This window comes from Cynocephalus volans, chromosome 5, assembly GCF_027409185.1.
Source record: "Cynocephalus volans isolate mCynVol1 chromosome 5, mCynVol1.pri, whole genome shotgun sequence".
Lineage (NCBI taxonomy): Eukaryota > Metazoa > Chordata > Mammalia > Dermoptera > Cynocephalidae > Cynocephalus > Cynocephalus volans.
The window spans coordinates 121,097,254-121,241,432 of record NC_084464.1 but is presented as its reverse complement, the minus strand read 5'-3'; the positions used below and the strand labels follow the sequence as shown (position 1 = coordinate 121,241,432).

The 144,179-nt window shown below is 36.4% G+C and overlaps 1 protein-coding gene across 1 annotated transcript; it reads right to left on the bottom strand.

Moving 5' to 3' along the window:
• Nucleotides 1-62,074: 62,074 nt before the first annotated feature.
• On the bottom strand, nt 62,075-62,494 carry LOC134379303 (large ribosomal subunit protein uL23-like). Its single transcript, XM_063098500.1, has one exon. It carries the CDS (start codon nt 62,492-62,494, stop codon nt 62,075-62,077), a length of 420 nt encoding a protein of 139 aa, XP_062954570.1.
• Between the last annotated feature and the right edge of the window lie 81,685 nt (nt 62,495-144,179).

Genomic DNA, 144,179 nt, shown 5'->3' with positions numbered 1-144,179 from the left:
TCATGTTAAAATATAATCCCCAATGTGGCAGTGTTGGGAGGTGGAGCTTAGTGGGAGGCATTTTGGTCATGGGGGTAGATCTTTCATGAATAGATTAATGCCCTCTCACATGGGTGAATGATTCTCACCTTGGCAGAAATGGATTAGTTACCATGAGAGCAGGTTGTTAAAGAGTCTGGCTTCTTAGTTGCTCTCTCTTGCATCCTCTCTTGCCATGTGATCTCCTTGCACTCACCCACTCCCCTTCCACTTTCCTACCAGGACTTGAAGCAGCTTGAGGCCAGCACCTGATCCAGCTGCCCAATCTCAGACTTTTCAGCCACCAGAATCATGAACCAAATAAAACCCTTTTCTTTGTAAATTACCTGGCCTCAGGTATTCTGTTACAGCAACACTAAACGAACTAAGACAAACTATAGAGAAGTTGGGAAAAGCTGCACATTAAAAGCTGTATTCCAAAAATTAGTTTGAATTGAAAGCCCTTCTGTTTCACTATGAAACTGCCCACCTTTATTTGATATATAAAACAGTGATAACATACTCAATCTATAGGTATGAAAACTGAAAACCAAAGTGGCTCAATGGGGTGATTTGTCACACAAGTAGAAAAAGATGATGCTGAGACTAGAGATCAGATATTTAGCTCTCATTATAACCGTTTTTTAAATTTTACAAATGAAAAAATTATAATATGATGCATATCACCAGTAGCAACAGCAATCCTACACAGAAAGAGAATTATCATGGTAAACTACTGATAGAACTGAGAGAACTGGGATACTGTAAAATTTTCTTATCCTTCACTCTCAAGAAATCAATCAAAAAATCCATTGTCTAATTGAGACTAAAATTTGAAATACACAGTTAAAATATCAGAAGCAAATTATACCATATGTGCCATCAAAGGGGAAAGAAGGTATGCAAAGGACTAGTTCTGGGAAGTAATGTAATTAAATAAAACTTATCTTTCCAGGTCAAAGTGGCAACAAAGCTACAGTCTCTGATATACTTTCTGTGAAGATTTAAAAAAAAAAAACGGTCAAATTCCATAACAGCAACTTTGAGTATTTGAGTAAGACATACCAGTAAACCTTTGCCAAAGCAAACTTGACTAACTCTAGCACAGATAAATGTAGATTAAGTAAAAGAGCCACTTCACGGAGTTTTCCACTAATATAAAGGAGTGAAATAATTAAGTGCAACAAAAAACTAAGACTATTTATATCTATCTTAAATGTGTAAGGTCTACACCAAAAAGATACAGTGTTTTCTATAATTATCACTGCAATACACACTGCCTCCCAATTCAGAAGAATCACATTCAGAATCCATCAGAGTCACATATTGCTATGAACTGAATTGTGTTTTCCCAAAATACATATATTGAAGCCCTAACTCCAAATATGATGGTATTTGTAGATGGCGTTCTTGGGAGGTAGTTAGGTTTGGATGAGGTCATGAGAATAGGGCCCTCATGGTGAGAGTAGTACCCTTATAAGAAGAGGACGAGACAGCACAGCTTTCGTTTAGCCATGTGAAGACAGAGCAAGAAGGCAATTATCTGCACGCCAGGAAAAGAGCCCTCGACTGAATCAGCTGTCAAGTCGATCTTGGACTTTCCAGCCTCCAGAACTGGAGAAATAACTTTCTGTTGTTTAAGCCACCAGTCTATGTAATTTTGTTATACTAGCCTAAGCAGACTAACACACATATCCACTTCATCAGATTCTCTTTTATGTCATCTATTAGATACTTTCTGGTACATCAGGCAGAAACAGAGGAATTAGGATAACACAGGGCAGTGTTCACTGTAAAGATGTACACCTTGTAGGAAGAAACTGGTACAACCCTACATGGAGCTTCTGTAGAACTACACACTTTTAGATTCTCAAGGATGAAAATTACCTTATTCAGCACTTCTCAGTGGGGATGAAAGTGGGGGCAGGACCAGAGAGAGGAATGGGAAGAAGTGATGGAACCTGCTGAAGACCTCTATTTAAAATGAGTAGATTTAAAGTAGAACACAAATACATGAACTATGAATAAAATTCTAAAGAGCAGAGTTGGGACTGGGGTAAGCTGAATAAGGCACAAAACCCAAGCACAAAATTTAAAGAGGGATCACAAAACTCAATAATAAAAAGAGGTAATCTTTTTGCAATATTTTTAAATGCAAAAAAATCCATGATGAAAAGAATATCAAAATTTTAAATAAAGCTAGGATGTGACCCTGCATTTTCATGGCCCTGACTCACACACCCCAACCTAATGACAACCATTTTCCCAATAAAACTATAAAAACAGGGCCACCTACTGCTTTCAGTTGACAATTAGATTTTTTAACTATTTTTTAAGATATTGGATTATTTAAATGAAATACAATGCATTTATGTATAGATAGTATTTACATATTTATATTTATATATAAACATTATTTGTCTTGATTATTAAGTTTTTTGGGCACCCCTCCTAATTTCATACCCAAAACAAAGTGCCTCACTTGCTTTAACCTAGTCCCAAACCTGGAGAGAACTAAAAACACTCTGCTTGACTTTTTTGATAATCAATTCTCTGAAATATTATAAAAGAAAAAGAGGTAAGCAAGATGAGGGAAAATTAGGACTTCAGCAGAACAATGTAATATAAAAGCCTACAATTACCAGAAATGGGAATATACACAGAAGCTCAGTTTGAGATATAAGAGTCTATCATCATCCAGTACATGTCTAAACACAATCACATCAACCTATTTTTAGCAAATTCTTGGCATACAAAGTATCTATCTTCTTTCATATATCAGTAATTAAACTATGGTGAAAACTATTAAAAGAGTCTAGGGCAAAAGAAGAGTAGCATGATTATTTCAGAAGAGAATCAATCTCTTGAAGATAATTTCAACACAGAAAATGAGGATTTTTAAAATATCTGCTTTGAGTCCTAAAAAAAATCAGAAATAAATGCATTTATGAGCCAATAATAAAATGTCATAATGGTGAGTTGATCAGATAAAGGAAATTAGCAAGGATGAAGGCTGAGATAAAAGAGCAACTGAAGAAAATAATTTTAAAATCACAGAAATGTGAGAGATTAATTAAAATCTACTGTAAAACGAATTTAAAGATCAGAAATGACCCAGAGAATTAACTTTTTAATGTGATACAATGGCCAACTTCAAAAGTTCTTCTAGATTTCGAAGGAAAAAAAATGAAAGAACAGAGATGTAAGTAAGAAAATATAGTAGATACAGAGGGCAAAGAGAAATTTTCTCATTTCAAATATAGAGATTCTAGTACAAAATAATAATCCAATAAATTAAGTTAAACCAGTAATCAAATCTATGGGGAAAAAAACTTGCTACAGTTTAAAAAAGATAAAAGAACTTAATATGCAGCTCAAAATAGCTCATGATATACAAAATAAATAAAAAATAAAACACAGATATGTCTTAGTAAAAATTTTTAATTTTAAGAAAATGTGTGTATATATATATATGTAACTTTTATATGTGAAATAATAATCAGGCTGGCTTAATTAGAAATGTGTTAGAGTTGCATAAAGTTGTGAACATTTAACTGTGAAATGAAAGAAAATGTAAATAAAGGAAAAGAATATATTTCTAAAGCAAAATACGAATATTATAATAACACTATTTTTCCCTAAGGTTATAACATATGGATTTAATGAAACTGCAAACAAAGTCTCAAACGAGATATTCTGAAATTGATCAAGTGAATTAAAATTTCATAAGGAAGATGAACACATGAGAATAGCTGTTGAATTACTTTAATAGTAAAATAATAAGGACATCCTTGCCAAACATTCAATATATTTTGAAGATGTAGTGATATTTTGTGTAAGAATAAATGTTCAGATCAGTAATAAAATCAGAGATAATGGGGAACAAATATAATGGTATGCTGAAGTTTAACACATGATTTATGAAGGAATCACCAATTTATATTAAGCAATATGGTATTTGTTGTTATTTAGAAAATTAGTTAATATACACAAATATATCAGTTTAATTGTGTCCTGCAAGATCTACCCAAATCAATTGATTAAAAAAATTAAGAGTACCTTATCGCATTGAAGGGATACATGCACTCCCATGTTCATTGCAGCTCTGTTTACAATAGCTAAGACATGGAACCAACCTAAATGTCCATCAATGGACAACTGGATAAGGAGAATGTGGTGCATATAACTCAACCATAAAGAACAATGAAATCTGCCCATTCACAGCAACATGGATGAGCTTGGAGAAAATTGTTAAGTGAAACAAGCCAGGCACAGAAAAAGAAACGCAACGTGTCCTCACTCATAAGTGGCAGGGAGGGAGGGAGGGTGGAAGGAAGGGCAGACCACAATAAAATGTTGAACTTCCAAAAGGAGAGAATGAACCTATAGTTACTAGAGTTGGGAAAGGGGGAGGGGGAGCAGGTTAGGGAGTAATTGGGTAAGGAACACAAAGAATAATCATGATTTGTAAAGATGAATGTGCTAACAATATTGATTTGAAAATCCAATAACTGAATTTAAAACAAGATCATGTAACTCAAAAGCAATCGAAAATGGAAAGAAAAAGAAGGCAAAGAACAGTGTTATAAGACTACAAAACAAAGTACAAGAAAAAATACTTGCAAAAACTAAAAAGTGTACCTGTGCACAGAATGTCAGCCCTTTCAACCATATAAAAATATGTAAAACAAAAGAAAAATAAGAAAAAGAAAACCTGGGAAGTTTTTCTCCAATGAAATCACAGAATCTTTTTGGAAAGAACTAGAAAGTCTAAAAGAGGCATTGTGTCCCCAGAACAAATCCCTTCACATTGTGCAATTTAGAACGACCCAGTCCTATGTTCATTTCCCACACCTCATCTTAGAAAAATCAAGCCCTAACACCTAGAGCAGGAAGGCAGTAATAAAACAAATAAAACAAACTGGGTTATCTTATATATAAGCATGTTTCAAAATAGAAGCAATAGGAGATTAGTTATTAATTTAATTTGTAATTGCAAACATAGAGATGAAATATAAAATGTTTATGTAATATATATTTTTGTACTGTGTTAATCCTTCTATATAGACGAGGGGAACGAAAATCTTTTCCTCTACCCCACAATATCAATAATGAGTTTTGTTTTTTTAGGATAAATATGTAATTGAGAATTTGGGCTTGTATCCTTAGCTAAAAGCAGCATTCATGTTATTCATTATCAAAAACAGGATTAGAATCTTTGCAATACCTTACAGTAACTAATTCTGAGATATTTGTAAAATTCTGATATTCTGATTCTTTCATATTTGTTTTATATTACCATATTGCACTGTAGTTCAGTAGCTTCTATGTCTAAATTTTTATTGCCACTTCCAGTTTTAATGGAGAAAGGCAGACTCAACAATGATAGTTCCATTTCATAATGGTTTAAATCAGAGATCTATTTTTGAAATTCAGTATCCACAAATAGTCCAATTTTGCAAAAAGTGTCTAGAAAATCATGTTCATTTGAGAAATAAATGTAAGCACAGACAAGTGAGCCAAATGAGTTTCCCAAATATGTATTTGCTGGGGACAAGCAAATCGATTTATGCTCTTACGTAAATACTTTGCACACACTGACAGAGAAATCAAATTTGGAAGAATGTTTCAACTATGTGAGATAATGTCAACCATAATGTCAGCTTCATAATTCATCGTTTGTTGGTGAGCTGAGATGGGTATTTTGGTCTGGGTGGTATGCATATGTTGATTTGTTTCAATAGTTTAAAATTTTCTTTACCTCTCCATCCTTGCCCAGCCAAATATTTTCCAGAGTATTAGAATGTGCCTCCAGTTAATTAAACAAAACCTTGAACGAAGGTTTAAGATCTCAAAAAAAAAAAAAAAAAACAATTCCCTTGGTTCATTTAATCACTCCACAAATAAATATTGAGGATCTTGTATGTTCCAGACATTTTCCTAAACTCTGGGAATAAAAACAAAAAGAACAAATGAAAGCAACATACAGAAATAATATGCCCTGTCATCATGGAGTTCCTTCCTAAGCATATATGTGGGTTTAGTGTGTTGAAGATGGAGCATAAAATAAAACATATAGGCGATAAAAATGTGTAGCTATGGAGAAAAGGGAAGCAGAAATGAAATATGAGGTGTGTTTTAGAAGGTGGCAGAGTATGGTGGGTGGAGGGGGATTCCTTTGCTAAATATACTGGGCAGGGAAGACAACACTGAGAAGGAGTCACTTTGAGAAATATTCAAATGGCGTGAAGGAGCCAGTCCTGCAACTATCTGTGGGAGAATTTTGCAAGCAGAGGGAAGAGCAGGTACAAAGGCTTGGAGGCAGAGGTATACCTGGCCCTTGAAATGCCAGAAGTGGATTAAGCAAAAGGAAGAACATTAGAAGATGAGGTCAAAGTAGTCAGTGTATGAGGAATGACTGTGAAGTGTGTAAGCCATGGGGAGGTATTGGCTTTTACTCTGAAAAGGGAAGACTTTTAAAGTTTTAAGAAGAGTTTGAGTATACTATCTGTTCTGTTCTTAATTTTTGTTTTGACAAAACTATTTCTGGATAGTAATGAAATTTAAAAATTAAGTTCAACGGCTCTGGAAAATGTTATCACTGTGTATTTAAGTTTATTTAGAAAGTCTAACATTTACTATCACTTAAGTAACATGTATAAAGACACTTACAAATGTTGACCAGTTTACATTAACATTTCTAGACTTCTGAACAAGATGGCAGAATAGATGGTCCCCAGCATCACCCTCTCCTACAATCAACTAATTTACAACTATTAAAAAGCAGCAAACAGCCAAGCTGGGGCTGTTAAAGCTCAGGGGAAGAGGAAGAGAGACCTACAGAGTTCATGAAAGCAAGAGAAGCCATGATGAGAGAAAGGACGCTCTGACTGTTTCAAAGAGTCCCTACCATTTCAAGGACAGCCCTGATGAGCACATGGAGCAAGAGCTGGCAAAAGGCACTGCTGTGCCCTTCATATGAAGTTACTTTGAGGTTGTCAGGGGAGAGGAGGACCTTGGTGGCCCCTGGCCAGCAAGACCAATAAAAGGGTTCTCATGGACCCACATAGGAATGACGAGCCATAGACAACTGAAGAAAGGAGCCAATCAGAGGCCAGTGAGTCATCTCAAGGGACCAGCGCATGGCCCCTCCCATGGGAAGTGTTTGTAGTGCAGGCGGTAAGGGAGATGGACCCACTGGGGGAACATTGGGGCACAGCAAGGACAGCTGATCTTCCCTCCAATCAGTGCAGGACCACTCGATGGAGAATGGTAAGGAATATAGAATTGCAGTGGGTGCAGTTTGCTGAAAAGACACAGGCTCAGACCAGAGTTTCCACACAACCTAGGTGTATCAGACCTCACAAGACCCAGAAGTGCTTACAAAGTCAGCAACTAAAACCTGAGCTGCACAAAAAGCCTTCCCCAGAGAATCAGCAGCAAAGCAGCAATTTAGCTCAAGCACAGAGCTCAAATGCTGGTCCCCACAGGAAGTTCTTCCATATTAGAAGTAAGCAAAGGACAACAAATTAGGTCCAGTACAGAGTTTAAGTGGTGGGAAGAGTGAATAATCCAACACAGAGCTGAAAGAAAAAACAAACAACCCACAGATCACAGATGAAGTTTGATATTAACCAGTAAAGATCTCACTTCACCAGAAAGCACCTATAAAATCTAGAAAGACTGGAAGCCCCCCAGACTCCCAAGCCAGGGTGGGGAAAGGACTGAGGGCCTCAGCCACACCCCCTGACATTTACATAAAGCCCAGTGACAAACACTGAGCTGCTGCTGGAATCACCCCAGGCTCCCAAATGGGGTGGGGGGGAGCCTAGAGTCTCAGCCACAGCCCCCTGACATCAGCATCCAGCCCAGCGTTGACCAACAAGCTGCCTCCAGAAGCTTCCTAGGCTCTTGGGTTGGGGAGTGACAAAGGCCTCAGCCATGTCCCCTGAAGTCCACGTCCAGCCAAGCCATGACTGAGCCACCACTGGAAGCCCCCTGGACTTCCCTACCAGAATGAGGGGGATGCCATGGGGATCAACCATGCCCCCTTCCTCTTCCTCCCACTTTATTCCCCTTCCCCTTCCTCTCTCCCCCTCCCCCTTCTGCTCCAGAACATCTTAGAAGGTAAGTAATAATAACAAATTAATTAATTTAAACAAATTTTTCTCAACCTTAAAAATTAATTAATTATATGCCTGTCAGGCATTATCTCTGAATGTTATTCCTACGCTGTTGGTGGGACTTAAATTAGCGCAGCCATTATAGAAAACAGTGTGGAAGTTTCCTCAAACAACTACATATAGAACTGCCATATGATCCAGCAATCCCACCACTGGGTATATCCCCAAAGGGATGGAAATCATCATGTTGAAGGGATACCTGCACTCCCATGTTTACTGAAGCTTTATTTACTTAATAGCTAAGAGTTAGAACCAACCCTAAATGCCCATTGACGGACAACTGAATAAGGAAAATGTAGTAGGTATACACAACAGAATACTACTCTAACAAAAAAAAAAAAAAAAATGAAATTCTGCCATTCGCAGCAACATGGATGAACTCAGAGAAAATTATGTTAAGTGAAATAAGCCAGGCACAAAAAGAAAAATACTGCATATCCTCACTCATAAGTAGGAGCTAAAAAAATAAACACATAAATTTTAAAAAGTAAGAAAGATACAACGATCACAATAATTTGTTGAATTTTCAAAAGGAGAGAACAGTATTGAGGCCACCAGAGGAGGCAAAGGAGAGGTGGAGTTAGTGAGAAATTGGTAAAGGGCCACAAAAAATGATTACATTGTATAATGATAAATATAGTAATTATCCTGATTTGAGCATACACAGGTATTGATATTCAATGCTACACCCCACAGACGTGTACAATAAATTATGTTTCTATTTTGAATAAATAGATAAAATTTTCTCAACCTTAAAAATTAATGTTGTGTCTGTCACAGACATTATCTCCAAATGTTACTGTCATAGAAAAATTTTTATGTCTAAGTGGTTGGCATTATTTATAGCTGTGTTATCATCGGCTACAATAGACAATGCCACAAATGACTTAATGTTTTTTCTTCCACCATAGACTGTAAATTCTCATCCATATCTCCAGTGTGACTTATATTTACAATGCTTGTTTCTGTTCAAAAAACGTAATCTCTATTGCTTCCAATAGATACTCTTTTATAGAACTCTCGTCTTTAATAAAAATGTCCTCCAAGTAATTTTCTAACCTAATTGGTAATAACATATCATAACAACAGTACTTATCTAATATTCATTCAAAAATTAAGCATATGGAAATTTTAGTTCATATTTCAGTTCATTAAGTTTTTCAACATGTATTTTTCCATAGATCAGTGACAATCCCTAGGTTTTTAAAATATATATATGTGTATATAGACACTTCCTTTATTCAACAGATATTTTATTTTGCACTTTGTCTCTTTCTCGTGACCACTTTGAAAGATACACAGTTAAAGAATCTCTCTTTTCAGTTTTAAAAAAAATGGCATAAGCATGATGATTCATAGTAACTAATACTTGTATATAGGATCAGGAAGACAAAGGGGCACAGAAATCATAGTGGCAATCTGGAACGTGTACATCCCTTTTAAGAGCAGTCTACTATTTAATTCTTGGGAATTGCTTTTATTCAGGAATGTAAGCTCAGTTTCCCAGATCTTCCAATGTGCCAAAAATGCCAGGCATCTGTACTTTTAAGTGAAATCTACCAATTTTAAGATACCCGAATCAATTATTTTTACTGGTGTCTCACTCAGGCTCTTTTACCTGCCCATAATCCTGCCAACTGAGCCAATTGTCGAGTTAGGGCTGGGTCTGGAGCTCACAGACTCCTCAAGCCCATTTACAGACTGGGTCACAAACCCTTCACACACCAGGCTGGGTCACCAGACCCCTCACATGCAGGTCTATGAGCTAGTAACCAGCAAACAGGTCCTTGGAAGCTGTAGATTCAAGAGCATGGCCGCATGAGGGGGATGCTGAGGCACTCGATGCCAGCCAAGCTGCTGCGCTGCACAGGCACACTAACTCCACCCACACACAAATAATTTGCTTACAAAGAATGCACTGCACCACCCCCAACCAGGGCCTAAGGTGAGGGGGCGGGATTAAATTATTCTATTTTCCCAACAACTGGTAACACAGGAAATAGAAAGACAGGAACCAAACTTTAAAATTCTAAGAAAAGACAGTTCTTAATCCAAAATTGTATACCCAGAAAAAGCATTATTTTCAGACAGGAGGGTTCAGAAATGTTACTATTAATTAATTAATTCTAAAAGTAGAACTAGTAGATGTTTTCCAATAAGAAAATAAAGTAAATTATACAAGGGTGGTACAAGAATTTGGTAAAAGTCCTTTAACAACAGTTTGGCTTTTAATAGTCAAATATTAAAAAAAAATTATTTTAATCACAGTCTGGTACTTAAGTTACAAATAAGATCAATTGACAGAAACTAAGAGAGCATACAGTTGTTTGTACATTTGGGAGAGGATATAGTCTAACTTTCTGGAATATTATTACAAAAATAAACTTTATTGTGCATTAAATATTTACAATTATCCAAACAGGTGAAGAAAAACAGGATAATAGTTTTGAATAAGAAGAGGAAAAAAAAAACATGATAGAGCAGAGTAGAACCTTAAATCAGAATATAAGAGGAAATAAAAACATACTTCATATTAGTTACAAAGGACACTATTTAACAACAAGGTTGAGATAATTGTGTATCAATTTCTTTAAAAAATAAAAATTAACTATCTGTATCATCCTATAGCAAAGAAATTAATTTCAGATGAATTAAAGACCTACATATAACAAAAACTTTATATATCGTAAGTATACTGGAATATATTATCAGACACTATGTTTATAAATCTGGGGTAAGAAAGGACTTTGATTAAGATACAATGAACAAAAAGCAGGTACTCCCAACAGATATTTGTGTGGGAATGTTCATAGCAGCAATATTTAAAATAGCCAAAAGGTGAAAACAATCCAAATGTCTATCAATGGATGACATTATCAAACAAAATGTGGTATATACATACAATGGAATATTTATTCAGCCATAAAAAGTAATGAAGTACTGATACATGCTACAATGTGGATAAACATTGAAAATATTATACTAATTGAAAGAAGCCAGACACAAAAGTCGTGTATTGTATAATTCTATTTTCATGAAATACCTAGAGAAGGTCAATACATAGAGAAAGCAAGTAAATTGGTGGTTTCCAGGTACTGGAAGGAAAATGGAGAGGGGGCTGACTGCTTAATGACTATGGGGTTTTCCTTTGGGGTAATAAAAGTGTTTTTGAACTTTAGAGATGTTGGTTGCACATTATGAATATAAAAACACTACTGAGATGTACACTCTAAAATAGTTAATTTTATGTTATGTAAATTTCATCTCAATAAAAGTAGAAAGCACTCACATATAACTAGCAGAAGTAAAACACTCACTTAACATTGTTTTGCAATTTCAGACCACAGCAACGAGAAAAAGAGAGAAAGAAACAGAGAGATGAAAGAGAGAGAAATAAGAAGTATTCTGGAAAAAAAAATACAAAATTGTAACTATTTACCAATTATATGAATCTCTACCTGGTAAAATCAAGGAGATACAATGAATAGCTACTGAAAAATAATAAAAGAGAGAAGTATGATAGTTGCTCTAAAACAAATTTAAGATTAAAAATTCAATTGCTGTCAAATACCAGAAATAAGTCAGCTTAAAAAAAAATTTGAAAAGAGAGCTAGCCTATCAGTGAAAATATAAAAACGTGGCAATTTCTTTAATGAGAAATATACAGCACTACATTTCTAAGTGGCAGGAAGAAGAGACACCAAATTTTTGGTATTCATTATAAATAAATATAAAAGCTATAAACAGACATATAAGTCAATGAAAAAGTACAGAAATTCCAGTTATCAATGCAAAATAAACAAAAATATATAAAATGTGACAAATGTGTTTTTCAAAATCATTGAGGATTGGCTAACATAACTAGTATAAATGATGTTAGAAAAATTAATTTTGCTAAAGTGGAAAAGAAGCAAAGGGTCAAGTCTTTAATCTTTTTTCTCCCAAAAGAGTTTCTAATAACTTTAAGAGAGTCAGAAAACTAAACTCTATAAGAATCAAAAATAATGTTAAAAAATTATTATTTTATCTAAAAGAGAAAAGGTCATTCTAAATTTGACACCAAAAACAAGAACCATAAAGAAACAGAATGATAAGAATTAAAAATATTGTGTGGAATAGTAAAATAAAAAAGAAAAGCACAAGGGTACTTGAAAATTTTCATGGAAAGATTCATATTATTTTTTAATTATATTTTCCATGAACTTTTTAAAGTACCTTCATATGTGCTTTTTAATTTTTATATATCCTTAAATATTCTGCATGCCAAAAAAGAACAATTAAAAGTCAATAATGAATTGGCCAAAAGGTTTTAATACATGTCAGATTAGAGATTACCATGCATACTATACATGAAAATTCATTAAAACTGATAAGAAAAAATTTACTAAAACCTCAGTATATAAATGAGCAACGGATATGAACAAACTATCCTACAACAGAGGCTACAGATGAAAGAAATGACCAAACTCAATATTAATCTCTGAAATCTGAAACATCTTAGACTCACTATCAAACAGGAAATAGTCACAACATATTGTCGTACAAGTACAAATTTTTCATAGCTGTTCATATTGTCAGCACTTTGAGTTATGTGTACTGTTGCTAATTCATGTGGTGAATTTAACTGCCATTTATTACAGTTTCATAAAAGATTACACTCTGATTCTGCTTTGAAACGAAATGTTAATTTTACCCCAAAATGCTCAGAAACAAAACAAGCAGGGCATCAACTTGAAGCAATCACTTACACTGGAGGAATGGAGTGCTCTGGTCTACAGACTTTCTCATCTTCTAGCTGGGTAGACTGGGCTGTTCATGTGGTAGTAGCAGATGTCTAAGAGACAAAGGAGAAATGTGCAAGTACTCTTGAGGACTAGGCTCCCAATTGGTGCACTGTCACTTCCACCACATTCTATTAGCTCAAGCAAATGACAAGGTCAACACAGGTACAAGGGGTGGGGAAGTAGACCCCTTCCCGTGATAGGAGGAGCTGAAACGTCACACTAAAAGGAGTGTGTATATGGGGAGAAATGGAGGACTGAGACTGCTTTTACAAGAAACCCACTCAGTATCACATACCAGTGTTACAACCAAATGCAGAAAAAGACTGGTAAATCCACTGAATAAATGAAAGAAATCCCAAAGCTCTAAGAATTTAGAATGGCTAAATCACATGATGCATGTTTTATACAGAACTATCATTAAGAAACCAAACATTGATTTGTGAGAAACTCCTAACTTTAAAGAGAAGTGGCATAACTTCCAATGGCATGTGATTCAACTGATGCAAATATGAGGCTAAAGTCTTATCACAAAGAAAATTCTGCCAGGATTTTGACATGCCTCAAAATTATGCTGTCAATGGTAAAGCTACTAGAGTGTTCAGATCACGAGAACAGATTGTATGTTTTCTATGTCAAGAAGTCCGTAAGAGCTGTTCTAATAAATATAAAAATTTTAAGGTATGAAGCAATTTTCATGACCTAATTGGTAGGTTTTCTTTTTTTAGTACTGCATAAAATAATAACACATCTTTCAAAAAATGATATATTAGATTTCCTTGGGGATAAAAAGAAAGACGACAATATTCAAGTGTATGATTTGCTGTTAGCTACCATTAAGGATATATTTATCACATAATCAAGCCATAACACAGGTTTTTAATTTTAGTTGTGAATTAGATAGCCTACACTCACATGGCTATGTATTTATTCTGAAATCACGGGTTCCTAAAGTTTAGTGAGTATGAGAATCAACTGGAGAGCTTCTTGGGAATTAGGTTCTTAGGGTTTGAAGGTGGGGAGTGGAGTCTAGGGATCTGCATTTGGAATTTGTTACCCCAATTATGCTTTGCATTAGGACCCACACCTGGGAAAATTTGTCCTAGATATTTTTCTGTTAAATTTGCTCTTAACGTAGGTAGGATGTAATGCTTTAATAATGATCATTTGATAATAACAACTACAAACACTATTAATAGAGACATATCAGTCCCTGCCACTTATTATCTTTTTTAAAAAGTATTTTTAAAAGGTATAAAATACTGGAAAATACATCAACTTTAGACTTATTTTTCAGTTTTGATGGGAATAGGATTAAGAAAAGGTAAAAAGAGATACTTCAACTACACATTTTATTCAAAAATTATTTGCAGCAAACATTGCAAAGTGTAAGTCGTCCTGGTGTGTAATTCCTCGGGAGCCACCTCATGGTAGACTATTTCAATAGTACCCCTCGTGATCTGCATACTCCATGGTCCATACAATCATATGCAGAAATCCTGGAAAAAATAGTCTCTTTTCTGGAGATACCTATGGTGATGACAATGGTGTTATATTATTTTCTAAATTTTTGAAATCTTACATAATATTTTAAAATTAGCAGTTGCTAGAGAGTAGATCTTCTCATCACACACACAATAAAGGGTAACTATGTCAAGTGATGGATATGTTAATCAGCTTGATGATGGTACTCAATTAATGATTATAGTAATGATTACAGTGATTATTATGGTAATGATTATGGTAATCATTTCACAATGTATATGTATATCAAATCATTACATCTTATACCTTAAATGTATACTATTTTTGTCAATAATAACTAAATAAAGCTGGAAAAAAACTAGCAGTTACAAAAACTCATGTTTATTAGGTAGAACTATATGAAATTGCCAAGAATTAATCATTTTGGACTGACAACAATAGCAATTTTATATGATTCAATCCAATCTACCGTGAGGAAAAATTCATCCTAGCCAGTCAAGTTTCCTTATATTCCACATAATTAATAACTTCCTAATGTGAAGCTTGAAATAAAACAAAAAGGATTTTCTCAAGAATCACTTAATTTTATGTTATCTCCAACATAGCACTTAATTTACTTAATATCTAAACAAATCTTACAACTAAATATCAATATAGTGTACAATTTGCATTCAACATCAAAGACACATTTTTCCTTATATAGAGAGCTGGCAAATATTGTCTGGCCAGGAACCTATGGGCCAGTGTCTCAGTGCTTTAATCTTGATAATTGCTGTTATTTTATTTCTCACGTATATGTTACAGAGAACAGACTTTCAGCATTTCTTAATGTCTGGAGAGTATATTACTAATGCTGGTGAGTTCTGATTATTTGCAGACTTTAAAACTCTGTTCTTATGTTCTTTCCTTACTTTTATTTCTTTTTTGTCTGTATTTCCCCCCATTTGTTCTTTTTCCTGGGGAGTTCATAGCTATTTACTCAGTACTTCCTATGGGCAAGACACTGTGCTTGGTGCTGGGGATAGAAAGTTGAGCAAGGCAGACATACCAGCATTTGCAGAGCTAACTTGATTAATACCTGAGCTGCTGATACTTCATCCTTTTTCTTGCTGGACTTACTGTGATGGACTAAGAGTCATTCAGCTGCTGAGCTGAGCCCCCAAGATGGGATGCTTACCTCCCAGATGCTCACCGCACTTTCTCTGTCTGCACTGTTCACTCATAGAAAATATTCTGTGAGCTCTTTGGGTATTAACTGTCCCTACCAACAAAGTGTCTGCATAACGTATCAACATTAACTCTTAACAAAGGGACTAAATCTATACCTACTCTGTAGAAAATGCCACAAGTTGAGTAAGGGGGATGGGCCTCTTAATGAAGTATTGCAGGAAAAAGGCACATGCTGCTGTTCTGAGCATCCCAATCCACTGATCACTTTGAAGCAGTGGTTCACCAACTTAGTGAACCTCAGATCCACCAGCGATTGTTAAAGCACTGATCACCAGGCCCCGCCAGTGCGTTTCTGATTCTGTCAGCTTGGGTAGGACTGAGAATTTGCACTTCTGCTTGTTTTTGTGCAGGAATCACACCTTAAGAACCTTTTCCATAGAACCTCTTCAAATTGTTGAGGAAAAGGAAGAAATGGCCACATCTACACTCAAAGTACAAAGATCATTGCTTTTAACTTTAATTTCTATTACCATTGGTTTTTACACTTACCATTTACTCTAAATCATTTTCTACAGGTATGTGAACTACCGAACAATTTGCTCAGTTCAAGGAAATAAAATCACTTATTTTATTTAGTTATTTTGAGTTACTTAGTTATTTATAGTAATTTAGAGTTCATTTTTGTATCAATAAAACAATATGTGAGTTTGGTGTTTGTTTTATTTCTGTTTGTTAGGAACTTTTCCAAAGACTGTCTTCTCTTATAGTCCCAATCTATGATTTTTGGACTATTTTTATGTAAAAATTAGAAAAAACGTGATGCAACATATGTGGTAAATAATAACCGAATTTACTATCATTAGTCCTGTCTCAGGTAAACCAGTAACATATGATTCTTTTAAACTTAGCAGAGGTGACAGAATTATATCATTGTAACAAGGCTAAACTCTCCAAAATGGGCAGATGAATAATGTATTATTGATACTAGGATACAAGATTAGTGTTCAATTGACTGATAATCTAGTTCCTCATTTTTATTACAAAAAATTTGCTTTTAGATTGAGGATAATTTGAGGTTATTTAAAACTGAGTTCATGTGCATTTTTCAACACTTAGTCAGGTAAGTAAACAAACATTTACTTGAAAGTACAGTCTAATATTTTAAATAATTATTAGGAGTTATTTTTTATTTTTAAGAATAAATTAAATATTTTATTATTTAAAAACATTTAACATATATACTGCAAACTGGGAAGGTCATTTCCAGTGTGGTTTTTGACACTGAACACAGCAATAATAATGATGGCAAAATGGGACTGTATCAGGATGAGGGAGGGCCAACTTGCTGTGCCTTGATCATTTAGAGTGGGGTGAGGAATCTTTGATTTCAGAGTGGGCAATGGGGGCAGGCACCCTATTCCCAGGTATTGAATGGCATTAGTTGCTAGGGGTAAAATTTACCAATAGAATTTAGAAATGATGGATCCAACTTCTAGAAAGTTGGTTTATTACATACATAAAGAAATGCAAAGTAACAGGAAAAAAGCAAAATATACAACTCCTTGGTTATCTTTTAAGCTATTATAATAGTTAAAACTAAAGTAAGAGATGGTCCAAGCTCAGAGACTGGTTGGTCTGAACAGCAGCCTCTAGTCTCAGGACACCTACTGTAGGAATATGTTAGAGCAGAGCCTAATGCTAGGTCAAGTTTAGGTTCGGGCTGGCCTGAGGCAGAACCACTAGCTTGAGTGCCATTTGCAAAGTTATGCCAAAAGAACGGATAATGAAGAAGGCTAGAATCAGTCCCAAGATAAAAGGACAAATCATAAAGGAAAGTCAAAGGACTCATCTCAGTAGAGTGGAAATATTTAAACAGATATTAAGAAATGGGATGAATAAATCAAGCATGGATGGAGGCAAAATACAGGGGAAAGAAAAGTGGGAGAGTCAAGGGATCATCTCAATAGGATGAAAATCTTTAAGCAGTTATTTACAAATGGGATGAACAAAGCAGACATTGATGCAGATAAAACAAAGGTCTTAACGCAGCATCCTCAGAGGTTGGGTCGACGAATGTGAGTCCCAGTTGGTCCCCCAAGATTTAACGGCCATAAACAAATCTGCTTTATTCACCCCAGTTTAGAAGAATTTAGGAAACTAGGACTGTGAATCATCTTGGCAATGATCCCACAAGCTATGTAATCTGATCTGCTAAGGCTCGAAAGTTTTATGCACATGAGTTGGTAAGATGGTTAGAGGTTGTAGAAGAGACTTTTTTGGGTCTCCTTGACATGGGAGCCTCATTTGGACTGTGATACCAAACACACTGATGAAGCTGTAACAGGGGCTACAATTAAATTGAGAGACTATAGATACCCAAGGGTTAAGATATTAAGGTGAAAGCTTGGATGAATATTAGAATGTTTGAACAGATTTTATATAAAGTGGTAACATCTTCTTTATCTAGATATATTATGGGGTTGGGGTGATCATGGGGATAAATGAATTGTGCTAAGTCTGACTAGGGAATGTTTTCCCTACTTAGTATTGTAAAACAGAAGGTATGTAAATCCACCCTTCAGACCATATTTATTGGATATACTAAATGGGAATCAAAAATATAGCCTGAGCTCACACAAGTCATTAATTTCAAACAGTACACAATAGAAGCTGGAATGGAGTCCCAGTCAGGCCCACCGTTGCACAGGGGCACTGAAAGGCCAGCTACAGGAGGGACCCAGCCAGTGCTGGACCAATAGGGAGCCAGCTGGAGGTGGAGCTGGTTCAGAGAGCCAGGCTCCATGACCACCAGTGTTCCACCCAGGCAGAGTGGAAGCTGCTGCAGTGCTGTCTGAGGACACACTGGGTGGCCAACTGTGCCCTCCTGCTCTGAGAGGCCTTCATGGCTGGTGCCACTTTGGAGCCACCAGCACATAACTGTGTGATCTGTGGACAGCAGCAGTAACTTCCTCTACAGAATACTGAAGCCTTCAAAGACATCCATGAAGCAATAAAGTCCAAGATGGCATCTTCTTCTGATCTGAGGTTAATTTGTCTACATTGAAAATTTGGGCTTCCAGTCAAGATGGCAGAATAGATGGTCCCCAGTGTCACTGTCTCCCACAAATCAGCCAATTTACAACTATAACAAAGCAACGACATCCAAGCTGGTGCCACTAGAACTCAGGGGAAGAGGAGGAGAGACCTACAGAGCACATGAAGGTGGGAGAAGCCACTATGAGAGAAAGAAAAAAACACTCTGACTATTTTGAATCCCAGCCACTTCCAGGCTGGAGATGCTGAGTGCACAGGAGCAGGAGCTGGCAAAAGCTGTAGCTGTGGCCTTCAATGGAGTAGCTTGGAGGCAGCAGGGGAGAAGAGGGCCTTGGTGGCCCCCAGGCCAGCAAGACCACTAACAGGGTTCCCATGGACCCACATAGGAGTGAGGAGACAGAACAGCTGAAAAAAAGGAGCTACTCAGAGGCAGTGAGTCATCGCAAGGGACAAGCACACTCCCATCCCATGGGAAGTGTTTGGAGCATGGGTGGTGGGGGAGAACAGCCCACTGGGGGAACACTGGGGCACAGCAAGGACAGCAGATCTGCCTCAACTTTACCTTCATATCACCTGAATCTTTTTTTTTCACCTGATACAGCCAGAGCAGGAATGAATAATCTTTGCAAAAAATCAAACAAACAAACAAAAAACCTGTAACTATAGCTTTAAACCTTGTATCAGAATTCCTATGGTTGTGATGGGGTGAAAAGTGCCTTCACCCCATCTGTTAAAATCATGGTTGGTGGTGAATGCAGCTGTATTGCCTAGTGGACGAGATAGCTCACAATTTCTGTACCCAAGTAACCCTACCTCTATGGACAGGAGTGAACTGAGAGGGAGGCACTTGCTAAACTAATATTGCTGCCTGCAATCTGGACCAGCTCAGTGGCTGGTCCTAACATACTTTCCAAATGGGAAAAGTTTGATTTTACATTAAGAGAAGGAGGAATAACAACCGAGAGCAAAGGAATGAATAAATTGATTGTGCAATGAAGGAGATCCAATATAACATTTGTTTTAGTCCATTTTGTGTTGCTATAACAGAAATACCTGAGACTGGGTAATTTATAAAGGAAAGAGGTTTATTTGGCTTACTGTTCTGGGACAGCTGAATCTGGCATGGGCCTCAGGCTGCTTCTACTCATAGCAGAAAGTGGCTGGCAGCCGGTGGGTACAAGCAGATCACATGGTGACAGGAAGCAAGAGAGAGAGTGAAGGTGCCAGGGTCTTTTTAAGCAACGAGCTCTCGTGGGAACTAATAGAGCGAGAACTCACTCATTAATCTCCCCTCCCCCAGGGAGAGCATTAATCCATTCATAAGGATCCCCCCCATGACTCAATCAGTTTCCAACACTGCCACACAGGGGATAGATTTCCACATGAGTTTTGGAGAGGACAACACATCCAAACTCCATCAACATTAATTCCTTGAAAGAGACTGAGTAAGACACGACATGGTCTCTTAGCTCCGTTATCCCAGATGTCCAAAAAATGAAGCCATAGACTGCTGAAACCGCTCCTGTTTTTGGAACCTGACAAGATCTAATGGAAGCCTGCAAACCTTAGTAACCTCACCCAGGAGACACTTTAGTCATATGAAATGATGAGGGACTTAACTAATTGCTAATGACAGAGCAGAACTCTAGTAATGTGTCAGTATCTTTTGGTCCTCATTCCTCAGATTACATCTACCATACTGAGACTTGGTTTTTATTGCCATTGTTGATAAAATTATAATAGTGATATTGATGGTTGAGTTTGGACTAACTACAAGTACAATGCTATGAGAAAAATAAAGGAGAGGTAGGCAGTGCTGGTGGTAAGGAAGTATGTGAATACAATTTTAAATAAAGTTTTCAGAAAGGCCTCACTGGGAATGTGCCTTTAGTGTCAAAATCTAAGAAAATAAGAGAAGGAGTAGTGAAGATGCCTGGAGGAAGACCACTCAAAGCCCAGAGTGAAGCAAGTACACAGGCTCTAAGGCACGAGCTTGACCTAAACAGTTCAAGGTCAGAGAGCAGGGGAAGAGTTGTAAGAGAGCAAGACAGAAAAGAGGAGAGTTGAGAAAATTCATATTATAAATATGAGAAGGAATTTGAGCACTGGAGTGATGGAGTCTCATGTCTATTTAAAAAATCACTCCGGTTGCCATCATCAAAGGCGAGCAGGGAGACTAGTTAGAAGGTTATTTTAACCTTTTACCTGAGAATTTTTGGTGGTTTGGACTAGATGACAGTGAGGGAGGCTGGCATAAGTTGTTAGACGGCAAAGGTGAGCTGACAGGATTTGCCGACCCAGCTGATGTAGAAGCAGAAAACAGAAAGAAGTCAAGGATGACTCCAAGGTATTTGGCCTGAGGAATTAGAAAGATGGAGTTGCCATTCCCTGCTTCGTGGAGGACAACTCTGCTGGAGGAGCAAAATGGCGGGGGGTGGGGGGGATTGGAAGTCTGCGCTCAGTTTTGGACATATTAGATTTAGGAACCTTTTTTAGACATCCACACTGAGATGTTGACTAAGGAGTTGGAGACACAAGACTGGCATCAGGGAAGAAATTCAGGCTGGAAGAAGAAATGTAGGTATCTTCAGCATAGAGAAGATTTTTCAAGCAAAGAATATGGGAGAGATCTCCAAAAGAGTCAGTGTAAATAGAAAAGATAAGAGATCCGGATACTTAAGCTCTGGGCACTGCAGTGTTTTGAGTTGTGGTGACGAGAAAAAAGAAGCAAAAGGGAAGAAAAAGGCATAGTTTTTTAAAATTATTTTTTCTAATTGACAAGCCAAAGATGTATACATTTGTGGAGTACGTTGTGATGTTTTGATAAATGACAAGCAAACGGAGTGATGGGAAAGGGGTAGCTTTGAGGTGAGAGGGTAATTGGGAAAGTGAAGTGTCCTGGAAGCTGAGAGAAGGCTGTGTTTCGTGGAGGAAGGGCTAGTCAACTGGGGAAAATGCTGCTCATAGTCCAGTCAAACCAGAATTGATTTAGTCACCAGGAGGTCAGTAATGACCTCAATCAGCACAACTACTAAAAACCAATTTCCTAAATCAAAAACTAATACTCAAAAATGCCTAACATTACTATAAAACTGATAGCTTCAAAGCAATTTTCAAAGGTATAAGTTTAGGAAGCTAATTATTCATTTAAATATTTTACAAAAGTTCTCAAATCCTATTCAGATGTTCAGCATCATGCAAAGAGAGCTGTAATTAATAAATTTCCCTTTGAAATTTATTTTGTGTCTTTTTTGAGGTACTGTTTCTTATTCAATATCCTTTGACTACGTTTGAATTCTTTTTTGTATTTTGGAAATGTTTCTCCAGTGTTCCAAAGTCATTACATTCTTTTAAAATTTTACTTTAAAAATTCTTTTATGATTGCTTGTTAAAGACTGAAATGGGAGGGTCAGTGTAGGAGAATTTTTTGCTGGTTTTACCATTTTATTAACTCGTGAAATTTCGCTGTTACAAAAAGAGGTGTCTTTTATTTAAACCATAAGAGTAACTTATGCCTAGTTACTGCTAATCAAACCTTTTTTTAATTTCAAAATACCACGATGCAAAACACATTTCAGTAAAGTGGTTATTAAAGATTTTCTATGCATCGCAGGATGGACATTCTTTGGTGTGTCTGGCTATTTACACTCTAAATAACTAAGGGCCCTTCCTCCCCAGTCCACTAGGGATTGAGGCATTTCCCTGGATGCAAGACCTCCCATGCTGATATCAGCATGGTCCTGGGCAAAGCAGGATAGTTGGTCACTAACTCCCAAAATGTCACTTCCTCTGGATATCTTCCCCTATTTGATTATACAATAATGGTTAAAAGCACAAGCTCTAGATTCAGAAGACCTGGGTTCAAATACTGGCTCCATCCCTTGCTTGTTAAATGATGTGGGAAAATTACTTTGCCCCTAGGATTAAAGGAAAAACTGGATATAAATGTCAGGCCACAGGCTTGACACAGAGTAGGTCTCCAAGAAATGTTAGCTATTTCTTATTATATTACAGTGATATTACTTCTTTTTCAAAGAGAAAATAAGTCTACTCCTAAGTCTTAGACAAATAATGGTGACCAGCCAGTGAAAAAATAAAGCATGAAAAATATGGTATCTAAATTAAATATGTAAAAGACATTCCTATGGTAAAACCTGAATATGTTGATAACAGAAGTTATAAATTCTCTTTGGAAGTGTAGGGGCTAAGAGGGAGAGGATATTGTGGGAACAGAAGTTCATTAAAAAAAATCAAATTTTACATCTGAGTTGGTCATACAAAGGTATAATACCTAATCAAGACCGGGAACCAAAGAATCAGGTCATCTAGCAAACATTTTGGTTTATATATGAGGAAACAAGTCTAGAGAGATTAACTTATTTTTCAAAGGCGTCCAACCAATTAGCAACAAAGGCAAACTTCAAACTTTCCAGGGGCACCAGCCGATCCTGCCTTCATTATCTCTGCATCCTTAGAGCCTTGAAGAACTCCTGACACATAATAGTCATCAAATAAATACATGTTGACTGACTGACAGGATGAATGAATGAATGAATGAATGAGTGAATGAATGAATGATAGGAACTAGGAAAAAATACGGGCTTCTTAATTCTCATTTTATCTTTATTCTGCACCCAACATTGATCCAGAGACTCTTTCTCAATATGCCTCTGCCTTATTTCTCCCGAACCTTCTCTTAAGTCAGTGTACAGCACACAAAGAACAGAGTGAAAACAAACACATTTAGCAGGAGATAGGCTTTCTACTACAAACAGAGAGCGATACTAAAAAATGTATTTGATAAAGTGTTAATGGATGAAAGAAAAAGTGTTTGAATAAGTTTGGGATCCATTGAGAAAAGGGAACTCTCACTGTGCTGATTTACTTTACCAGATGTCTCAGGTAGCTCCTGGATTCAGTCCACTTATCTAGTCTTCCATAGCTGTGTTTGATTTAGGCACTTCTCCTAGAAAAAAAGATTTTTCTACAAGTCCCCTGCATAATTTTCATGGTGTGAAAGAACTTATTAATGGAAAAGTAAATTCTGAGAGCGGTTCTGGGCAACTGGATAGAAGCTTACACTATGAGCCAAAGGCAGCTTTATTCCTCAGCATGCCTAAATATACCCATGTGGATTGAAAGAGTTGTCATTGAATTGCTGCTCATTCAAAAGAGAGAAAATTAAATGGGAGAATATTTAAAGAAAACTACAACTAATAAAAGCATCAGATTTACAAAGTTGCTGCTCTGCTTCAGAAATCCTTTAATGTCTCTTAGGTCTTAAAGCACAGACCCCCTAATGGATTATATTTCAATTTCAACTTCTGTACTCTTGCTGCCTTGTTGAAAAGATAGAGGAATTACTGTCTATAACAGCTGTTGTTTTCTTCTCGCTATAAATCTTGACCTGAATATCCAGTTGTGTAAAGCTATGTAAACTGTAAAATACTATAAAATAGTTCTTGTCCATTGTCATAAAAAGAAAGAAAAGTATTACACTCAAACCTGGTATCTTATAGTAAGAAAATCAACAAGGGCTTTTTTTGTTTCCATTTCATGAAGCATCCTGAGATCCAATAGTTTACTCTGCCACAATGAGCATTTTGTGTATAAGGTACTTAGACCTTTCTCAGGATAAATCATTGACAAAATGAATACAACCTAATTTTTCTCTATCTGCCCTCTTAATACCAATTTTTTTTTCCATGAAAAAAATGGTATTCCACCAAGTGGTGTATAAATGCCTGTGTCCCAGATTGCCAAGAACTTTGTGAATTACCTCAAAGACATGTGTATTTGCAGTCAGAACTATTGCTGAAGTCAAGTGAGAACCACATCAGTCAGGTGACATAGGTTCCGATTCCAACGCTAACACTTTCTGGCTGTGTCACCTTGAACATGTGTCATAATGTCTTTAGCCTAAATTTCCTTATCTTATAGGATTATCATGAAGCTTAAACAAGTTAATGAATGCAAAACATTTAATATAGTGCTGACATATAGAATGCATTCAGTAAATGTTAGATATTGAGTTGATATTAATACTGCCACTGGTGTTGCTGTGTTTAACAGAACAAATGTTTAAATATATCCTCTGAAAAATATACTGACTGAAATTCCCAAATTAGTGGCCTAATTACTAAACTTAATTATCAAAATATGTCTTTGCCAGAATATCTCTGATGGTTTCTGACTGAAGGAATTAGGTGGACAAAATCTGACAAGTCATACCTAAAAAAGGATGCAGGCCAGTAAGACAAACAGGAGTTGGGAGGTCCTTGATGACAAGAGCCTATCATGCTATTACTGGTTAGATAAAAGGTAATAGTGTGTGATGACAGAAAGAAAAACAAAAGAGCCAACCAACCACTGTCCAGCTAAGAGTTTAGCCTAGAGGTTTCTCTGAATGCAATCATTGCTAAAGCTGTCAAGATCCAGTGATGCAGTAAATAAACTTCTACTGAGAGCTTACCCTGTGTCAGGCACTATTCTAGATTCTGAGAATAAGACATGTCTCTGTTCCCTAAGAATTCACCAGCTATCAGTATGATTCTCTTTAGCTTCCATAAGCCTTGGGAGGGTGAGTATGAAAAAGACAATAGATAAAAGAAAATATGTTGTCCTGGAAATGAGGCCTAAAGAGTGATGATGCATCTCAGCATGGGTGTAATTATGAGGAGACAATTGGCCTGTGTAGCCCTCCTCACCACAGCAGCACACATTTTCATTGCCAACTTACTTGTCCATCTACCCCACTGGATACTAAGCCCCTGAAGTGCCCGGTCTGTGCTAGACCATCATGACTTCCAACCTAGAACAGTATGTGGCTATAAGAAAATGTTTGCAAAACTAAATCATTCTGTAGCTTTCTTACATTAGCTCAATCTGATTAAGCATGTTTAATTTCTTAATTAAGATTGGAAAGGTCACAGGCTTTAAAATGTCGGTGGCCAGTAGTAGCACTTGTGAAGAATGATATCAATAAGGTGGTAAAAATTAATAAATATTTTATCAGCATAAACTGGAAGAAATCTATGGAGGAAGAAGGAATCAAGAGACAGACAAAATTTGAAAACAGAACTATCACCTTGAAAATTGAAATATGAGAGTGTCTGTATAGAATGAGTATGCTCATTTAGAATGCAAATCAATATAGAATAACATGTTAGAACTTCTAACAAATGAGTTTCCATTCATACAAATACTACTCAAGTTATTTCAGAAGGTTCTATTTAGAAGAGAAATGGATATGTTAATGTTTTTCAAGCACTAAAAGACATGGAATGAGTGTGCACGCTTTCTCTAGTGATGATTGTTTTCTTAATAAAGGACCAAGGTTAAATTAAACAAAAGGCAAAAGAAGATGCACACAGAGAGAAGACAAAGAACTGAACAAACAGAGATTTCCATTTTAAAAATCATTTGGGCAGTAAACTATCTTTTCAACACCAACTTGCATGCATGGTTAGTTGCTGACTAATAGAAAAGAAAAAAACACTCTTCCCCTCCCCCACCAGCTGAAAATATTATGGAGACTGTGCTTTTTTCTATCAATCGTCTCTCTGGGGACTTAGATTTCTGCAGAGATCTTGTCCAAATGGCAAAAGCAAAGTAGTCCCAGAAGGGTCTAAGACTTCTCAGGAAAGAATACCAAAAGAATGTGCCAAAAGAAAGAAAGCCACAGACTGTAAAATCTAAAAGCACCAATCAGATCTCTAGTAATCAAAAGACATGGGGTATTGATTAAGAAGATTAATCTAATTGAATGTCAGGTGTGTAAATCATAATGCTTTTCTTTAATTCAATCAACACATTTAAAAAATTAACTGAATAGCAAGCAATTGCAAGTTTCAATGATGCAACACTAGGGATTTTGGAGATACCAAAAATCATGAAATATGAAACATTTATCATTCCACAAGAAATTTTACAGTATAGAAGGCAAGTTGCTAAAGGAAAATTAGATTGAGGCCTTGACCTGACCCATCATGAGAGCTCACATTTTTCATTCAGTTCAGTCTAGAGGCGAAGACTGTATTTATCTATAACGGAATGCTAACGAATGCAAATGTTCCCAAACCATAAAATAATGCTTTGCTCAGACATCACAAAATAACTTCTGAAGGAGAAAGCAAATACAGAAGGTAAATTAAATCTAGTTCAGGGAAATCTGTACTTTAGCATTTGTTTCATTCTTAAGTAATATGAAGTGAAAGGAATAGGGCTGATATTGAAACATAATGTATATAAGTTAAACAGCAGGAAAAATTCTAACTGATAAAGCTATGTTAAACATTGCTCTCCTGAGGAAGGATACTGTTTGCTCATATACCACAATTACATTTGAACACAAGAATGACACGATGCAACCTGCTTCTTAGAATACTTGTCTGAAAAAAAAAAATGGTACATACATTTGTATGAGTTGAGTTTTGTTTGTTTGCTTTTAATGGGAGGGTATATACAAGGGTACTTTAAAAAGTTTCTGGAAAAATAGAATTAAAAGATAGTACAAATCTTTCCGTGAACTTTTTGAAGACCTCTTGTGTATTTTAGAGCATAAAATGGGAGAGGAGGTAGAATGATTTCTTCTTACAAATTTCATTCTTCTTTCTCCTTTTCCTAGAGATCTGACAACCCTCTGAAGTCTGTCTTCCTAATTATGAGCTTTATTATCTATACATTAAAGATAAAATAAAACTGAGGATGACAAAATTTAAGGTAATGGCTAAAAATCACACAGTTAGGAAGTGGCAGAGCAGGAAAGTGAATCTGGCCTATGCATCTCTCAAAAACACACTCTTATTCCCTTTGCATTTTGCTGGGATTTTCTTTAAATATGATTCTCAAAGCTATTTCAAAGTCTAGAATTATGTGTCATTTATTCTAATTGGGAGCATTATTTCTTTATTCCTATAAATCTAATTTCTTCCATTTCATCCCTCTATCATCAAAGAAAAGAGAAGTACACACTGTGGCAGTGGTCTAGGTGACAGGTGTCTTGGTCCTGAACTGAGAAAATAGGTTACTAAGGGAGAGAATGGACAAGGTGTAACAATTAATAGAAATGTGTAGGTCAGGAGCTGGGAATAGTTGATGAAAAAACAGAAATAAAGGAAGAATAGGTTCAAGGGAAAGGTGATGCTTTCAGTGTTGGACATGAACACTTGATACTGAGATGTTTGCTATAACAGTAGTTAAATCTACATGGATGGGGCCCTATACAGCCTTTCCCTTCTATCATTCTTTATGCCATAATGAGATACAAGTGAATATTTTCATGGACCAATAAGATGTTCAAGACAGGGCAAATTACTTGAAATTTAAAATTTGTTCTTTAAAAACAGTAATATGTGCCACACTTGTGATTACGTGTATTCAACATAAAAATAATTCATAGTCAATTCTAAATTAATAAATTCACCACAGCATTGGAAATGTGCCTCCCATTTTCAGAAAATTTTCATACTGAATATTAAATACTTCCTCTAAAAGAGACAGAAAAAAAAATGCTAATCACAACAGGGAGGAATAACCTCCAGTTCTACTAAAAAGTTCCTGAATTTTAACTTCTCTGCACCAGCAGACTGAAGAGATTTCAAGTAACACCTCATCTAAAAATGCAGTATGCACAATGATTACACTTCCATGCTTGTAAGAATTGAAAATTCAACATCTAGCCAAGGATGCAATACTTCATTTGTCATATACAAAATCCTATGCAATATGAATGTAGCAATATTACACAATAGAAAGCAATTTTAGGAATATCTAAGACAGTTCACTGGTTTTAAAATTCAGCATAACCTGGCTGCCACTCACTGGGAATATCATCAATATCACAGACTTTACTCTGTAGCCTCGAATGTGTAATTCCCTCAGCACTTATGATATTTCAGCCCTTCGGTGATGCAAGCCATTAAAGTGCCCAGAGTCTGGCACTCTCTTTCCACAATCTTTTCTCTCAAATAAATGGTGTGAAACACCTGAATGAAGTGCTACTGTTTTAATTGTGCCTGCCAGTAGGGTGATTTTCATCTAAAATGATTCAGGTAATGATTTCATACTTGGTATGCAAAGGGGATAAAAGCCTCTTTTTGACTTACATTTCTCACTTCACCAAAGTGTCATGCAGAGCTAGATTTGACTAAAAATATGTATAATGGTACTTTAAAATTGACATATAATTCCCTATATGGGAGAAAAGAAAATATTTCTGGAAGTGTGATGGTAATAGCACTTTCTCAATTGGCAAAGGCAGAAGAGACTGTTTTATTCTCAAATGATGAGCATTGTCATAAGAATTTTCTTCATGGGTACCAAGTAAAAAAGATGATTGGGCAATATAAGGAGATATTTTGTTCTTCTCCAAAGAAGCTTTTAAAATAAAATGTGAATACACCATATAATACTTGATGTTGAAAATTTTCTTCCTCTCTTTCTTTTTCTAGGATTGCCAACTCAAATTCCTACAGAAGTCAGGCAGACACCCTCAGTGAACTGTATTGTGCCAGGTTGTGGTTTTTTTTAAAGATACTTTTTAAAGATACATAGAGGTAGCACTCATCTCCACAAAGAAGTATATTTTCCCATTTTTATTTTCTGTGGCCTTCTCCAACTACCCCCTGCCACCCACCAACCTGTACAAAGCATAAGAATAAAACAATCAATAATGCACATGCCATTATGAAAAGGCAACTGAAGCTTGGCCTGAGCTTGAGAGAAGCTAGAGTGACAAGAGGGGAGTATACTGAACTGAAGATACATATCACTATGTCAAGGGAGCAGCCACGACTCACCCTAGGGATTGCAGCATTGCAGGAATATGAGCTTCCAGATCATCTGATTCTTCATTAGGCCAAAAACTTGAACTTTTAAGTGTAATTTTTAGATATTTTTTAATAGTATACATATACACAATGGAATACCAGTGAGCCATAAAAAAGGATGAAATTCTATCATTCACAATAATGTGGATAAGCTCACAGAAAATTATATTAAGTTGATAGAGGCTGGATATGTTGTCCCTCCCAGAACTCATATGAAAATCTGATCCCCAGTGTGTCAGTGTTGGGAGCTGTTTGAGTCATGGGAGCAGATCCCTCATGAATGGATTAATGCTCTCCCTGGGGAGTGGGGGTAGTGAGTGAGTTCCTGCCTTATTAGTTCCCATGAGAGTTGGTTGTTTAAAAGACCGTGACATCTTCTCTCTCTCTGTCTTGCTTCCTCTTGCCATGTGATCTGCTTGTACCCATCGGCTGCCTGCCACTTTCTGTCATGAGTAGAAGCAGCCTGAGGCCCATGCCAGATGCAGCTGTCCCAAAATCATAAGCCAAATAAACCTCTTTCCTTTATAAATTACCCAGTCTCAGGTATTTCTGTTGTAGCAACATAAAAGCAGCCTAATACATAAGTGAAATAAGCCATGAACAGGAAGCGAATTACCACATATTCTCACTCATATGTGAGAGCTAAAAAAGACAATGAGGCAAAACAAATGAAATAAATAAATAAATAAATAATAAGGTGAACTGTTAAAAGGAGAATGAAGAACAGTGGTTACTAGAGGCTGGAAAAGGGATGGAGGGAGGATGAGAAGATAGTGAAAGGCTGGTTAATGGACAAAAAGTTACAGCTAGATGGGAAAAATAAGTCCTATTCGTATACAGTTGATCCAGCAATCCATAATTAACAATGATTTACTACATGTTACCATATGTCTAGAAGAGAGGAGATCACAAAGAAATGATTGTTTTGCAATGAGGAATATGCTAATTACACTGACTAGATCATCACGTATTCTATACATGTGTTGAAATATAAATCTATACCCTATAGATATGTACTATCAATATGTTTCAATAAAAATTGTTTTTCAGCTGTCCCCTCTGCTCAGAAGCAGGCAGGACAGCAATGCCCAGGATCCTAGGCAGGATCTGAAGACAGCCACACCACCCACCCAGAAGTGGGCAAGAAAACATGCTGATAAAACCACTTTCACATTGATAGCCAACCACAGCCACCTCCACAGCCAGGCCTGCCACAAAAGTGGCTCAACACCATAGCACTAGCCACAGCCACCATGCAAGCAGCCTGCCAGACACTTGACTACATTGACACAAGGAGAGTCACCAGCAGAGACTGGAAAAAAAGAGGATATCTTGCCTCTCCAATACCATTCCAGAGTGGTAGAAGAAGCCAAATGCTCTACCAGATGATCAGACATCAACACAGAGATACTAGAAAGACAAAACCCAAGAAAGGATGATGCCACCAAAAGAATACAGTAATTCTCAAATTCCAAAACCTATAGAGCACAAAACTCTTGAAATGACTGAAAAGGAATTCCAAGCAACAATCTTAAGGAAACTCAATGAGATAGGAGAAGACTCAGTTACAGAACATAAGGAAAAGAGGAAGAAAATCCAGGATATGAAGAAGGAAATTTAAAAAAAGAATGTAGCAGAACTCATGGAACTGAACTTAATGAAATAAAAAACACAACTGATAGCTTGAGCATCAGGCTAGAACAAGCAAAAGAAAGAATTTCTGATCTTGAAGATAGGCTTTTTGAAATAACCCAGGTGGACAACAAAAATGAAAAAAGAATTTTAAAAAATGAAGAAAATCTTAAAGAGCTAGCAGACAACCTTAAGTGCACAAGCACTCAAATCATGGGTATTCCAGAAGGGGTGGAGAAAGGAAAAAGGCATGGAAAATTTATTCAAGGAAGCAATAACAGAAAACTTCCCAGGTATAGGAGGGATGCAAACCTTCAGATCCAGGAGGCTCAAAGATCCCCAAACAGATTCAACACAAAAAAAATCCTCTCTAAGACACATTATAGTCAAACTGGCAAAGCTCAAAGACAAAGAGGGAATTCTAAAACAGCAAGAGAAAACCATCAAGCACCCATAAGGGAATCCCATCTGACTAACAGTAGACTTCTCAACTGAAACCTTACAGGCCAGCAAAAAAAAGGATGATATATTCACAGCTTTATAAAAGAAAAAAAAATGCCAACCAACAGTTCTATACCCAGCATGATTATCCTTTAAAAATGAGGGAGAAATAGTATATTTCCCTGACAAACAAAAATTATGGGAGGTCACTACCACACAATCAGCCCTGAAAGAAATGCTCAAGAGAATCTTAAATCCAGAATCTGAAAAATGATAATCAATATCACAGATTCACAAGAAAGATCAAAACCTGCCATTAAAACCAAATGCAAAAGAGAAAGAAAAAGAAGTTAAATCATTTCACCTCAAAAATTCAACTAACAATGAAGAAGAAAAATAAAGAGGGAAGAAAGGGGAAAAAAAGCACCTAAGCAAAAAGCAATATAATGACAGGAGTAAAGCAATGCTTATCAGTAACAACCCTAAACATAAATGGATTAAACTCCCCATTCAAAAGACATTGACTGACTGGATTAAGAAGCTAGATCCAATTCTATGCTGTCTTCAAGAGACCCACTTCACCTATAAAGACAAACACAGACTAAAAGTGAAGGGATGGCAAAAGATATAGCATGCAAACAGAAACCAAAAATCAGAAGGGGTAGCTATTACATCAGATAAAATAGACTTCAAACCAAAAACCATAAAAAGAAACAAAGAAGGCCATTATATAATGAAAAAGGGATTTACCCAATTAGAGAACATAACAATCATAAATATGTATGCACCCAGCAGTGGAGCACCTAGATATGCAAAGCAAATACTCTTAGACCTAAAAAAAAGAGATAGAGCCAAATATGATAATAGTGGGTGACCTGAACACCTCTCTCTCAGCATTTGACAGATCTTTCAGGCAAAAAAATCAATAAAGAAAAGCAGGATTTAAACTACACCTTAGACAATTTGACCTGGCAGACATCTACAGAACATTTCATCCAACAACTAGAGAATATACATTCTTCTCATCAGCACATGGAACATTCTCCAGGATAGACCACATACTAGGTCACAAATCAAGTACTAGCAAATTTTAAAAAATTGAAATCATCCCAAGTATCTTTTCAGACCATATAGATTAAAATTGGAAATCAATAACAAGCAAAATTCTGGAAAATACTCAAGTTCATGAAAACTGAACAGACTCCTGAACAACCTATGGGTCCAAGTGGAAATTAAACAGGAAGTCAAAAAATTTCTTGAAACTAATGAGAATAAAGATACATCATACCTAAACTTATGGGATACTGCAAAAGCAGTACTAAGAGGGAAGTTTACCGCAAAACATGCTAACATCAAAAGAATGGAAAGATTTCAAATAAATGACCTAACACTGTGCCTCATAGAACTAGAAAAACAACAAAAATCCAATTCCAGAAGTAGTAATTGGAAAGAAATAATCAAGATCAAGGCAGAACTAAATGAAATAGAGACCCCAAAAAACAATAGAAAAGATCAGTGAAACAAAAAGTTGGTTTTTTGAGAAGACAAATAAAATAGATAAACCATTAGCTAGGTTTACAAAAAAAAGGAGAAAAGACCCAAATAATAAAAATCAGAAATGAAAAGGGAGACATTTATAACTGATACCACAGAAGTACAGAGAATCATTAGAGATTATTATAAACAATTGTACACCAACAAATATGAAAACCTGGAGAAAATGGATTAATTCCTGGACAGATACAAACTACTAAGACTGAACCAAGAAGAAACAGAGAACCTGAACAGACCAATTACAAGTAATGAGATTGAAGCAATAATCAGAAATTTCATAACAAAGTAAAGCCCAGGATCAGATGGTGTTACAGCTGAATTCTATCAAACCTTTAGAGAAGAATTAATACCACTTTTATTCAAAATTTTCCCAAAAATTGAAACAGAAGCCATTTTCCCAAACTCATTCTATGAGGCCAGCATCACCATAATACCAAAACTGGATAAAGATACAACAAAGAAAGAAAACTACAGGCCAATATTCTTGATGAGCATAGATGCAAAACTCCTCACCAAAATGCAAAAATCCTCATCAAAATACTAGCAATGAGAATATAGCAACACATCAAAAAAATTATACACCATGATCAAATGGGATTCATCCCAGGGATACAAGGTTGGTTCAACACACACAAGTCAATAAATGTAATATACCACATCAACAAAACCAAGGACAAAAACCATATTATTATCTGAATGGATGCTGAAAAAGTATTTGCCAAATTTAGCATCACTTCATGATAAAGACTCTCAGCAAATTACGTATGAAAGGAAATTATCTCAATACACTAAAATCCATTTATGACAAACCAATTGCCAATATCATCCTGAATGGTGAAAAGATGAAAGCTTTTCCCTAAGAACAGGAACAGGACAAGAAAGCCCACTCTCACCACTTCTATTTAACATAGTATTGGAAGTACTAGCCAGAGCAATCAGACAAGAGAAAGAAATAAAAGGCATCCAGATTGGAGAGGACAAAGTCAAACTGTCCTTGTTTGCTGATGACATGATCTTATATATAGAAAAATCTATAGACTCCACCAAAAATCTCTTACAGCTGATTAACAGTTTCAGTATTGTTGCAGGATACAAAATCAACACTCAACAATCAATAGCATTTCTGTACTCCAGTAACAAACTAGCAGAAAATGAAATCAAGAAAGCAAGTGCATTTACAATAGTTGCCAAAAACGTAAAATACCTAGGTATCAATTTAACTAAGGAGGTGAAAGATCTCTGCAATGAGAACTACAAAACAGTACCGAAAAAATTAAAGAAGACACAAAATGATGGAAAGATATATGAAACTCTTGAATGAGAAGAATTAACATCATGAAAATGACCTTTCTACCCAAAGCAATCTACAGATTAAATGCAATTCCCATCAAAATACCAATAACATTCTTCACAGAAATAGAAAAAGCAATCCATACATTCATATGGAACAACAAAAGACCTCAAATAGCCAAAGTAATTCATAAATAAAGCTGGAGGCATAACACTACCTAACTTCAAATTATAATGCAAAGCTATAATAACCAAAATGGCATGGTACTGGCATAAAAACAGATACTCGTATCAATGGAATGGAATTCAAAAACCCAGGAATCAACCCACATACCTACAGCCAACTGATCATTGACAAAGGCAGCAAGAACATACTTTGGGGAAAAGACTGCCTCTTCAATAAATGGTGCTGGGAAAATTAGATATCCATATGCAGAAAAATGAAATGAGACCTATACCTCTCACCAAACTCAACTAAAATGGATTAAAAACTTAAATATAAGACCTGAAACCATAAAATTACTAAAGGAAAATATAGGGGAAACACTTCAGGTAATAGGACTGGGCAAAGACTTTATGAATAAGACCCCAAAAGCACACGCCAACAAAAGAAAAAATAAATAAATGGGATAATATCAAATGGAAACAATCAACAGAACAGAAAGACAACCTATGGAATGGGAGGAAACATTTGCAAAATATACATATGACAAGGGATTAATATACAGAAAATACAAAGAACTCAAACAACCATACAGCCAAAAAACAAATAATCCAATTAGAAAATGGGCAAAGGAGATGAATAGACACTTTTCAAAGAAAGACATACAAATGGCCAACAAATACATGAAAAAATGCTCAGCATCACAATTCATCAGAGAAATGCACATCAAAACCACATTGAGATACCATCTCACCCCAGCTTGACTGGCCATTATTAAAAAGATTGAGAAAAACCAATGCTCGTAAGGATGCAGTGAAAGAGGAATTCTTCTACACTGTTGGTGGGACTGAAATTAGCACGGCCATTCTGGAAAACCATATGGAGGTTTCTCAAACAACTACAGATAGAGCTACCATATAGTATAGCAATCCCACTACTTTGTATGTATCCAAAGGAATGGAAATCATCATGGTGATGGGATACCTGCACTTCCATGTTCATTGCAGCTCTATTTGCAATAGCCAAAATATGGAACCAACATAAGTGTCCATCAATAGACAACTGGATAAAGAAAATGTGGTATGTGTGTATACACACACACACACACACACACACACACACACACACACACACACAATGGAATACTACTCAGCCATACAAAAGAATGAAATTCTGCCATTTGTAGCCACATGGATGAGACTGGATAAAATTATGTTAAGTGAAATAAGCCAAACTAGGAATGAGAAATACCACATGTTCTCACTTATAACTGGATGCTAAGGAAGGAAATAAAGAAAGAAGGAAAGAGAAAGAGGAAGGGAAGGAGGAAGGGAGGGAGGGAGGGAGGAAAGAAAAGAAAGAAGGAAGGAAGGAAGGAAGGAAGGAAGGAAGGAAGGAAGGAAGGAAGGAAGGAAAGAGAGAGAGAGAGAAAGAAAGAAAGAAAGAAAGAAAGAAAGAAAGAAAGAAAGAAAGAAAGAAAGAAAGAAAGAAAGAAAGAAAGAAAGAAAGAAAGAAAGAAAGAAAGAAAGAAAGAAAGATAAAGACCACAACAATTCATTGAACTTTTAGAAGGAGAGAACAAACCTAAGGTTACTGCAGATGGGGGAAGGCAGGGAGGTGATTTGGGAAGGGACAGGTCCGGTAAAGGGCATAAAGAAAAATCGTGATTTGTAATAATGAATATGCTAATAATAACTTTTAAAAAGAAACCAAAATGAAGCCATAAGAAAAGATGGCCTCTGCCCCCTTTCTAGCTTCTAATATTCACACAAATTAACTGGTGATAATATTTTGCCTCCAGAATCTCTGACACAATGGACTATAGGAAATGCAGCCTTTAGCTTTTCAATCTTTTCCACTAGAATGAAGATAGAATGGAATTTAAGAAATCAATCCAGTGTATTCAGTAACGTTTTGAGCCTCTCATCCTCTCCTTTACAATCTCTCTGTTAGCTTAATGCATTGTTAAGAACATTCATTAAGTATTCAAAGGTGCAGATTGTTGCCAAAACTGTTTTCTTTTGCTTTTTTACTCAGTATAAACTGCATCAATTTCATATATGGGGATAAACCCCTGATCTTGACCTTTAGGCACAATCATGGAAAAAACTAAATTTAACAGCTCAGACAATTAAGTCCTTCACTTATGATGGCTTGACTTACAATGTTTCAACATTACGATGAGACTTTCAGGGTATTAAATGCATTTTCAATGTGGTATTTATAATTGGTTTATTAGAATGCAACTCCATCATAAGTCCCTACTCCTTAGTAGCTGTATAACCTTTTGTTTTGGAAGATGATAAAGCATAAATAATGAGAATAAGAAACTTGTCATGTCATCCTGAATTTTAAGCTAAAATAAATACATATTTACTGAAACAAAAATTACTGACTCATAGCAGTGTTACCACATCTACAAATGTGACCAACTTTAAACATTTACAAGACCAAATATTACTCTTTAGGATGCTGAGTGTAGTGGATTGAATTATGTCCCTCCAAAACTCACTGAAGCTTGAATTGTGTTCCCCAAGTTCTGTGTATTAGAAACAGCCCCCACTGTGACTGTCAAGAGAGTGGGAAATGCTGTTATAGTAATTGAAAGGTGGAGCCTTAAAAAGGTGATTAGATTGTAGGATCGTGCAATAGTGAGTGAATTGAAAATGGTGGCAAGGGGTATGGTTCTGAGGGCTTTAAAAGAAGAGGAGAGTCTGTCTTGCTCTCTCTGCTTCCACCATCTTGCAATGTGAGACCTCTGGGTCACTGTCACCACCACCAGATGGACTTTGGACTTCCCAGCCTCAGAGACTGTAAGTGATAAATTTTGTTTACTTTATAAATCACTCAGTTCCAGGTATTCTGTTATAAGCAACCAAAATGGACGAACACATTGAGATTAGTGTTATAAAAGCATGAAGACATATAATAATAATTAATAAGGGCCATATAAATTATACATTTCAAATCCCATCAGATGCATCAAAATTCTTATAATATCTATTTCAAGTGCACATCCAACTTCTACCTACATATTTTAAAAAATCAGAAACCACTTGCCTATTGATGGAGTTTGGATGTATTGTCCTCCCTAACTCGTGGAAATTTGATCGCCAGTGTGGTAGTTTGAGTCATGGGGGCAGATCTCTAATGAATGGATTAATGTTCTCCTTAGGTGGAGGGATTAATGAGTGAGTTCTTACTCTATTAGTTCCCACAGCAGCTGGTGGTTTAAAAGACTCTGGCACCTCCTCCCTCTCTCTCTCTCTTGCTTCTTCTCATCATGTGATCTGCTTGTACCCGCCACTGGCTGCCATTTTCCACCATGAGTAGAAGCAGCCTGAGACCCACACCAGATGCAGCTGTCCCAGAATCATAAGCCAAGTAAACCTCTATACTTTATAAATTACCCAGTCTCAGGTATTCTGTTATAGCAACACAAAATGGACTAATACAGATAATTTGTACCAAGGAGTGGGCTATTGCTATAGAGATACCTGAAAATGTGGAAGCAGCTTTGGAACTGGGTAATAGGCAAAGGTTGGAGGAGTTTGGAGGACTTAGAAGAAGACAAAAAGGTGAGAGAAAGTTTGGAACATTTTAAAGTTAAATGGTTAAATGGTTGTGGCCAGAATGCTCATAGAAACATGGACAGTAAAGGCCATGCTGATGATGAGGTCTCAGATAACAATGAGGAGCTTATTGGGAATTGGACAAAAGATCACTCTTGCTACAACATAGCAAGGAACTTGGCTGCAGTGTTTCCATGTCCTTGGACTTTATGGAAGGTGGGACTTAAGAGTTGTGAACCAGAATGTTTGGCGGAAGAAATTTCTAAGCAGCAAAGCATTAAGGAAGCCGCATGGTTACTTCTAACAGCCTACTCTGAGTTATGGTGGCAAAGGTATCATGTAAAGCAAGAATTTAAAAGAGAAGCAGAGCATAAAGATTTGGAGAATTTGCAGCCTGGCCATGTGGTAGAGAAGCTGAGAGCAAAAGAAAAATGCAAGGGTGAAGCAGATAAACTGGTTACTAAAAACATTAGCTTGGTGGTGGGGAAGCCAGATGCTAATAGCCAAGAAAATGAGAGAAAGGCTCTGAAGCCATTTCAGAAGTATGGAAGGGTGCCCCTCCTATCATAGACCCTAAGGCCTAGAAGGATTGAGTTGTCCTGGAGGACAGACCTCAGGCACAGCTGCCCTTGGGAACTTGCTCCCTGCATCCCAGCTGCTCTGGCTGGAGCAGCCCTGCCTCAAACAGCCCCAAGCATAGTTCATGCAGCAGTTCTGAAGAGCACAAGCTGGAAACCTTGGCACCCATGTGGTGTTAAGTCTGCAAAATGGCAGAATATGAGAGCAGTGGGGGCATGGCAGCCTCCACCCAGATTTCAGAGGATGTATGGAAAAACCTGGGGGCCCAGGCAGAGACTTGCTGCAAGGGTGGAGCAACCACATAGTCCATCTATTACAGCAATGTCAAGCAGAAAAGTGGGGTTGGAGCCCCTAGAGAGAGCCCTCACTGGGAAAATGTCTATTAGAGCCAATGCAGCAGGGATGCTGCCAGGATCCCAGAACTGTAGTGCCACTGGCAATGTGCAACATAGGCCTGGAAAAGCCACAGGCATCAGTGCAGTTCAATGGGCTGCACCTCACATAGCTGTGGGAGCAAGGGTGCCCAAGGCTTTGGGGGCCCAGATGCCCCATTGTGCCCAGGATGCAGGACTTGGAATCAAAGAAGATTATTTTGGAGTTTTAAGACATGTCTTCTCTGCTTGGTTTCAGACTTGTCTGGGGCCTGTTTCTCCTTTCTTCTGGCCTATTCTTCCCTTTTGGAATGGGAATGTTTATCAATGTCTGTTCCACCATTATATCTTGGCAGTAGATAAATTTGGTTTTGATTTTTACAGGTTCACAACTGGAAGGAGTTTGTCCTTTGGTGTCACATGAGACTTTGGACTTTGGACTTTTAAGTTAGTGCTGGAGCAAGCTAAGACTTTTGGGACTGTTGGGATGGAATAATTGTATTTTGTATGTGAGAAGGACATGAGTTTTGGGAAGCCAGGGACAGAATGTTGGAGTCTGGATGTATTATCCTCCCAGAACTCATGGAAATCTGATCCCCAATGTGGCAGTTTGAGTCAGGGGGGCAGATCCCTCATGAATGGATTTATGCTCTCCCTAGGTGGGGAGATTAATGAGTGAGTTCTCGCTCCATTAGTTCCCACAAGAGCTGGTTGTTTAAAAGACCTTGGCACCTCCTCTGTCTCTCTCTTGCTTCCTCTTGTCATGTGATCTGCTTATACCTACTGCTGCCTGCCATTTTCTGCCATGAGTAGAAGCAGCCTGAGAACCACCCCAGATGCAGCTGTCCCAGAATCACAAGCTAAATAAACCTCTATTCTTTATAAATTACCCAGTCTCAAGTATTCTGTTATAGCAACACAAAACACACTAATACACCTACCTGGTTTCTTCCAATTTTTACTAAACTGCAGTAAAATATCTCCTAAATTCTAGCCTCCAGTCTTAGTTCCATACTTTTGAGCCATTAAAATTAAGTCTACCTCCTCTTCTGAATTGTGACCTTTAAATATTTAAAGTCTTTAGTCAAATTCTCCCTAAATCTCCTCTTCTCCAAGGTAAGTAATCAATTATCTTTAGTCGTGGTTTTAAGCCATCATGACATCTACCACTGCCCTTTAGCTTGGCCTAAAAATCATCAGATAATTGTAGAATATAACACATTTACATTTAGTGTAGCTAAAGCACAGACTATAATTTTGGAGGTGACATCACACAATGTGCTGTGTTGAACTGAGCTTTTAATATCAACTAAAAATTAGGTACTATTCAATTGTGTTGCTCTTAAGTCATTTCTCTGATATCTTATACATATTCAATTATAGTATCTGGAGCTAAGTTTCAGAGTTTTACTGCTATCAGTATGGACTTGTTATATTACACACTTCCTTAACTTGTTGATTTACAATCGTGTGGTCAACGATAGTTGCTATGCCCCCAGGCATCACATCCTATTTCCAGCAATGTGAAATAAGAAAGATCAAGGGCAAAAGAGCAGTGGCAATAAATTTTACTTATCTTACTGGTCAGCAATTTGTCAAATGTCTACCTATATCTGCAAATGAGGCTAAAAATCACGTATTTTTCTTCCAAGCCTCTGTGGTACAGAATAGCAAGAATTAAGGTGTTGAGAAAGCTTAATCATAAGCAAACCTATGATATCTTCCACAATATATAATACATGAACATATGCTGGCTCCCGTTCATCACAGTTACTTTTATTAACTATTCATAATCCATCCTTTTAACCATTCATTCTGGAAAATTTCTTACAATTATAGTCATTTTTGCTAATTTAATGTTTATGAATATAATTTTCATGTTTTCTTTAAAAATGAGGATAACAGTTGCTGGTGTTCATTCTTCCATCACTCATACCTTGCTCTATAAGTTTTTTAAATCTTTCACGCCTGTTCAGTGATTTTCATTTACAAGTTCACTCGGGAAACTAGGATGCAATTCATCTAGTCCAACTGAATAATCCTAAAGAATCTAAAACTGACTGAGCTGAAGCAGTTTATTGGGAGAGTAGAGAGGGCTGTGTTTGGGTTGTAACCACAGTCCCAGTGACTAGGGCAAAGGTGTATGTTTTCTGTAGTCCAACTTAGGATCACATGAGAATGAGTTGGCCTGGGTTGCCATGATCTTGCTATTATCAGGCATCTATTGATGTGTAACAAGCAACTACAAAATAGGTAGCACACAATACAAGCATGTGTTCTCGCAGATCTGCAGGATGGCTGGAGGTCAGCTTGGGGTGAGTGTGGCAATTCCATTTTAAGCTGTGGGCCAGGTGGCATTGGTTCCTAGGTCAGTTCCACTCCATGTATTTGCATTCTGATGCTCAGTCTGAAGGGGCAGAAGCTACTCAGTGTTACCTATTAGATGGAATTACTGTTCAGAAATATTCTCTCTCTCCCACTCAGTTCTGTGGGAAGATCTGCCTCAGTGGCATTTGGTTTTTCCATGTGATTTCCTTTGGCCAACAGGATGTTAGTAGGTGTGAAGCATCAGAAACTGAAAAGTGTCTGTGCCTTTGTGCTTACCCCAGCACCTCTGTGACAGCCGTGAGAAGGACATCATATGGGCTTGGTTACTAATCCCAGAGAAGGTGGGAGGACTGCAGTGCAGAATGAATAAGGAAAGAGACGCAAACTTGCCCTCCCTGCCTTTCCCACTGAAGGCTTCCCATTTGGATGGAGCTGGGGAAGGGGAGAGGGGACACTTAAAAAAAATGGCATGGGGCCTGACATTTTAGTTATGCAAATAATTACCTTGAGATGAATTTTCTTATATTTCTTATTACCTGAGAATTGGCAGAACGCCTGCTGAAGATTTTACTCAGCACCACAGAGGATTTTGAATCAACTGAGGTGTGGGGAGAAGAGGGAGGGTGGAGAGCAGTTTTCTGATTGTACCCTGAGTACTGCTTGTTCTGTAAAATGTTTTTTTCATGTGTATGTATATGCATGGGTGTATATGCGAGAGGAAGGAAGGAAAGGGAAAATTTAACAGTAAAATTTAGCAGTTAACAGATTTCATAATATGTTTTATATATAAACTAAATCCATTATAACTTTTATTAATGTGAAAAAACATGATTTTTAAATTGTGGAATTCAATAAAACTCCTACACATATCTCTTTTTTTACCTCAACAAAACCAATAATTAAACATATGTTCTGAACGATTTTAATAGTTTTTAAATGTGGAAAATTTTTAGAGAAAGAAGAGACAAAATGGATGGCACAAAAATATTGGCAATAAGACAATCTTTACTGTTATCCCCTCATCCAGCAGCAGGAAACATCTCAGTCCTCACCATGGGGGCTAGCTTGCATCCTTCTGATCTCTCTCTATTGAGTAGTATTTGTAGAAACTAATTAGGCCTAAAGGATAGAAAAATACCTTCCTACCAGCACTAATTTCTCAGACTGCATATTTCCCACAGGGCCTTCCGAGACATGTGCTTTTTACTGAGTCATAAAATGCACCAGATCACTTGGGAGAGGGGAAAAGTTTGTTTCTACATTAGCTGAGGTTCCTCTCTTTGATTAAACATATTGCTACCAGGAAGCTGTAGACAGGGCCTGGAAGCAAGGGCACATAGGTCATCTGCTGTAGAGAGAAGAATCCAGAAGATGTAGGGAATGACATCCCTTAAGAAACCCGCGTGTGACAGGGAGGCACTCAGGTGGCAGGGGCTGGGGAAAGGATGTTATGAATAGCAACAGAAAGAATGCTAAAAGAATAATTTGCCTTACTCAAAAATTTTTTTCTGACTGCCCTGCCAAAGAGGCCACACTTAGGTATGTTCAAAGTATAAATGAGACTGTACAAGAGAGATTGTAAGTAAAGAGTTGAAACAATTTAAAACTCTCTGTGACTAACCTTCACGGAAGAGGATATGGGTACATTTTGCAGAATAGTAAAGCCCACAAGTGGTAAAATATGACAAATTGAAATTGAAAATGTCACCACATCTCTCTCTGATGCTTTCAGTGGCTGCTGCTATTTGAGCCAAAAGCTGAAATGAGAAACATTGCTAAGACCGTAGCGGAAAAGAAGCCATCAGATCTCAACCCGACACAATTCTCTTGTACTGCCAACTTTCTCTCCAAAACAAATGTCCTATCCACAAATGAATAAAACTACTTAGGACAAACTCATCCAGAATCTGCTATACACTGTATTAACTTTTATCAGATTATTAAAACAAATGCCTCATATCAGGACTGTATTCTGGCTAAAGCCAAAAGTGGGGGAAAGAAATTAAACCTTTGACACTTTGACAAGAAACACATTCAAGGGAAGAACAGAATCAGAACAGAATTTTTTTCCTTAATTTGAGATGATTTATCTGAAAAAGTAGATCATCATTTTTTGAATGCTATCGCCATTAGTTCAGTTCTCATACAGGTTATAAATGTCTGTTTTTTACCTTAGACTGACACCCACCTATCTATTTAATGCAATTTGTCATGGGAGAAATATTTTCTTCAATTATATTTATATTAAAAGAGGAAAAAATGGACTTCAAACCGAATTATGTGTGAGTGTCATTAACTTCATATGGAAAATATATTGCATACTTCACATACTGAACAAACAATAAACAACAAGCATGTACTAATTGTTTTATTAACCTTCTCAGTGCTTTCAAACCTAAACTTTCTAGAAAGATGTAAGAAATCTTCACAAAGATCATGCATACAAAATGATTCCCTTTTTAATGGAAACTGAGTGCTCTGCATTTCTTCAGGGGTTCTTATATCAAGAGAGTAAAGCTTATCATTTGTCATCCTCATGGTGCCAACAGAGGGACTGCAAATGTTCATGGTGTTAATGAGCAATTACTCATATGTCATTACTGGGTTTAAAGAAATTCAGACATTGGGGTGAAGAAGGCTGCAAAACACCAGCCTGGGTTCCTGGTGTAGCTGCTTCTGAGAAATCTCAGCCCTGAGCCTGAGCATTTTTTTGACCCAGCCTTCCAATGAGACTTCCTACAGTTCGAACATGGAGTCAGAAATCACAACCACAGACCCAGGTTTCTCTAGTAGAATCTCTCTGCATGGCTTAGTCAAATGACAAGAAACACATCAGAAATAGTGCTTCACCAGAATACCTGTTGACAGCTTTGGCATCCAGGAGGATCTTTATTCACTGATGGAAACCCAGAGGGCATCTAAATAATATATAATGGCAACCCAGGAGATTTCCTGGCTAGGGGACTTTTGAAGATAGAGGTATACACATACAAACACACGTAAGCACACACTCTCTTTGATTAATAGTGTGTGGTTACTTCTGGAAAGGAATAGCAGGAACTTTATTGCCATTTAGGGGATCCAAGAATTGTAAACAAAGTTAGAAAAATCTGAAAACTATTTACAAAAACAAATAAACACCTGAAATTTCTGGGCAGACTGCATGTCAGAAAAATGGAGGATCTATGTTTAAGTTTGGTCAAAATATAAATGGCATTATTGGCAATATGCATAGAAGAATATATTCAGAGTGATATATTAATTGTCCAACAATTGTTTTTCAAAACAAAATCATCAAATTTCAAAACTTGATAAATAGCTTTAAGAAGTAGATAAATAGCCTAAATCAAGAGTCTACCTTAATCTGGAAACCAGTGAGCTAAGGGCCCAGGTAGCATTTCTAGGCAGAAAAGCAAGACACATGGCAAATCTAAAGATTCTGGGAAAAGAAGAGTCAGAGGCCATGTTAGCAATAGACATAAACATCAGGGTGGCTTTCTTGATGTAACGTGCAACACTCAAGCACATACCCAGTCACAAGTAACCTATTGGAGTGGACAGGGACAGAATAAGAGGCCAGCAACCAACGTGAGTCCAATGAGAGAAGAAGGTGTCTAGAACATCAGCTACAAAGGAAGGTCCTGGATTTCAAGGCATTTTTATTTGATAGTTTGGGGTATTTTCATATAAATCTCTTTATCTCTGAAGACACATGTATAAGGGTATGTCTTGCTTGAAGCTTTGGGGACCCATAATGTAAGCAATTAAACATACAAGAAGGACAATGAATGGTAGGAAGACAGAGTATTCTTCTGACCTATTTCTGTGATGGTGGTGTGTGGGTCTCCCTTTTTCTACAGCAATATAGAAACAGGCTTTGTTGCACACTGAATGGGATTGAAGCCCTAACCACCAATGTGACTGTATTTGAGGACAGGGTCTTTAGGAGGTAATTAGATTAAATAAGGTCATAAGGATGGGACATTGATCTGATAGGACTGGTGGCCCTATAAGAAGAAGAGAGTGAAGTCTCTCTCTCTCTCTCTCTCTCTCTCTCTCTCTCTCTCTCTCTCTCTCTCTCTCTCTCTCTCTCTCTCTCTCTGTCTCTTCCTCTCTCTCTCTGTTTCCCTCTGGTGCTCAGAGAAGAAAGGTCCCATGGGCACACAGCAAAAAAGAGGCCATCTACAAGCCAGGAAGAGAGCCCTCACCAGGAGTCCAATTAGCAAGCACTTTGATCTGAGACTTTTAGCCTCCGGAACTGTGAGAAGATGAATTTTTTCTTTCAAGCCATCCAGTCTATGGGATTTTGTTGTGGCGGCCCCAGCAGACTAATACAAGCTTCTTTCTCAAAAGTCAGGATGAAAGAAAGCAATGGAAAGGCAGAGGAATTCCTAAGCCACAATGGCATGAGGGAGAAGTGAATATGGCTATGCCTCAGAGGTAGAACCTCTAGTACCCAGGCAGGGATTGATATGAGAAGAGAATATCACTATCCCCACCTGATCAGTTTACGGTCACTACTTTTATCGAATGAGAAGGCACTTTTCCCCTCTTCAACTCTCACTTCTGTAATTATAATTCATCTTCTTGCTCAACTCCCTCCTAATTCTCTCTATATTCCCTTTCAATCGTACTTTCTCTTTTCCTCATTTTTCTTTATTTTTCACTTTTGTTTCCATTGTCTTTTTCATCTTCCTCCCACTTACTCATGTACACTCAAAGTAGACATTTTATATTATTTTGTTTGGATAATCATGTAGTGACACTGGCCTTACAGAATGAAATATCCAGAAAAAGATGTAACACTTTAGATATAAATTGCAGATGATTTACAGCGTAAAAGATGAAAATAGGAAAAATTAGTTTGGTCATTCACTAACACTGGCACAATCATCCCTATTTTATCCATTTAAACTAAACAAAGTGAGTTTCCCACCTTAGAAATCCACTGACACTGCTATAGGTAGAGTGCACTAGAATATGCCATGTGGAAGTGCATACGTATGTCTGTGTGAGTATGAGTGCGTATACCAAACCAGGTTTACGTAGGAATGGAAATAATGAAAGCTTTTGCATAGACAGCATTAACCAAAACATACATTTCTTATCTAAATGTTGATGCATTTGTACAATCATGAATGTTGAGGCAAATAAAGAATTCAATGACACAAATTACTTTCCCATACACAGTTAAAATATTTGAGAACAGAAATTTAGCTTTATATCTTGAATAAAGCCCCTTATCACAAGGCAGTAGGGTTTCAGTTTCCAATTTCCATAAAACAGAGAAATTATCAAGGTGTTTGCCTTCCAGGACACGTCTAACAGATGTGAAGCACTTTTGGTTTGAAGCCTCCCAACACCGTGTAGCATCCAGCATTCCTGCAGGGCAGCAGCAGATCCCAAGTTGTGCTGAAACCATGTGCATTCAGATGCAACTTGATGAATGGGATATTGTTACATCTAACCTGACTACTCTCAAGCTACCAAATCAAATGGCCTGAGTGAAGATTGATGCATTTTACAGTGGCTTTGTTCATCGTTTTTGCCCTTTTGTGCAGTGGTATTAACACAAAACACAGTTCCAAATACAAAGTACTGATACTAGTAAACCTTTTGCCCTTCATACCTTACTCTTGAGGTTTTATTTGCTCACCAAACACAAACTCATTTCTAAAACTTTTGAAGCTGGCCTAGAAGTGGCCTTTAAAGGCCACTGAAACCTTTAAATTCTGCTGCCTACAACAAATACCTATTCAACTGTTCAAGGCCGAGGTGGTTAACCAAGTTAACAAAAGAGTTTTGGAAGAGTTACATCATAAAGGTTATCAGAAATTTCAGTGTGGTATTAACCAAAGTAGCAGATTAGCATCCAAATGGGTTTGATAGATGTATTTCAGTGTAAGATTCATTGCAACTATATGATGTGATTAGAAGGCTAAAGTCATGGACTTTCAAGAAAGTAATGCAGGCAACCAAAGATGCTATTCCAGATAGAAGCTTAAAAATCATACCTAACTGTTTAACATGCCTCGTGATAACAATAGTATGTATGATGGTAAGGCCACACTTTAGAATTTACAAAGAACTTTCAGACAGATATTCTCCCAACAATTTCTCACTAGGCATAGTTGTATTACTGTCTCTCATTTTAAAGATTAGGAATGAAAATTCAGGAGCATGTATCCAGCAAGTACCGTAGAAAGGTACAGAGCCTCCTTGTCGGACTCCTGGCCTAGCGTCTTTCTACCTTCTTCAAACTTTGATCTACCTATGGACAAAACTGCACCTTGAGATGTGCTATGTTACTCTTCTACATCCATCAACTGAGATACTCTGTGATAAACAAAAGCACAATCAGAAGGCACTATCTTATTCAATGATGTGAAAGCCCCCAGAAAGTATTTTTGATGAACTGCATGAGTCTCAGATTCCTCCAGCTCTTTTGCAATGCAGAGGAGCAAGCTGACAGAAATGGCAGTGGTTCAGTGTTACCACAGCTGTAATGTTTCACTTAACTATATGCACAGTCCATAGATGTTGATATTTCAATCATTTTAATTAACACTTAATTTTATTTTTCCTAGAAAAACAATTTTCTGAAAAACAGGGATTCATCATTAAATCTCTTCTTTACCCTGTGTAGGAGGAACCAAGGTATCCACATGTTTTAAGAGTAACTGAAACACAGCATCAACATAATTGATAGTTTTGCTCTATTTCAAAAATAAAAACTTATTTAAACTATATATTTATATGAATACACCTGGATAAATAACAGGCAATGGTATTTACTTTGTAATGATTACGTTTCTAATTTGAAATTGAAACTGAAGAAAGAATCTCTGCATTGTGTTTCTTGTGGGAGTCTTATAATTGTTAACAAAGGCTCTATTTGTCTCAGTGAAAAAGTATTTTACTCTTAATTAATGTATAGAAATGTTGTTGTTATAGAAATCCTAGTGGGATGTTCTACTCCCACAGATATCCAATGGTGTTGTAATATACAAAATTCTATCATCATAGATCATAACTTTTATTTTGTTTTTCTCTCTTTTTTTTTTTTTTTGGCAGCTGGCCAGTACAGGATCATAACTTTTAAAAGGAGATATTGTGTTGTTTTAGCCTGTGCCAAATTTGATAAACAAATATAGTCATCAAAAACTACAGAAAGAAATTACCATTTGAAACATGCTCAGGAAAAATATCTTCAATTATAATAAGACCCTTTTAATAATTTAAGTACACTTTGCAATGTGCAAGAAAAAAGGCTGGAATTTAACAAACATTGTATTTAATATCTGCTTCTATAGGCCTGAAGCTTGGTCATGTGTGCGTTTGGGTTTTTGTTTGTTTGTTTTTACAGTTTCCTGTTTCTGTACTAATTGATAGTTGCAAACACATGCTGACCAATTTGATGTCCTAATGAAAATTTTGTGAGAAATCTTTTCCAACATTTACCAATGAGATCAAATCACCATCGGACTCTCTTCCATACAGTATCTTCCATTTCATTCCTTAATGTTCAACTAAGCTTTTCATTTTATTTAATTAATCCTACTGAGAGCCATATTTACTTCTGCCACCTGAGAGAGAAGGTGTGACGAGACAGGCTTTTGCAGTCATTCTTGGCTCAGAATCCTGTTTTCAACATTAGGAACATATGTGCACTTTTGGCTGCTTAAGATGACACCCATCTGCTCAGATGGTAAGAAATCTGCAGGGAAGTTGGATGCTTCTTTGCCTTAGGGTTTAAGTGTCATAAAGTGATAGGTGTATATGAACAAGATACAGGACCTTTGACAATACCTCCATTTCAACTGGACCCAAACAGGGCCCAGACTCCTCCTTACATGCTGTTCTTCAACACTTGCCAAAATATACTGGGAAAAGGAGCAAAATTAGAAGTGTTTTTAGCTTCCAGGAACAACAATACTACAGGTGTCTTGGAAACTCAGTTGAATCCTGAAACTGACTACAGGTAAAAATAAACACCTGATGTGGAATAGATGAATTCAGGCTAAAGATCCACTATGAACATTGTCACAATAAAAAGTCATCTCTCTCATGTAGAAATAGAAATGCATGATTCACAGTTCTCCAACCATGATAGAAAATTGCCATAAGAAATAAGTACTAAAGAGACAATGGCATACTGACTTCTAAAACAATCGGCAAAGTGTACCCAACCCCATCAGTGGGAAAATAATGCCAAAGAATTGGTATATTTCCCATACATTCATTGAAAAACATATCTGCAAACACATTCAGCCAGAATATGATATAGACACTGCTAGACACAAAGGATGCATGTCTACGTGACTATGAAATGACAGTCCTTTAAGGCAGCCCACCTAGGCATCACGTCCTGCCAGTGTCATGCACCATCCGATATTCAGGATGACTCATCCCCTCAACACTCCTCATATCCACTCACCATCTCTTTTAACACTGACTTCCTACTATGAGTCAAGTACTGACAAAGATCCCTCTCCATATATGTATAACCTCGTTTAATCTTCATAGTGCTATTTGTGCTTGATAATATCTGTCTTACTCGGAACTCACAGGTATATTCATCTTTGATGCAGCCTCAGTCCCTTCCAGATTTCATTTTTGTACTGATATTGCTCCAGCAGAATGGCAGGCAGAGAACTAAGCATGGAAGTGCCTGACCAAGATGTGAGGACACCTAGATCTAGTGCCAGAAAGCACCAAAACGCAGAGCATCCTGTAATCATATACTGTAAAGGGACTGTAATATCCCTTTACAGTATAAGCAATTATTCATATAGTCTATATGGAATTCAGATGAGCCACCATGGTGCTGGGAGGTACAGAATAGAGTTGATATGGGGTGGTGGGGTAATGTCATCTGAATTTTGCTAGTAGTAGGACTGTCCACAATATGGTATTTTTGTATTTTTAGATTGTACCTTGATAAAAAAAATATTGACCTTAGGTTGTCACAGGATGAATAAAATAACAATTTATGTAACTGAATTCACATACATATATAACTGACTTCATATACAATTTATATAAATGATTTCATATACATTTATAGTACTATCGCATTTCTGACATTCTCATTATTTTTATTTTGGAATTTCTAAATGTTATGATGCTGCTGGGGATGGTGGGAGATACTGGAATATGGAGTTGACAAGGATTATCTCCCACCTCCAACAATACACATACATGCAACCCATCAAATATCCTGATAATAACTCTGCAACTAGACCATGAGCTCTCAGAAGAGGGAAAACAGCTAATAAGGCACTTCAGTAACCCAACTGAAAAGGGTGGAGGTCTGAACCAAGGCTGCTAGCAGTGGCGGCAGACAGCTGTTGACTGATAGGAGATGTAATATGAAGGTAAAGTCAATAAGACACAGTTACTTACAGGACAAGGAAGAAAGAAAAAGAAAAGGATTCCTTAACTGGAGCAACCAGATAAATGTTGGTGGCATTAAATGAGCTATAGATTTCAAGAGGAGAAGCAGGCCTAAGAAAAAAATATATGTAAGTTCCATTTGACCCTCCTAAATTCAAGGTACTAAGAAACATTCACATGTCTTTAAAAATGCAGTCTAGCAGTAGCACGTGGGACCTCCTAATTTGCCAGCAGGCAGACCAGTACCACTAATTAGGCAGTTTTACAGACAACTGTTGCTAAAGCTCACTTATTTAAGTTCCATGAGTAATAAAGACCCTTTTTCTGTTTGTAGCAGTAACTTTCTGGCTTCCATGCCAATGGTCACTACAAAGAGAACCACAGATGAGAGAGCATTTCCCATTGTTGGTATTGACACTATGGACAGTGTCAGAGACAATGGAGAAGAATTTTGGAAACCCAAAATACAGTCCTAGTTGATGAGAAGATGCCTCTCATGCAAAACAGGAAAAGAAAACCATTTCGTGGATTTATGAGGATTGATTACAGGGCAAGAAGAATATAACTGATATGACCCACTAACCTTTCATACAGGATCCAGAATAAGTTTTTTTAATGCCTTTACTGTCTACATTTTTAATACCTAATAACCCAAACTAATTTAACCAGTTAAAAATAATCTCCCTATGCTGGGAAGCTGAAAGGGTAAGTGTTGGTTTTCCATAAAGAGAACTTGTGCTCCTTGAATGACTAGTATATTTGACATCAAAATGGCAAGCTCTGTTGGATCAAAACAACCAGTGGATTTAAGAAGGTGTTAAATGCTATAGTTATGTCCAGTAAAATCTTCCTCTTAGATCTGAAAACTCTCCAAGACCTTAACAAACGCAGGTCCAATATCATCACAAGGCCTGATGTGGCTTACAGCACGAAGTAAGAAATAGAGGCAGCTCTCGCTTTCCTGCCATAACAAAATACCACAGACCAGGTGGCTTAAACAACAAAAATTTATTCCTCACCATTCCGGAGACTAAAAGTCCAAGACCAAGGTGTCATCAGGTTTGATTTCTCCTATGGCCTCTCTCATTGGCTTGCAGATGGCCACCTTTTCGCTGTGTGCTCCCATGGCCTTTTCTCTCTGAGCATACTTCCCTCGTGTTTCTTCCTCTTCTCATAAGAACACCAATTCTACTGCATTAGGGCCCAACTTTATGACTTCATTTAACCATATTTATCTTCTTCAAGGCCCTATCTCCAAAGACAGTCACAACAGTGGTTAGGGCTTCAACACACGAGTGTGAGGGGACACGATCCAGTCCATAACAGTCCCCTTCCATTTTCTTTCCTTCCTGAACAATTAAACCTAAAAGCCTTTTCTTGAAGACAAAGCAAGATGGGCATCAGTCTAAGCTTGGGTGAGGGCAGATTGCAGTGGCCTAGTGTAATGTGTCAAAGCCATGTGGGGTGAGGAGAGTGACAGGAAGATAGTCACAGTGCACAGAGGGTGTGAGGGGAAGAGAAGGAGCAGTGTATCAAGGCCAAGAAGGGGGAAAACATCCATGCTGTTAGGAGTAGGGAAAGATGGCAAATCATATATTCAGGGGGCCCAGGCAAAGAGAAGAGGTGTTCCACCCAGCAGGGAGGCCTGGCACGGGGTGTCAGAGTACAGGCAGAGCAAGGACAGCATCCATGCAGGAGAGGTGACAGCAGCCAGCACAGGATATTTGAGATCAACTGGGTCAAGAAAGGGGACCTTGCATTTGGAGGGTGTCTTGCATGGGATCTGAGAGCCCTACTGGGATGAGGATGGAGTGGTAGTGGCAGCCTGGCACAGGTTTTTAAGTGTGAGTTGTGTTAAGGAGAATATTCACGTGGGGAGAGGGTAGTGGCAGGAATGAAAGATTTGTTACATACAGGAAAATTCATCAAATAAGTAAAACTGTTGATAGTGGGAGCCTGTTTCTTATTTTCAGAGAAGGGAATTATAAATATGGAGAAGGAAAATCTATAACGAACCCTTGGTCGTTGGATTGGAATTAAAAGTTCCAGTGTGAATTCATGGCTTCCAATATATATACAGAGATACAAATATAGATACAAATGAGTGTGTGTGTGTGTGTGTGTGTGTGTGTGTGTGTGTGTGTGTGTGTGTGTGTGTGTGTGTGTGTTTAAACTCACATATATTCCCTAGTCCTGTCCACTGAGGGACCCTGGAAGCAATGCTACACTAAGTGCTGTGAGCACAACCAGATATTCCTTAGGAAACACCATCCTTACCTAAAACAAAACAAATCTCCTCTGACGAATGTTTGATTCCGACCAGGGGGAGGAAAAGTAAAAGGTGAGTCTTTATCTTCTGTTATGCCGGAAAGTAAGTATCAAAGAGTGATGAAAACACATCAAAAGGACAGAGAAGCCACCTTAAAGGAGCTGTCACTGGCCAAATCTTTGCCAGTTTGAGCATCAAAATAAACAATTACAGTAAAAGATTTAAAGCCATTGTATAAAATAGAAAACCAGAGTTCACATAGTAGAAATAAAAAAATACTTAATTCGAAAGTTTGATGAGAAATGGGATAATTATATAGAATCAAATTACCTCCTCAAGAAATATTTATTGATCGTAAAGGGACCAAGAGTAACTTACAGGGAAGAAGCCTGGAGGTAGCACTGTAATCAAGTGATCAATGTGAACATTATCAATAATGGGACAAATTAATGCCCTGAGCCACCTGGTAGGAGGCGATGAGAAGAACACAGCATCACTCCTGTCACTGTCCTACTTAGGGTGTTTAACATGAATATACTCACGAGAAAATACCAGACATACCAAATGGAAGGACATTTTACAAAAAAAATCTGCCTGTATTTCTTAAAGGTGCCAATGTAAGGAAAGACCGAGGAACTGTTCCAGATTAAATCAGACCAAAGAGACATATAACTGAATGAAGTGTATGGACTGGACCCTACTGCTATAAGAGATATTTATGGCTGAAACATAAATGGATCCTGAGAATTAGATGTTAGTGATGCTTCAGTACTAATTTGTTGATTCTGGTGGTTGCATTGTGGTCCTGTAGGAGATGTCTTTGCTGGAGGAAAAACACACTAAAATATGCAGACTTGATGGAGTAACGTGTTGGCAACTCAAAATGGTTCAGGAAGAAATTTTTGGACTGTTTTTAACAAAAGTTTATAAGTTTGAGGATGTTTTTAAAAATGAAGAAAACAACGTGATCAGGTTTAAAAGGTGTGGAAATTACTCCTGAAAGTGCTGAGGGGGACAACTTCAATAACTTTTTTATGGACTGCTTATAATTTTACTAGCTGGTGACAAATGTTGCTTTCAAAGCATTTTTTTTCTTTTTTTTTTTTCTTTTTTTTTTGCTAACAAATTTGCCAGGATGCTGTACTTTACTTAGATTTTTATTAAGAACTTTACTAGTTTAATTCAAAGTTCAGAACTTCTTCTTAAATAGCAAGTCAGAATGTCAACAAAGAAAATGGGATTTTTTTCCAAGATTATAGCTGGGCAGCCTCAGTTTTTAGCCCTCCTCTGAATGTCTCTCACTTCCTGAGAGGGGATGATACTCTCATATCTCCACTGAAGCTCTGCTCGAATCCAGTGAGCCTTCCACTCAAGTATTCCCATCCTGTAAGAGCCTGTAGCATGAGTTACATGGCTTGAGTATTCCATTTTGACCAAAAGTTAAAATATCTGCAACTGGCATAGCTTTATGATAATTCTCTCTTTCCAAAACTAAGCTACAATAGTATTTCCCTCATTCAAGCAATGTGTTTTCCAATAGAACTAATGAGAGTATTTAATTTCATTATTGTTATGAAGGGAATAATAGGAAAGGGGTGCTTTGTTTCTGATGTGTATTCAAGCAGACCACTCAGTGATATCACTGTATAAGATGTGTATTAACATTACATTAAGAGTTAATTTAAGTAATGGGAATTGAGTCTTTTCCTTTAGGTACAAATTTTCCCATAGGCGCAATTTATGTAATTGTTTCCTGGACTTTTTCATTTTTGTTGCATGATTTGGTTGAGTTGGAGAACATCAGGCAGTCACTTTTTTATAGCCAGCTGGAAAACCAAACATTCTTGTCCCAGTCTTGAAAACACACGGAACTGAGAAAAACAGGTTTGGTTTTGTTTTTTCAATATCTCTGGATCCAGAATCTTATTGAATTCATTCTACAACCCTCAAACCATAAGTGGCTTATAGAATATTTCACGTTGCTTTCAGCTAAGTCACATTATGGAGTCAGACAATGTCCTTTGCATTGTGATATTAACAGTTGATCAGGAAAATGGGAGATTTAAAACAGTCATCTCAACAGACACAGATGGAGTCAAACCAAGGCGAGTGGGAGGAAGTTATGAAGCCAGCTGTCTAGAAATGAATGACAGACTCTCCTTGCTGATCTCTCCTTCAATCTGAAATAAAGTTCTCAGATCATAACCTTTATTTAGATGTTTTGATAAATTTGCTTTTAAATTTTACTATGAAAAACTGTAGTTGCGCATTACAATAATTAGGCTAAATTCATCAGTAGTTTCTCAGGGCTTCTGATGGTAAAGAGGGGGAAAGTGATCTTCAGATATTTAGGAGAGGTGATATAATAAACAGAGCACAAGATTTAGAGCCCGCCATGGCTCTAAAAACTCTATAATCGCAGGTTACACATTTGTTCTATAAGGCCAATGTGAACTATACAGAGATGCTGTTAAGAATCAGTGATGTAATGCGTACAAAACAATGAGCACATTGGTGGTACTCAATGACTAGCAGTTTCTATTCATTTATAACATGCTTGATTCATCTTGGTGCCACTTCGTGTCTATTGTGCCTTAGGCATACAATAAATGAAAGGTTAAACCAGTATTCCTAGTGAGTTTCTGTTAATCAACTAAAGTAAGCACTTTCATATTGAAAGCATTTAATAGGTAAATCCATAAATTAAAAATAAATATCTTAACCTAGTTCCCTCACAAAAAACTGATAGAACTGAAATATTCCAAATAAAAGGCTGCTGGTTGTTCTGATTCTCTCGATGCAATTCCAATCTTATTTAAATGGGTGGAAAGTTGTGGAAGGTGATCCTCTTTTGATTGTTCATTGGCTTCTATTTTGTTTTAAAAAAGGAATCACAGAATCATAGTATTTTAGAGCTAGAGATGGGTCAAAGAGATCTCTAAAATACCCTTTCATTTTATAGATGAGTGAGCTAAAGCCCGGGGTGGTAGAGGGACTTGCACATGATCATAACAGCAGAGCCACGATTAGAAATCAGGTCACAGAAATCTCAATGCAATTTTCTTTATTCTACATCATCCTGCATAAATCAAACCTAAGATATAGTGATACACTTTGGTGCTTTAGAAAAGAACTCTGCGGTGAGTTATGGAACAAAAGACATCTTGGATCAATGCAACTCAGGGTGGGACAGGAATCATAGCTAATTCAGTGGACATTTCTAAGGGAATTAATAAATTTGACATTGCCTTTCTTCATCCCCAGGCACAAAATGTATGAATTATTCTAACATAAGTACTAGGGTCTTACAAAATTGTTATTAAATGCATGTTGTTCTTTCCAAGATAATGGTAATTTGTTCTATTGAAAGAGATAGAAAAACTGCTCTTAAAAATGAATTTTGCTCTTTGAGGTTGTGTGGAAAAATTCAAATACAGTCTTTTCCTCAAAGGCAGAGTGGTTTAGCCTCAGAACACTTACTAACTGGGTGATCTTTGGAGGGTACTTCATTGATTTATGCCTAAGTTTGCACTTTTGTTCATAGTAGTTATACAGTTATTATAGGAACTGGTTGATATTACATGTAAAATAACTTAACAAATGCTAACTACTTCTATTATTGTTTATATTGTAATTATCACCACACATGGTCAAAACAGAAAATACTCACCTATAGCAATATTAGATTCTTTCTCTTTCCTCCTTATACTTTATCAGTGCAGCTTATCCATCTCAGATCCCTCTATCATATGATTAAATGGTTTCATGCAATTTTTTTTTAAAGTTAATCAACCACTATGCTTTTTGCTACCGGACTTTTTGCTTCAAAATAAAGTGACAGTTAACAAATATTCACACTTCCTTCAATGGAATCTTAATGCTATTTGAAAGTCCTCTTATTCTCCTCCTCTTAGTAGCTTTTCAAATCTGCTAAGCTCCCTCCCCTTCCTTTGTAAATCAAGATGAACATAAGAAAGGAAAACTTGTTAGAGATCAAAGTAATATCAGTAATAAATTTAATAAGGATGTTCCTTGGTATCTGTAGGAATATTTTTTCTCACAATTCCTATTCAACATAGTACTGGAAGTACTAGCCACAGCAACCAGGCAAGAGGAAGAAATTAAGGGCATCCAGATAGGAAAAGATTAAGTCAAACTGTCCCTCTTTGCAGATGACATGTTCCTATATATAGAAAAACTTAAAGACTCTACCAAAAAACTCTTAAAGCTGATTAATAATTTCAGTAATGTTACAGAATATAAAATCAATGCCCTCAAATTAATTGCATTTATATTCTCCAATTACAAACTAACAGAAAGAGAAATCAAGAAAGCAAGCCCATTTATAGTAGTCACCAAATATAAATAAATAAAATACCTAGGAATCTATTTAACCAAGGATGTGAAAGATCTCTACAATAAGAACTACAAATCACTACTACTGAAAGAAATTAAAGAAAACACAAAAAGATGGAAAGATATTTCATGCTCTTGGATTGGAAGAATCAACATTATGAAAACATCCATACTGACTAAAGCAATCTACAGATTCAATGTAATCCCCAGCAAATTACCAATGACATTCTTCACAGAAATGTACTCCTTTTATACCCAACTCTGCACTTCTGCGCTAAAAGCTGGAATTAGAGTTGACTCATTCTGACAGGTATTGCCTAAATTAGATTACTAGACAAATATATTATTTAAGAAATGAAAAAGACTAATAAATACTAGAAAACCTCAGGGCAAATATTATTAATCTGAATATGAATTAGATTTGATTTACAATGGATATAAATTAAGTTTGATTCCAGAAATACCTGAAAAAAGACCCTAATTTATAAACATTTTTTTAGGTGTTAAAAATGGAAAGAAAGCTTTTTTTTTTTTTTTAAATTAGAGCTACAGGTTAAGTAAAACTTACTTTAAAAAAAATAATCTCTATAAAATAATGCTAATTCTGTTTTTTTCAAACTTGGATATAGGAGAAGAAATTTTAGACTTTCCCTGAAAAAGAAAAAATCATAGAATTTTCACCAACTCAAACTGAAAAAGTAAGTCTCAAATCATTGTTAAAAATGCTTAAAATCTGCTGCCAAACACACACACACGCACGCACACACACACACAAGAATGCTTTCTCTGGTAAACTTATATCAATGTCTTTACTTTTCATTTACCTTAAGACATCTACATTAAGACAATTACTTAACATGGATTGTAAAGTCCTGGAATATGAAGGCCCGAGAATCAGGAGCTCCAACATCTGAAGGCAGAAGAAGATGGACGACCCAGCTCAAGAAGAGAGAGTGTAAATTCTCCCTCCCTCTGCTTTTTGTTCAAGTAGGGCCTTGCTAAGGGTTGAATGTTTCCTCCGGAAGTTCATGTTTGGAAACTTTATCTCCAGTGTAAGTGTTATGAGTATGGGAAATCTTAGATTGCCAGGACTGTACCTTTATGAATGGATTGATCCATTGGTGGTTTAATGGGTAGTCATGGGTGTGGTTATAATGTCCTTTAGAAGGATAGCAAATGAGAAGCTTAGCTCTCTCTTGCTCAGCCCATTCTTGCCATGTGACACTTTACATTGCTGTAGAAGAAGGTCCTCACCAGATGTGTTCCCTGGACCTTGGACTTCCCAGCCTCCAAAACTTTAAAGAACAAATTCTACCTCTTTATAAATTACCCAGTTTCAAGTATTCTGTTATAAGCAACAGAAACGGACTAATAACAGGCCTCTGTGTATTGGATGCCCACCCACGTTAGTGAAGGCAAATTTTCTTTTCTCAGTGTATTGGTTCAAATGTTAATCTCTTTTGGAAACACCCTCACAGACAGACTCAAAAATAATGTTTTACCAGCTGTCTGGTCATTCCTTAGACAAGTCAAGTTGACATGTAAAATTAACCATCACACTCTAAAAGAAGGCCAAATGCTAAGAACAGCCAAATGAGGCAGGAGCCAGCTGTGACACATTATTCACCTGGAGTATCAGGCTCCCACCATCTTCATGGCCTTCTTGAAGTTTAATAACAACAATTTAATGATTGATAGTACCAACCCAGAAATTTTCATAATACCAAGTGATCACATCTGTACAATCCTCTGGGAAACACAGATCAAATTAGAGAGTCAGTTCAATATTAATGTGTGAGGAGTCTCAAGGCCATGTATTGTCAGCCAATTCAATAACAGAGGGAAGAGGACATCTTGTTGTTCCTATCAGACATTTCTCACAATGGAAAGAAAACATTGTTTTCAGGAAATCAAAAATAAATGCAAACATAATCAGAGTTGGATATGTCATTTCTAAATAAAACTAATCCTTGAACCCATAGCTGTGTCTCGATTCTCAAAACCATAGCATGCTTGCTATTTGTACGGACAGATGTATTTAGTTTAAATAAGAGAAAGAAAAACACTTTTTGCCTTTTCAAAAGGTCAGTGGAGGGCACAGACTAAATAATCACATCCAAATATTCATAATGAATTGTAAAAATATACATTTCATGGTCTTTGATAATTAAATTAAAATAGAGGGATATTTCTCTGTTGACAATATACAACATTAGTGAGACATAGGCTCTTTTGATAGAAAACTTGTGACACATAAACATCTACAATGACTATGGGTACCACTCCGTTCTAAAACACTTAGAGAGAACTGCTGGCTGATGTGAACCTGTGAAATTGAATATGCACCCAATTCAACTTCCTTGGACAGAATGAAACACTGAGAACGATAAGAGTTATGTGAATTTGTAAGATATACACGTATGCTGTTGGAGTCTAACAGAAATATTTTAACCACTGGCTTGAATCCAATCTGCACAGTAATTTAATAGACTATCAACCACAAATGCAATCCATAAGGCAAGTAAATGGGTACCAAATGCAATAGGTAATTTTCTTGAAAATTGGGATTGGTAGAATCAAACTAATCTATGTAAAAAAGGAAGCTGCCTGGCAATGTCATACAGTCAAAATCTTCAATAAGAAGGTACAACCAATCATATCCTTATGATATATTGCTCTGGAAAAAATCTGTTCAATACCAGGGAGCTTAACAAATCTGAGAGAGTTTTTCAGTCACCCAAAATTAATTTTTGTTTAGAATATTTAATCTCATAAATTATATGGAAATCCCATGGGAAAAGAAGCCAGTATTTTCTAAGATACATATAAGTACACTTGTTTAATAATGATTTTTTTCCCTTTCAAAGCAACTCATTGCAATTTCAATGTGTATCATTTAGACACTATTTCAGAATTCCACTTCTGGAATTATTTTCAGAGCCACTTAAGGAGACATACAAGAAAATTAATTCCATGAGTTACAATCATCATAACTCAGAGAATATGAATTCAGACGGTTGTGATTAGCTTCATTTTAACTCTGCTAAACAGATATTTAGATTAGGTATAAAAATATTTCATAAGAGAAAAATACAGAAAAACTTTTGGAGAAGGAAGTCAAGAGTTTTTATTTATAAAAAGACTTTAAGACCACACTGAGCTGTCTTATTTGGATGGTTTGAAATTGTCTAAAGAGACAGAAGTACATCAAATGTCTAAAAGTTCTTTCCAAAGGAGGTTTAGATTTTTTTTTTGTATTACATATGTATTGTATCATGTACATACAAGGGTATTTCAAAATGTTTGTAGAAAACTAGAATTAAAAGATAATACAAAATATTCATTAAACCTTTTGAAATGCCCTCACAGTATATGACAAAAATATTACTGATCAGCTTCACTGGTTAAATGCAGTATTCTCTGCCAGCCATAGGTCACGCATATAAATTCTCACTAATGCTCTTTCCCTCTCTGGATGCTTAGATATTTTTTTTTTTAATGTGAAATAGAATAACAAGAGATATTGCTTATACAAGAAAGTTAATCTTATCAGTAAAGACTGGATTGCTAATGGGACCAAGTAAATAAGAAAATAACAAAAAATTCAGCACCATATTTAATTCACTTATTCAAGCAACAAACAGGTATTAATAACTTACGTGACAGTGTTCTAAGTATTGACATGCAGAGTTTATAAGAGAAACAATGGCCTCTGCCCTCGTGAAGTTCACATTCTTATGCGGAAGACAAACATTAAACTGTTATATAAATAAGTACGATTAAATATTTTGATAAGGTCTATGATGAAAAAGTAAAGTACTTTGACAGAAAAGAAGGTAAGATTGAATTTAGATTGGAAAAAGAAATATGTAGTCTGAGTTCTGTAGAACTATTAGTATTTGCCAGGCAGATATCCACCTTAGAAGAGAAAGCGACATGTAGAAAGCTCTGCAGGGTGGGAAAGATCTTGACATTTTCAAGGGATTGAAAAGTGGACAGAGAGGCAAGAGCTTCATTAGTGATGGAGAGTAGGAGACATGAGGCTAGAAAAATGGGTGAGGGCCGGGTCATGCAGGGCTTAGTAGGACATTGTTAAAACTTCATTGAAAAACTTCAGACAAATTAAATTTAACAGAGTTTATTTCAGCAAAGAACAAGTCATGAACCAGGCTGCATTCAGAACCAGAAGAACTTCAGAGAGCTCTGCCCAGCAGTGTGAGCAGCAAGATTTTATAGGCCAGAAACGGAAGCAAAATAGAGAAATCACCTGATAGGCTGCATCTAGGTGGCTGCCTTATTTGGGCATGGTCTGATCAGTTAGCTGCCTGTGACTGGCTGAAGCTCTGCTGCTGGTTGTATTCTAAATTAGATTTTGGTTTGTTTACATACTAAGTTATGTTGCAGTTCACCTATGTAGGGACTCAAGGTAGGAAGGCAACCTCAGGCCAAACTTAAGCGGACTTAACATGTTAATGACTCTGGCACTTTTTTTTTTTTAAAGAATTTTTATATAGTGAAAATATTTGGAATTAACCATCTGGACTTAGGTTTAGATGATCCCAATTTTGTTGGCAACACCCAAACCATCATAATCAGGAGCCAGTCAAACATACGCCTTCTTCTCTCCATCAAGCCTGATCAAGGTGTTGACCTTGGCCACATCAATGTCATAGAGTTTCCTTACACCCTGTTTGATCTGGTGCTTATTGGCCTTGACATCCACAATGAACACAAGTATGTTGTTGTCTTCTATCTTCTTCACGGCAGATTCAGTGGCCAGGGGGAACCTGATGCTGGCACAGTGGTCAAGCCTGTTTCTCCTGGGGGTGCTCTTCTGAGGATATTTAGGTTGCCTCCAGAGCTGCAGTACCTTCGGCCACTGGAAGGTGGGTGATGTGCGGATCTTCTTTTGTTTTTTGTGGCTTTGGATGCCTTTCAGCACTGCCTTCTCAGCCTTCAGGGACTTTGCTTTGGCTTCGGCTTTGGCAGGGGCAAGAGCTTCCTTCTTCACATTAGGCACCATCTTGTGAAAACCAATGAAGATTTTTAAGCAAGGAACATGGTAATGATTTGCCTCTTTTTTTTTTTTTTCTTTTCTTTTTTTAATTCAATGAGAAACCATTGGAGGGTTTAAAGCAAGAGAAGGACATAGCCAAACCTAATTCATAAAATGCTCACTCCAAATCTGTGAATGGTGGGGGGTGGGGGAGTGGGCATGGAGCGTGGGAATGGATTATAGGGAACCAAGAGTGGTCATGACACTTATGCAGTAGCCCGCGTCCAACGTAATTGCAAGTAGGACTGGAGTGATGACAGTGGAGATGGAATGAAACAAACAGCTCTGAAATATATCTTGTGATATTTTAGTGTAAATTTAATGTCAGCAAATAAATAGTCAGTTGCTTCTTCTTAACTCAAGATAAAACCTTGGCAATAACTTTCCAATTAATTTAAATTAAACATTTCATGCTAATAGTTTACAGAAAACAGAATAGGGCAGCTGAGTTCATAAAATGAATCATGTTTACCTACCATAAGAGTGCACTTAAAACACCTGATGAATACAGATTCATGTCAAAGATTTCTATTGTGATTAGCATCTGACTAGGTGGGATTAAGTTCAGAATTTACCAATTCACAGTGAATCTACTTGCATGTGGTTACTGCAATCTGAAGGCTTCAGGAAATAGCTGTAAAGACAATATGTTTAGTTGAATGAAATGTAAAACAAAACAAATGATTTACTCATAAGTAAATATCGGTAAATATAACAAAGGAAATCATTAAACAGAATTTTTAATGTGTTCTAAAGTATTTGTCCTTTAATGTGACTAGGGATTTGGATACATTAAACTGAAAACAGTTATGAGCAAATGCCCATATAAATAAAAGTTAAAAAGACTTGAGCGATGTTAAACATGGTCCTTGGGGGTCAGCTAATTAGAAAACTAGAGCCTTAAAACTCTCAACTGCCATCTTTGAACTGAAGAAGACACCTACTAATGAAGTCCCCAGTGGGCTAAAAGTCTAGATCTGGCAGTATGTGGATTTCTGTATCTGAATTTCAACTATGTTAATGCATTGAAGCAATATGAGATGTTACTCTATAAAGAAAAAGTAGGGTAAAAATGTTCACAGCACAATGAACTGAAGGCACTTCAATTTTAATTTCTTGTTTATATCTACATATAAAACAATCAAGTGCAACTGAATTACCTGTGAACAGAGGAAAAAAGAAAAATATTTTGCCGTAATGATATATTGGTTGGATTTATAATGAGTAGTATAAGGAGGGTAGATATTTGAGGGGAAACATAACAAATTAAATCCAAGTCTCTGACTCATTTACATATTACAAAAATAAAAGAGGTAAATTTTGCTCTTTTAAGAAGCTGTGTAGACTAAAAATATCAGCCTTTATGACCAAGCATACTACTATTTTAAATGAAATATTTTAAAGCAGCATAATTAAAGCAGATATTTAATTTGGAAATCTGCATAGATCACCTAATTGTCTTAATCTTGACAAGAGGACAAGGATTATTCAAGCAGCTGGGTAACACTTACCACTTATTACCAAACTGATTTCTTATACTTCATAGAAAAGTCAGTATGAGAGTTGTGTTTTCTAATAAGCATCCCACTATGATGTGTTACTGAATGTCTGTCTCTCTTTCAGCAGGATACTCTAGAGAAACTGAGGTGAATTCAGGGACCAGGAAAATCTGCAAACAACATTAGCTTGGACTGACTTTAGAACAGGGTCATGACACACAGGAGTACATGCAGGAGAGAAAGCTTAACATGCAGACAGCATGCCTTCTTCCCCTTCTGAAGACACAAGGAAGATCTTCCTCCACATCTGTAGTTGAAATACAAGAAATAGATGAACAAAGCAGAGACACAATCTAAGAAAGAAAAAAAAAAACGTTTTCACCAGTGCTCAATGAGCTCAATTACACTAGCATAGAATACATAGCATATTCATATTGTTCCCACACCTACCCCAGTCAGGAGGATCTCAGTGGCCCTCTTCCAAACTAATTTAGAATTCTTTATCAAAACCTGACGTTCTCCTCTCCTCTCCGCATCCCCCCCCCTTTTTTTCACATTTATCTTTGTAAAAGCAAAGAAAGAAAGGAAGGAAGGAAAGAAGTAAGAAAGGGAGGGAAGGAGGGAGGAAAAAAGAAAACAAAACTTTCTTAGCCTGCTTGAGATAATCACATCACTTTGGTGTAGAATTCACAAGAGAAATAGTGCAGAGCTGCTGATGAAGAAGAAAACCAGGAGAGAGCAATGAGTCAGGCTGGTTTCTGCAAGTTGCGGAACAGCAGTCATAAGATATGTGTGCCTGGTGTTTGGTATACTGTATCTTACATATTCATCTTGCTTCCTTTCTTGCATTTTTGTCTTACCCAAAAATGGAAATATCTTTATAGATCTATTTTTACTTCCTTTGTAAACTCTCTATAGCACAACACTGACCATTGGCATTCAACATTTTGTTGCTATTGTTTTTGTTATTCTTTAGGATCTTAATATCCCTGTTCTTGCTTATCAATAGACAGGTAGTTCTATGACTCAGAAACAGCAGAACTTTCTTTCTATATCCTACTAAGTAATATTTTCCTGGATGTCTATAACTTAAGTCTATATAATTCTATCTGGAAATCAGCTAGAGAGTGATCTAGGTTCTGATGTTTCCCTCTTTTAGAATAAAAATATCCCTAGGACCTTAAGCTGGACTATCCATCACTGACACCCCAATGTAAAGTTGTTAAATTAGATTGTCACCATTTAACACTTTGCCTATGCCATTTACACTAAAGTAACTAGAGTTTCATGGAGGGATCCAGAGAGGTGATATATAAGCAAGAGACACAGGACAGGAAGTGCTGGCATACATGGTGATTTCAACAAACACAAATCCTGTGGCATGGGAACACACAGGCTCTGGGGGCAGGAAATGGTGGAGAGGCACAGAAAGGGTAAACTTCATATGCTTTGCAATTTTGCCTCCAACTGGCCCTGGGTCCCACTGTATTTATTATTAAAACATTCCCTTAAATTGTCTTGTTCTTTTTCATCACAACAGGTATTTCTTAAGGTCATAAGCTAGTTCTAACTGCAGATCTCTGCTATTTTACCAGGCTTAGAGAGTTGTTTAATCTTGGGATGAAGTGCAAACATTGATAAAAATAGTAGAATCATGAGGGAGAAAAGTTTTTAAACAACACTTTCTTTTCAGATTTTGTAAAATAAAGTGTTGACTAATGGTTCAAACACTGAGAGAGGAGGAGGGGAAGGAAAGAAAATAAGTAAACGGGAGACAAAGGAACTAGCTTATGGGGTTGTACTAATCAAAAAGTAAGACAATAAAAACAGTAGCGTTTTGTGTTTAGATGAGAAATAATACTATAGCAAGGAGGGAGTTTAATGTAATAGGGGGATACTAATACAGAGAGAGAGAGAGAGCAGAAAAATATAGAAACAAAAGGGGCAAAGATATTAAATTTCAGATAAAATGGAAACTTTTTGGAATGTTCTTGAAAAATGATGGGTAGAAAGAGACGATAGGACTATAACAGCCTTTAAATATGTCTTTAATCCTTTCCCCTCAAGAAAAAATTTTAAAGTTTTAATTGACCTTGTGCACAACTGCAGGTTTTATATTTGTTTGTTTGTTTGTTTTCTCACATTTCTCGGTGTCGTTTACAACAATTAGTTTCAGACAGAGGTGAGACTGCCATTAATCTTTAAGGGTCAGCCCTATCTCACTTTGAGAAAAAGTTAAGAAAAGTCTCATTTTGTTTCAGACAGGGTTGATTCTAATATGAAAAGGAAAATATGATTGAAATATATTTTGTTCTAGATGATCCTACATTGTATTAGACAAATAAAATATGAAAAAAAAGTTTGTTAGAAAAAGTGTCTTAGTCCATTTCTGTTGCTTATAAAAGAATACTTGAAACTGTGTAACGCACAAAGAAATAAAATTTATTTCTAGCAGTTTTGGAGTCTGGGAAGTCTATGGTCCAAGGGGCACATCTGATGAGGGCTTTCCTCTGGGTGGGAACTCTTTATAGGGTCCTGTGGAGACCAGGGCGTCACGATGCACATGAGCTGAGCAAGAGAGAGCTAACCTTCTCACTTATTCTCCTTGTAAAGCCATCAGAACCACACCCATTACTCCATGGATGTAAAAATTCATGCAGAAGGGCACAGTCCTCACTATCTAATCACCTCTTAAACACCACACATTTCAGATACTATAATCAATTTCCCACAATTACAATGCGGTCAAGTTTCCAATACATGAATTTTTGAACCCATAGCAGAAAGCAGAAGGTAGGCCACCAGCAATCGTTAGGACACATTGTCCCAAAGTGAGGAATCCCTACTGCACAAACTTCACACATTCACAGCCCAACATTACTCCACTGGCCTTTGACATACTTTAAAAATTAAATAGTATCTTCTAAATGTATCTTTGTTTTCACCTATTATTTCTGTAGCTCAAACCTCTTCTACACTGCTATGTTTTTTCTTAATCCTTCATTGCCTATCCATCTTTATCCTTCAAAATGTGGCTGATTTTTCATTTTTCCTTTCCTCTCCTTTTCATTTACTTAGCAATCTCTCATTCCTTTGAATGCCAGAGAACTAGCAAATACCAGTGTACTTGTTTCTTATATACACTTGAGACCTAAACCTCTTCCAGTCTCAAGAGAAGACACAACACACTTCTCAAAGTCACCTGACTAACTCTTTCCATTGGTAAATATTTCCAGGTCACTGGTGAGTGAAAAACTGACTAATGTTTGCCACCATTACTGGCCACAGACCATATGAAGTTTTCTACCCAGACATCCTAGTTCTTACTCTTCCCCTCCCCGCTGCCCTTGCCTGTAATGCTTTTTGAATGAATTTATTACTTCTGGCTTCTTTTTGTTTTGAACTCTTACTGGTTTCCTTTAACCATTTTCTATCAGATATTCTCCAGCTCTTTTCCCAAGGTCACCAAAGATGACTTGTTTCTTCACAAGAGGCCTCTCCTATAAGGTTGCCTCAAGTCCCTTCCTCTGAGCCCTCCCCAAGTCCTCTTTCCCAGGCCATATCTCCTTCCATCTTTTATGCAGCGATTACTTTTCACTTCTGCTCAAGTAATTGCTATCTTGACCTTTCCACTTTGGAATGGAAGGTGAATGAAAAGATGGCATTGTCATAGGTTACAAATCACCTTAGGACAATTCAGAGAGAGAGCCTTTTGGAAAAAATAGAAGAATAGGCTGTAAAAGGAGGAAAATATTAGAAAATTATCAAGACAAAGGAAAAGGCTTACTGATACACTCAGACTGGTAAAGGGGAAAACCTCTAGCTAAGAGAAACAAAGAAAGCAATAAAACGAGAAATTGAATATATGCCAGGGAGAACAGAAAAAAAATGTGAGGGAAGAGGGAGAGGGGGAAGAATGCAAAAACAAATATATTCTTTTTAGAAAGTAGGCTGTTAGAAAAGGCATAGAGGCTATTGTTGAGAATCCTAAATAAAAAGATTCCTGTCAGCCAAATTTATTCTTCCAGTGCCAACCAGTATTTTGCCTTTTTATATAAACTATTTCTGATTTTTCTCTCTTATTCATAAATATTTTAGTAGGAGTATGATTGTATTTTATCATTGATCAGTAGCCATTGTAGTAATTTATTCTTTGAAATAATCTACTTTATACATTGATTAGAATATTCTGGTACAACAAATAATAAAATAAGTAACATTTATTGCATGTTGGCTCTGTGTTAGGCACTGTACTAAGCAGTTCACATACATTTTTTCATCCCTTTCTCACGACATCTGTAAGGAACAGATAATAATATTTTCATTTAAAAATTAGTCAACACAAGCTTACAGAAATTGAATAATTTATCCAAGGTTAATAGGAGGGGAAGTGAGACTCAAACCCAGGTTTATCTGCCATCAATGTCCACCCTCCTGACTACATGCTATCACAAGCTATTGACTAAGTTTATTAGCTGGCATTAACATAACAATTTTGTGTGGCAAACTATAATGTTCAGGTAAATAGATACTGCAAGACGAATATCCCAAACCATATTACGTCAGGAAAAATAGCTGAAGATATATTTATATTAAATAAATAATGCAAACTACAATTTACTAAAATATTTATATATACAATAATTAAATATCTGTACTTACATATTAAAAGTGTCGCTTATTGGGTTCTAGCCAGTGACCTAGTAAGGCTCCTTATGATTTAGGCCCTACATTTTGTATAATTTATATAAAACAAAAATCATCAATTTTAAGTGCACAACTCAATGAATTTTGACAAATATGTGCATTCATGTAACTACCACCAAATTTGAAATTTTTGTTACTGAATGTTCCTACATGTCCCTTTATCATCAATTCTTACCCCTACCCTGGCACACTGATTTGCCTTCAGTCACTGTGGTTTTGTCTTTTCTATGGCTCACTACATGCTACTACAAACTATTGACTAAGTTTCGTTAGCTAAGTTTTAAAGCTATGGGCAGCCACACTATATGATTTATATGAATGATAGGCTTCTGTGACTGTGTCATTCCTATAGGTCCATATTGCACTCAAGTATCATTTCTCTTCAAATCTGAAGAACTTTCTTTTGACAATTTTTTTTTGTAATAGAAATTTGATGGCAATAAATTATCAAAGATATTTTTAGTCTGCAAATATTATTTCATCTTTATTTTGAAGGATAGCTTCACCGGATATAGAATATTTGTTGATTTTATTTTCCATCAGCACTAAGCATACTGTTTTAACATCTTCAGTCTTTCATAATTTTATGAGAAGTCAAGCAATAGTCTTATCATTGTCCCACAATATGTAATATGTTATTTTTCTCTGGCTACTTTCAACATTTTCTCTTTATCTTAGCTTTTGGCATTTTGATGGTGATGTGTCTTGGGATCTATTTTTTTTGTGTGTTTAACTTGAATGAAATTCAGCTTCTTAGATTTGTAGATTAATTTTTTCATCAAATTAGGAATATCTTGGACTTCATTATTTCAATTCTTTTCTGCTTTCTTTCTCTCTTTTCTCTCTTTTTGAAATTTTAATTATATATATGTTGGACCACTTCATATTTTCTCACAGATATTTGAAATTCCATTCATTTTTCTTTATTTCTTTTTCTACTTCTTTTTCAAGTTGAATAGTTTCTATTGATTTATCTTCATATTCACTGAATCTTTTTTCTGTCATCAACAATCTGCTATTGAGCCCTTATAGGAGCTTTTTTATTTCATTAACTCTACTTTTTCACTCTATAATTTATATTTTCATTTCTCTGTTGAGATTTTCTGTTTGTTCATTAATGCCATATTTTTATTTAATACTTTGAAGTTATTTTATTTTGATTCTTTGAATATGTCTATATGCTTTGAAGTCTGGGTCTGCCAAATCCAACATCTGGTTTCACTTGGAGTTGGTTTATATTGGCTGCCTTTATTTTTTGAGTTGTTGTTGCTGTTGTTTGCATCTAGCTGTTTCTTTGGATGCCTGATTTTTGGTGAAAAACCCAGACTCTTTAGATAATGTGTTGTAGTGACTCTAAATTCTATTCTGTTCATCTAAAGGTTATTCTCTTCTTGTTTTAGTAAGCAGTTAACTTTCCTGAAATCAAATTGCAATCTCCGTTGCCACCCTGCTCTATTCCACTCCAGTAGCAGGATGCAACTGCTAATACATTTACTTTGTTCTTATGACTTCCCACTCGTGCATTTTTAGCCCAGATTTCTATGGAACACTCCATGCCTGCCAAATTTGTCAATCATCTGGAGATCTAAGTGGATATGAGGTCCATGCTGTCTGTTGTTTTCTTGCTTCCATGTAATCCCCCACTTCCCAGTTGCTCTACAGGATATGACTCTTCAATCTTTCTGCTGACCAAACTAAGTCTGGTTGAGGAATGCAGTCAGTTAAGGAAATCATCAAACTCAGAGATCTATTTCTGTGACACCCTAGGTTTCAAGAGTATATTTATCTCTGGTTTCTGGCTGCTTTTCCCCTGTCTCCTGAGATCTCCCCTGTACATGGAACGTTTAGCGGTCAGCTAAAATGTTTGGACAGTTTCAGAATTTGAGTCTCCTTGCTTCTCATGTTGCTCAAAATTCCTCCTTTAAATTTTCAGCTGATTTTCCAGTCTTGAAGTCTGAAGTCTGGCATACTTAGCCAGTTGCCATTTTAGACAACTGTACCTTTTGGGGGAATATGACACACTCGGATCGGGAAGCAACAAACTCAAAATTCTTACCCACTCCAGTTGTAGTTCTATGAGTTTAACTGTCCCCTGGCTTCTGTTTGTTTTTTATGCTTTCCAGTATCTTTACATAGTTTTTTTTTTTAATGTTATCCAATATTTTTAACTTCTAACTGGTGGTTGTTCACATGATCATCTCACTCCGTTCCTTTCTTTTTTTTATTTTTACTTTTTTCTTTGATTACCAGACAGATGACAACTTTCTGAGGTTTATAATTTTGCTCGGTAAAACAAAATATGACAAGTCTTTCAAAATATTAATTTTGATTATCTGTGGTACACCTAAATTTTGGTTAAAATACCTTTTATTGTGGTAAATCATCTTTATCATATTCATCTTCCCATATATGACTGCTTGATTACATGTCTCCAGAGTGATAAATCATTATTAAGATGTTTTCTCATAAATATACATTATTATTAAGATGTTTTCTCATAAATATACATTTATGAAAGTGACAATGTGGTTGAAACAACCAACCACTGAAAACTCATGTCTCAGATTACCTTAGTCAATATGCGTCCAGTGGTTCTTTACTAACCAAAGAAAATGGCGGAGGGAAGTAAGGTGCCTTATATCAGAATGGGTATAACAGGAAGATTAATGAGACAATCTTGATTAGGAAAATATTCTGGAAGTAGAGTCAAAGTACTTGCATATTGGCTGGTACAAGACTCTTTTCCAATTTCTGACATAATGAAAATGAGCATTAGATCATAAGGCCTCAGTGCTCTAGGAAGCAATTAAGAATAATACAGAGAGGGACTTCTGTTCACATTGAAGATTCTTGTTGACATCTGGCCCTGCTCTTCCATAGAAATAATTACAAACCAGCCCCTGGTCCAACTTCAGGACAGGTATCTTAAGACCAGAAAGTGACAACCTCACTGCCTGGCCTCTACCATCTCTTATATCCAGTAAATTCACCCTCCTGCTTTAATCTTTTCTTGGGAAGCACCCTCTCTATAAGACCCTTCTGCAGGGGTTGAGAAGAGGGAGAGCAGACTACATCTGTTTTCATTTTTTTTTTCTTATTCTAAGTAAAGTGTAAATTGGCTTCTTGTTTTGTTTTAAGAGTTTGAATGTCAAGAGTGTTTAATGTGATCTGCTTTACATATGTTAAGAAGGAAATTAGGAACTTTAAGAAGAGCTGAGTGCCATGAGTTTTCATTAGTAACTTAAGTCTATCTTGGTACCATTTTTAAAAATATTTATAACTTATCTTGGAGTTATAAAATTTGTATTAATGTGACAAAGTAAGAAATGATTGAATTGTAAGGATGCACAGTCATTTGCCTTCTTCCTGAAGTAGTATTTTCTTTGATCCTTGGAGCACACTTCAGCCAGGAAACTATCATTGTGCTAAGTGAAGCACAATATGCTCACAAAGGGAATCAGGAAAATCAGAAAGTGATTAAATTGATTGGAGTAAGAAAGTGCAATGGAGATTTGGAAAAGAGATTCTCAGTGGTAGCTGAATGAGATGAGTGGGTAAAAAAAATCTGTCCTGAAAGATATAGATTAAAGTAAGGAAGGAGTTGTGAGGGAAAAGACCAGTGAGTTTGGGATTTTTATTCCAAAGGAAAAGAGAAGATAAAGAGGAAGGTTGAGATTTGGATAGTTTCAATGAGAAATGGGACTTTGAAGAAGAAGATTTAGTTATGCCATATAATATGCAATATAATGCCCTACTCCCAAACCCTATGAATCTCCCTAAAATAAAATACTTCTCTTCAACTTTTTTAGCATTGACATATTTTTTTCTAATGCTATAACACGTTGTGATTGTTCTTAAAGTTAAGAGAAAAAAAGACAGCTTTATTAGAGTGACATTTCAGGGACTCAATAGAATTTTAGACATTAGATGATTTTACAAGCTGCACCTCTGAAGAGCCAAGATTGCCCCTTTCATTGTGACAGCCAGGCTACTGAATATGGCAGACAAGCCAAAGCAGACACAAGTCATGATTGGATTGTCCTTATAGTACCACATTAAGGTAAGAGGCAAATTGTAAGAATGACTCTGAGACTAGAATACCTGATTTGTAACTGGATATATCAAGTGGAATAGAGAGCCTCAGAACTATGTGAGATTGCCAGATTGTAAAAATCTAAGAAACTCCCTCATGAGGTTATAGAATGGAAATTAGTATTTAAGCCACATCTACAGACACATAATTTATTGAAACATTCGTGTCTTTCTTAGAAGAAAAGAAGAGGTCTGTGGCAGGCACAATTGAATAGTTTTAGGGCTCTTTCCTGTACCTACAGGCTAATACCTGATTCACTGATCCTTGGAGACCTCAGAGGGCTGAAAAAAAAAAATCCTTCCTTTAAGAAATAAAGAAGTTTTCAGAAATTAAACTCCTCCCCAGGGCTAGGAAAAGAATGTGCTATTGAAGTACTACTACAGTGGCAGTTCTTAGAGACTGAGAAGCAAAAGAGCTTAAGAGGGATACTGTATGTCTTTCATTAAGAATAATTTGAGAACTTGAAGCTTCAGACTTTCTTTTCCATGATTGAATGCCTGGTAGCCCTAAAAAGAATGCAGAGCAAAACAGGGAGCTGATGGCATCAATTTATAAAAGTTTATTAGAGGAAGGGGTGAAGATTTCTGTATAGTGTTGAGATTCGAAGGTCTTTGATAGCAGATAGCACAGCAGATAGCTCGGAGAGGAAAAATGGCTGGGTCAAGTCAGTGCAAGAGGAATTTAAAGTCGAAGTTTGTTGAATAAACTTAACAATTTTTCCATATCCCAAGATGCCACCTGTGTTTTCAATGTTAGTGAGTTTAATTAAATGTGATAAAAAGGAAGTTACTGTGGCAGCCCTCAGAGATAGAGCCAAATATGTAATAACTTTAGGCCAGAGGTGCCATGAGGTTCCAGGAAAGCTGATATAGAAAAAAAAAATCATATACAAAGAAAGAATCCTTGAATGTATAGGTCCTCATGGGCATGGATAGAAATATTTCTCCACTTTCTGTCAAGAGACGTTCAGAACTAGCCTTGTGACAACTTATGGATTATGTCTCCTAATTTACCTCTTGATCATAAGACTTGCTTATCAACAGCATCTCCCTGGCCACTTAGGATCAATCTCCTGGAACGTATCAGAACCCAGATGTGAGGACACGTACTCTAACAAACCTGTCAGCTAAGTACTTTGGGATGTAGCAACACCCTGTGTTGATTTCCGTTATGGTAAAGTTAAACATTTCTTGGCATATTATACTTATGAAGAAAAGTAATCATAAAAACACCAATTCTCCTTTCTGATGGCATAGAAAATACTCTGGTGAATGGAGTCAGTTTGAGTCAGAAAGAACTAGAACAAAAGCAAGAGAAACACAAAGGCTTGACACTCACAATAGAAAAAGTAGAACAGTAAAGTATTGAGATTTGGATGAAAAGGGATGCTGGGTGCCAAAGTACATATTATAGGCCATTTTGATAAGGTGTATATTATAACATAGTAAAAATAACTTTATTAAAATATGCCTTGCATCTTTTCCCACCCTAACATCTTAGGAAATCTCTCTAGGTTCTTACTGAGCTGTTCAGCTATAAGCCAAGCTGGACTGAACTGTGAGAAAGACAAAAATAGGGAGGTAGCAAAAGATACTAAGTTGAGCCAGAATATGGCCGTAACTGGAGAATACATTGGGAAAGAGGCAGAATGGAGTAACCAGAGGATATTTCTGGAGGAGGTAGAGTTATACAGAGAGACAATTCAGCATGGGTTGATTGGGGGAGGGATATTTCACATTTTACTTTTATTTATTTTTGCTTGGGAGACAGAAGGAAAATCGTAACAGGATAAGAAATGTTTCCAGTTCCATGAAAAGCAAAAATTGTCATCTTTGAAGTCTCACATGTCACCTACTTTCAGAGATCTTCTCTGCCCATTCTGTCCAAAGAAGGCACACACTCCATACCTCCTTCTAGGTACTCTCAATTACATCAGTTGGTTACAAACTTTACAGCACTTGTTATCACAATCTGTAATGTAATTACTCTTATTTACGTATTTACTTATTGTCTGTCTTTCCCATTAGAATTTGAATTTCATGAAAGCAGGATCCTTTTCTCTCTTGTCCACACTGTTCACAGCCCAATGACAATTCTTGGTCCACACAGTAAATAGCTAATAAATATTTCATAAGTGAACAACTGTTTAAAAGATTGACTGAATAATGAATTAATGAATGAATGAGCAGGGATTTTCTAGAAAATGTTGCTCTGTTATATACAGTGTAGCATCCCAAGTCTTGTTTTGCTCTGTTTACATCGGTACAAAGAGCAAACAAAGAAAACAAAGAAATACAATTATGATTTAAAATTACCCATGTTCCCTCCATGTTTGAAAGAGGAATATGACAAAATCAAAGAGGAATACCTCTATACTGACAAAATTGAGGATAACATATTACTATCATTTTAGAAAAAATGTAAGTACTTTATATTCATGTTTGATTTTTTTCTTTATTTCCTTTGCTTTGCTTAGCAGTTTGGCACTCAGCAAACTTTCATCCCTTTGAATACAGTATATAAAAGCATTCCCCCAAATTAGCCTTGGCTTATTGACTCTATATCAATAAAGCATGCCACTTTGTTCTTCCTACAGTCATGTCACTAATTGATATTTAAACATTTTAATTGAATTATCACTACTCAATTCATGTAATGAGGTAGAAAATTCTGCTCTAATCATCTCTTCCTCACAGAAACACATCAGCACTGGAAACTGAATACACATTGTTGTCCTTCGTTAACTTATTTGTCAACTGAATTCATTAATCCAATTAGGCAACATTGTATCAAAGAACTTAAGTTTATCTTTAAAATAAATCCCCATTCTCTAGGATCGTCATGACAGGTGTAGTATGTATTTTCATCCATCTCTCAGATGACCTCTGACTACTCTTCTTTACATCCTTGACACAGTGATATTATGACTTGCAAGCTTCTGATTATGATTTAATTTTACAGTCTTTCAGATCTAGCCCCTTTCTCTATTCCAGTGTTAGTAAACAAGGTCAAATCTGCATTAAAACTCATCAGGACCACTGACACACTATACTAACTGGTTTTCCTACTTCTAAGTCAGAAATCCTCAAACTGTGACACAATATCCTCTGGAATGGAGGTCTCAAAGCATTTTGTTTGGATTACTCACTTCTTGGAAAAAAAAAATCATGTGTGGGCACTCACAACACGTGCAATTATTGACTGACTCATAAATGATGGATCTATCTTATTTTACTAATGTGTAACGTATATTTTTAAATATACATAAAGAAACTTAAAAGGTGAAGTAAAAATAAATTGAAGTTCTAACATATTTTTCCTGGAGCCCAGCTAATCATAGATTTCTGCCCCAGGGTCGTGATTAAATGACTGAGAAGTCTGTAAATCACTACATTTTCTATGTACACATATAGCATTCAAGTTTTCTATGGCCTCTTAGGTTTAGATCCAGTACATATATCATACTACCCCAGATTGATTTTACTAAAACACAGATTTTATCCTTACATTCTCCTTTTCCAAAAATCTGCAATAGTTTAGCAGATTACATCCTCTCTTGTTCAGTCAGCAAACATAGTTCTACAAAATCTGAAGCCAGACTTGGCAGTTTTAATCTCCTAAGAGGCCTGCTGACCAAATGGAAAACACCCTTTTCTCCAGCACACTGTGCATGCTGCAGTTTTGTGTCCTGTCTAGGCAACTACCACTCATATTTAAGTACTGATCCTAGTAAGAGCTACTATATATTAAACACTTCCTTTCGGTTGCACGTGTTCATTATCTTATTCAATTTTCACAACATTACAGGATAAGTATTTTTACCCCTAATATATAGAAGAGTAAGTGATGGGTCAGAAAGTGATTGTATTTTACCAAATAACACACAGTTGAGCTCAAACCCAGGCCTGAGTAATTAAGCGTAAGCATGTTCCATACCTCAAGCACTATCAATTGCAAAGCTGGTCTTGATACTCCAGGTCCACCTCCAACCTCATTCTTCTCCAGATAGCGTAAGTTTATAGCAAAGCATAAGCCCTATGTTTTTAATACTATGTTTACACATCTAAGCACTTATCTACATTTTAGTATTTTGTGTGTGTCAATTTATTTTCTCCCACCTATTGTAAACTATTAGAAAGAAGTATTTTTATTGCTTTTTTTTTTAGCTCATATATGTGGCATTTAACAAATATCTATAATGCTCTTTTAGTGAGGTAATAAATTACTGTTTTATGGTGAATTGATTCACATTTTATTTTTAAACAAGAAGTGGCTAATGCACTTATTTTCATATTTCTGTTCTAAGTTCTTGTGACCAAGGGAACCAGATGTTATCAGTACTTGTGCCTCTTATCCAAAAGTAATGATAGAAAATGAACTAAATATTTTTGGAAGAAATTTAAACACTGGAAATTTTCTCACACTCAGTGACTAAAATGGAAAGCTGCCATATCATCTAATAATTGTAATTCTAAAAATTCCTCATATTTTCAATACCTTAAGTGCTTTGGGAAAACTGTAAAAATTACAAACCACGGATTGTAGCAGAGATTACTTTCTTACATTTTAAGAGTATATATGGAAACAATGAAACAAATCCAAATTGAGGGATAGTCTGCGAAACAACTGGCCTGGATGCCTTTAAAATATCAATGCAATGAAAGACACATAAGGACTGATGAACTGTTCTAGATTCAAAGAGACTAAACAGACATGGGCAAATGTAATATATGGGGAAGGGGGCCTACATTAATGGAACAATTAGGAAAAATCCCTAAATTTCCTTAGGATGATAACTGAACTCCCTGTTCAATTATCTCTTCTTGGATGAAATGTACGTTCCTGGGCGAAATACATGTTTAAGTATGTTAGTAAATGAGTTTGCTGACTTCTGAAACTAATTTTCAAATGGTTCTCATAACAAGATAAAAGAAAAAGAAGAAAAAATGAGAGAGAAAGAAATAAGGAAGAAAGGAAAGGAGGGAGAAATAAAGGGGAAAATTTTAGAGAGAGATATGAAGCTAATATAGTAAAATGTCAACGATTTGTGAATCAAGGGAAAGTGCACATGAGTTATCACTGTACTGTTATTTAATAGGTAAATATTTTTCAAAGTAAAACTCCAAGGATCATAAAAGAAGAGGCTATTAGTCATCTATACCAGCCATAAGAGAAACTTTGTTTTATGCATACACATTACCTGGTTTTGAGCAGCTTGGCCCTCCAATAGTCTCTCTCTGGTGAGTTAGCAGCAAAATGCACAAAATACTGAACAAATTCATTTGGCAGACAGAATTATTCAGTATTTAAGATTCAAACCTTGAAAAGGTCTGCCAAACCCAGACTTTTCTGACTTGGCATTATCAATATTGAACTCAACTTACCAGTGATAACTATGTAAGTTACAATGCTTTTTGTGCCCATCAGTGAAGAATATGATGTTCATGCTATTTTTATGGCAGAAGAACATGAACCAATTTTTTTTAAACTGTCAAAATGTTAAGTTATATTAAATATGTTAAGTGAATAGGAATTGGAATAATTTATTTTACAAAAGATTCAAATGTAAGTCAACCTATCAGGGAAACTATCACTACCAGTTTAGAATTGTTTAGTTTATAGGCTTTGCAAAAATACTGAAATCTATGCTTAAGTCTAACAGATTGATACATGTTCATTTTTTACCATAGTATTATAAGGTAACAATACTTCAGCGAATTTTTCAGAGTTCTAGGATATTCTCAGCTATGGTTGCTCTAAACATCATATATTAACCTAAGTCGTTCAGGACTTCCATTTAACAAATTATGCTGGTATATGATCTATATGACATTGCAAGAAAACTAACAGAATTAATCTTAACACACGTTGGATTATACCTGGATCCAAACTGATGAAGTAATCGAGCAATATGGAGTGACTAGATGTTACTTATGTTTGATGTTAATATCAGTGCATTATATCTGTGGCACATACTGTAGATACAGTATTTGGTTGCCATATCTTTGACAGTAAAACCTCCTTGAGAGTTAATAATTAAGTGGTACATCACTAACATCAGTTTGCTTATAGAGTTAGAAATCTTCTTATTCTATCTCATCTTCTTAAAATTTTGATTCAGTACAAATAGACTCTGGATAGCTATACCAAAGAAAAAAATAGAAAAGTGATATCTTTCAACATAATCTAGCCCATACATTTTAATAAGCAAAAGCTGTACCAACAGGTAGGCAGCAAATAACAGTGCCACCACTGCCTAAGTAAAAATTAAAATTCATTCTAGATGTGTCCCACAGATTGTCAGCTAACAATATTAACTGTACTTATGGGTAAATTTAGCTACCTGATTTCCTCTATGATTTTGGCAACCATTTCTAGAGAAACAGTGTATAAGAAATCTGTTTTCCAATGATTTTTTAATGTTAAATTATTAGCAGAACATGGCAAATCATATCAGTTGAAATCCCTTTAAAGTAAAGGATATATGTGTGCAATGTTGAGGACAAGACAATTAATGAATCTATTACATTTTGGCAAGATAAATACAAAAGTTAAGTCCAATGTAGTCCTATAAGGATCTGAACCATAAAAATCACAAATATGATTTTATTATATATGTCTTTAAATCTTGAAACCATTTTTTTAAGATTGCAAGTTAAACTACTTTCTTATTTCTAACAAAATTACCTTGTGTTTCTTTTGCTGTGCAGAAGCTTTTTTAGTTTGATATAATCCCCTTTATTTATTGTTTCTTTTGTTACCTCTGCTTTTGGGGTCTTATTCATAAAGTCTTTGCCCAGTCCTATATCCTGAAGTGTTTCCCCTATGTTTTCTTTTAGAAGTTTTATAGTTTTGTGTCTTATATTTAAGTCTTTAATTCCTTTTAAATTGATTTTGGTATATGGAGAGAGGTACGAATCTAATTTCTTTCTTCTACATATGGATGTCCAGTTTTCCCAGCACCATTTATTGAAGAGGCAGTCTTTTCTCCAATGTATGTTCTTTTTGCCCTTGTCAAAGATCAGTTGGCTGTTAATTATGTGGGATGATTTCTGGGTTCTCTATTCTGTACCTTTGATTCATGTATCTGTTTTTATGCCAATACCCTGTTGTTTTGGTTACCACAGTATTGTAGTATAGTTCCAAGTCAGGTAGTGTTATACTTCCAGCTTTATTTTACTTATTTATTTATTTTTTGCTCAGGACTGCTTTGGCTATTTGGAGTCTTTTCAAAAGAAACAATTAACAGAGTGAAAAGACAACCTACAGAATGGGAGAGAATATTTGCAAACTATCTGACAAGGGATTGATATCCAGAATATATAAAGAACTCAAAGAACTTAACAGTAAGAAAACAAGTAATCCAATTAAAAATTGGGCAAAAGACTGAGTAAGCATTTCTGAAAGGAAGACATACAAATGGCCAACAGACACATGAAAAAATGCTCAACATCATTAATCATCTGTGAAATGCAAATCAAAACCATACTGAGGTATCATCTCACTCCAGTTAGACTGGCTATTATCAAAAAGACAGAATAGCAAATGCTGGTGAGGATACAGAGAAAGGAGAACACTTCTACACTATTGCTGGAACTGTAAATAGTACAGCCATTATGGAGAACAGTATGGAGGTTTCTCAAGCAACTACAGATAGAACTACCATATGATCCAGCAATCCCACTGCTGGGTATATACCCAAAGAAATGGAAATCATCATGTCGAAGGGATACATGTACTCCCATGTTTATCGCAGCTCTATTAACAGTAGTCAAGAGTTGGGACCAACCTAAATTTCCATTAACAGATGACTGAATAAGGAAAATGTGGTATATATTCACAATGGAATACTACTCTGCCAAAAAAAAAAAAAAAAAAGAATGAAATTCTGCCATTCACAGCAACGTGGATGAAGTTAGAGAAAATTATGTTCACTGAAATAAGCCAGACACAGAAAAAAAAAATATCACATGTCCTCACTCATAGTGGGAGCTAAAAAAAAGAAAGAAAGTAAGAAGAAACAGAAATAACAATCACAATAATACATTCAACTTTCAAAAAAAGACAACAGAATTGTGGTTATTAATGGTAAAAAAGTGGGAGAGGCAGAGGGAAGTGTGTTAGCTATAATTGGTTAAGGGTCACAAAGATTATGTTTTGTAAACATGAGTATACTAATTATACTGATTTGATGAACACATATTGTATGCAGGTATTGATATTGAAATTCGTACCCCACAAATATGTATAATCAATTATATTTCAATAAAAACATACTGTCAAAAAAATTGCTTTGTGTTATCGCCAGTAAAAAATAAATAAATAAATAAATAAAAAAAGGTTAAACTTGGGAAAAACAGGAAATTCACTTTGGAAAATGGAGTTTTCTCAGAGGTAAACATTTGACTAAAAGAAGAGGTTAAAAACACAAGTTGTTTTTTTTTTTTATTGTCATACCTACTTGCAACAATTTAGGTGAAAAGAAAAATCTTTACACTAAGTTGTATTTCAACAGTCCATATGGCAAGATAATGAACATCTATTTATTTACCTTACAGAATTTTGAAAAATTGACCTTCTTAGAAAACACTGCATTACATCCCAAGAACATCTGAATAATTAATTACATTTGAATAATTTCATAATCATGTGGCAATACAGTATAATCAGCATGAACTGATATTAATTTGATTTTATATGGCTAAGAGGCCTTATACTTCAGATCCAGACCCACCTGGGTTGAAATCATATGACCACTCTGACCAGCTCTGTGACTTGTAGGGTTCTGGTCCCCTCCTGCTTGTGTATCCAGAGTTCTCCCTCTTGGAGCTTAGATTGAGGGAGTTATCATCACAGCTACCTAATGATGTTGGGGAAGACAGCTCAGCTATCTCCTGAGTAATGTGAGGACAGATTTCATAAGACCTCAAACTCAGAAAGTCTTTCTGAATCCCTGCCCTGCTAAAAAAATGATTCAACTTGATTATGGTCATCCTGCGACAAAAAACTTGGCCTATTAACCTTCAGGTATACAAATAATTTTTTCATAAATATTAAAAAACAAAGGAAATTTTATTCAGGAGCCAGGGAAGTTTTCCATTTCTACTTCATTTTTAAATAAGCATGTTTAAGGCTGACTTCTCTATAATGAGATTAGTATGGAAAATTGTTAAATGTTCTCATTTCCCTGCCAAAGAGCCCTCAGAAATTCACAGCTCATTAGAACCTTCAGAGTAGTTAATAAACAAAGCTTGGTATTATTACCTAATTAAAATATATCTCATTTCAACATTTTATTACCCACCATTAAGATTCTTCTACTACAGAGGTTACATAAAAATTATTATTCTGCTTTCTTCTAATTACAAGTTTCACAGGGTAGTTCTTTCATATCAAAACACATGGAAATTGCAGATGGAAAGTCATGTCACTTAATCGAAGTTCATTTTAATAAGCTCTGGAGCAATACTCTGAATGCAAGATCATCTAGGAAATCTACCTCAGCAATTCTACTTTAATAGTTGCTTCCATCATATGCTACTGAATCACAAATACAAATAAGAATTTGAATTTAAAATCCACCTATGAGGGCATGCTACACTTTTATTATTCTTTCACTAACACAGCCTTAGAAGGTGATCTAGATGCTAGTCTTGGCTCTTCCACCTTTCACTTGTGTAACTCTGGGCAAATTACTTATTCTCTACGTGCCCCATTTTCTCTCCTTTAAAATGTGGTTACAATACCTGCCCTGCACAACTCACATGATGCTTATGAGAAAAATGGATTAAACTAATACAAAAATTAATAAAGATGTTTTATGTTACAGACATTTCCTTTACGGCTGAAAGGTGAAATAATGGGCCCTACATAAATCCACCAGTACCCCATCCCCACCCACTGGGTGAGACCCAGAGGCGAAGGGCTCCTAGTCTTTCAGTCTTGGGCAAAGGTACATGCTTTAGAAAGGTCAAAGAAGTGAGGACTGGCAAGTATTCTTTGGATTTGGCAAGTCTTGAACTTTATAAAAGGAATTCAGGGGCAAGAATTAAGGTAGAGAGAGAGAGAGGCTATGAGCTGGCTGCCAGTATTCACAGTGAATATGTGAACGTGGTCTTGACAAGCTGAGGCATAGTATGAGTGCTCTGATAGCAAGAACGTCAAGACAGAAGCAATTCTTACAGTAGAATTTAGGAAGAGAAAGCATTGTGGAGTGAAGAGAATGCTGCTCTTGACTCCAAGACCCATGCATGTAGGAAGGGGAGACTACATGGTCAGTCTCAACATGGCATTGCTGTAGGGGATGTGTTATCAGGTTCCATTTGAGACAAAGAGCAGGAAGAAAGACAATTCTCTCAATAGCCTGAGAAGAGTGTAGAGATTGTTTCTAATGAAAGGCACAGATGGACAGGCAAATAAATTGTGGGAGAGGGAAACAGTGAGTGTGAGACAGAAAAATAGACAACCTGCTTTTGAGTGGTGCAATTTGAATGGTGGTAATGAACAGTGGGATGAAATGGCCTCAGATTTCTGAATTGGATGCAGAAGCTTTGAGACTGTGGCTGTTTGAAGCTTCAGGTGCTTTTAGAGGCTTAGTGTGATAAGAATCTAGCAACCCCGGAGAGGGAGTCATTATGGCCACATACGCTGAGGATGCATGTACTGCTGAGGCCGTGTGATACTTGCGTATAGTCTTGACTCAGAGTTCCCCATTAAATATTAGTGAGAAGTTATAAGAATGGTCCTAAGAAACTCCACTCCAAAGGATAGAAAATGTAGGGTTAGGTGTACTCAAGACACTAACATAGTGGTAGAAGTAACAGAAGCAGCTGGTAGTTGAAAGAACTCTGGCCTGTTAGTGGATTAGTCATAGATTTACTGATATTTCTGCATAGCAGATCATGCTAACCTAAGATAATGGGCAATTTTTAAAAAATACTGGCATTGCTATGGTATAAATGTGTCCCTCAAATTTCATGTATTGGAAACTTAATCCCCAAATTTACGTATTAATTGGAGGGGGGCCTGTTGGAGGGTAATTAGGGTTAGATAAGGTCATCAGGGTGGGACCCTCATTATGGGACTGGTGGTTTTATAAGAGGAAGAGTGATCTGAGCTGACACCCTCATGCCTTCTCACCATGTGATGCCCTCTGTCATGTTGCCATGCAGCAAGAAGGCCCTCACCAGATGCCAGTGCCATGCTCTTGGACTTCCCAGTCTCCAAAATTGAAAGAAATAAATTTTTCTATTCTCTAAATTACCCAGTATCAGGTATTCTGTTATAGCAACACAAAATGGACTCACAGACACTTAATGATTATTGGGAGATGTTCTAACTTTACAACTTAACAGTGCTCTTACGTAAACAAATAAAAGTGACAAAAGAAAAAAATGTATGAATATAAAATTGTAAACTTCCTAGACTAATCATATTCTTTCCGTGAGTTAAACTTATTTTTAAACCAATGCTTTATTTATTTATTTATTCCTCAAGTCCATAATAATATGATATTTGCCTACAGCAATGTTCTGAATCCTGGGCAAGGAGTTCATATCAGAATTGCCTAGGGAAGTTCTTGAAATTACATCTTTTTTTCTTCACCCTGAAGATATATTAAAATTGTATATATCTGGTGGTGGGAAGGAGAAGACACTGCTGATGGGAAGGCTAGATTAAGCAGGCCATTAAAATTTATGTTGAGGAAATTCTCTGGGACTCCATCCCCAGCCAGGCCGAGTGCATGCTGATCAGAGAGGTGCCCAGCCAGAGAAGCCAAAAATCCACAGAGACCACATACCCTGCAGTGCCAGGCACATGACCCAGCAGGTAGGCCACATCACCACTGCCAGACTCCATCCCCAGCCTGGCCAAGCGTGCGCCAATCAGAGAGGTGCCCAGCCAGAGAGTCCCAAGATCCATGGAGACTACATGCCCTGCAGTGCCAGCGCACAACCCAGCAGGTAGGCCTTGCCACCGCCACCCAACTCCATCAACAGCCCAGTCGAGTGCATGCTGACCAGAGAGGCATCTCCCTGGAGAGGCCCAAGACCTGAGGGGACTGCACATCTGAGGGACAAGTGGGCAACTGAGCAGATACTGAGGCAGCCATACCAAATTGGCAGCCCTAGCAGCATCCTAGCCAGACAACAGTGTTGAACCAGTGAACCATGAAATCCCCTGCCACAATGACTAAACATCAAAGGAAAGATACCAGAAATATGAAAAATCAAGAAAGTACACCACCAAAGGGTAATAACTCTCAAGCTCTAAATCGTATAGAACAAGAAGCCCTTGAAATGGTTGACAAGGAATTTCAAGTGATAATTCTAAGGAAACTAAATGAGATACAAGAAAACTCAGCTAGACAACATGATGAAATGAGGAAAAGTATACAGGACCTGAAAGAAGAAATAACAAGGAAATCAATACCCTGAAAAATAATGTAGCAGAGCTAGCCAAGCAGAAGAATTCATTCAATGAAATCAAAAACACAACAGAGAGTTTAACTAGCAGGCTTGCAGCAGCAGAAGAGAGAATTTCTGACCTTGAAGATGGGCTGTTTAAAATAACACAGGTAGACAAAAGAAAAAAGAATTAAAAACATTGGAGAAAATCTAAGAGGGATATCAGACAACCTTAAGTGCTCAAATTTCCAAGTCATGGGTATTCCAGAAGGGGAGGAAAAAGGAGATTGCACTGAAAACATATTCAACAAAATAGTGGCAGAAAACTTCCCAAGAATAGGAAAAGAGACAGATCTTCAGATTCAGGAAACTCAAAGATCCCCAACTGTACTCAACTCAAAAAGGTCTTCTCCAAGACATGTTATAGTCAAATTGACAAAACTCAAAGACAAAGAGAGAATCTTAAAAGCTGCAAGAGAGAAGCATCAAATCACCTATAAGGGAGCCCCAATCAGACTAACATCAGACTTTTCATCACAAACCCTAAAAGCCAGAAAGGAATGGGATGATATATTCAAAATACTAAAAGACAAAGATTGCCAGCCAAGAATACTCTACCCCACAAGGCAATCCTTCTGAAATGAAGGGCAAATAGTATATTTCTCAGACAAACAAAAACTGCGGGAGTTCACTACCACACAACCAGCTGTACAAGAAATTCTCAAGGGAGTACTGGGTTTGGTACCTGAGAAAAAAACTACCACTGCCATAAAAACTCAAAAAAAAGATTAAAACCCACCAGTAAAAGAAAAATGGCAACAATGAAGAGAAAAGAAAAAAGTTTGTCTACAACCCAATGAACCAACAAATACAGAAAACAAACAGTAAATCAGAAAGGAAGGAGCAAAAGACACTTAAGACATCCAAACAAAAATTAATAAAAAGCTAGGAGTAAATCAACACTTTTCAATAACAGCACTTAATTTAAAAGGATTAAATTCCCCAATGAAAAGACACAGACTGGCTGACTGGATTAAAAAGGATGACCCAACTATATGCTGCCTTCAGGATACCCACCTCACCTATAAAGACTCACATAGACTAAGAGTAAAAGGATGGAAAAAGATTTACCATGCAAACAGAAATGAAAAATGAGCTGAAGTAGCTACTCTTATATATGATAAAATAGACTTTAAATTAAAAACCATAAAAAGAGATAATGAGGGCCACTACATAATGATAAAAGCATTGATCCATCAAGAAGACATAACAATCATAAATATATATGCACCCAATGTCAGAGCAGCCATATTTATAAAGCAAACTCTATTAGACCTAAAGAAGGAAATAGACACTAATACCATAATAGCACAGGACCTGAACACCCCACTGTCAATATTGGACAGATCATCTAGGCAAAGAATCAACAGAGAAACACAGGATCTAAACAACACTCTAGAGCAATTGGATTTGGCAGATATCTACAGAACACTCCATCCAACAACCTCAGAATATTCAATCTTCTCATCAGCACATGGATCATTCTCCAGGATAGATCACATGTTAGGTCACAAATCAAGTCTCAGCAAATTCAAAAAAATTGGAATTATCCCATGTATTTTTTCAGACCACGATGGGTTAAAATTAGAAATCAATAACAAATGAAATTCTGGAAACTATACAAACACATGGAAATTAAACAGCATTCTACTTAATGACATATGGGTCCAAAAGAAATCAAACAGGAAATCAAAAAATTTATTAAAACTAATGAAAACAATGATAGATCATACCAAAACCTGTGGGATACTGCAAAAGCAGTACTAAGGGGGAAATTTATTGCATTAAATGCTTACTTCAGAAGAATGGAAAGATGGCAAGTGAACAACCTAATACTTCACCTTAAAGAACTAGAAAAACAAGAACAATCCAAACCCAAAGTTAGCAGATGGAAAGAAATCATTAAGATCAGAGCAGAACTTAATGAAATTGAAACCCAAAAACAATACACAAGATCAATGAACCAAAAGTTGTTTTTTTGTAAAGATAAATAAAATTGACAAACCATTAGCATGGCTAACTAAAAAAAGAAGAGAGAAGACCCAAATAACAAAAATTAGAAATGAAAAAGGTGATATTACATCTGAAATACAAGGAATCATTTGAGACTACTATAAACAACTATGTGCCAACAAATTTGAAAATCTGGAGGAAATGGATAAATTTCTGGACACACACAAGCTACCAAAACTAAAGCAAGAAGATACAGAAAATCTGAACAGATCAATAACAATAAAAGAGATTGAAGCTGTTATCAGAAGGCTCCCAACAAAGAAAAGCCCAGTGCCAGATTGATTCACAGTAGAATTTTACCAACATTCAAAGAGGAATTGACACCAATCCTCTACAAACTATTCCAAAAGATTGAAACAGAGGAAATTCTCCCAAACACATTCTATGAAACAAACATCACCCTGATACCAAAACTAGGTAAAGATACAACTAAAAAAGAAAACTACAGGCCAATATCCTTGATGAATATAGATGCAAAAATCCTCAATAACATACTAGCTAACAGAATACAGCAAAACATATGCAAATTATCCACCATGATCAAGTGGGATTCATGGATGCAAGGTTGGTTCAACATACAGAAATCAATAAATGTGATACACCATATCAATAAAATCATACACAAGGACCATATGATCATCTCTATAGATGGTGAAAAAACATTTGATAAAATTCAACACTCATTCATGATAAAGACTCTCTATAAGTCAGGTATAGATGGAAAGAATCTCAACATAATTAAAGCCATAATATGATAAACCCACTGCCAATATCACCTTGAATGTCGAAAAGCTGAAAGTTTTTCCTTTAAAAACAGGAACTAGAGAAGGATGCCCAATTCCACCACTCTTATTGAATGTAGTGTTGAAGTACTAGCCAGAGCGATCAGAGAAGAGAAGGGAATAAAGGGCATCCAGATTGGAAAAGATGAAGTCAAAGTGTCCCTCTTTGCAGATGACATGATCCTATATATCAAACAGCTTAAAGCCTCTGCAAAAAACTCTTGGAATTGATAAATGACTTCAGCAAAGTGGCAGGATACAAAATCAACACACAAAAATCAGTAGCATTTCTATTCTACAATAGTGAACAGGCAGAAAGAGAAATCAAGAAAGCTTGCCCATTTACAATAGCCACCAAAAAAAAAAAAAAAACTTAGGAATTGAGTTAACCAAGGATGTGAAAAATCTCTATAATGAGAACTACAAACCACTGTTGAGAGAAATTAAAGAGGCTACAAGAAGATGGAAAGATTTCCATGCTCTTGGATTGGAAGAATCAACGTTGTGAAAATGTCCATACTACCCAAAGTGATATACAAATTCAATGCAATTCCCATCAAAATTCCAATGATGTTTTTATCAGAAATGGAAAAATCTATCCAGACATTTATATGGAATAACAAAAGACCATGCATAGCCAAAGCAATTCCGAGCAAAAATAAATAAATAAATAAAGCTGGAGGCATAACACTGCCTGACATTAAACTATACTACAAAGCTATAATAACCAAAACAGCGTGGTACTGGCATAAAAACAGACACACTGATCAATGGAATAGAATACAGAATACAGAAATAAACCCACACACCTACAGCCGTCTGATCTTTGACTAAGACACCAAGCCTATACACTTGGGAAGAGACTGCCTCTTCAGCAAATGGTGCTGGGATAACTGGATATCCATATGCAGGAGAATGAAACTAGACCCATACCTCTCACCATATACTAAAATCAATTCAAAATAGATTAAAGAATTAAATATACACCCTGAAACAATAAAACTTCTTAAACAAAACATAGGATAAACACTTCGGGAAGTAGGACTGGGCACAGACTTCATCAATATGATCCCAAAAGCACGGGAAACCAAAAGAAAAATAAACAAATGGGATTATATCAGACTAAAAAGCTTCTGCACAGCAAAAGAAACAATTAACAGAGTTAAAAGACAATCAACAGAGTGGGAGAAAATATTTGCAAAATATACATCTGACAAAGGATTAATATCCAGAATATATAAGGAACTCAAACAACTTTACAACAAAAAAACAAGTAACCCAATTTTAAAAATGGGCAAAAGAGCTAAATAGGCATTTCTCTAAGGAAGATATACGAATGGCCAACAGACACGAAAAAATGCTCAACATCACTCAGTATTTGGGAAATGCAAATCAAAACCACACTGAGATACCATCTCTCCCCAGTTAGGATGGCTAATATCCAAAAGACTGAGAATGATAATTGCTGGAGAGGTTGCAGAGAAAAAGGAACTCTCATACATTGTTGGTGGGACTGCAAAATGGTGCAGCCTCTATGGAAAATGGTATGGAGGTTCCTCAAACAATTGCAGATAGATCTACAATATGACCCAGCTATCCCACTGTTGGGAATATACCCAGAGGAATGGAAATCATCAAGTCGAAGGTACACCTGTTACCCAATGTTCATTGCAGCACTCTTTACAATAGCCAAGAGTTGGAACCAGCCCAAACTTCCATCATCAGATGAGTGGATACGGAAAATGTGGTACATCTACACAATGGAATACTACTCTACTATAAAAAAGAATGAAATACTGCCATTTGCAACAACTTGGATGGACCTAGAGAGAATTATATTAAGTGAAAACAGGTCAGGCACAGAAAGAGAAATATCACACCTTCTTACTTATTTGTGGGAGCTAAAAATAAATAAATAAATACACAAACAACCGGATGCGGGGAGGGAAGAAGACACAACAATTACAATTCCTTGAAGTTGACACGAGAAGCGAACAGAAAGGAGATTGTTGGTTGGGAGAGGGGCGAGGGAGAAGGGAGGGAGGTTTTGGTAATGGTCCAAAATAACCACATTGTATATTGACAAAATAAGATAAAAAAAATTTTTAAAAACTAGAAAAAAAGAAATATAACTCTGTACCCCACAAATATGTATAATCAATATGTTTCAATTAAAAGAAAAAATTTTGAAAAAAAAATTCTCTGGGTGGTTCTAATAACTTTCATCTCCATTCTCGTTCCCCTCTCTGTCCCTAAAAACAGCTAGCTTACGTGAAGTCAAGAGCAATGGGTAAAGGGTCAGTAAAATCAACTAAAATGTATACCAAGTTAAAATAATAAATAAATAAATAAGAACATTTTTCTGAATGGATAGTAACAAAGAACAAATGAGAAGGAAAAAAAAAAGTTCCAAACATCAGCCTTGCTCAAAGTAAAGGATGTGGGGTAATACAACAAGCTGTAACTCTAAGATTGCATATAGGAGGATTACCCATGTCATAGTTCCAGTTTTGTAACTATTACATCCACTTCTAAACAACTCATCCATGAATCTTCAGCTTCATTTTTCTCAACTTAAAATCAATTGTTTTGAATTAAAGGGTCTCTAAGATCCTAAGATGGCATGATATGTCTCCCTTTACCATTTATTTCACCAATCGCAATGATTTCAACAGTTTCATGAGATAATCTGTACGAAATTTGGTGAGTTCTTCAGAACGCCAACAAATAATAATGTAAAGGACCTTCCTATCAAAGAATTCAGAACTTTCTCAAATGTTAAGTAATTAGGAGAAAAATTTTACTTAGGGGAGCACTGAATAATTTTCTAAAGTGAAATAGACATCTGGGACTCAAGGTTATGATTCTGCTCATTAAACCTTAGATTATCTATCAGAAATTTGGGGCCCTAATTAAACCAGAACTGGACTGGATTCACATGATATTCTCTTCATTTTTTAAAAAACCTTTTAGCAGCTTTCAATCTTTCATGCAAAAGAGGAAGAGAAACTATGTGAATAATCTAGAATCTTAATTTTAGCTAATAAGTCTAACTTCCTCCACTCAACATGCATTGCCTGACCTGATAAAAAGAAGACTGAATTGGTTCTTATTTTTCTCTGTTCAAAATCTTAATAAGAAGTGAGGGTGTGATACAGATGGGGGGAGAAAAACGAGATAAGGAATCAGATTCCACATAACATGGAGTGGAGCATCTCATTTCTAACTTTCCATAATGCTAAGAAAACTATCCATGTAACTCTAGTTGTTTATTTCAGCGTAGATATTTTATATAATATCTGATTATGTGTCTTTACCTATTTTCAAAATTGAAATTTAATGAATATGTGGTTTCAGAAATACTTTCATTCGAATGAGCCACAGAAGAAGTGTATGATTTCTTTGATATCTGAAAACTAGAGGATATAGTCTTAAGAGGGGCAGTAATTATAAATTCCACCTCTGGTGCCTTACCATGGACTGCTACATGGTCAGAACCCACAGAATTTTCAGTCATTAAAAGTACCTTTATAATATCTTTAACACTGTCTGGCAATTAAAAGAAAGACTATAACATATATTTGACAATTGACTGAAGCTTTAAAAAAATCTATTTTTAATATTTTTAAAAACATTGAATATTCTTGTCAACACATGTTTATTTGTGTGCTATATTATTATTCTTAGCCATGAAAAAAGAATAAATTTCAGTATATATTCGAATATGTATGTAATAATACATACACATACAGACATATATTCCATTATAAGAGAAAGAAACCATATATACCATTTTATGTGTGGTCGAAGTGGGGATGGTCTGGGGAGGATGAGAGATCTAGTATAGAATAACATGCCTACAGTCAAATACTTGAAGGCAGAAGCTCTCAGAGAAATAGCAGAGACATTTGTTCTGTATGGCCCAAGAAATAAACCAATACCAATGTGTTATACCTATAGGGAGATAAATTTTAACTCAAAAAAAAAATTGTTTTTAGTTCCAAAGTCAGAGCTGATCAAACATGAAAAAATGGAATAGGGTTGATTTCAAATTATTTTTAAGTCCTAAAATGTCTACACTCACTTTGTACTAATTTTATAATTGAAATGGTATAATGAACTGTTATGAGAAATAGTGTTTCAACTACCATCAGGAATTTACAATAATAGTCTGGATGACTACTGTCAAAAATTCTCTAAAAAAAATGATTCTTGCCCCGAAAGTCCTGGATCCTTATAAATCCCTCAGTCCTTGGAAAACTGGAATTGTTGGTGACTCTACATGGGTATATGGTTGAAGTAAACAACTAGGAGGTTTTAGTCATACACAAACAGAGCAGGCCCAGGCCAGCAGTCACATAGCTCTTGCTGCCAACCAAAGTAGCTGCTAGGAGTCACCACTGCAGAAATCACTGCTGTGTGGCATGCCTGGGGACTAAGGAAACAATGAGCACTCCTTTCACTGGAAGCAACCGCCTTTAGACTCCAATGCTGCTGCTTTTATCCACACGATTCAATTCAGTTCAGCATTTATTGGCATCACATATGAATCCAGTCAAGACATTCCCCTGCTAAATCCATCCAATGACTTCCCATTGCCCTTTGTATATACTAAGGATAATTAGTAAGGCACTCTAAGCATTAGTAAGCCATCTGGTCCCTGATTAGTTTTCCAGTCTCACCCACCCTCACATTGCTATTTGCTGTCATCCTGTAACCTTGGTCATCTCTCTATTCATGTGATACAATGAACCTTCTACTTCAGGGTCTTTGGGGATACTATGCCCACCCCTCCCCACCACCATCTGTTAGCTACGTTAGTCCTACTCTTCCTGTTGATTCCACTTCTTCATGGACATCTCTCCTGATCAGTCTAAACCATAATAATTTTGAAGTTCCTCCTTATCTGCTTATCTAGTATCTTGTCCTTTCCCCTTGTAACATTTGTTTTAATGGTAATTTGTTTTGGTAGCACACGTATTTTAATTGTGTGTCTCCCCCATTGTACAGAAAATTCTGAGGGCAGAGATAATGTCTGCCTTGTTGTTTGCTGTATTCTAAGCACCACGCTGGGATGTTGAACAGTCACTACCATAAGGTATAACCGCTCTATGGTTGCTTGTGCTCATAGTCCAAAAGCAGCTGTAGAGTGGTTGCTCCTCAACATCACACACTATCAGAACTACTCAGAAAATCCAAGACATGTGGTCACTGTAGCTATGAGAAGCCTGTGGTTTAGAAATGGTAAATCTCACTCTCACAGCAACAAAACAAGTTGTGTTCCTGAAATCCCAGCCAAAATGCTTAATGCACATTCCCAGTGAGGTGGTGCTAATTAAGTCTCTTAATATTTAGTACTCTAATTCCTATGAAAGTAATTCCACTTGTAGGTCTGGAAACCCAACTACCACCTGTGTTCCCAAAGTCCCATTCAGTGAATACTCAAAGGAACTTTACGAGAATACTCATCTGTAAATGAGAAATTGTCTGTATATTGCCTTCTGAACCCATCATGCTTTATCTTTAATTTAATGTGATAATAGCAGCATAAATTACTCCAATTTAAATACTGGCAATTTCAAAAAAAATTTTTTTATGATTATTAAGACTAGTACCAAATACCTGTATTCTATAAACAAGTGTAAGAAACCAAACAGATTTCCTGTAAAATCCTATTTATAAGCTTTGAATGTTTACAGTTTTGTGGTTTTAAATGTTTATGCTGTTCTTTCAAAAATGTTGTTGCCTTAAACCATTTTCTTGATCTACTGATGATGTGCTTTATTAAAAACTTGCTAATTGAATTTCAGCAGTGGAGACTGTGAAATGCTATATTACATTTATGGTAAGAGCATAAAATTGTTTAAGTACTTTTTGGATGATACTGGAATATAGAAAAAATTTTTTTATTATTGGAGGGTTTTTAAGTTTCTTTCTAAATAGTGTGGTTATTAGGTCAAATATGGCCAAGGGAAATTTTGCTTATAATAAAGGCTTTAAAACCACCTTTACTTAATAGAGATAAAGATTTTTACCTACTGAATAATACAGTCTCTAGCACTTGTTTGCATTTTTACTAATAAACTATGCACTATGAGAAAATTTTGTTCAATGAAAAGCAATATTGGATTATCTAACAAATATGAACTTAAAGTCACACAAATATGAACGTAAAGTCTCTTTTTATAGAAATTAAGTTCAAATTTTACCTATATTTTCTTCACTACCACTGTATTATGTAATGTGGCAATCATTTCATATATAAAATTTGTGTTAGGCAATCAGAATCACTTATTAGCCATAGGGACTAAAAAGTGAAAAAATCTATGACCCTAAGAAGCTCATAGAATGAAATAAAATCATTGACATACCAACACATTGAATATTTGAGATGTGTTCTCTGAACTTCGTTGAGTAAAAAGAAGTAACCCAGCTATTTTCTATAGCTTGGGAGAGGGGAAATTTTAGAGCATTAAATACTTTCCACAATTCAACCCAAATATAAATTTACCCCAGCAATGTCTGAGAATACCAAACCCCTCTTTCCATATATTTCCTAAGATCTTAGAAAAGCCCCAGTACCTCCAAGATCCACATTATCTTCCTAGCAGTGCAAAATGGAATTCAACTGTAGGAGAGAAAATCTTCAGCATTCCTTTCTACGTCACCGTGCCTCTCCTCCCACTCATACTTTGTTTTTTTACTCATTTACTCTTTTCCTCTGTCAAGCATTTATTCAACAAACGTTTACATACCTACTATTTTCAAGATAGTCTGTAAGCATTGAAGACACACAATAACAAATGTTCTTTGTCTTTGGAGAACTTTTGATGTAAACAGGTCCACAAACAGGAAAGGGATAATAACGGCACCACTTGACAAGCGCTAGGATGAATCTGGTTACAAGGCCCTCACATGGCAGAGAATGAGGTTCTCCCAATTGAGCTTGAAGAACTAGAGGATTTCTTAGGGGCAGTGATAATTTTACTGGGTTTTAAAGAATGAGTAGAATTTAAGCAAAAAAAAAAAAAATGGGGACAAAGGTGTTCTATGAATAAGAATTAATATGCACAACATCAGGGAGAAACAAAAGAGTATGCTGCTTTTGGAGAACTGTAAGTATTTGTTTATGCTAAGAGCAAGAGAAGCTGAGAAAGTCTGGCTGGAGACAAGACTAGACAGCAGGATATTACATAGGCCTCCATGCCAGGCTGAGCAGTCTTAATATTATGATCAAAACTGTGAAGGTCAGTTGAAAGTTTTAAGCAGAGGAGTGACACAATCACAGTTAACTTTTAAAAAGATGACTCTTTAAAAGCAGTGTGGAGGGCCGAGCCCGTGACGCACTTGGTAGAGTGCTGCGCTGGCAGCGCGGCGACGCTCCCGCCGCGGGTTCGGATCCTATATAGGACTGACCGGTGCACTCACTGGCTGAGTGCCGGTCACGAAAAAAATAAAAAAAAATTTTAAAAAAGCAGTGTGGAGAATGGACTGGAAATGCTCCAAATAAAGATTAGGAGACCATTCTGTAGTAATCCAGGCAAAAGCAATAGCAATCATAGCAGTTAACACTTATGGAGCACTATTATGTGCTGGCTTCTGTTCTAAATGCTTCACATGGATCAGCTCACTCAGTCCCACTATCGCCATACAAGGCATGCGCTCTTCTTACTTTTACTTTAAAGATGAGTCAAATTAGAATAAGAAAGGATGGTAAGTAACTTACCAAGGCCCATGTAATGAATAAACAGCTGAAGTGGGATTTGAACTCAGGTCTATCTAGCCTGGTATTTCATCATCACATTCTAGGAATTAATTTCTAACCTTAAGGAGTGATACTGAAAATGTAAAGAATGAAATACACTTAAGAGATGTTGACATATCAAAAATTTTAAGTCAAGCTTAAATTTTGTAGCTCTGGGATGATTAGGTATACCAAAATAATTAGTGAAATAGACTCCTCAGAGATCTATTTACATGAAAAATTGAGGAACTTCCTTTAAAAGAGCTCTCCCTAGAAATACAGAAAGTCAAGAAGTAACTGGCTCAAGGCTAACAAGCCCAACGTAGTAAGTACTAATTGGTTGGGAAACCACTAGGTATCTATTACTTAAATTTGCCTCTGGTCTAATCCCTAAGGACACAGAAGAGTGATGCATCTTCCTCTTCTTCTTCAAAGTACATGCAAGTGCCAGGTATCCACCTCTTGGCCTCAGTGCAGCAGTGTGGGCAGCAGCACAGGTGACAGAAGTGGTGGCACAGATCCACAAGAGCAGTACTGACTGTGATGCCTCATGAGAGAAGGCAGAAGGACTGTCAGTAATGAACAGTTATTCCTCAGCTAAATGAGGATCATTCCAAACTCAGCCCAAACATGAAGTGTAACACATTACAGAGTGAATCCACCCAAACAATCCCTAGGACCTGTCATCTTCTCACCCCGAACCAAGTAGTAAGTGTAAAGGTGGAGAGAAGAATGAAATCATTTAGGCTTTGGAGAACATGTGTGATCTCTCGGGAAACTCAAGCATTGGTGGTGCATAAGAGGATTGGAAAAGAATGATTGATACCCTAGCCTGAGCAGCTAAGCCCTCACATATGCATAGGATGGAAGACATGTACAGTGTCTTTTGCACATGCTGCTACTCCAAGTAAGATCCCAGAGATGAGTGGAGGTCACACTGCTGGATAAGAGTAAGTAAAGACTCTCACTTCCAGAAATAATCTGTTATTGCCAATTGTGAGAAGTGTATGAGGTACTGCTGGAGCATTGATTTTCTTCTACAGCCTTGGTGCACCAGGAGAAGTGGTCACATCCACAGCCTGCTCCTGCATCTGAAAGTCTGTTCCCAAAAGAAATGTTGCAGTGGCCCAGGTAAAGAATCCTTCACATCCCTATTATTCCAAGTTGGGGTTCTCAGGTATAGCACCTAGAGAAATTTCAAATATTTTACTGAAAAAAAGAATGTAGCAGAGGTCCCACCTTAAGCCTAAGTTCTGTTTGCCCTAGGATTCAGCTATAGCTGGGCTTGTCTGGAAGACAAGTTGCCATAATTCTGCCAAGTGTCCAAATAAGTAAATGATCAGGGAACACCTTGAAGAGGAATAATAACTTGGGAGACTTTGCTTATACAACAACCAGCAGGCTGCAGTGGCAGTAATGAACAGCAACAGCCACACTGACAATAATAGGACTGGCATTCTTGACATCTCTGGTGTCCTGGACACCAGGCATCAGCATTATGAGTACATTTCTTTTGGGTATCTGCCACTTCAATGCAAATAACATGAACATCAAAAGTAGCAGCAACATTTTTGTAAGGCATTTTGTAAGTTTGCTGGCTCTGGGGAACTTCTGTAATATGATACTGCTGGCATAATTTACTGTTAATGTCAGAAGCAATTGAAGATATAAGGAAAAGAGGTCAAGTGACACCAACAAGATGACTGCTATGGTTTGAACATTTATCCACACTCAAACTCATGTTGAAATTTAATTACCAGTGTAACAGTATAAAGAGGGTGGACCTTTAAAAGGTGATTAAGCCATGAAGTGTCTTCCCTCATGAATGGATTAGTGCCATTATCACAGGAGTGGGTTCTTCATAAAAGGACGAGTTTGCCCCCCTTTGTCTCCCTCATCCTCTCTTTGCCTTTTTGCCATGTGGTGGCTTCCATCATGTTATGACACAGCAAGAAGGCCTCACAAGATGCTGGCACCTTTGCATTGGACTCCCCAGCCTCCAGAACTGTGAATCTATAAACATCTGCTTATTTTAAATTACCCAACCCGTGGTATTATGTTTTAACAGCAGAAAACAGACTAGGACAGTGGCAGAATAGAAGCTTCCAGCTCTCATCTCCTCACAGAAACATCAATTTAAATAACTAGCCAGATAAATAGGAAAATACACACAAAAGCTAAGGAATACAGATGAAATACACAGCATCTGAGAGAAGCATAGAAATAAGAAAAGAATTATTGAAGAAGGCAGAAGGAAGAACAGTTTCACATGACCCATTTCACTTTCCTCCCCACCACCAAGCCTGGGCAACACAGGGTAGAGCAAGATACCCTCTGTGCGGGGGAAAGAGAGTAAAGTGAGCACCCAACTTTGCTTTGGACCCTAATTTCAGGCTCACCCCACTGAACCCCAGTGCAAGGCCAGCCTCTGTGGCCCCTGGCTCCATGCTGACCCTTGTAGACACAGGCTCCAGGCCTGCCCCAGCATCAGGCCAACCCTACAGCTCCAGGCTCCAAGCTAACTACAGCATCAGGCCAGTTTCCATCCCCAGGCTCCACACCTGCCTCACCATGTACCCAGGCTCCAGGCTCACTCTTGATGATGCAGGCTCCAATCCCCACAATAGACCCAGGCTCCATACCCACCTCAACAGACCCTGGCTCCAGGCCCACTCTGTGAACCCAGGCTCAACATTCACCCCCATAGGCCCCAGCTCCAAGCCCACCCCTGTAAACCTAGGCTCTACACCCACCCTGTGGACCTAGATGCCAGGTCCCACCACCAGCAGACCCCGGAGCCAGATCAGCTCCTGTGGACACAGGACCAGGTTTATCCCTACAGACTCAGGCTCCAGGCCTACTCCAGCCCCAGGACAGCACCCTCCAACTGAGGTTTAAGGCCTACCCCAGGGCCAGGTGGTTCACATGAACTCAGGCTTCAGGGACAATTGACAATTTTTTAAATAAACTAAAGATATAAAAGGAAACTACAAGAAAAGAAAAGGATATACCAGTATCCCTGATGAATATAAATACAAAAATTCTCAACAAAATTCTAGCAAGCCAAATTCAACTGCTCATTAAAATGACCATATACCATGATCAAGTGGAATTTATACCTATGATGCAAAAATGGCTCAATATACATGAATATCAAAGTGATATGCCAGATTAACAGAATGAAGAATAAAAATCATATGATCATCTCAATAAATGTGGAAAGAATATTTGACAAAATTCAACATCCTTTTGTGATAAAAACTCTCAACAAATTAGAAATAAAGGAATGCACCTCAACATAAAGAAAGGCCGTAGATGACAAGCTGACAGCTAATATCATCCTAAATGATGGAAAGCTGAAAGCCTTTCTTCTTTTTTTTTTGTGTCCCTTTTTTTTTTTTTTTTTTGTGACAGGTAAGGGGATCGCAACCCTTGGCTTGGTGTCGTCCGCACCGCACTCAGCCAGTGAGCGCACCGGCCATCCCTATATAGGATCCAAACCCATGGCGGGAGCACTGCTGCACTCCCAGTGCCACACTCACTCGAGTGAGCCACGGGGCCAGCCCGAAAGCCTTTCTTCTAAGACTGCAAACAAAACAAGGAAACCCAGTCTCATGCCTCTATTCAGCATTACTGGAAGTACATACTAGCCAAAACAATTAGACAACAAATGAAATAAAAGGAATCCAGATTGGAAAGGAAGAAATAAATTTGTCTGTTTACACATCACATCATCTTCTAAATAGAAAACCCTAAAATGTCCACCAAAAAAAACTGTTAAAATTAATCAGCAAATGCAGTAAAGTTTCAAGATTCAAAATCAACTACAAAAATCAGTAAGTATCTATATACTAACAACAAACTATCCAAAAGAGAAATCAAGAGAGCAATCCCATTTAAAATAGCTACAAACAATAAAATACTTAGGAATAAATCTAACCAAGTAGATGAAAGACCTGTACACTAAAAACTATAAAACATTGATGGAAAAAAAAAACTGAGGAAGACACAAATAAATGAAAAGATATCTCACATTTATGGATTAGAAGAATTAATATTGTTAAAATGTCCATACTACCCAAAGGAACCTATAGATTCAATACAACCTCTATATAAATTCCAATGCCAGTTTTCATAGAAACCTAAACATTTTTTTTAATTTACATAGAATTACAACCCCAAAGCAATCTTGAGCAAATATAGTGTAGCTGAAGGTGCTCTACCTAATTTCAAACTATAGTACAAATCTATAGTAATCAAAACAGCATGGTACCAGCATTAAAACAGACCTGCTGACTAATGGAACAGAATAGAGTCCAGAAGTAAATCCATGCATTTATAATCAATTTGTCTTTAACAAAGTTCTCAAAGGACACACAGTGCAGAAAGAATAATCTCTTCAATGTGTTGTTGGGAAATTGGATATCCACATTTGGAAGAATGAAACTGGACCATTCCCTCATACCATATACAAAAAAATCAGCTCCAAATGGATTAAAGACCTCAAACTGTAAAACCACTAGAAGAAAACAGGGAATAAGCATCTTGACATTGGTCTGGGCAATGATTTTTTGGATATGACCCCAAAAGCATAGGCAACGAAAGCAAAAATAGACAAATGGGATTCCATCAAACCAAAAAGCTTCTGCAGAGCAAGGGAAACAAGCAACAGAGTGAAGAGACAACCTTAGGACTGAGAGAAAATATTTGCATACCATACATCTGATAAGAGGTTAGAATCCACAATACATCAGGAACTCAATTCAATAGCAAGAAAACAAATAACTCAATTAACTGGGCAAAAGACCTGAATAGACATTTCTCAAAGAAAAACTTACAAATGGCCAACACACATATGAAAAATGCTCAACATCACTAAACATCAGGGAAATGCAAATCAAAACCATAATGAGTATCACTGCACACCTGTTAGAATATCTGTTACCAAAAAGAACAAAACGATAACAAGTGTTGGCAAAAAAGTGAAGAAAAGGGAAACTTTGTATACTATTGGTGGGAATGTAAATTAATACAACTACTATGGAAAACAGTATGGAGCTTCTTTAAAATTTTTAAAAAGAACTACCAAATGATTCAGTAATCTCACTTCTGAGTATTTACCCAAAGAACATGAAATGAATATGTTGAAGAGATATCTGCGATCACATGTTCTTGTAGCATTATTCACAATAGCCAAGATATAGAATCAATCTAAGTGTCCATTGATGAATGAATGGATAAAGAAAAGATGACATACACTCATATATATTGGCATATTATTCAGTCTTAAAGAAAAAGAGGAAATTCTTTTATTTGCAACAGCATGGATAAGGCTTGCAGGATATTATACTAAGTTGGGCACAGAAATGCAAACAGTGCATGATCTCATTTATATGTGGAATCTAAAAATCAAATTCAGAAAAGCAGAGAGTACAATGGTTGTTGCCAGGGGCTGGGGGTGGGGGAAATGAGAACATATTGGTCAACAGGTATAAAGTTTCAATGATGCAGGATGAATAAGTTTTGGAGATCTAATGTACAGCATGGTACATTAGATATTCTATAGTTAAGAACACTATCCTGTATACCTGAAATTGCTCAGAAAAGAGATCTTAAATATTCTCATCACAAAAAGTAAAAAATGATAACTATGTCTTGTGATGGATCTCTTTTTTACCTTGATTGTGTTAATAATTTCTCAATGAACAAGTATACCAAACATCATGTTGTACACTGTATATAAATATAATTTTTATTTGTCAATTATACCTCAATAAAGCTGATAACAGATCTTAAAGGAGTGACAAGTTCTTTAAATTAATATGAGATGCCCCCTATAAATACCAGGAAAAATTTAGAAAGACATTGAGGGGGACTGGGAATTTTCAAAGATTGATTAGATAGGTTCATAGTTTATGAATATATATATGACTTATTGTGTAGCCTTGAAAAGAGGTTTTATTTAGGAAATAAAAAACTATAAGACTGATTGGATATAGAAAATAAGTGATAGAGAATTGACTGAAATGAATCCATCTTTTGGCTTATTCTGTAGGTAGATGGTGACACTGGTCACCAAAATAAAACATATGATGAAGAAGCAAATTTGGGTCAGGATAAGGGGGAATGGCTAGTTTGGAAGATGATGAACTTAGCTTTTAACTTAAACACTGTGAACTGTACACGTGTACATCGTGTGGCATACTACAGTCTTGATCTCAGAAGAGCAATCAGTAAGTTCAAATAAAATCAAAACCAAAAGTGCCAATAGGTTTGGCAATTTTGTTTGATAAAGATGATGAGAACATTCTCAGTGAAGTGGAGGTGGAAGCCAGATATCTGTGTGTTGAGGTATGACTGCTTGGTGAGGAAGTGTAAACCACTTCCTTTTTTCTTTTTTTTTTTTTTCCTTGAAAATTCTTAAATAAGAAGGAATAAAGAAAGATAGGACACAGGAAGTGTCAATCATGTTTTTCGGTTGATTTATTACAAGTAGAATGAGGGAGAACTGGAAAATGAAAGAAAAGTTATATAAAGAAATGGGTACTGACATCAGATGAGTTGAATTTGGGGTGGAAATAAAGGGAATTTTCAAAGCTATGAGCCAAAATGCTAGGTCAACTAGGCCACCTTCAGAGTGAGGCTGCTATGGTAGCACATTTCTCTTCCACATTTAAAGCCTGTTTCTGCCCCAATATTTCTTCTTTCCGAGGGGAAACAGGCATTCCAGCTGACCTTCAATGTAGCATGCCTTCCCATGCTTTGGTTTCTTAAGAGAATTGTGAAACAAAGATTGGGAAAAGCTTTAAAGGCATAGTTTATCTCTGACACTTAGATAACCTTGTGATTCCGAGGTGAAAGAATACAAAGGAACAGCAATTCTAATATGTGACACATAATCACAAGAACAATATCCTGAAATAGAGAGACGTGGTAAACCCAGTGTAGCAGATGCTGCTAATGCCCCATCCCATCCCCCTCAGCCCACTTGAGTGCTTTGGCAGTGGTAATATACAATTTTCAACCCAGTAACAATTTTATACCTCAAGTGTTCCACCTCACTTATTCTGTTCAGCTGCAAAGAGGCATTTTCTGGAGGCATAAGGGAATTAATAAACCTGGAACAATCTTCAAAGAAAGAAGATACTGGTAAATGCATCAGTGCTCCAGCTTGCTAATCTTTGTTGGCTGATTCTGAGTGCAGTGCACATGGTTTCCCAAAGGGTTCTCCGTGGGATTCAGCCCCTGTTGCCCACAGCGGTAACCCTCCTTTTCTTCTTTCCCCATCTCAATTTTTTTCCAGTTCCTCACTTGGGCATCATGGGATTTTCTAAAGAAACTCCTTGTACACAAATACTTGTACTTCCCTTGGGGTTTGTTTTGGGGCAAACTCAAACTCAGAAAGCTGGTAACTCATCATCTCGGAATCTATATATAAGAAAACAATAGAAATATTGGGCAAGGAGCCCCTTAGGAACAAAGGTTGATGACTGTGGTTTTAGCAGGTCACCCAAATCTCATCAAATTAACAATGCAGTTACATTAACAATGACATCTCAATCTCAACCTAAATCATGCTGGCTGTAATCTCTTCCAAAATACTAAATCCTTCAGTTTAAACCCTAGCTCTTCCTCTCCTTTCCTTCAAGACACACAAATATCAGAGCATCTGGATTGAAAAGGTGTCCGTACCAGCTGTCACATTAAATCCAAAACCATGAGGCCATGTTGCTGAGACTGCTGAATTATGAATGCATGTTAGGAATTCAGTTTGATGGAGCTACTCATCTCCTTCTCAAGCCCAGCTTGTTGACTGGCTGACATCCCCATATGTTCAATTTATCACACATGTGCACAGAAGTATATATGCATGCATACTTGCACACACACAGACATGATTACACACAAAAACATATGCAGATATACCCATGCATACACAAATACACTTGCATACACACACACACACACATTAAAAAAGTGTACACACATGCATACACATGTAGACATATATATAAACATAATTCAAGGTTTTCTTTTGGAGGGATGTTGTTGCTGTCATGGGTTTTCTCCCCTTCGTGAGACTCCTTAACATCTAAAATTAATAAATATAAATATTTCCTTGAAGCAAGGACTGTCACTTATCTTAAAAATACAGCCATATCTCAAGGTTTTGGCACAGGGGTTCCTATTAAAATAAGAAAAAAAAGAATGAGAGAGAAAGAAAGAAAGAGGGAGAAAGAGAGGGAAACATTTTTAAATGAATGAGAACTAGAAAAAAAGAGTACTTGAAATATGGGAAATGGTTAAATAAACTATGGAATTATACATCTGTGGACTCTTAAAATGTTTAAAGTGATGCCAATAAAGAGTTTACATAGGCACATGAAATGCTCATTATCATTTTAAATTAAAAAATAGACAAGATACAAAATACAGGATAATCACAACTACATTAAATAAAAGCCTGTAAAAAAAGAAAAGGAAAAAAAAATTAACAGTAATTTTCCAATTATCTCTGGGTTGTAGCAATATTCACTTTTCTGGCTTCTGAGTTTTCTACAATGTCATTTTTTTAAGTAAACTATATATAATGAATATATATATAACGTGAATAAACTATGTATGTCCAAGTGTGCACATATACAAATTGTGTGTGTGAATGATGAACAAATGTACATATTAAACTTGGTTTTACAAAGAGAAGGACGGGGAACTAATGCCCTTTGGCAGCTGAGTCCTGGGTCAGCATCTTAATATAGTACCCTCTTGGGCACTGCTTCCCATTCCTTTTGTATTACTGCTGTTCTTAGATCAAGTCTTCCATTTCGCTCAGAAATTCACTAAGAATGTACGTAATACAAATGGGTCCCCCCTTGAATTCCTCTCCTTTTCGCTCCATCATCACACCCTAGCAAAGTAAAGCAGGTGGGTCAAGAGCTATATTTCCAGGCTCCAAATGTGTTTCTCCTATTTCCAAACTAAAAACGCATCACACCCTAGCAAAGTAAAGCAGGTGGGTCAAGAGCTATATTTCCAGGCTCCAAATGTGTTTCTCCTATTTCCAAACTAAAAACGGCAAGTCAGGATTGAGCAACAATGGTGGGTTCTCTACCAAGCAATATTGTGCAACAGTCTCAAGACACATGTTCATGCTGCTTGTTTCTTTTGAACTGGATAGGAATCCAGAGATAAGTATCTGTACATCTTGGAAAAGATACTTTTTCTCTAAAATCAAGAACAATTGGTTGACTCTCTGGGTATTGTCCTCTGATCAGACTCTAGAAGACTTTGAGGTACACAGCACTCTCTTTGGATACTTACATCAAGTACAAGGGGTAGATCCTAGTGGCTCTTGCCAGAAACAGTAGGAGAAAGCTCTGGCTGTCACTGTGAACACGACACACTGCTTTCCAATTGCAGAGGAGACCACAGGCAACATATGTGTGTCAGGCACATCATCTGAACAAAAGAAAGGCCAACTCTTCCCCTTTCTCATACGGGCTGTAATATTTCAATTGGTCAAAACAATTTAACATCTCAAACCTAGTAGTATTAATTGAAACATGAAGGAAAGAAGAAAAAGGGAAGGAGAGAGAAAGAAAGAAGAAAAGAGGAAAGAGAAAGGATATCCCTAGGTATAAATTCAATATTTTTCCAAAGCATAAAAGCAATTAAACTATACTTCTCCATTGTTTGTAGTTGTGGGATAAATTATCCTACATCACCCTTCAGACATCCTGGAAATGGCATCAGATTTTGTAAAGAACATGGAGTATTCTAATTCTTGTTTGAGAGAACATTCTTCCCAAGGGGACTCCAGAGCTGTGAACACAGGCATCAGTAAAAGGACTTCCACCTTCCTTGTGTACTGACACCCGGACTGCTCAGATTTTCATCTGCTTTTGAGACCTATTGTTCCCCAATGTACACATCTGTGCAACTTCTTATATATTTTGCTACTTTTACTGTATGCACAACTCAAAGCCAAAGTTCACCTTAAGACAAACTTGTTTTCCAGGAAATATTTAATTGAATAACAATGCTATGATAAAACATTTTAAATGAGTTGCTGATAGCCGTACCTTTTTTGTACCTTTTATTTTAACAATGATAAATTCTGGTTGCAGAAATGCATTATCTAGCACCTGAAAATAGGATATCCCCGTGGACTAAAGGAAATTATTTGTGAGAAAAATGTTGCTTCCAGTGCTTGCAAAATTATTGCTAGCTCAAGGCTGAAACATAAATTTTAAAAGCTACTGTGTATTTAAGTGGGAAGGAATCCACAGATGATCCATAAAACGTATTGACACAAAGGAACACAGAACTTATGGTTCAAATGAGAGAGATAAAAACTTTAAGAAGAAAAGGGAATAAGGCGGGGGGGGGGGGGGGGAGAGAACACATGAGATCCTTAGAAATGCTCAGAATCATGGAAGCCAAAATTGCAAACCATAAACCTAGGCTGTGCTCCTAAGCACACTCCTCAGTAAGTCAGAATGGGTCTTATGACTGTTGCCTCAATTTTCCTTTTCCTAATCTCACTGAATTGCTTCTAATTAAGCCCTCACTGTTCTGATAAATAATTGACATGTCTCTCTCTTTAGGGTTAACAATCTCCAATCCCTGTGTGATTGTAAATACTGATGTCCTCTTAGTCGCCCCTTACCAAGCTATTGAATTCTCTTAATCATCTCTCCTAGAAGCAATCCTAGCAGTTCCTAACCACTATTATTACTCTTTTCTGTACTTCTTTCATTTTGACTATAATTTCCTGGTAATGAGATCCCCCAGACAGAAGTATTATTTATTATTTGAGCTGTGATTGTGTCTCTGCCCTGTGAAGAGGCTCAGTTCCCTCCTGCTAGGTAATGGGTTGCTTCTGTAGATGGTTCAAAAATCATAATAGCATTCCTGTGTACTATCACATTTCAGCTTCATTTCTAATTTGTTTCTCTCTATTACCATAGGTCTTTTTGACAATATTATTTCCAGGTTATCCTTTCCCTCTGAACATCTTGTTTTTAATTATTTTTCTCAGACATTCCAACCTCCTCTTTTCCACACAAATTTATCTTCTACTTCTTTTCCATATTTCTTCTGTCATGAGAATACTGTGTTCAGATTTTTTTTTGTACTCATCAGTATTTGTATTTCTTTTATTCACAGGCATATCTGTGAAATACATCCATTTATTTTTAACTTCCTTCTCTCATTACATCATTAAGCAAAACGTACCAATCTTGGGGGCTGCATCTGATTATATAATACCATTTTGCCATATCAGTTTTATAGTAACATAATTATAAAGGCTTTAAATGGTGTCAAAACCCTCCTAATCTCCATTTGAAGATTTCTTCCTGAACCAAGAAGACTATTTAGGTGAATAAATATAGTTAAACAACAAATCAAGATGTCACAAAATACCAGGCTCAAGAATTAACATTTATGCTTCATATCTGAAGGGTATTCACTGTTTAGTAAGGAAGACCAATCATTTATCTCTCTTTTATTCAAGAAAACTTCACGAATGAAATGGAATTGTAAAAATCTGAAACAAAAAGGAATATATTAATATGGCATTGAAAAACTACTTTTAAAACAATCAAAAAAATAGAGTAAAGTTAAATTTCTTTAAAGTCTTCATGAAGTAAAGCAACATAAAAGTCACACAAATTCAAGTTCTATTCCAACTCTACCAATAATTGGTTGTGAATCTTTGATAAGGTAACATCTAAATTTTAGTTTCTTCATGGGTAAAATGGGTATAGTATACCCACCTTCACAAGGTTGTGGTATAGTACATCAAATAATGTAGATAAGGTAATTTATAAAGTACCTGATATTTTATACAGTGCCCAGCATATATTAGTAAGGTATTATATCTTCAATTAAAGTTTAAAAAATCAACATTGTTTGCTTTTGCTGCTATGGTGTACAAGATACACTAAAATGAGTGCCAGATAGCTAATTATATATTTTTATTTGCCCCATTATTTTGCTTTTAGAAGTTTGCCTAATTTCAGCAGCCATTGTTTTAGAAATAAATTTGGGGGTTTTTAGTTATACTTGTAGTCTCTAATGTATACCATACCAGTTTATGTCATATTAAAAATAATTATATGTCATATAATGTTTTATTATATATAATATATTTTGCCACCAAAATTCCTTCTTAATGTTCAAGTTTTATGTTTAAATTACTATGCCTAATTCCTGTTCCAGAAGACTTCGATGCTACATGCATATCTTATAGTAAACATTGCTAATTGCTCCTATGTTTAAAATTCAGGCCTATTTCCCAACAAACCTTAATTATAACACTATTTGAAAAAACCTTTTTTTCCTTTTTTATTCTGCTTACAAGAGAGTAGAAAAGAGGCAATAATTTGGACTTTGCAATAAGTTGAATTCAAATCTTTCCAATTCCAATTTTAGCCATGTGATCATTTTATTTCTTTAACTGTATGGAATACATATATATAGTCTCATATATATTCATATATATATTCAGTCATATGACAAATACTCGTTAAATAGCACCTATATTAAAATTTTTATTTAAATTTTCCACGGCATCATCTGTGTCACTTTTGTTTTAAAAATAAAGCATCATTTTCTGATGATTTTTTTTTGTCCTTCACACTCTCTTTTGCATCTACATATTCATTTTGATTTCCACTGTCATGCCTCATCTGGACCCTCATCCCCAAATGTCTAAGTGTTGATATCAAAGGGCTCCCATCTGCTCTCTAGGCCTCCAGCCTCCTTCTCATCGAATCATGTTTCTGCTAAAAAGCCCCTACAAAAATATTTTGGGCCATGTCACTCTCCTTAAAACATTCACTGGTTTCCCTTTGCCCAGAGCAAAATTGCCGAAATATATTTCACAGAACACTGGTCCCACAAGATGCTCCTTAGAAACTAAATTCTGAGGACATATTGGAAAACACAGCACACTTTATCCTCTACTTGAAAAATCCAAAAATAATGTCAGCATCTCAAAGCCTCCATAATTGTTAACTCCTTACTTTCCAAAGATTTTGACCTCAAAATCTTTACCTTGCATATCTAGTTTGGATTTCTGAGAGGCTCACAAAATTAATCTGTCCAAAAAAGAACTCTTGACTTTCCTATTCCCTTAAAACCTGCTCCTATTCCTACATTCCCACTCACCCAGTTGCTCATGACAAAAACTTAAAGATTATTCTTGACTCTTTTCTTTTCTCCTCTCCTACTACCCCCATCACGTCCAAGCCATCAGCAAGCTATCCGTCCCACCTCATGAATACCTTCTAAAAGGAGCCAAAATACCCTGAACACATGCTAGCCCAAATAATCATCACACTGTTGTACACTGTAACAGCCTTTCACAAGATGTCTCTGCATCCAACCAGATCCTCAAAAGCCTTTTCTCCACAAAGCAGCTAGAATGACACTTTAAAGACACAAAACACATCATATTACGTTCCTGCGTAAAATTATCCAGGGGACTTCTTCTGTGCATCATGGATTAACTGGGACCAGACTAAACTTCCCACCACAAACACATATAAAACTGTTCTAAAAGGAGATAAAAACATTTTTAGACATTGGATAATGTCTGTACAGGCAATACAGGATTGAGATTTGTAAGAGAATTAAAAAAAAAGAAAAAAGATGCTTTCTGCCTGGAGGTACTTTCTGAACAATCAGAGGAAGCAGTCACATTCAGTTGAGGAAACAAAGAACCAAGTTCAGAGAGGTAGAAGAGATTTATATCTCCTTGTAGGGCAAATTTCCAGAACGGAGTGAATCAAGTTAAAAAAGGGCTTTGGAAATCTGCTTAGGGTTACCCTTAAGTTTATTGTTAAATATTAATTTGTGCATACACATGATGAAATTAAATGACCGAGTAAATAATAACTGGAAATTGTAGAGAGAACAATTTCCAGAGTTCACACAAGGCTGGGAAACATTTAAGTTCCCATCAAACAGAAAAGAGTTCAGGTTAATTCCTGAGGTATAAAATAGAAATACAGAAGGTCCATACATTAGCAGTGGGACTGAACTAGATCAAAGGCTATTCTAAATATGGCCTAAACATCTTTAAAATAAGCCTAAGTAGATAAAAACTTACCTGCATACTACATAGTCTACCAGAACAAAACTGTCGGAAAAAAAAAAAAAAAATACACTCTTTAAAAGAAGACAACAACATCCAGCAATTGGCAATGAAAAATTCACAAGGTACAGCATCTAATAAAATTACTAGATATGAAAAAATACAGGAAAAGATGGAAAAAGAGATTCATAAATACCAGTCATTAGAATCAGATCCAGAAAAAAAGAGACAGTGGAATTAAATAATGGAATTTAAAGAAAAGCAGGAATAAAATAAATAGGGAAATGGAATATATATAAACAATCACATATAATTTCTAGGTATGAAAAATGGAATATCTGAAATGAAAAACTCATTGAATAATATTAATAGCCAATTAAACATTGTAGAAACAATTATCAGTGAACTTGAAGACCTACTGGTGAAAACTTTTTAAAATAAAGCACAGAAAATAAATACTAAAAAATGAAACAGAACTTCAGTAATCTATGAGGGAAATTATCCTTCTTTCTCAGAAGTAGAGAAGGGAGAAAGGATCCCAGAAAAAAACATTTAAAGAGCTATGGCTGAAATGTTCCAAATTCTGTGAAAACTACACACTCTCAAATTTGAGAGAATAGACAAACCTCAAGCATGAAGAACAGAAAGAAAACCACACCAGCACACATCATAATTAAATTTTTATGATAAAGAGATGTGCTTGAAGCATCCAGAGGCAAAAGGCACATTAATGATACAAGGAAAGAGGGATCACACCCCTCATGCAAAAAAAAAAAAAAAAAAAAAGAAGAAAGAAAGAAAGAAAGAAAAGAGGATCATGAAAACCAGCAGATAATGAAATGACATCTTAAAAGGACTCAAAAAAAAAATCTATCAAACTAGAATTTCATATTCATTGAAAATATCCTTTGAAAATCAGTATTAAAAATCCCAAAAAAAAATTAGACAAAAGCTGAGAAAATTCATCACTAGCAGATTAGTACTGTCAAAAATGATAAAAGAAACTCTTTAGGCAGAAAAAAATTGATATCAAGTAGAAATTTGCAACTGCACAAAAGAATAAAGAGCACCAGAAATGACCAATATGCGGCCTAATATAAAAATCTTCCTTGCTTTGAATTTTTCTAAAGCTGGTAAAATTCTAACAAGATCTGTAGTTTAACGGTATCATGCAAAGATTATTCCTTGGTCTTTATGTCATGTAAAATGTTAACATTAGGGGAAGCTAAAAGAGAGTTCTACAAGAAATCTTTGTGCTTTTTGGTACATTTTCTATAAGTCTAATATTAAAATACAAATTTGCTATTTAAGTAAAAAATAATAACAATATATTCATATTATAGGGTTTATAATGTACTCATCTGTAGAAGTAAATTATTTGACAATAGCACAAAGGACAGGAGAAGGAAATGTATGTGTGCTCTTGTAAAATTCTTGCACTATATGTAAGTGGTATAATATTATTTGAAAGTGGACTGTGATATACTAAAATGCATATTGTAAACCTTAAAATAAACAAAAAGAAGACAAAAAGCAATAGCTACAAGCCAATAGTAATGATAAAATGAAATACTAAAATAATACTCAATACAAAAGAGAATTAGGGAAAAAAGGTAAATAAGTGAAAAAGAACAGAAGGGAAAAATAGAACGCAAATAAGATGGTAGATGTATAAGCCCAACCAATTACATTAAATATAAAAGTTTTCAACAGTCCAAATAAAATGCATAAAATGTCCAATTGGAAAGAGAGATAACTAAATATCTATATACAGTATATTATTATAAATATATAGCATATGAGATTAGATATATAGTATATTAGCATTCATATATACATGAAATTCATCACCCACTCTAAATATGAAGATGCAGGTTAAAAGTTACAGGATGAAAAATATATAGACCATGCAAAAACTAATGAAAAACAGCTAGATATCACTATCAGACAAAATAGGTTCAGATCAACGAATATCACTGATGATAAAGACAGACGTTTAGAAATAATAAAGCTGTCAATTTCTCTGGAAGACATAATCCTAAATCTATGTATACCTATAACAGAGCTTATCCTCTTTCACTCATCGAAATCCACTCTTAATTTTAGGGCCTCCTCTCTTTTCAAGGCCCAGCTCACGTCACCTCTGCTGTGATGACTATTTGAGTTTGTCACATTGCACTTCAGCGCCTGTACCACTTACTAGGCTCTTAGACAGAGATAGATCATCCAAACACAGTACCAGCACTTTTTCTCCTGCTGTGCTCCTGATAGGCTTAACTACTCATTCTTGATACTCTTTCAGCTAACCCGTTGGGTAGAGTTTTTTTAATACAGCTCTCTCAAAAACTATTATCAATCAATCATTGTTGAAGCATGATGTGAAACCTATTTCAAATTCTTGAATTTTTAATAGATTTTTAAAGATATATCCCACAAAAATTGATTGAAAGAGGCCAGAGGGTATATGCCAATTCTTTTTACATCCCTAGTGCCTAAGAAGAATTATGCCTCCGTAATGTCTGATGCTTTTGACTACAATGGCTTTTAGCAGTGGACTGACTTTTAGTTCTTGTTTTCCCACTGTGTTGTCAATTAGTATTTCTTAGCAAACACATAGGAAGATTCAAATGTATTTTTAATACTTTAATCCTTAACTTGGTGGTTGATGATTTTATCATTTTTAAACATTTTATGTGTTTGAAATATTTTGCAATAAAAAAAATGGTGAAGACTAAAATCCCAAAGAGTAGAAATTTCTATCATAGTACATGAAGCCATGTGGAAGGTCTACAGGACATGTGTAAGACACACACACTCAAATAAAACAAACAGAAGCCCAGGCATACTTTGTTTAACAACACAACAGAATTAGCATATATCTAGATAATACAGAATGACATTCACAGGGGACAGGATTAAGATCCTGATCCTTTCCTGATCTAATTTCACTGTGACATAAATTATAAGCCTTCATGTTTAGGTCATCCAAAATTTAACTACCCCTGTTGAGGGTACTTTTAACTGATGAAAAATATCAGATCAGTAGAAATTCAATGACGATGTGTTATGAAAAAAGAAAATGTAAAGCCTCACCATTTTCTTGTTTAGGAATTAGAAGATAACTTATTTGATAACCTACTTGATAATGGGTTTCTTGTATGCCTTATTTATATCATAGTACCTAGCACAGTGCCTTTTTACAGACACCAAAAAAAACACTTAATGACTATTTGCCAATTTGTATTTAAAAAATAGGAATCTTCTCCTGATTAGATTAAGTTATCATTGAAAGATTTTTCCATTATGAACTTACTTCAGGTTGGGTCTTGTCACATACACTTTTACATATTCCACATCACTAGCCCTAAAAGAGACTTTAATTGTAGAATAAATGGATTGGCTGAGAAAATCTGATTTTATTCAAGCTCTAATGTTTATGATTCTATAAAAATACCCCCCTCCAAATGAGTTATTCAGAAAGCTGAGGGTCCCAAAGAGAACTGAATCGGTCTTACATTCAGTGATCCTGAATGATAAGCATTCTTTTGCAAACATATGAGAAGAATAACTTGGTTTATTTATTCATTTATTGATTCAAAAAGATGTATTGAATTCCTACTAAGTAAAATGCTGGTGTTGGGTGCTTTGTGGCAGCTAAAACTCACTAAAAGCTAGTTGAAGACTTAATGAAAAACTGAGATTGTCTTAGACAATCTCTTCTTGGACTTTTGACATGTACACTGACATCCTCCTTCAAATCCTGCTGATCTTCTTGCTGTTTACATACACTTTGAATTTACTGCCTTGCTTTCCCTCTCTCCCTCCCCCCCACCCTCCAGCCCCGTTTTATTTCTGTTTGCTACTCCAATCTTACTTCCATATTTTATGGATCCTCAGCTTCCATTCTTGGTCCCCAACCTGCTTTTTTAGCCTACTGCTTCCTAAAACCCAGATGAACAACTGATGAGTAATCCAGATATTAATTCTATGAGATCAGAGAAAGAAAGATATCAGTACAGTCAGGAATGGGAGATTACAGGGAAGTTTACAAGAAAGGGTACAGATAGTGGGTGTTTGCAGGATTTGAATAGGATTTTAAAATTTGCAGTTAAAAGCTAAGGAGGTGCAAGAGTGCATGACCTAAGGCAGGCCGATGGTCTGATCAGTGAGGTAAATTAGAGGATTTGTAGAGACCAAATTAATAACATGGAGGAACAAATTTGACTATTTGAGAAATAAGTGATAAAGGCCTGAAGCAGACCACTCCCAACCTAATTAACATAGTCAAAGGTGAGTACATGCTACAAACTGCACAGGGTGGCAAAATAGTCTGAGATCCTTCCATTTTTACATAGACCTCTCTTCAAATGGTAAAAATAATAGATGGTCTGTTGACTATTCCACCCAGTCCTTTCCAAGCTCCAAGAAGTAGCAAGAGAATAGAAAGGCACATCTTGGGGAAAATAGTCCACAAAACCAGTACATGAATTAAACTCAATACAAGAATATCTGGGTAAGACTTACTTTTCTTTGTTTACAGGGCTGATTCAAACCTATTTTCTCCTTTTGCATATTTCTAAAGGACTCTCAATTACTTAGTAAATGTTTTTGGCACAAACCGCCACCTTCTTTCCTTTTATTCTCACCCATGCAGACTGCACCTATTAATTTTGACATTTATTATAAGAATCATGCTACTACATTTCAATTATTTGCATTAAAACACAATGTATTTTCTCCATTATTCTCCCTTGCTTATGTTCCTAACTTTTTTATTATTATTATTATTATACAAAACTTTGTTCAAGCTAGGTCACTTTTTTTTTTTTTTTTAATTTAACCCATCATTTAAATTTTCAGGTCAAAATCATCATTACTACTGGTGAATTCTCCTTTATAAATAAATTATATATATGTTTATATTACATATATGTAATCATGCACAGATGCATATTGTACTTAGATAGTATATTATATGGTATTATAAGTCTTAGTGCTACTTAGGCTTCCATTAAAATTTTGCAATATTTAAAAGACACTTAAAATATGCCGTTTGGCTTTTATAATATTAACACTAGTGACAGATATTTGTCTGAACTAATAAATAACTTTTCCAGATTGGGGGGGGGGAAGTATCTACTTTATGCCTTTGAAAAATCATCTGCTTTCTAAATCAGACTATTTGTTATGCTGGAACACTGTTAAAACACTAATCTCTAAGAATTTCAGAAACTACTGAGGAACCACAGACCAATGAATCTTCCTTTCGTAGTAGGAAAGCTGATTAGATTCATAATAAATGTAAATTCAGTGTATGCTGAAGCAAGCATAATCTTGAAAGGAAAAGTAATATGGCAGGAAATCAGGTCTGACTACTTTGAGACATAAAATAAGCATACTGAAAACAAGTAGATGTGATTTATTTAGTTCTGAAAATCATTTAAAACTAGACTTTGATCTTGTAAGTTTCTATTTATCTTTGTATACTCAGTGGTTAGCTGGGTAATTAGCATTAGTTGGGTGCTCAAAAGATGGTTGTAAAATTGAATATATCACCACAATAAAATGTAATTTCAGCATATCAGGAATTTAGAGATGTGATTGTTTTTGTCACAGAGAACTGAGTTTTAAAGAGGTAGCTATGTGGGGAAAAGTGGTTCCCCAGAGAATAAAGTCCAAATGATTGCATCCACAAGGGTTCAGAATTTCATACGTAATCAGGATGAAACAACATATAACACATTTCTTAAGTTTAAAGAATATGTGCTTTTCTGGATAGTAAAATGGCACCTTAATGAAGGAAATTTGCAAAAACAAAGTGGCAAGTAAGTTTCGATATAAGCAAAAAATTATGTAAACCACATACAGTGAATACTGAGCTATCCATTATGATCATTAGATGCATAATTTGTTGCCTTCTACCTGTATCAAGACCCTTGAAGAGCTTTTTTATTCTTCAAAATACTTAATTGTGGACCACTGAGGATAATTAGGCCATAAGAAAAAAGCGAATGCAAACTCCTGGGCATGGCTTAGACAATCAGTTACAGTCATGAGTTATAATCCTAGAAAGCTATCAAATATTTACTGTAGATTGTTCCCCAAAGAGGATGACCCATTCCAGTGTTCCCATCAATCGGTAAAAAATGTAAGTCGTCCTCAGTAAAGTTATTAGAAACCAACAGAGAAAACATTTAACCTTATAGAAATCTGTGATGCATCCACACCTTAAAAAAAAGTCCACGTGAACACAGGTGCCTGTTGAGAGTGAGAGAGAGAGAGAGAGAGAGAGAGAGAGAGAGAGAGAGAGAGATTTTAAGGAATCTGTTCACGTAATTGTGGGGGACGGAAAGTACAAAATGTGGAGGGCAGGCAAGCAGACTAGAAACTCAGGCAGAATTTCTCTGTTGTACAGTCCTGAGGCAGAATTCCTTCTTCTCTGGGAAACTTCAGTTTTGTTCTTAAGACCTCAATTAATTGGATGAGACCCGCGCACATTATGGAGGGTAATCTCCTTCACTTAAAGTCCACTGATCGTAAATCTTAATCACAGCTACAAAATACCTTAACAGCAACGTCTAGACTAGTGTTTGACTGAACAACTGGGCACTACATCCTACCCAAGTTGGCACATAAAAGTAACCAATCAAGCAGCAAAAACAGTTAAGGGTCTACTTTATGAGGACAAACCTAAAGAAGGAGAAGCTTTGCAACACATAGTGATATGATCTGTGAGTTTGTTTGGTTTTTTCTTTATCATTTTATATATGATTTTGCAGAACTTTATAACTGTAATTTGGGAAAGTTGCTGCTATGGAAGAAATCCGTCTTGTAGCCAAGATATCCTAAAACACTGATTGGTGATAGACTAGGATCAATGACTCCTAATTAGTTTTGTTTTTGCTATACAAAAGCAATTACTAAAACAACAGAATAAACATAAAATATTAACAAGAAATCTTGCTACAAAGATGGCATTTATTTGAAGAATGAATATACTAATATTGCCAAGACCACTATGCTTGGTTTTTTCCTAATAGCTGTGGGTAAAGGAAATAATTTTGTTTCCCTGTTCCAATCTATCAGGATTTCTTGACACGTGGTGCTCTATCTGCCTTCCCATGCAAATCAACATTTTTAAACAGGCAAAATCTCTCTGCCAATGGATTTGAGGTCCCAGCTCTTTTTTTTCATTACTGCTTCAATTATATTCATTTAGTTTACATTGCCTCAGTTGATATTTGAAATTATTTGATTCACTGAATTTTCTAAATCAGATATCAGTTGTACCAGAGTTCCTTTCTCAAGGAGCTTCAGGGATATCTTGATTCCAAACTCTGATTTACTGCTTGGATTTACAAGTTTCTGGATTTTTCCTGCTTATAATAATTTTCTTCTCTTCAGTAACTGCCACGTTTTCTTAAGTTCGCCTTGCTCCCAGTCTTGGCCCCAAATAGCTTTGTGTTTCCTATTTCTATCCACAGAACCTCATGGCATAGTTACTTCCCTTATGCAGTTATCTAGCTGTTTCCTCTCCCCAATCCTTCATTGGTAGTTTCCTACAGAGCTTGCCACAGGTAAGAGATACTCTTTCTAAAATAAGCAAGCTGCTTTGTTAGTTCCCTGCATAATTTTCCATGCCTCATCAAAAGCAGGTATTATATTTTCCTTTATGATGCCTTATGTCTAAAGGAACAATTTTTCTGATCTTTGCTTTTGTCATTGGCCTATGAAAAATAAAATAAATAGTGGAAGGTCTTAACATGATTTTCCTCGACCATTCTGGAAATTGTATCATTTAACACAGCCCGATGGATATAGCCCTTGACCCCCTAAAATCTGAGTCAGTCATGGTTCAGTGATATGTCCTTGGACAAGTGAACTAACTTTGCTAAGTCTAAATTGTAAAACAGAGATAATTATACTTCTGTGACTATCTTACAGTTTGTCACTTATTCACTGAACAAATATTTGATTTGATGACTATCTGGTGAACATCGTCTAGACATCATAGTAAGAGTTAAGGATAGAAGGTGAGCAAAATAAAGTCTCTGTCTTTATGGATTTTGCATGGTGACAGAAGATATACAAGTGAACAAACAAAAAAATCCATGATGTTTACATTAACAAGAGATTGTGATAAGTGCTTTGAAGGAAATAGTCACTGTTCTATAATAGAAAAGCCTGAAAAGAAGGTGCTGCATTAGATTGGTTGGGCAGAAATATCTCAGAGTAAATGATTTATGGGCTTACACCTGAAGGAAAGGTATCCAGGCACATTGAGAGACCAGGAGAAGAATATTTCAGGTAAAGGGAACAGAAGGTTAAAAGTGGGAAGGAACTTGGAAGGAGACTAGCACGGAGACAATAGGTAGAAAGAAGCCAGATCGCATGGGAGTTTATGAAGAGTGTCAAACCAATTAAAGCATTTAACAAGGAAACAATATTATGCAATTTGTATTTTTAAAAGATCATGTTGACAGTTGCATATAAAATGAAATGAAGGAAAACATAGCAGGACCAGCTGGGAAGCTACAGCAGTATTCCAAGTGAAAAACCATGGTGGCAGTAAAGGTGAGAGAGAAGTTGTTTTTGAGATATACTTTGGTGAGTAGAACAAGGACCATCCAGCATGACTGTGCAGGTCAGGTCATACACCGTACAAGGGTTTCAAATCTAAGAGCACACCACTGATATTGAAGACACAAAAGTGTGACATGTTTCTATCAACAAGAATTGCTGATGGATTGAATAAAGAGGATAGAGAGTAGGATCAAGAGAGAGTGTCATGTTTTTGCTAGATATACTGTGTGAAAAGTATTGCATTGAATTATGGCTGGCAAAAGTATAAACAAATAGTTTGGAGGTGGGGAGAAATGAAATAACATTTTGAATAAATTAAGCTTGGAATACCTATTAGATACCCAAGGGAGAATGTCAAAGAGGTGGTTGAATATTTGAGTCTGCAGATCAAAATAGAAAACAGGGTTTAAAATACAAATGTGTGAGAAGTCCATTTACAAATTGCATTTCAAATTGTAAAACTGAATGGGGAAAGAAGGACAGCCTCAACCTATAGAGGCCCTGGAACAACTAAACATTTAGAGGCGGAGATAAATAGAGAACACAATAAAAGAGGATTTTTAAAAGTTACCAGTCATATGGGAGAAAAGAATAAAGTACTTTTTTTTAGGAGAAAGTAGTTTCAGGTGAAAGCAGTTTCATGGAAGCCACAGAAGGAAATTTTTCCAAAATGAGGTAGTTGATTGAGTTAAATGCCCCTAAAAAATTCAAGTGAGATGAAGATAGAGGACTGTCCTTTGGGTTTCAAAATATAGAAATTGATGACTGTCACACTATATGGCAATGGAGCAGTATGGAAAGAAGCCATATTGGAGTGGTTTGAAGAGTAAATAGGAGGAGGACTCAGACATACAGTTTTCCCTTGAAAAACAGCAGAGAAACGGTATCACAGCAAAGTGGAGGATGTGAGGTCAAAAGAAGCGGTTTTGAAATTAAAGTGGAAAATACTAGAGCGTGAGTGTACAAGACAAGAAATTGGACCTTGATATGAGCAAGGACATTTCAATTATGAAAGGAGAGAATACGAAAGAGGATGGATAAAGATGGAGATAAGTTTGTTGACCTAGTGGTGGAGAACAAAGCATGCACCACCTGCTTTTATTTGATTGATGAGGTCTGAGGAAAGCTATCAGCTTAGAAAGTGGGGAGTCTATGCAGTGTGGGAAGGTCAAGAGGAAAGGCAATGTTTTTAAATAGTTCTTTCAAAGAATGGTAAAACTGATTTACCACAGAAACCTAAAAATATTGCTGGGTATTAAGTGTTGTTCTCGTTTGTGGAAACTAATGTAAAACCAGTTATTCAAGTTTGGTCATTTTTTCCCCCAGAAATTTCAGTTGTTCTGTTGTGGGCGTGGAAAAGATACATAGTTGGAACAAAGTAGAGGTTTTATAAGTACATATGCCAGGAGGCGGGGGGGGGGGGGGTCATTATTGCAGGTATTTGTAGAGAAAGTGAAGGAAAATGGTCAGCACCCCTCAGATGTTCAGAATCTTGCCGAGCATTTGATGTAAATATGCACATGCGCCCAGGTGTTCCTTGGTTATTGTCTAATGTAATTGCACATGTGCACTCAGGTGTCCTGGGTTATGGACTTAAGTATAAAGGACTAACGACTCTGATACCATGGTGTCACTCGGGACGCTCCGGGAGGCCACTAGGACGGCTGCTCCTAGCTCTGAATAAAGCCTATTAATTTTTTACCCACGGCTCTCAGGATCTTTTCCTATCACCGGCTCGTGGACCTGCATGTGAGGGGTTTGTGACCCCGTCTGGGCAACGGGCTTGCAGGATCTGTGAACCCTAAGTCCTAGCTTGACAGTATTCCTAAGGAAGCAATCCTAAAATTGAAATATGGAATCTAAAGTGGATATGGAAGGAAGTGAGAACAGGAGAGAACTGATGGCTCTCTGTAGCTAGAATTTGCATGTGGCACTGTTCAAGAGATGGTATTTTGGATTGGAATGCATATTATATAGAGTCCAGACAGAAGGAGAAAAGAATAGAATGAAACAGTCAGAATCTGAAGAAGCAGAGCATAACCTCCAGGTCCCTGAGTAGGAAGCAAATATTCTAAGAGTAGCAATAGTGAGGTAGCATGATTGCAGAGAGAAATTGGAGGGGAGGGGGACTTACTGTGCTCAGTAGTAAGGCAGTTGGGTAGCACTGAAGGCCAGTCAAGGTTGGAGGTCATCAGCTTAATGTGGCACAAAATACTCGAAAGTGTGGTATTTTCTCGGGAAATAGTGTTCCAGATATAGTTCAGTGTGATCAAATGTTGGGGATATATGGGGCAGGTGCAATAAAAGAATGAATGCTAAGTATAAAGTTTATCACTATTCTTATTATCTTTTTAGTTTGTTGGGAAAATAGAATAATTTAATCAGGCCCCCTCGCCTCTGGGCAGGTTGGGGGCGGTGCAGCATTCTTTGTGGGCAGGTTGTGTGTGCGTCGAGTTAGTGCGACTGCGCGGCGCTGCCACCTTGGCTGGAGTTTACTGCCTCCACGGCTGCTGCACTACACAGCCATGCTTTCCAACCTACGCTTCTAAGGACCTGTTTGCTGTTACCTAGCTCATAGACCTGCGTGTAGGTGACCCAGCCTGGCTTGTGAAGGGTCTGTGACCCAGTCTGTGAACAAGTTTGAGGGGTCTGTGAGCTTCAGACCCAGCCCTAGCTGGACAATTGGCCCAGTCGGCAGGATTCTGACATTAGCCTAGCCAGAGCGCCACACGGTTTTTGACCACTTGGGAATCCCTTGACAGGACAGGAGGGAGGATCTTGCTTCCAGCCATATGTCATCATCACCTCTTCTAGCTCTTCTCTCTTTGACCCCGTTTCTTCTGGCCCTTGAGTCCAGTCGCATTTTGCAGTTGAGATAGCTCTGCCTCTTCCATAGCTATCAGCCTAATTTTCTTTCGCTTTGCAAAACTGGATATATTCTGCCAGAAAATAAAAATGTCAAAGTAGGTATACTTTTTTTTCCCAGCAGCTTAAATATAGACTGAAGTGCAATATGATAATATTATTTGAACAGTTATATGGCAGTTTCTTCATAATGGTCAGTCTTAAAAAATCATGTTCCTCTATTCCAATCTCACTCACCAAATTCTGTAATGGTAGTACTAAAGGGCACACCAGGTAGCCTAAAGCTGTAGTTATAAAACGACAAAAGTAAAGTACTAATTTACACAGCATGCAACTTATTCCTCCAACTGGTGGAACAAGCCAAAACTATAGCTTTCTATAAACTTTTGGATGATAAATTCGTAATAGGTTATTAATGGAAATAAGATGTTTGGTGTATAATCCTAACTTTTCAAAAGTTGAAATGATGCGGAAAAAAATCGATATCTGCTCCTACAAAAATTTTTCTGCCTATCAAAGAAAAAGTCCTGGGCTAAATAAGCCATAGGCCTGAAGAATTGGTTCAGTCCCCTCTCTCCTGATAATATTTTACATTGCAAATACATGCAAATACATTACAAATAGTAATCATACTATGGAAAATGCCACTACTTTTTATTCGACACTCCCCTTTTTGAGTGAGTTTAAATTATATACATAGCAATATTTATGAAGAAAAAAGACTCATCTTTAATTTTAATAAAATAAAATAAAAACTGACAACAGGATGTGGTTTAGGAAACTTGGCACAGATAAGGAACAATAGATTGCAACCCTGATGGAGTTTTTTTTCACCCCTGAGAAACTCATGTTATCTAGACTAAAAAGAGAAAGAAGAGGTAATAGCAGTTGTTGAAAATATAATTGTGGAACACTACTTGCAACATGGCAAATTGAGTGGATGCAATTTCATACCCTGTTTCTGACAAAAGGAATTCTGGATACAATGTAACAAACAAATGTTAATACATAGCCAAGACCAAATGAAATAAAGAACAATGTAAAAGAGCCATTAATTAAAAGGGGACTTAAACCCAGAGCCCTAATGGTATGAACAGGCCCCACAATGGTCTGTTGACTTCCTGGAATCCTATGCGTGCACAGCCGAATACAGATGGTTTCTAATAGCCATTCAGGGACAGATTACCAGGGTACTTCAAAAAGTTCATGGAAAAATGGAATTAAAAGATGACACAAATTTTTCCATGAACTTTTTGAAGTGCTCTCATATAACCTTAGACTCTGAAAATAAAAAAGCAATAGGCATCCTTGCAAAACAAATGAATAAATTTTAAAATACAAAAACGAGGCTCTGTAAAGGCTATTTCCCCTCGCATTATCTCAAGACTCAAATTACTGGACAGTAGTCACCCTTTATCTGCACGGGATAGGTTCTGAGACCCCTCAAAGAATGCATGAGACCATGGATAGTACTGAACCCTATATATACTAGGCTTTTTTCCTATACACACATATTTATGATAAAGTTTAATTTATAAATTTGCCACAGGAAGAGAATAACAACAATAATGAATACTAAAATAGAACAATTATAACACTATGCCAGCATCATTACTCTTGTGCTTTGAGGCCATTATTAAGTAAAATAAGGGTGACTTGAACACAAGCACTGTGAAGCTTCAAAAGTCAATGTGACAACCAAGATGGTACTACATAGCTAATGGGCTGGGAGCATATACAGTGTGGATACACTGGACAGAGGGATGATTCACGTTTGAGAGGTTTCATCATGCTTATCTGAGTGGCATGCAATTTAAAAGTCGAGTTATCTATTTCTGGGATTTTTCCATGTAATATTTTTGGACTGCCTTTGACTGAGGGTAACTGAAACCCCAGAAAGCAAAACCTCAGATGAGGGGGGATTACTACATACAATGACCAACATTGCTAATTGGATATATAGAACTTTGAGCCCAACAAGTACAAAATACACATTCTTTGCAACATATGAAATATTTATATTTATATTTTCTATATACATCAACAAACAGAAAATTAAATTTGTTTGAAAAAAGATACCCTTTCATTGCATAAAAAACATCAAATTCCAAGTAATAAATTTTTTAAAAGGTGCAAAATCTCTACCCACATAATATAAATCTATCAAGAGAATTTCAAGACCTAAATAAAGTAGCAGTATATAGGTTCAGTGATTAGATGACTCAATATCATAAACACATCAAATCTCCTCAAATAGATCTATAGATTTAAAATGATCACAGTCAAAATATCAAGGGATTTGTTATGGGAAACTATAAGCTGATTCTAAAATGTATCTGGAAATACAAAGGTCAAAGAGTAGCCAAGACAATCTTAAGGAAGAACAAAGTGAAAGAACTTACTAGTTATTAAGATGATTTAAAAGCTTCACCAATTCAGAACTTTGGTACTGGAATAAAGAAAGGTAAATAGACGAATGAAATAGAACAAAAAGCACAGAGTCCAGAACCTCTTCAGTGTAGACGTGAATCCTTCATTTATGGCAAAGATAGTTCCCCAACGCAGTGTGTAAGGTTCATCTTTTAGTAAATGGTGTTAGATTGCTGAATGTATATATCAAAAAGAAACTTGACCCTTCCCTACACAATTCACAAGTATTCTGGGTAGGTTGTAGATGTAAACGTGACAAGTAATATAGCTACATTTCTAAATGATAGAGTTGAAGACTTTATGACTTTGCAATACATAAATATTTCTTAAACAGGACACAAAATATAGAAATTATAAAAGAAAATATTGATACATTGGTCTACATTAAAATTAAGAAGTCCGATTCATCAAATGATAATGTTTAGAGAGTGCTAAGGCAAGCATCAAAGTATGAAAAGATATTGGCAACACATATAATCAATAAGGACTTTATACCCAGAATATTATGAGAAACATACAAATTAATAAAGAAAAAATACAGATAATACAAATTTATTTTATTCAGGGTACTTGAATAGGCATATAAAAAGCTTTAAACTTATGACTAGACTAAACATATAGTTTTATGTTCTATAACTCATGAGTGGTCAGGGAAACACAAATTAAAACTACAATGAGATAACACTATACATGCCAAATTGCCAAAATTATACAGATTAGCAATACCAAATGTTGTTAATAATTTGAAGTAATGGAAATACCAATGAATGGCAGTGGAAGTTTAAGTTAGTAAAAAGAATTTGAAAACATTTTAGCAATGTCTAATATATGTATTTACAATAGACTATTTTTAGGGCAATTTTAGGTTTACGGAAAAAATGAGCAAAAAGTACAGAGTAATTAAAGTTTTCAGTTCATTTGGTTGTCTTATACTGTTAGTTAAGCCCAACATATATTGAATAGTAGTTATGATAACTGGCATCTTTGTCCTGTTCTTGACTTTAATGAATATATTTCTAATCTCTCACCATAATTGTATTTTCTGTGGGTATGTAATAGCTATACTTTATCTGAAAGCCATCCCTTATCAGACTAAGAGTGTGCTAGTGTAGTCCTACTTTGCTAAAAATTCACATTAAGTATTGTGTTTTATTTTCTTTCCCACTTTTCCCAGAGTGATCATGTACTTTTCTTCTCAATAAAATGTAATGCAATAAATTGCTTTGAAAAGTTGCCAAAATCGAATTAATTTTTGCATTTATAGGATTATGTAAGTCATGATATATTATTATTAGTCATAATATTCTTTTACTATATTGTTGGATTCTATTGATGGGACTGTAAAATAATGCAACCATTATGGAAAATGGTATGGAGGTTCCTCAAACAACCACACATAGAACTGCCATATGACCCAGCTATCCCACTGCTAGGTATATACCCAAAGGAATGGAAATCATCATGTCAAAAGGATACCTGTATTCTCATGTTTATTGCAGCACTATTTACAATAGTCAAGCATTGGAACCAGCCTAAATGCCCAATGGGATACTACTCTGCTATAAAAAATAATGAAATACTGCCATTCACAGCAACATGGATGAACTTAGAGAAAATTATGTTAAGTGAAATAAGCCAGGCACAGCAAGAGAAATACCGCATGTTCTCACTTATTTGTGGGAGCCAATAAAAATAAATAAGTAAATATACAAACAAACGGGGGAGAGCACTTAATGTAAAGTATTTTCCTCTTTGCTACACTTATCCTGTTTCTCATTCTTCCTTTATCAATTTTGAAACCACCATTTCATGCTGTTACTTTCAATCAAACCTTGGTGATTATTGAGTGTTTGTTCATCTTTTGCATTTAAGATTCCCCGTGGACCTTCAGTGCATATGATCATGTTAATTGTAGGCTGTCTATGATGATTTCCAGAAAGGGACGTGATTAACTGCACTGGAGTTGTTAGTATTTTTTCTTCTGGCTGAGGGAAGGGAGTTCTTTTCACTTCTGTGGGTCAGTAGCTGTCCTTTCCTTCCTCTAGTGCTCTGGATCCAATACAAACATTCATTGATTTAGTTTCATTGTAAATATCTTTAGTTCCTGAGGTTTAGCACAGTCAGTATAAAAAGAATCAACTTGCTTAACTCCTCCAAACACAGTTCTACAGTTGTTCATCATTAGGATTCTTGCAACATCCTCTTCTGCACCTCGTATTCACCCTGAGATGGCTGTTCCTCTAAAAGCAATCCTTCCTTTGGAGCAGTTTCCTCCTGCAGGGGCCTATAGTTGTTCTTTGCTCTAATTCAGGCCAATTTCTGCCTTTCAAGAATTCCTTACATTATCTGATGTAATTATGGAATCCATTTTTATTTATTAACATATTGAAGTATTAGTACTTGGTTATAGATCTTTCTTAGCTCAAGGAATTTGGAGCAGGAGCAGAGATAAATGTACTTAGTTCACCACATATTCTAAGTCTTACTAAATTTTTGGTTATTCCACTAACATGGACTCAACAGTTTTTTGTTTTACAATGACACCAAGAAGTCTCCATACTAATTGGAAACAGCATTTGCTTATTGCTACTATTCCTTTTTTCCTTTATTTCATGTTTTGTCATTTGATGACTATGAATTAACTGTACTTTAATAATCATGTAGACTCTATCTGCTGCAAGACGTTATATGAAGTCTAAATAAAACTCAAATTGCTTTTTAAAAAATCTAAATAGCTGCTGTGATTTTTACTGGTATGATTTTTTTCTAATTTGGTCATGAGGTTTCTCTGTCAAGTGTGACCATCAGCCAGAATAACCACTCTCTAGGAGAGTCCTGACCAGGGTCACAAACAATGAGGAAATGGAACTGAAATGTATGAAACAGAAGAGACGTATTACAGGTCTCAGAAAAGATGGAAATGCCAACTGGAGACCTATGGGATGTCTGTAGGTGACAGAAAACTCAACCTCCATGTGGGAGGCACTGGGGGGGGGGGCGTCTGTGGGATCATGCCTTTATTGTGGTCCTTGGGTGCTATCCTTAAGCTTTCCTCTGGGGGTGTGGATGGGCTAGTTTAAAGAAAACACACACAGAGTGGGGACTTATTTACATGACTCTGGCTTTGGCCATTAGGCTTTGTCATGGTCAGCAACTGTGGGTATGTTGGATTTTGAGTCAGTGGGAGGAGGAACAAGTGGGCTATATGGCAAATGTCCACACAGGGAGGAGATGTTTTAACTAGGCCAAAGGTGACAGGTACAGCTGTGTTTCAGACAACTTGCATTAGGCCTAAAAATGAAGGTCGAGGCAGCAATTATATTAAACAAATTTATGACAATAGCTTTCAAATCATTGCAGAAAATACAACATAAAATGCCTATCTCTAATCAACATAAAAATGACTCTAGAGGAAAATCACCTTAGAATAAATATATAATAGCTGTTGGAATAGTTTCAGATACTTGCATTGGAATCTTCAGACACTGGAAATTCTCAAATATGTACCTTTGTATAGAGTTTATGTACATGGTATGCAGTCATGCAGAATATTTTTTTCTCAATATGTATGAGGAAAGATCTATTTCTCCATCTCAAATAGTAACTTGAATAAGGAAATTATATTTCCAGAAAATCTACATTTTATTGAAATGTTATGCCAAGAATTTAACCTATTACTTTCATTCTCTTTACCCCTGAAGACTGATACCCTGCTAAGTTATGTAAGACTACACCAACATTCCAAAAGTCTGAGTTGAGCTTCTGGGTCTCTCTTCTATTGAGAATAGTAAGCAATGTGTAATAAATATATACAATATGACATTGAAGATTAGAAATGTTTTCCTAAAACAACAGATTATTTGTTTATATGTAGATTTCTAAATCAGGGCTTTATCTTGAAGGCACTAAGCAGTTTATAACATAAAATTGTGCATATAGTACAGGTAATAGTGAATTATTAATATTTTTAGATTAAGAATGATTTTATTTAAATTAAATGTGGAGAAAATTTTGAATTGTTAATCCAGAGAGATTTTAATTAAATGTGGATGACATTCTGAAAATCAAGAATTTTCTCCTTATTTGCAAAATCTGGAATGTACAAGTTAGTGGTTCTCTAACTTTTGTGCCTACATCACGTTCTACTTACTAGCTGTGTAACCTCAGGAACATTACTTATCTTAAACAATATATGCATCATATGTCATTTTGTGAGAATTAAGTCAGATATAACATTGGCACATGGTAAGCAGTCAATATTAGCTATATTTACTTGTATTTATTGTTATTAACATTTCCCATTATTCTATCAAAAAATACCAGATTATAGAAAAGCCATTTCTTCTGAGATAAACATTATGAGTTAAGAGTCATCATTTTCTGGTAGGATTTAAGGAGATAAAAACATATAGTATTATTGCTCAAGTACATTTTATGGCAATGACATTGAAACACACAATGTTAACTCCTTTGTGCCATTAGTTGTGCTGAAGTAACTTGCAAGAACTCACTTGAAGATGTGTACATTTCTACCATCAGCAGCTTTATAAAAATTAAGATACTGCTTCAGTCAGAAACAATCATCAAATTCTACCAGCATCAACTAGTTATGTGACATTAAACCAGGGCCAGTAGAAGATGAATATGTCAAGCTGAAGAAAACCAGAGCAAGGGAAAGGTAAAAGCTCAATGCATAACTTAAACTGGAGGTAAACATTGGAGACACTGGAATTGCTGGGTGGGAGTGGATATGGAAGAGGAGATAATCAGCAGAAATGCACATGCTCAAGATTACTAAAGAACAAAATAAAACTCAACTAGAGCTGAAAGGAGGAGACACATCACAGTCCCAGACTTGCATAAAGACTTACAGAGAGAGATTTTTGACATATGGACCACCTGACACATAGACTATGCTACATCCCAGCATATAACTTGGACATTAGTTTAAAAGTAATAGGTAACAGATAATGGTTGGAAAAACAAAAGAGAGTAGAAAGTCTGAATATCCAAGCCAATATATTACTCCAAAAAGGAAAAAAAAAAAAAGAAAAGAAGTTCCCATGCCTAGAACAAGGCTAAACCAATATTTGTCATATAGTCAGCACTCAAAACAGATGAATCAAAACAACCAATTTTGAAAGTGCTATAATCATTTTATAAGTATCTGAATATATTATGTTACTGAATGTATTATATCATGAACCCTATGCATTTCTACTACTTGAAATACAAATGCCAAATTCTTTTTTTTTTTTTTTTTAACTCTGACTTTAAGCTGCCACATTTGTCTTCTGTTTGGGTAGCACCATCTTTGACTGTTACTCACTGGTATCTACAATATTTTGAAACTGCTTTTTCCATACCTTTCTTGAAGAATTCTCAGCTATTTAGCTTACAGGCTCATCGCGATCTTCTTGTAATCTCAGTTCTGACAACTAGGAACTGACATCCTAATTTCACTTACTTGCTTGCATCTAAATAATAATAATACTATAACATCATTATTTACTACTACTTCTACATGTCTGAGAACTTAACTCATCAATCTCTCTGACTCGCTGATTCCTCGATTTTAGGACTGACACTCTGATAACTCACTTCTCCAGCTGGACGAGGATGCCTTTTGCACTCCCTTCCAAGGCTGCCCAGTTGAACATGACCCACTATCCCAGACTCCTGTTCTCTCTCTAACTCAAAAACCTCTGAGGGCTGAGCCCCAGAAACTTTTTACCTCATTCTTTACTATATCTTTCTACCAATTGTCCATTTGTCACAGATATTGAAGAAATCGCTTCCATACAAAATAGAGTATAATAACGTCTAACTCCCAACCAAATGTAAGATTTCAATGTAATAATAAAACTGAATGGAGAAGGTACAGTATATATTTTATTTATTTGAAAAAAAGTCAATAGCTTTCCCATCCACATACCATCACTGTAAAGATCTGAAACAACATCAGGATTAGATTTTTATTTGAAGGGGAGGGGGATATTTTGAGGCCTTGCTCTTATTCCCCTGATTTTATGAACCTTAGCTTTGCATCATATATTAAAAACATATACTGGAGACCTTCATCCTTAGTTGGACTAATGGATCTTACTCTCATTGGTGCTTTAGAATCACCCAGGAAGCTTTTGAGAAATGTCAATGCCCAGTCCCCAACTAGACCTATTTTATCAGAATCTCTGAATGTGGGATGCCAGCTTCAGTGATTTTTCAAAAGACCATAGGTGCTGTAACATACAGACAGAATTAAGAACCACTGTTTTTCACTCCCTTTTCTGACTTCTCTTCCCTTTTCCATCATGTTCCCCATACCACTGGCCCCAAAATACATTCTACTCTGCCTTCATATGATTTGACTTAACTCAGCAGTTGTCTTGAATATATCTAATATCCAAAGCACTGGACAAGTGCAACTCAACTTCTAGCACCCCATGAGAAAGACCAACTTGCTGCACTCTGATTTTCCCAAACCACAAAGAGTATCATAGAGAAAGAAAAAATAAAAACCAAATGAATAAATAGTCCAAGTGGAGATAGATTGGAAATCACAACCCATCTCACTTTACCACTTTCTGTACCAGTGTTACTTGCTATTCCTTCATTCCCCATTTTCTAGCCAGATAGCTGATCCCCACCCCCAAATACCCCCCTCCCCCCACCCCACACACACATCTGACCTCTAAAATTGTTTTACTCTCTGGTTCTGACAAATTATTTTTCTTCTTAGTTCACCTAAGAAAATATTTCACTTTTATTTTCATTGTAACCTCATTAAGAAAGTAATAGCAATAGAAAAGAAATCCAAAATATCAAAACCCAAAAATATTAAAATGCAAAATATTAAAACACAAAAAACTGAATTAAAGATTGGCTGGTAAGGACAAGCTCTAGCATACATCGGACCCAGCTTTTTTTAACCGAGCTACAGCATGCATTATAGCCACCACTTAGTGATCATCTTCTGTACCTAGCATCCTCTCAGGAACTCTAATCCTATGACATTACTGTAAAGTAATTATCACCCCAGTTTCACAGCTGAGAAAACACAAGACATGATCACATAGCTGAGAAGTGGCTATGCTGTGATACAAACTCAGGCCTCTAATGCCAAGGCTCATGCTCTTTCCACTCCACCACTCATGATAGTCTGAGCAAGCTGGCCTTGAAGATGAGATGAACTTGGTTTGGACATATTCCCAGGGTTATGAAATCCACCCAGGACATTTGATCTAATCTTCTCTTGCAGAACCTTTACCAACTCCTTCCTCCTCATCTCTATCTTTGTCTTTCCTGGTACTCTTCAGCTCTGCAGCCTTTGGTACCTGGGGCCAGTTCTAGGCCCAAGCTTTTTCTTACTCTGAACTTATACTTATCTTTTTTCTCCTCCCAGAGGCCATCTGGAATTTATAATTGAGATTATCTATAATCACAAAATCAAAATTGTAAATATATATTATAACTATAATCTCACTTATCACATAATTTATGGGCAGAGCTAGTGTTACACAATGCATTTGGTACATGTGAGATCTCTCCTGTATCATGACTCTATTAAAAATCTCAATGCTATTATCAGGTTTTTTTAAAAGATATTTATATATATTCACCCAACTATATTGAAAGATCCTTTTTAGGCAAGGATTTGGGTCATATGCTTCTTGTCTTTAATGCTAGATGTATATAATTAGAGACACAATAAAAGGTATTGTGTGAACATAATCTACATTTCAGTAAAATGTTAATTTCCAGGAGATACCACAGAAAAGTGTAACATAATTCAAAATAAATAGACCTAAACTTACTTGAAGAAGCATAGTTTTTGAGTTCTCCTAGTGAAGACCAAACTCGATAGCTACTGGATATGATGCAATTAGAAAACAACTCATCTGCCATTCAGAACCCAGTTGCCAAGTATAGCATAGCTAAAATGCATGCTGTGAGCACTCTCGAGAGAGAATAAAGGAAAATAAGTATGAGGCCACCTCCTCTTTATAAGGTTGAGAATTCAATCTCAGAAATAAAACAAAGCTTAACAAAAGAAGATGACGCGGAAGAAAAGCTGGCACAGACAAGCGAAGGAAATACAGAGGGAAAATGCACTGAGACCCCTTAATACAGCACAATAGACACAAAATATAGGTGCTTTGAACAGGGCAAGGAAGAAAATTTACAGGAATGTTTGGGATTTAAGACGCTGTAATGTTTGAATTCACTATTTTGTTTTCAAAGACAAAGCCAGACCTAAAAAAAGGGTTGGCTATAGCTATGAAAATTCAAGGAAGCTTTCTCATTTTCTTTGCTTATTTATGGCCAATCAAAAAGGCTGAAGAGAGACGAAGAAATGTGGAGTTTGTCAGCATAACGTACAGAATGATATACTGTGATGACAAGAAAATTGTGCACTTAGATGCCCAGGGAATGTATGTCTTATATCTCCCCAATTCCTTATTTTCATTTGGGGTTTTCAATTACTTGAGAGTGAAAGGCAGTGCAGTATCTCATCATTTTCTCCAGGAACTCTCTCCTACAAAGGTCAAGCCAATAGAACCCAAGTGAGCTGATGAAGCTCACAGACTCTGCTCCGATTACAAGGCATTAAATTCAACTCTAACTACTCTTTGCTTCAGGAAGAAGCTGTTAATATAAGGTTTCATGACAGGCAAAAACTCACCTTTGTAAAAATAAAGACATACAGCAATAGAAATGCAAACACACACACACACACACACACACACACACACACACACACACACACACACACACACACACACACACACACACACTGGAGCTTTCCAATAAAGATCAAGAGCCACCTTGCAGAAACACAGAAGGAATCCTTGAGAGACATCATGACAAAAACAGAAGGCAAACAGGAGAAAACAAAAATATAATTTATAAAATATAAAAAATATATCTCAAATTCTCTCTAAATATTCATTTTTTAATATGTGAGGTTACCAGAGATATCTTCCCAGTTGACTTGAGATGCTAGACATGGAATCAGATAACCACAAGGACAATAAGTTCTTATTCAGTGATCGTTTCCTGTTGGGTGCAAAACCATTTCACTTGCAAAAAGCTGCTATGAGCCTCAAAATAGAATTCAGAGTGGAAAATGATAGCAAGGAAAAATTTTTTTTAAATGCTTATCTCTAAATATGGCAGTTGCTTGCTATTAAAAGTGGAAAATAAATAGGAGTGGTGCACTTTGCTTTTTGTCTATTTGTGTCTTTACAGGTAAAGTGAGTTTCTTGTCAGCAGTATGTAGTTGCATCTTGTTTTCCAATTGACTTAGCCAGTCTATATATTTTAAATGTAAAATTTAATCCATTTTCATTCAACATTGTTATTGAAACCTGCAGCCTAACTCTTGACATTTTCTTAATTTTTTAAGATCGTTTTGTTTGTTTGTTTCTTCCTTTTTTATTGTTGGTCTTTTCAGTATGGTGGCTTTCTGTACTGATAAGATATAATTTCTATTTCTTTCTCATTTGCATATCTGTTCTAACAATAAATTTTATTCTTTTGCATGTTTTCATGATGGTAGTTATTGTCCTTTTGCTTCCAGATATAAGACTATCTTAAGTATTTCTTGTGCTGCCAATCTAGTGACAATGAATTACCTCAGTTTTTGTTCATCTGAGAAAGACACTATTTCTCCTTCATTTCAGAAGGATAGCTTTGCTGGGTGTAGTATTCCCAGCTGGCAGTTTTCTTCTTTCAGTGCTTTGAATATATCACCCACTCTATTCTGGCCTGTGACATTTCTTCTGAGAAATTTGCTGTTAGTCTCATAGAGATTATTGAATATGTGGCTTCACATTTTTCTCTCTTTCTCTTTGACTTTTGACAGTTTGACTGCAATGTGTATTGAAGAGGACATTTTTGGATAAAATCTGTTTGGAGATCTTTGAGTCTCCTGGATCTGGAATCCAAATCTCTCCCAAAACATGGGAAATTTTTACATATTATTTTGTTAAAAAAGTTTTTGATGGCTTTTCTCTTCTCTTCCCCTTCTGGACCACTCATAATGTGAATGACTGCATGACTAGAGTTGTACCACAAATCTCATAGGCTTTTTTCATTCTTTTTTACTTATTTTCTAGTCCAACTGGATTATTTCAAAAGACTTGTCATCCAAAAACGTGACAAAAAAAAGAAAACTACAAGCCAGTATTCTTTATGAATATAGATGCAAAAGTTCTCAACAAATCACTAGCAAACAGAGTTCAACAGCCACATGAGAAAGAATATACACTGTGATTGATGGGATTCATCCCAGGGATGCATGGATAGATCAAAATATACAAATCAATAAATGTGAAACACCATATAAACAAAATGAAAGACAAAAAACAGATGACTCAACAGATGCAGAAGAAATGTGATAAAATGCAACATCCTTTCATGACAAAAACTCTCAATAAATAAGGTATAAAAGAAAAGTATCTCAACATAATAAAGTTGACATATGTGACAAATCCATAGCTACTATCATCTTTAACAGGGGAAAGTTGAAGCTTCTATTCTAAAAGAAAGAATAAGACAAGGAGGCCCACTCTCACCACTCCTATTTAACATAGTACTGCAAGTTCTAAACTTCCAGAGAAATTAGGCAAGAGAAAGAAATAAAGAGGATCCAAATTAGAAAAGAGAACACCAAAAACTGAAAAGACATTCCATGTTCATGAATTGGAGAAATGAATAGTGTCAAAATGACCATACAACCCAAAGCAATCTACATATTCAATGCAATCCCTATCAGAACACCAATGACATTCTTCATGGAAATAGAAAAAAAAACAATTCTAACATTCATATGGAACAACAAAAACCCCAAATGGCCAAAGCAATCCTGAGCAAAAATGATAAAGCTGAATATATAGCACTACCTGACTTCAAAATATACTACAAAGCTATAATAACAAAAATAGCATGGTACTGGCATAAGAACAGACATGTGGACACATGGAACAGAGTTTAGAACCCAGAAATAAATTCATGTATTTACAGAGAACTGATCTTTGACAAAGGTGCTGAGAACATACATTAGGGAAAGGACTGCCTCTTCAATAAATGGTGCTGGAAAACTGGGTTTCCATGTGTAGAAGAATAGTACTAGACCCCATCTCTCATCATGTACTAAAATCAACTCTAACTGGGTAAAAGATTTAAATGTAAGACCCCAAACTATAAAACCTGTAGAAGAAAACACAGAGGAAATAATTCAGGAAGTAGGACTCAGCAAAGATTTTATGAAAAAGATTTCAAAAGCATGGGCAACAAAAGAAAAACAAAATAAAGTAGGATTTTATCAAACTCAAAAGCTTCTGCACAGCAAAGAAAACAACCAACTAAGTGAAGAGAAAACCTACAGAATGGGAGAAAATATTTGCAAACTATGCACCTGATAAAGGATTGATATCCAGAATACACAAGTAACTCAAAAAACTCAATAGTAAAAATAATAACAATAATAATAATTCAATTAAACAATGGGAAAAGGAAGTGAATAGACATTTCTCCAAAGAAGACATACAAAAGGCCAGAGATAATGAAAAAATGCTCAAAATCATTAATAATCAGAGAAATGCAAATCAAAACCACATTGAAATAGCATCTCATGTCAGTTAGATTGGTATTACCAAAAAGATAGAAAATAACAAATGCTGGCAAGGATGCAGAGAAGGGGAACTCATACATTGTTGGTGGGACTGCAAATTAATATAGCTACTATGATTTTCTCCAACTTCATCCATGCTGCTGCAAATGGCAGATTTTGTTCTTTTTTATGACTAAGTAGTATTCCATTATATATATTTTGCTTATTCAATCATCCATCAACGGACATTTTTGTTGGTTTTATATCTTGGCTGCAATAAACATGGGAGTCCAGGCACAGAAAGATAAATACTGCATGTTCTCACTCATATGTGGGTGATAAAGAAAACAAAACCAAAAATAAATAAATTAATAATAATAATAAGTTGAACTGTTTAAAGGAGAGAGAACTGTGGTTAGTAGAAGTGAGAAAGGAGAGGGTGGAGTGAGGGGAAGTGAGAGGCTGGATAATGGATACAAAATTACAGCTAGATAGAACAAGTAAGTTCACTTAGTGTATAGTTGACCCAGGAATCTATAATTAACAATGATTTACTGCCTGTTATCAAGTGACTAGAAGAGAGATCAAATGTTCACATCACAAAGAAATGATTAAGTTTTGTAATGATGAATATGCTAATTATCCTGATTAAATCATCACAGATTGTATGAATGTATTGAAATATAACTCTGTACCCCACAAATATGCACAGTCCATGTGTTTCAATAAAAAAAAATTGAAAAAATAAATCAGAATTTCACACACACACACATTTATATGTACATATATATGTATCTATCTCCATTATGAAAAACAGTATGGAGGTTCTCAAACAGCTCCAGATAGAACTATCATATGAACCAGCAATCCCACTACCGTGTATATACCCAAAGGAAAGGAAATCAACATGTTGAAGGGATACCTGCACTCCTATACTTATCACAGCTCTATCCACAATAGCTAAGATTTGGAACCAACTTAAATGTTCATCAGTGGATGACTGGATCAAGAAATATGGTATATATACACAATGGAATACTATTCAACCATTAAAAAGAATGAAATTCTGCAAGTCACAGCAGCATGGATGAGCTTGGAGAAAATTATGTTTTGTGAAATAAAGCAGGCACAGAAAGAGAAATACCACATCTTCATTCATGTGTGGCAACTAAATAATAATAATAATAACAGTGAGGAAGAGGAGGAAGAGAAAGATGACGAAAACAAGTTGAATTTTAAGAATTAGACAGTAGAACTGTTGTTACTAGAAGAGGGAAAGGGAAGGTGGGAGTGGGGATAGTGAGAGGTTAGTTAATGGACCCAATATTAAACTTAGATAGGAAAAATAATTTCTATTGGTGTACAGTCATGTAGGGGTGTATAATTAACAATAATTTATTGTATATTGTCAAATGGCTAAAAGAAACAAATATTCTTATCACAAAAAAATGATAAATTTTTGCAATGATGAATTTACTAAATACCCTGATTTGATCACTACACATTGTAGACATGTATTAAAATATAACTGTATCCCATAAATGTGTAAAATCAATATATTTCTATTAAAGAAAAGTAATTTTCAAAAAGGACCTGTCTTCAAGCTCAAAAATTCTTTCCTTTGCTTGATCTAGCCTGTTGCTTAAGCTCTTGGTTGTATTTTTTAATTCAATTAATGAATTCTTCAGTTCCAAAATTTATGTTTGGTTCTTTTTTTATGGTATTTATCTCTTTGTTGAATTTCTCATTCAGATCATGAATTGTTTTTCTGATATTGGCGAATTCTCTAGCTGTATTTTCTTGTATCTCACTGAGTTTCCTTAAGATCATTACATTATTTCGAATTCCTCTCAAGCATTTCATAGATTTCCTTTGAGGGAGGGGTCTATTACGGGAGAATTGATGTATTCCTTTGGGGTGTCACATTTTCTTGTTTTTTAACGTTTATTATATTTCTACATTGATGTCTGAGCATCTGGTGAAATGATCACTTCTAATTTTCTGTAGTAGCTTTTACAAGGAAGGACTTTTTCCTGTAGATGTGTGCTATAGCATCAGTTGGGAGAGGTGTTTTACCTTTGATTCTGGGTGAGCACAGTATGTAGTCTCCATATGATTTCTTCGACTATATTCATTGTTGGAGTTGTCTGTAAGTGCCTCATTTGTCTAGGCTTTGGATCTTTGCGGAGGCTGTGATGCAGCTTTCCTGAGGGCAAGGGCTGCCACGTGGGTAGGTTGTCAAGCTCTGAAGACATGTCCATAGGCATGTGGCAGCTCATCTGTCCAAAGGTTTAAGGTCACTTGGGGGAGCAGGTCCTGGGCAGACTGGGCCTTGGTCTCCTGGCAGGAATGCTCAGGAGCTCAGCAGATTTTCCACCAGAGTAGATGGGGTCTTCAAGGCCATGGATGGGTCCTCAGGCCTTTTAGAGGGGCACTCAGAGATACCTCCACTGGAGTGGGTGGGGTCACCAGATCCACGGCAGGTCTTTGAGCCCCCAGGAGGAGTGTTGGGGTGCTCAGAGGCCCCTCTGCTAGAGTGTGTGGGATCATGGGAAATGCTGACAGGACCTCAGATCCCCAGGAAGTGCACTAAGGTACTTAGCAGTTTATTCACTGGAGTAAACAATCTTGCCAGGGCTGGGGGGGTGAGGAGGCTTGGGTTTCCAGGACAGGTACTGGGGTGCTTTGCTGCTTCTTTGTTGGAGTGGGCAGGGTCACATCTGAAGCAGGTAGGACCTTGGGCCCCAAGAAGAGGCACTGGATCACTCAACGACTTTTCTGCTTGCATGAGCAACCCTTGCCAGGGTCACCAGGGCCACAGGTGGGAACTTGGGCCTGCAAGCAGGACCTTGGGCCCACAAGAGAGATGCTAGGACAATTTCTTGCTCCTTTACTGAAGTGGGCAGGGTTGCCTGGAGTCAGACAAGTTTTCAGGCCTCAGGTAATGTGCTGGGGTGCTTGGTATTTCCTTGCTGAAGTGGGTGATGCTAGGTGGGTTGCTGGGGTTGCAGGTCGGACCTCAAACCCCTGGGAGATGTGCTGGTGCACTCAGTACTTCCTCACCTGTAGAGAGCAACCCTGGACAGCAATTGCTGGGGTCATAGTCAGAATCTGGGGTTTTAGGAGCGGTGTTGGGGCAATCAGCTATTCTTCAACTGGAGTCAGCAAGGTAACCAGGGAAATGGACAGAACCATGGACCCCTGGGAGAGGCACTGGGGCACTCCTAAACTCCTCAGCTGGAGTGGGCAACTCTGGACAAGGTCTCTGGGGCCACAGATGGGACTCTATACCTCCAGTAGTGGCACTGGAGCTCGTGGTAGCTCCTCAGCTGGAATGGGTGACCCTGGGTGGGTTTGCAGGGGTGTGGCCAAGATTTGAACTCCTGAGTGGGACATCAGGGTGCTCTGCCCTTCTCAGTTGGAATAGATAACTCCGAGCAAGGTCATTGGAGTTGCAGGCAGGACCCTATGCTCCCAGGAGAGACTCTGGAGTGTTCTGCAACTCCTCAATTGGAGTAAGTTACTTTGGGTGGGGTTGCTGAAGACTTGGGCAAGAATCTGCACCCCAAGCTGGGTTCTCTGCAGCTCCTTAGCTGGAGAGGGTGGCCTTAGATGGGTTCTCTGGAGCTACAGACAGGACTCTGTGCTTCTGAGAGAGGCTCACAGGCACTCTGCTGAAGTCAGTAGAACACACAGTGGTGACAAAAAGCCCCAGTCTCTCAGGCCCTGGAAATCACATCCATTGACTCCCTTTGTCTTAGTGGTGGCTGCCCCACCGTTGGACTGCCTGTTCCCTGAGGTGCAGGATGCTGCATGGGTTCGAGTGTCAGAGTCACAGTGTGATGGGAAGTTGACAGGGCCTCAACCGTGGAGATGCTGGGGCTATTGGTCCCCAGGACAGAATGCAGTCTGGTGTTGGCTCTGATCCCAAAATGGGATGTTCTGTGGCAGCCTGGATCCCAAGGGATGGGGAGATTCAGTATAAATTCCCTCTCTGGAATGATGTCACGTGTGTTCCAAGCAGCTCTCTATACTGGGCTCATGGCCTGCCAGGGCTGTGTGGCTCTCTTGTTACTAGGATGGCCGGTGTCTGTGGTGGGAGCATAGACTCTTGGGGATCACCCACTTCTCTTTTCCCTGCAGCAAGGATTCTCTCCTGGCTTTGAGCCAACCCCAGTCACATGCTTCACTTATCTTTCCATGCTGCCTTCCCAATTTGTGAGACTCGGGGGAGGGGGTGGGGTTGCTATATTTCTGAATCTGGTGTTCTCTCCTAAACACTGTTCAACATGTGATTATCTATTTGTTGTTTTGGACTTTCTTTGTGGCAGACGAGCAAGTTGGACACCCGTAGTCATCCATCTTGAACTCCTCTCCCTGGAATTCAGTAACTTGTATTTCAAAAAGCATATGTATGTATAATTATCATATTTGTCTAAAAAATAAAACTTAAGTCACAGAATTCATTTAAATTTGAAATGGTTCTGGGTGAAATCTCTTTTATAGCAAATTAAAATGTACTCATAAAATAATCAGAAAATGATCAGGCATTTATGGTGCAGCTATGCTATGCACTGTCATGCCCTTCATATAATTTAACCTTATCAGAAGCTGTATAAGGGATTGTTATTGTTATTGCCATTAATGTTACTTGTATTATATTTATTATTGTTATTATTATCCAATGATTAACTTAGCACCTAGTACATAGAAAGCACTTTACAAACATTTATTGAAAAGATGAATTAATTAATGAATGAACACAACCCCATTTTACAAGCAAAGAAGCAGGCTCAAAATGATTAAGCCAAGGAAAATTTGAGCAATTACACATTACAATTAATAGAACACTATCTCCCCTTTATAATGACTCTCAGAGAATACAATATTTTCCATAATATTCCCCATTTTAGGCAAAATTCACACCCATTTCTCGTGCTTTTAACATGGTCAGTGATCTCAAAAAAATTCACCAAACACAGTAAGTTAAACAAAATTTCAAAAATTTGACCCCAGTATTTGCCAAAGACTCAGAGCTGACCTTCTAGCCAAGGTTGGTGAAATTCCATAGGTAAACATGTAAAAGCTTGAATAAGGTTTAAAGTTTTCAAGAATTTGGTAATTTCATAGTCAAGTATAAAAATTATAAAAGCAAACTGAGAACTACATCAACAAAATAAATTATGGAAGGTGTAACAGACACTACAAATGTGAAGTTCAGAACATAATAGAGGCAAGATATGAATTAGGGAATTAAAAGTGTTATTTTAATAATTTAGACTTAGATTCCCAAAGTAACAATGATCAAGTGGATCACATAGGGGAGGAAATAAATAGATGACATGACATAATCAAGAAAAATAAAGCTTTACCCAAGTGTAAGTATTACAGAATTCTAAACCAAATCTGTGAGAGAAATGTTTTCTTGCTTTGAAAGATGCTATCAATATTGGTCATCAAGTAATATAAAGGTAGCATGGTGTAATAATGGTTTAGAAGAAGACATTTATTTAATGTATGTTTTGTAGTAAGGTACTCGGCTTTGATTACTCACACAACACAGCCATGTAGGTATTATTATCCCCAGAACATAAATGAGGAATCCTTGTTGAACTATAATCATAACAGCATAATTCTAGTGTAAGCTCTTCCAGTTATGAGCTCCGTGGCTCTGGGGAAATCACCACCTATCTGAGCTTCGGTTTCTTCTCCTATAATGCAAAGGTGACACTTGCTCTGATGATCTTCCACAATTGTTTTGTGATGGCAGTTAGATAGCATATAAAGCCTTCTTGTTCTGGGAAGTGCTTATAAATATAGGGGATTTTATTACAGTCTCAAAAGTCATGCTGATAGAATCAACATGAGCAATAGCAGCGTAGTTAAGAGCCCAGCCCCTGGTGCCGTATGAAGTGTGCATCTTGGCTATGCCATTTTCTATCTGTATATCCTTAGGAGAGCTGCTTAACCTTTTTATATCTCAGTTTCCATATTGGCACAATGGGGCTAATGATAATGCCTATCTCATACAATCATTGTGAGTATTAAATGATGTAACACATAAAAATTCTTAGAACAGGCTGATAATATTATCTTCCTCTCTACATAGAACCAGTCTCTGGGTATCTTTAGTCACAGACAACTAAATAATTTGTGTATTTAATGCTGCTGATATCAACAAATATGTATTGAAAATTAGCTTTGAAAAACACTATGCTAGATATGCCAGGGGATGCAAAGATGAATAGGATAAAATTTATGCGACCCGAGGACTCAGCCTGCTTGGAAATGAACACAGAAATAATCATAATCAAAGACAAGGTTGATATATGGGAGATTCAGACAGAAATTATATTCAGGTTTTAGATACCTATACTGACCAAGGTATTGGGCAGACTAGCAAATTAAGGCAAGAAAATATTTTTTCATACCTGAAGTAATACCTTGGTCCAAGGTAACTGAAGGACAACATATATGGGAGTACTTATCACAATGGATGAGCATAATAAAAATTCATATTTATTTTCTGGGTCCTGTGTCCCAATGTGAAATGAAGATGTAGCTTTTCTACTGAGAGTTCTAGTCATTTGGCTGTCCTCTGGAAATTAACGTAACATGGTTCATGGACTTAGAATTATTTTTTCTGAGTGTAGGTGGATATATGCTGATCCTTTCTTTCATGTTCTCTTATTACTATTGCTACCTATGTTAAAGACAGGTGCCTATGCTTGGGAATCAGTCTTTAAGCATGGAACCAAACAAAGATAAAAGACATGTAAACGGATTGAACCTGAAACCTCATTTCTTTAGCTTGCTACTATGTGATCAATCTGTTAAATTCAGATGCCGACACACACTGAGAAAGCTGCTCTTTTTCCTTTTCCTGTGCAAGGTTAGTGAGTATTTACTCTATATCCATGAAGCTCAGATTGTATACTTCAGCTCTTCATCAAAAATTCAATTAAACTGTCAATAGCACCACTTCAATACCATCCCATTTAGATCGAAAAAAATAACCTCTTCCTGGATCTTTGTCGGAATTTTTCATTGGTAGCTATTACTTGAAACAAAATTTAAGTACCTCCTCTAGACTTTTGCAGTAACTTTTTAACTGGTCTCAATTTCATAGTTTTTTTTAGTTTCACATTCATCTGGAAAATTTTTTACAGTGCACCTCAGTGGTCAATGTGTGACAACTTTCATTACATTATCATTCAGTTACCAAGGGGCTAGGGCGGGCTCAATAAATGAAGGCAAGAAAATATTTGATTCATACCTGAAATATAGTACAAATTTGTCTCTGATACTCTCATATATCACACCCTGGCTTTATCATTATATATCTGTGTATTTCCCTTGTGAGCTATGTGTCTCCAGAGTGCAGGGTTTCGATTCTATTCATCTTTGCATCTCTTCATGTGCACATATCCTTGTAACACAATGTGCAAATGGAATACAACCCACATCAGCAACTTTCGGTGTTTTTTAGTAATTAGTTTATTTCACAGATGCAGACTCCGCAATATGTCCTCCACCTTACCTAAATTTCAATATTATCATCTAATATTCTCCCATCTATAGTCTATTAAATGAATTCCAAATCTGAGAAGTTAAAGAGTTCACAAGTATTTATTTTTAAAAACGCATATCATATATATACGGACCACTTATGTTATATGTTATATCATTTATATATGTATATCATAACTGGTCCATGGACTTAGAATTTTTTTTTCCCAGAGTGCAGAAAGACACGTGCTGATCCTTTCTTTCATGTTCTATTATTACTATTGCTACCTACATAAAAGACAGGTACCTATGCCTGGGAGTCAGTTTTTAAGCATAGAACCAATCAAAGATAAAAGACGTATAAAGGGATTGAACCTGAAACCTCATCTGGTGTACGTACTGTGTGTATGTGTGTGGGGGTATGTGTATATGTGTGTGAGGGTATATATGTGTGTGTGTGTGTTTGTGTATGTATGTATGTATAGAAAGTTGATATTGCCAACTTTAAAACAAGTAAACTATTGACTTTTACTCAAGAAAATGAACTATTTTCTACACACAGGTTTTGTTATTATTACCAGCCTAGAATGGTAAGTTTCTTCTCAGATCACTGCTTCTCAGAGCTCATCATAAATAATACCTCCTGCATGAAGCTTTTCCTGATTTATTACTTTTCTAAGAGCTCCCATGATATTTTCCTTATATCTCTCTTCTAATACTAGTCTGCCTTATAATCTGTATAACTGTTCTCCAATTACAAATGTAATCTAACAGCAGAACTGTGTTAAACTTTTTAAGAAGCTCTCTGATATACTGAGAATAATGCTTTATACGCAGATAGATCATTTAAAAAGAAAATCAGGTGTTATGCTATCCTATACTATTTAGTTTTTATAATCGTCCCTGTAATTCCCAAGTTGGAGTTAGTTCATCAGTGCCTTTACAAAGTTAACACATCACATAAGACCCCTACTGTCAAAAGATATTAGCCAGCACCCAAACTCACTTTAAATGTGCCTTTCACCTAAAGCAAATGTGTTATACCACTAAATGCCAGCAAGCCTACTTGGTTCCAAGGGACCACATAAAGTTGGAAGTTTCTAATTATCAGCACAGCAGCATACAGCTTTTACATAACAACTTAATTCTATGAAGCATTATTGCCCTGAACAGGAGAGTAATGGTAATAAGCAGGGTGAAATGAACTCTGTTGACAACATCGAAAATGGTAGCTTTCGGCAC

Coding starts and splice junctions, on each gene's coding strand:
- LOC134379303 (XM_063098500.1), bottom strand. CDS start 62,494: ATGGTGCCTAATGTGAAGAAGGAAGCTCTTGCCCCTGCCAAAGCCGAA.